The following is a 144179-nucleotide window of genomic DNA, read 5'->3' as shown; positions in this document are numbered from 1 at the left end:
AACGCCAGCATAGACCAGTTGGGCCGAATGGCCTGTTTCTGTATTGTTCATTCTATATAAAAAATCCGGGTTGATTCTCTTTCCTCCACTCCCAGCCTAGAGGAACTGAGCTCAACTGGAGCATCTCAGATGCCTCCTCAGTTGAGGACAGATAACAGGCTGTTTCCTGCTCTGTGATCCAGCTTTAAATAGGGTGTGCCCATTAAACAGGGATCAACATTGCAAAGCTGCTGACGGATTGTTCTACAACAAAAGACATAAGGTCACTCCTGTAATGTAGGCAGCACATTACTGCTGCTACCGGGCTGCAATGATTGCTCTGTCACTCCTCTTCAACCTCCAGTTACATGCCTGTTCCCCACAGGCCCAATCAAGACCTGAAAAGATCCTGTAACTGTTTACATACAGCAATAACTTGCATTTCTATAGCCTCAAGTTGCTTCACAAGAATCGTTAACAAAATTTATCAACAAGTCGCGTCAGGAAATTTTAAAACAGGCGACCAAAAGCTTGGTCAATGAAGTAGGTTTAAGCGTAAGTATGGAAAACTGTCACAACTCGTGCCACAATTCATCGCCATCCAAAGACACTGAACTGGCTGTGCAGGGAGTGTACTACATTATTACCTGATGTCTTCCTCGTTTTCTGGGAAACTCCAGAAGGCGATGCGAAGCTGCAGTTGCTCAGGTACTGGTGGATAAACCTTTTCAACTACTTCAAAGGGAATGTGAAGGGCTACTTGCTTGGCTGACAGTTCTACCAAAGGGGTAACTTGGCCATCTGCAAAGAGAGAGAGAGAGAGATTATAATTAGGGCAACAACAACAACAACTTGCATTCACATAGCCATAACGAAAACAGCCCAGGGCACTTCACAGGAGCACCAAACAAAACTTGAAACTCAGCCACGTTAGGGAGTTGTTGGACCGGGTGACCAACTTGGTCAAAGGCGGCAATTTTCAGGACTGTCTTCAAGGAGGAGAGGATGGAGGAGAGGATGGAGGAGAGGAGGAGGGGTTTAGGGAGGGAATCCCAGAGCTGAGAGCCTTAATGGCTGAGGGTACGACAATGGTGGAGTAATTAAAATCGGGGATGCACAAGAGGCCAGAATAAAATCTGGTTTCTTTCAGGATTTCTTCAGTCTCCCATTTCGAATGTTGCATTACTTTTGATTTAGGTCAAACTCACAAAACATTAAGTGCCTATCATTACTATGATTCCAGAGTTCTGGAATACACACTTGTAACACGTACTGATAAGTAACCCATTAACTTCAATTCTCACCTTTGGAGATGCTGATCTATTACTTGTTAATCTCAACATGTTGGTGTAACACAGTCCAGGGAGTGGAACTGTCAGTAATAAACCCCCCTAAACAGCCCTATTACAGTAAATGCATTGAGGTGGATGACCATGTATGTTTACATGCCATTAAGCTTACAGAGCACAGTGAAATCATATTTACATGCACAAATTAAACGTCAACAAGGCAAACCATAGACAGGAAAGACTGATTTGCAAATAACCAGCCTATGACTCTTCCTCAGGACTGAGAGTCTGTACATTACAGAGCCCTAACCACGTAGAAAAGACATAAAGACAAGGAACATAAGCCTTTAGCTCTTTGAGACCGTTCCATTAGATCATGCCTGATCTCTACCTCAACTCCATGTGTCCACCAGCATCGGCACCGACTTAATTAACAGTTACCATTCATTACATTGAGTTGACAGAATGTTTTGAAGGTCTCAAACATTATTGACAAGTCCCTCTGCTACAGTGGATGAGGTTCTATTGTTAACTCGTAATCGGGGGGAGAGCGTGAACCCAGTCCCCCACAATTTTGCAGTCGAGTATCCCTCATTTGGGGACATCGCAGGCGTCAGCACACCCGAAGTGCAATGGGCTAGCCTCATCCTGGGAGAACCACCTTCATGATCATGGTCTATCCCCTCCCAGGTAAGTGTCCAGGCTGAGGTTCTAGTTGCACAAACAACCCAACCAGCCCCTAAACTGTGGATGGGTGGGCTATGGGTGAGGTGCAGTGTGCGCGTAGTGACCAATGTTAGTGATTGTTGGTAAAAGCTTCTATTTGGAAGCTCAGTGTACTGCTCTAGGTCATTGCCTTCCAGTGAACAGTCCAACTGGAGCTCACCCAGCTACAAACAGCTGCCCCACGACTGCATCAGAATCAATTTCAAAACATTTGGTACAGTGGGTTTTACTCCAAAGAAACATTGCCAGGGAACTGCTCAGTCCTCAAAGACCTTCACTTCTCCAAATACATCCATCAATGGATCCTAGTCGGTACTGAAGTCTGCACTGGAGACAGTGATTGGTGCATTAGAAGCAATTCAGAGAAGGTTCACTCGACTCATTCCTGGGATGAGGAGCTTATCTCATGAGGAAAGGTTGAACAGGCTGGGCCTATACCCATTGGAGTTTAGAAGAATGAGAGGTGATCTTATTGAAAAATATAAGATCTTGAGGGGACTCGATAGCATAGATACAGGAGGATGTTTCCACTTGTGGGATAGACTAGAACCAGGGGCCACAGTTTAAGAATAGGAGGGTCGACTGTTTAAAATGGGGATGAGGAGAAATTGTTTCTCTTAGAGGGTCGTTAGTCTCTGGAATTCTCTTCCCCAGAGAGCAGTGGAGGCTAGGGTCATTGAATATATTGAAGGCTGAGCTAGACAGATTTTTGAGGGTTGTGGGGGACAGACGGCAAAGTTGGGACCACAACCAGATCAGCCATGATCTTATGAAATGATGGGGCACCCAACTGCTTTGCAACTGATTCCAGGGAATTTTTTTTTCAAATCTGTGTATGATCACTTTTGGTGTGAAGAACAAAGCCCTGATATCACTCCTAATTTGATGTTTTATTAATTCCGATTGTGTTCCTTTGTCCTACGCTCAACAATTTAATATTTCAGGTTTACCTTTACCAGACTGTTTAGTACTTTACATATCTCCCTAAGATCTCGATGCCTTCTTTCAATGCCAGGTTTTTCTTCATAATCTAATCCACACCACAAGGATCTGCCTCATGGCTTTCATCTGCATTGCCTCCAGCTCCTCAATGTCTCCCTTGTGTCCGGGTTATATCAGAACAGTAGAAGGCCATTCAGCCCGTCAAGCCTGTTCTGCCATTCAATTAGGTCAAAGCTGATTGGTTGCAGCTAATCCGAAACCCCGTCTGCCCTCTCAATAGATCCCATTGCACTTTTCGAACTCGAAGAGGGGAGTTCTCCCTGGTGTCCTGGCCAGAATTTATCCCTCAACTACCAGAAACACATTAACTAACTGTATCATCACAGGTTGTGAGACCTAACTGTGTGAAAACCAGCTGTAGCAATTAGTCTATATAACAATAAACTAAAACTATAAAACAATATTTAATTGGTTGCGATGTACTTTAGGACACCCTATGTAGCATTGCAAGTTCATCCTTCCAAGTGTCAGAAAACAAATTTAATAACTAATAGATTTGAAACTAGACAAGATCCGGAATATCAAGTCACTAATATTTTGTTTGATTTTATTTTTAGTAACTTAACTGAATATTGTAATTTAATTGAATATAACTTCAGCAGAGGTTTTTGTTACGTAAAAATTAGAATAGATTCCCTGTTGGAGATAATCAAGTATTAGGAGTTGGATTTCCACAGAAAAATCTGACTTTCTCTCCAACTTTACACTGACCACATACTCCTCCTGCAACAGTTCCTATGCTGAAATGCTCAAAGACTAAAAACTCAACAATAAAGCCATAAGCTTTTGTGTTTCGATGCTTGCACTGCTCTGGCTTTCACACAGAATGGCAGCCTCAACATCTATGCCAGTGTCATGAAGCTATTAATGTATATAGAATCACACAGAATCATAGAATCACAGAATCACAGTGCAGAAGAGGCCCTTCGGCCCATCGAGTCTGCACTGACACGTGAGAAACACCTGACCTACCTACCTAATCCCATTTACCAGCACTTGGCCCATAGCCTTGAATGTTATGACATGCCAAGTGCTCATCCAGGTACTTTTTAAAGGATGTGAGGCAACCCACCTCCATCACCCTCCCAGGCAGTGCATTCCAGACCGTCACCACCCTCTGGGTAAAAAAGTTTTTCCTCACATCCCCCTAAACCTCCTGCCCCTCACCTTGTGACTGACCCTTCAACTAAGGGGAACAGTTGCTCCCTATCCACCCTGTCCATGTCCCTCATAATCTTGTACACCTCGCTCAGGTCGCCCCTCAGTCTTCTCTGCTCCAACGAAAACAACCCAAGTCTATCCAACCTCTCTTCATAACTTAAATGTTTCAGCCCAGGCAACATCCTAGTGAATCTCCTCTGCACCCCCTCCAGTGCAATCACATCCTTCCTATAATGTGGCGACCAGAACAGCACACAGTACTCCAGCTGTGGCCTCACCAAGGTGCTATACACATCCAACATGACCTCCCTACTTTTGTAATCTATGCCTCGATTGATAAAGGCAAGTGTCCCATATGCCTTTTTCACCACCCCACTAACATGCCCCTCTGCCTTCAAAGATCTATGGACACACACGCCAAGGTCCCTTTGTTCCTCAGAACTTCCTAGTACCATGCCGTTCATTGAATACTTCCTTGTCAAATTACCCCTTCCAAAGTGTATCACCTCACACTTTTCAGGATTAAATTCCATCTGCCACTTATCTGCCCATTTGACCATCCCGTCTATATCTTCCTATAGCCCAAGACACTCAACCTCACTGTTAACCACCCGGCCAATCTTTGTGTCATCCGTAAACTTACTAATCCTACCCCCCACATAGTCATCTATGTCGTTTATATAAATGACAAATAATAGGGGACCCAGCACAGATCCCTGTGATACACCACTGGACACTGGCTTCCAGTCACTAAAGCATCCTTCTGTCATCACCCTCTGCCTCCTACAACTAAGCCAATTTTGAATCCACCTTATCAAATTACCCTATATCCCATGTGCCTTTAGCCTTCTTTATAAGTCTCCCATGTGGGACCTTGTCAAAGGCTTTGCTGAAATCCATATAAACTAATATAATCATATTATAATATAATATTATTGGAAAATATTTTGCTTTCAAAATAGAGCTTCAGTCTGTGGGTGTGTCTTAATTGGATTAAAGCCAGCTGGTCTGGGTGCTTTGAGGTGTAAGAGAGGTAGAGCGCATTTCCATTTTCTGAATGGAGCTTTCAAGAAGTGGGGTGAAATCTGGCACCTAGCTAGCAGAGACCAAGCAATATGTTCATATTACTAATAAAATTGGTACTATGCAAGGGGTTTTATTGTTAGAAGAGGTGGAGTTCAAAGAGGCTGGTGACACAATGAGAATTTACATTCAATGAGCTGTGCAGGGTATAATTTTCGTGTGTGTAGAGCAGAGTCAATGTAAGATCAAAGCCTGTCAGCCGACCACTGGGTCTGCAAAGGAACCAAAGTGAAAGGAACCTCATTATGAACTCGTAAGGTGAAAATGCTTTGCCTGGTCTCTGGTTAAGTCTATGGGTCGCTGTTGCCTTAATGGAGATTAGTTTGGGAATTTGTTAAAAGTTATGATAGCAGTAATTTGTAGCCATGTGTTTATATTTAATTTGTGTAAATTAATAAAATGTTTCATTTATTTAAATATAAAACCTCTCAAGAACTGGAAGTCTGATTCCTGAATTTAGAGTTGCAACTCAAACATACCACTTAAAAAAAAATAGGTTATGACAGTGGTTTAAATTTTCCCTCTGGGATTTTTTTGAACAACTCAGTTTTACCGACTATTGGGTCATAACAGCCAGCTCCAGGCAAAGCTTGGAAATTCATTTCAAGTGGATGGAATTCTGCTCCTTTTGGAAAAGGCCAGAACAAATAGATTGCATTTTCTCTTTTGAAAATGAAGTAAACAATTGCCAGCACCAATGAATAACACTTGGAAGGATTATTGGACAGTCATCTGAACCGAACTCCGCAGACAGCATTCTCCTAGTTTCTTATCAGGCTGGGAGGATTAGTCTGTGACTGAGGACTTGTATCTTGACTGGATACTGGAGCAAGGGCTGGAGTAGGGAGATACATGACAAAGGCACTGGGTGGACCAATACCACCAAAGAGAACTTCAGTTTGGACTTCTCTGTAGGTAATTCTGTAACATAGGTCACCTCAGTCCCTCCACAATTGGAAGGAGCAGCGAGAGCCGTTCCGATGAGATTTCAGGCTGGCACTTTCTCAACAAGCAGGGGCCATTTTGGGCTCAGCTCTCCCCTCACCCTCTCCAATCCAAATTAATCAGCAACCGATCCCAAAATGACATGAATATTAGCTTTGTGCAGGTTAGCGTGGCTGCGACAGGTCACATACAACCACAGCAGAAAAAGAAAGTAAACATTCGCGCCACAGGAGTGTCAGGCAATGATCATCTCCAACAAGAGAGAATCCAACCATCTACCCATGACATTCAATGGCATTACCATCGTTGAATCCCCCACTATCAACATCCTGGGGGTTACCATTGACCAGAAACTGAACTGGACTAACCATATAAATACGGTGGTTACAGGAGCAGGTCGGAGGCTAGGAATCCTGTGGCGAGTAACTCACTTCCTGACTCCCCAAAGCCTGTCCGCCATCTACCAGGTGCAAGTCAGGACTGTGATGGAATACTCCCCACTTGCCTGGATGAGTGCAGCTCCAATAAAATTCAAGAAGCTTGACACCATCCGGGGCAAAGCAGCCCCACTTGATTGGCACCACATCAACAAACATTCACCCCCTCCACCACTGACGCACAGCGGCAGTAGTGTGCACCATCTACAAGATGCATCTTCCAAACCCGCGACCTCTGCCATCTAGAAGGACAAGGGCAGCAGATAGACGGGAACACCACCGCCTAGAAGTTCCCCTCCAAGCCACTCACCATCCTGACTTGGGACTCGTTCCTTCACTGTCGCTGGGTCAAAATCCTGGGACTCCATCCCTAACAGCACTGTGGGTGTACCTACACCACATGGACTGCAACGGTTCAAGAAGGCAGCTCACCACCACCTTCTCAAGGGCAATTAGGGATAGGCAATAAATGCTGGCCCAGCCAGCGACGTTCACATCCCGTGAATGAATGATAAAATACACCTCTTCCACCGTCACAAACCTGTCTTTAGATGGCTTGGAATTTCCTTGCTGTCGTTAAAATCAAGCAAAATCATTCGGGCTCGTGTAAAAGCCAGCGAGAGTGATGCCTGCAGCAAGCAGCCCTGAGTGAAGCTTGCATTTTCTACCTTATTTACTGGACACAGCAGGGAGGCTATGGCCTGGAATGTAAAATCGACCAGCCAGCAGGGAGGTTCTGTGCATGAGCGCAAGCATGGAGCTCACTCCTGGTCAGGAGAGACAGATGGCAGCCAAGTCACAAAAACAAGGTGTTGGCAAACAGGCGAGACACCGTCAACATCTGCAAATCCAACATGGAAAGACATGGTGACATGGTCCAGTGGAAAATTAACTTTTTAATTTCCATTGGGTCTGGATCAGCTGAGTAACTTGCTGACCATCTCCCTCCTCAATGCACCATCAAGCAGGTGAAACCCTGGACTAGTGGCGATGTGCCACAGGTTTTAAAAGTACTATTCAAGAGGTCAATACTTCCTCGCTGTATTTTATAGGCTGGATCCATTTCTTACAATGAAACACAGGAAGAGGGGGAGGCCATTCAGCTCCTCCAGCCTGTTCTGACATACCATTAGATCATGGTTGATTTATTCATCAGCAGGTAAATCTAGCATGAAGACGGCAGACACTGACAACTGGGAGACAGTCGCAGACGGCCATGACCTCTGAAGCCCGACTGTTTGGAAGGGTCATTGGAAGAGGGGAGCAGAAGCGAAAGTTCAGCTGGCCCAGAAGGGGGCTCACGGAAAACAGAGGCAGCAGAGCCTGCGCTTTCTCAGCCCACTGTGTTCCTCGGCAGTCAATGCATCAGAGACCACCATGCCAGAGCAGGGTTCCTGAACCACACCAGGCGATGTTTAACACACAGCTGATCACCACAGCACAAGCCATCATCTTACAAGGCAGAAGACTGCTATGCTGAAAAATCTGGAGGAAAGGAACATCTGTGTAATACACCTTGGTCTGTCTGAACAGTTACTCTTAGTGCGAATAAAACTGCTCATTATTAGACTACAACCTGCTCGATAATTCAAACATTTAACTTTGCTGTCCCCACTCACCCCAACCTCGTACAGCCAAGCACCAACTCAGAAGCATTTTTCCCGACTGCTAAACACTGATTTACCACATCAGCAAAAAAAAAATGCATTTATATAGTGCCTTTCATGACCTTAGAACGTCCCAAAGTCCTATGCAGCCAATGAATTGCTTTGGAAGCATAGATACTGATGTAACGTGGGAAACACAGCAGCCAGCTTGTGCACAGCAAGCTCCCACAAGAAGCAATGTGATAATGTCCACATCAATTTTCTTTTTCGTAATGTTGGTTGAGGGACAAACACTTCCCAGGGCACTGGGGATAACTCCCCTGCTCATCTTCAAAATAGTGCCACGGGATCTTTTACATCCATCTGAGAGGGCAGGCGGAGCCTGGGTTTAACGTCTCATCCGAAAGTCAGCACCTCCAGCAGTGCTGCACCCCCTCAGGAATGGCTTGGATTGGGAGCCGAGAGTGCAAACAAGAATGGGCCTCGAACCCACAACCTTCTGCCTTAAGAGACAAGAGTGTTAAACCACTGTTCCACAGCTGGCACAGCGGTCTGTGTGATGGAGTGACTGCAGAGCAATCAAAGGCAGCCAACTTCAGGGGAGAGCAGCAGACAGTACGAGGCACCGATCTTAAAACAGAAGTTAAAACACATTACCTGCTAATGAGCAAAACCCACATCCTATCTGAGTCAATGTTTTTTTGAAGATTAGACACACAGTCACGCACACACATTACTGAATAAAACACAATGCTTGATAAAACAAAGGAGGCATTAATGAGGAGTTCAGAATAGATATTCAAACACATGCAAGCAAAGTATCCAGTTTATCCTTAGCTGTTCTAAAAATAGCCTCATCCATAGTAGGCTAATCACTGCTCAAACTAGTCTCTCCCATTCAGCAAGTGCTCACAGGTACAGGGAATACACTGGGCATGAATTTTATTTTCCTTAAATGAATTCTCCCACTTTTTAGATCAGTCGGTGTCAAGTTCTTTTTGGTTAAGGAATTCGACAATATATTGCGAAACTCTGTGGAGCCCCAAACCTCTCCCCCTTCTCCCCTCCCATTGTATATATTATAATACAAAAATATATGTGTTAAAAAACAAAAATGAAACCAAAGTAAAACATTATTGAAAGAACGAATGAAAATGCAAACATTTTTTAATGATTATTTTTTGTAAAATGTCAGAACAACGTAGGTTGAAAAATTTGGTACAATTTTCAAAGACCTGAAAATTGCGCCAATCCCTTTGGGGATAAGACCATAAGACATAGGAGCAGAAATTAGGCCCTTCGGCCCATCGAGTCTGCTCCGCCATTCAATCATGGCTGATAAGTTTCTCAACCCCATTCTCCCGCCTTCTCCCCGGAACCTTTGATCCCCTTACCAATCAAGAACCTATCTATCTCGGTCTTAAATACACTCAATGACCTGGCCTCCACAGCCTTCTGTGGCAATGAATTCCATAGATTCTCCACTCTCTGGCTAAAGAAGTTTCTCCTCATCGCTGTTCTAAAAGGTCTTCCTTTACTCTGAGGCTGTGCCCTCGGGTCCTAGTCTCTCCTACTAATGGAAACATCTTCCCCACGTCCACTCTATCCAGGCCTTTAGGATTCTGTAAGTTTCAATCAGATCCCCCCTCATCCTTCTAAACCCCATCAAGTATAGACCCAGAGTCCTCAAACGTTCCTCATATGTTAAGCCTTTCATTCCTGGGATCGTTCTCGTGAACCTCCTTTGGACCCTCTACAGGGCCAGAACATCCTTCCTGAGATAAGGGGCCCAAAATTGCTCACAATATTCTAAATGTGGTCTGACCAGAGCCTTATAAAGCCTCAGCAGCACATCCCTGCTTTTATATTCTAGTCCTCTCGAAATAAATGCCAACATTGCATTTGCCTTCCTAACTACCGACTCAACCTGCAAGTTAACCTTAAGAGAATCCTGGACTAGGACTCCCAAGTCCCTTTGCACTCCAGATTTCTGAATTCTCTCCCCATTTAGAAAATAGTCTATGCCTCTATTCTTCCTACCAAAGTGCATGACCTCACACTTCCCCACGTTGTATTCCATCTGCCACTTCTTTACCCATTCTCCTAACCTGTCCAAATCCTTCTGCAGCCTCCCCGCCTCCTCAATACTACCTGTCCCTCCACCTATCTTTGTATCATCTGCTCGAGGATGTTAGGGAACTCTGGTTGAAAACTGCCGATGCAGACCCACGGCAGTACAAAGAACAAAGAAAAGTACAGCACAGGAACAGGCCCTTCAGCCCTCCAAGCCTGCGCCGATCATGTTGCCCGCCAACTAAAACATTTTGCACTTCCGGGGTCCGTATCCCTCTATTCCCATCCTATTCATGTATTTGTCAAGCTGCCTCTTAAACACCACTATCGTACCTGCTTCCACCACATCCTCTGGCCGCGAATTCCAGGCACTCACTACCCTCTGCGTAAAAAACTTGCCCCGCACATCTCCTCTATAGTTTTCTCCTCTCACCTTAAATCTATGTCCCCTAGTAATTGACTCTTCCACCCTGGGAAAAAACTTCTGACTATCTACTCTGTCCATGCCACTCATAATTTTGTAAACTTCTATCAAGTCGCCCCTCAATCTCTGTCGCTCTAGTGAGAACAATCCGAGTTTCTCCAACCTCTCCTCATAGCTAATAACTTCCAGACCAGGCATCATCCTGGTAAACCTCCTCTGCACCCTCTCCAACACCTCCTTATCCTTCTGGTAATGTGGTGACCAGAATTGCACGCAATATTCCAAGTGTGGCCTAACCAAGGTTCTATACAGCTGCAGCATGACTTCCCAGCTTTTATACTCAATACCCCTGCCAATGAAGGCAAGCATGCCATATGCCTTCCTGACTACCTTATCCACCTGCGTTGCCACTTTCAGTGACATGTGGGCCTGTACACCCAGATCCCTCTGCCCGTCAATGCACTTAAGGGTTCTGCCATTTACTGTATAATTCCTGCCTGTATTAGACCTTCCAAAATGCATTACCTCGCATTTGTCCGGATTAAACTCCATCTGCCATTTCTCCACCCAAGTCTCCAACCAATCTATATCCCGTTGTATCCTTTGACAATCCTCTTCACTATCTGCAACTCCTCCAACCTTAGTATCTTCTGCAAATTTACTAATTAGCCCAGTTACATTTTCCTCCAAATCATTTATGTATACTACAAACAGCAAAGGTCCCAGCACTGATCCCTGCGGAACTCCACTAGTCACAGCTCTCCATTCAGAAAAGCACCCTTCCACTGCTACCCTCTGTCTTCTATGACCAAGCCAATTCTGTATCCATCTTGCCAGCTCACCTCTGATCCCGTGCGACTTTACCTTCTGTACCAGTCTGCCATAAGGGACCTTGTCAAAGGCCTTACTGAAATCCATGTAGATAACATCCACTGCCCTTCCATCGTCGATCATCTTTGTCACTTCCTCGAAAAACTCGATCAAGTTAGTGAGACACGACCTCCCCTTCACAAAACCATGCTGCCTCTCACTAATATGCCCATTTGCTTCCAAATGGTAGTAAATCCTGTTAAGAAGAATCTTCTCCAATAATTTCCCTACCACTGACGTAAGGCTCACCGGCCTGTAATTTCCTGGATTATCCCTGCTACCCTTCTTAAACAATGGAACAACATTGACTAGTCTCCAGTCCTCTGGGACCTCACCTGTAGCCAGTGAGGATACAAAGATTTCTGTCAAGGCCCCAGCAATCTCCTCCCTTGCCTCCCTCAGTACTCTGGGGTAGATCCCATCTGGCCCTGGGGACTTATCCACCTTAATACTCTTCAAGACGCCTAACACCTCCTCTTTTTGATCTCAACATGATCCAGGCTATCTCCACACTCTTCCCTAGACAAATCGACCGCTATGGGTAACATGCACAATGCCCCATTTATATCACAGTTGGTTTACAACCATTGCACTGCATAACTGCACATTCTTGGCCGGTTGACTATGGGCTGAATCTTCGGCTTGGCGAGCGGAGGCGGGGCCCGCTCACCGAGGTGTAAAATGACGCGGGGTGACGTTGGACATGACTCAGGGAACCCCACACCCCTCGCCCACCCACGTAAAATGGCAGCGCCTGCCCGCGCACAACCAACTCCCCCCCCACCCACCGACAGGGGGGAGACTTCTACCCTATGGTTACAAATGGTCCAATAGCAAACTACTTGCTGCACTAAAACCCTGTAGCCACCTCATCCATACTCCCAGCCTCTCTCTTGCCTGAGTCAGGAGGTCATGGGTTCAAGTCCCACTTGAGCACATAATCCAGGCTGACATCCCCAGTGCAGGGCTGAGGGAGTGTTGCGCTGTCGGAGGTGCTGTCTTTCAGGTGGGACAATAAACCAAGGCTCAGTCTGCCCTCTCAGGTGGACGCAAAAGATTCCCTGGTACTATGTGTACAGGAGGGAGTTCTTCCCCCCACCCCTTCCCCCCATCAGTGTCCTGCCCAACATTTATCCTACAACTAACACCTGACAGATGATCTGGACACTCATTTCATCGCTGTTTACATCACCTTGTTCAATGCAAATCAGCTGCCCTGTTTCTTGATTTGACATCTCATCTGAAAGACAGCAGTGAGTGGAGGATAGTTACTTAAAACAAATTATGGACATAAAATCAATCATCGCAGTCACTTGCACCAGTGAGACATATCCAGGTGTGATGGCACTCTCTGCAGCTGGAATGTAGAGCAGGTCTGTGATCAGCCATGTGCGTAGCAGCAAGTCCCCAACAGTGAACCAGTCAAACAATAAAAAGTTTTCTTTTGGCATCAGTGTCGAGACCAGCATTTATTGCCCGTCTCTAATTGCCTTTGAGGAGGCAAAGGGCAGCCTTCCTGCTAGGGCCACGTCAAGAGGACAATTATGAGTTAGAGGGCTGGAGTCACATGTAAGCCAGACTGGGTAAGGATGGCAGATTTTGCCCCCCCCGCCCCCAACTAAAGGACATTAGTGAACCAGGTGAGCTTTTACAACAATTTGGTAGTTTCACAGTCACCATTACGGACACTAGCTTTTTAATTCCAAATTTAATCCACTGAATTTAACTTGCCGTGATGGGATCTGAACTAGTGTCACCCAGGTCGTTAGTCCAGGCTTCTGGATTATTAGCCCAGTAACATGAGCACTGTACTGCTGGAACTATCTTAGGAGTGTCTGGCTATCAGACATTAGAAACTCCCGGCTATTAAGCACCACATACCTGGAAACGAAGATACAAATGCTGAGCAGTTCGGAGAGAAACAGAGGGCAGAATTTAGACAGGGGCGCGGGTGGCCATAAAATGCAGTGAGCCATTCAAAACTCCACTGACTTTGGCAGGACCATAAAATCCAGCTGGCGTAAAATTCCAGTAAGATACTCCAGGGTGCTTACTCCACACTTAAGGCTCAACATTTGGAAAGAGCAAAGAGAGATTTACTCTTTTGAATTATAGTTGGATCTGACCTGATAGTGGTGTCGGAATTATGAAAATGACAGGAGGAACCGTTTCCAGGAGCCAGTCAATTGGTAACGGGAGAGAATAAATATAAGGTCTACTAGTGGAGAAGGAGGAGGAGGATGAGTGGTTAGAAGCCTGCTTTTGTTTTAATAACACACAGAGGATTGTTGGTTCAGATACAGAATGCTCTGCCAGAGAAAGTTATAGAGAATCCATAATAATTTTCAAAAAGGAGGCGTATAAATAATTTTTAAAAAGGCGTATATATATTTGTAAAGGAAATTATTTTTATAAGCACATGCAGGAAAGTACATAAAGTTACATGCTCTTTCAGAGAGATAGAACAAGAGCGATGGGTCAGTCATCCTACCACTCCGTTGTAAAATTCTGTAACCAATAGATGTTTGGCGGCCAATTTTCTAAGTGGAATGGAAATCTCTCAACTAAATCATGTCCAAAATTTCATCTACAATAGTTAAAGAGAGTATGAAAAAAAGACAATTCCAATTTATGAGTCTGTAAGATTAGTTTTTTTTAAAAAATTCTTGAACCTCAATACCTACACAAAGCTGCAGTCAAAGATTTAAACACTATCCCAGCTGGAGAATTCAACTTATCGACACAGTCTATTCTTAACTGAAAGATTGACATAGTCTGATAATTCAAATGTTTGCACTAATTTCGTGCTTTGTTATTTGCATTGTTTAATTCAAATTATTCAGTATTTAATTATTTTAGTATTAAAAACACATTTTAAACGATCAGGAGCAGACTGTACTATTACAAAGAATATGATAATCAGCTGACTGCTACCCGATAAACTTGAAGCGATTATAGCAACTGTTATAGATATTGTCACATATCCACAACATTGAGTGACATCCATTGATGGGAGATGTGACAGCTGTCAAGAGCTAACCCCTTACGGGGACGCTGCAACTCTCCGTGAACTTTACTGCACCCAGTCCCAGAAAGCGAAGCCTGCCAAGCTGGCTGGAACTCCTTCCAGTGACTTAAATTATTTATGGCAAGCACTGTTGGCCTAATGCGAAACAGCCTCCACACCTCAGAAAATCACGCACACAGTTTTTGTGGATGTCTGCCACTCGAATAGATCCACAGAAGAAATGCAGCTTGCTTAGAAACTGGCACCAGTTTCACCCCTCCCTTGCTTTGGGTGACAGCCGATCCATTTGCTACATAGGAGGTTGAATAAATAGTTTTGAGTCAATTAATGCAAAGTGCTTTTCCAAAACACATATTTATAGAAAATTTTCAACAACTCATTGCTGTTTAGTCCAAAAATACAGACCTAGGAATAGGTGCGAAATCTTCTTAGTGCAAAACAAATGCTGCCACACCTCCTAATTAGCTTCAAACATCTTTCCTTAAACTCAACACTCCAATGGGATTCAGGAAGCTCGACACCATCCAAGGCAAAGCAGCCCGTTAGATCGGCACCCCATCCACCACCTTAGACACTCGCTCCCTCCACCACCAACACACAATGCCAGCAGTGTGTACCATCTACCAGATGCAATGCAGCAACTCACCACGGAACTTTTAACAGCACCGTCCAAACTCCCAACCTCTACCACCGAGCAGGACAAGGTCAGCAGTTACATGGGAACACCATCAAGATCCCCCCTCCAAGCCAATCACCATCCTGACTTGGAACTATATCGCCGTTCCTTCACTGTCACTGGGTCAAAATCCTGGAACACGCTCCCTAACAGCACTGTGGGTGTATCTACACCACATGGACTGCAGTGGTTCAAGAAGGCAGCTCACCGCCACCTTCTCAAAGGCAATTAGGGATGGTCAATAAATGTGGGCTTTAACAGTGACTCTCACAGATGGTTGGGCCGAAGACACTGCCCTGAGGAAGTCCTGCAGTGATGTCCTGGAGCTGAGATGACTGACCTCCAACAACCATCTTCCTTTGTGCTGGGTATGACTCCAACCAGTGGAGAGTTTTCCCCCTGATTCCCATTGACTCCAGTTTTGCTGGGGCTCCTTGGTGTCACACTCGGTCAAATGCTGCCTTGATGTCAAGGGCAGTCACTCTCACCTCACCTCGGGAGTTCAGCTCTTTTGTCCATGTTTGAACCAAGGCTGTAATGAGGTCAGGAGCTGAGTGGCCTTGGCGGAACCCAAACTGAGCATCAGTGAGCAGGTTATTGCTAAGCAAGTGCCACTCGATAGCACTGTTGATGACCCCTTCCATTACTTTACTGATGATTGAGAGTAGACCGATGGGGCGGTAATTGGTCGGGTTGGATTTGTCCTGCTTTTTGTGTATAGGATAATTAGGGATCTGCAATTAATGCTGGCCCAGTCAGCGAAACTCACATCTCGTGGATGAATAAAAAAATCACAAGAATGACTAAAAATAAAACCAATTTTGGCATTGATTTGAACTGCCTGTTATGTCCACAATTGATGCACAAATAAGCAACAAGCTAATTAAATCCTCTTCAAAAAGAAAATCAACAAGCAAAGAAAGTACTAATGCAAGAGGACTCAGGGCCTTTTCATTACTTCCCTGAAAAAATAATCAATCTCCAGTTGCAATAGGCACTAGGGTTTGGAGGAGAAATATTAAACAACCCTCCAAGCCAAAGTCAAACTCTATTTCCTCTGTGAAGAAACAGTTCACCTCAAACCGTTAAACCCCAACCAATGCTCCCCTAAAGCCCTATGGTTATAAAACACCAACTTTTTTTTTTAATTACTTATTCACTGGATGTGGGCATCGGTGGCAAGGCCAGCTTTCATTGGCCATCCCTAACTGCCCTTGAGAAGGTGGTGGTGAGCTGCCTTCTTGAACCGCTGCAGTCCATGTGGTATAGATACACCCACAGTAATGTTGGGGAGTGCTAGGATTTTGACCCAGCGACAGTAAAGGAAAAAAAAAATCTTCGAATTTGTCCAATATAGACAAATAACTTGCATTCATATAGCGACTTTAATATAGCAAAACATCCCAAGGTGCTTCCCAGGAGCATTATCAGACAAGAACCAAGGCACATAAGATTAGAACAGGGGTCCAAAGCTTGGTCACACTGCTAAGTTAGAAGGAACAAGAGAAGATTGAGGGAGCAGGGCAGGGAGTTTAAGGAGGGAATTCCAGAGCTTAGAGCCCAGGCAACTGGAGGCACTGCAACCAGTGGTGGAGCAATTAAAATCACGGATGCACAAGAGGCCAGAATTGAAGCAGCAAAGTGATCTCAGAGATTCGTGAGACCAGATGAGGCTACAGAGACAGGGAGTGGTGAGGCTATGGAGGGATTTGAAAAAATATTTGAAAAAGTGTCAATTTCCTTTGCAGGTTATTATTGGATCTGCTTTCACTATCCACCCGGGTAGCACGTTCCAGATCACAACACATCGCATATATTTTTTAAAATCCTCACGTCATCCCTGCTTCCTTTTGATAATCACCTTAAATCTGTATCCTCAGTCACTGGGGACAGCTTCTCCATCATTGTCACACGGTTCCTGGTTTTTGTACACCTCTTAGCTCAAGTTTCCTCTTAAACTTGTCTGCTCCAAGGAGAAGAATCCCAGCTTCTCCAGTCAGTCTCTCCAAATAACTGAAGTCCCTCATCCCTGGTACCCTTCTCACAAATCTCTTCAGCCTCTCTAAGACCCAGACATCCTTCCTAAAGTGCCCAGGGTTGGACACGATACTGCTGCCGAGGCCTCAGCAGTCGATTTACAAAATGCTGAGCATAACTCCGTTACTTTTATACTCCATTCCTCTATTAATAAAGCCAAGAATCTGAAAGCTTTCTAACCAGTATTCTCAGCATTTCCTGCCATCTCCAAAGATTGGTATACTTAAATACAGGACTCCGGCACTCATCAACAGTGACAGTGAAACCACAGAGCTTGCTTTGAGGTACTGAGATTAGATGCCAGCAAGTATTTCTTAATTCAAGATGTCTGAAGTTATTCAGGAAAAGGTGGCAATATGTGTGGGTCGGTTCCTGACCGAGGGGGAAACTGGGGCAGACAGAGGTGGGATTGGGGAATTAGTTAAGTTTTTCTACTGATACATAATTGCTAACCATGGTCTCCCAAAGCTTTCTCAACTGCATTATATCTGTGCGTGTACAGCCATAGAACTTGGTAACAGGAGTCAGCCATTTAGCCCCTCAGGCCTGTTCTGCCATTCAATAAGATCATGGCAGATCAATGGCCAAACTCCAGTTGGGAAAGAGCAGCGTAGAGGGATCATTGGACAGCCCTTACAAGGAGCCAACCCCAGCACAGTCTATGCTGACCATCCAGCCCAGGCAGCTGAATCCCATTTACATTCCTCACTCGCTCACTTACTCTGTTTGAATATTGTTGACCTGAAGGTTTGGAAAAAGCTGCTCTCTTTTTGCTATTGCCTCAGAAGTGGGTCAATTCTGAGTCAGAGCCACCAAATTCAGCTGGTACCAGCAGTGTGAGAGAGAAATACTTGTTAAATAACAGGAAGAGGAACTTAAAACAGTACAACTGATAGCCCCTGACACTGCATGTTACACAATGGAGCAGCCAGTGAAGGCTATTGCTGCTTTGGCAAGGAGAGGAACTCCACAAAGACTCCCCAAAATCGGACTGTCTTTTCTCCACTTTGTGCCACATAAATGCCAGGCGTCTCAAACAAGACAGGATCTAATCATCTCCCTTTGACATTCAATGACATTACCATCACCGAGTCCCCCAACCAGCTTCTGCTTCACTCTGTGCAGTCTAGAACAGGAGCCCAGTGGAGACTACAGGCAGAACCCAGTAGCTCAACCCTCCATGGTCCTTACATGATGTCCTACAGGGCACTCCGCCTTTAGCAGAGCCTTAACAACACCGAACTCCTCCCATTTACCAGTCTTGCTGAACACTATTATAGCTATAGAAGCATAGAATGATACAGTACAGGACGCCACTCAGCCCATCATGAATATGCCAGTTCTTTGGCAGAGCTATCTAATTAATCCCACTTCCTTGCTCTTTCCCCATAATCCTATAGCTTTTTCTGCCTTCAAATATTTCCCCAATCCCCTTTTAGGAAGTTGCTATTGAATCTGCTTCCACCACCTTTCTAGGCAATTCATTCTAGATCACAAAAACTCTTTGTGAAAATAAAATGCTTCCTCGCGATACCTCTCGAGCTATTGCCAATCACCTTTACATAACAAGCTTTGAGTTATTGCACATACTCTACAGATTGCAAAACCTGCTCACTGGAGGTGGTGGCACGCTGCTGCAAGTTTCAAATATCTCTCACTTTTGAAATTTTATTCAAATGCAACTTGAGAAGGTCTCACGCAGAGTTTCCTAATTGGATGTGTCCAGGTAAAAAATAATCTCGGCAGCTCAGAAGTTTCTCGGTTGCCTGACCTGCTGAGTATTTCCCGCGGTTTCTGTCTTCGTTTCAGAGTTCCAGCATCCACCAGTATTGCTCTTTTACAGTCCTAATATTCTATGGCTTGTTTGAACAGGAATAAACAGTTGGGGTATGTTGAGCACTCCTTCACTGATGGAGAAAATCTAAAAGTATTTTGATGTTTTTTTAAAAGAAATCACAATTATCCTCACAGGGCTCCATCACTTAAGATTGCCTTTTGCAAAACAAAGATTAACAACTGTCAACGCTGCAGTTGGACCTTTGCTCCTGTTTAATCTTCAGCTGCACAAGGCAAAACATTTAAAGCACTAATATATTTTAACCATCTTGAGGGCGCAAAATAATGATTCCACCCTTTAAAAACGATAGACTTGCCATATAATGAATGACTCGTGTGTTCGTATAGCCAGACTTCCCAATCCGTGGGGTTGAGACACAAAATATTGGGGTCACGAGCTCCGAGACAGCCATGGCTCTGGTGGAGCTCCGACCGAGTGTTAACAGGTGCAAGGCCCCTTTAGACCCTCGCCTTTTTTTTTAATGGTCTGCATGGCTTAACTTTTTACTGTTCCAAAAACACCAGTCAAAAGGCACGTGGTTTTTATGTAAAAAGCCAGCACCCCACAGTCACAGCACCACAACCACACCCTCCTCTCCCCCTACATTCTCACAGCTCTGTCATCCCCCACACCAGCCCCCCGCCACCCTCACAGCTCTCTACCCCACCTGCTGCACACTGTGGGGGGGGGGAATTTTCAAGCCTCAAAATGGGTCATAATGGGAAAAAGTTTGAGAAGCCCCATCGTGTAGCTTCGGCAATTCTTTATAAAGAGCTGCTTGTTGCAACGTAGCACAGAGTTAAATGAAATAAGTCTTTTGCAACCTGACCACAGGGTTCAAAACAACTTCTGTGTTTGATCCATTACAATAGAAAAACGTGGCTGATCTTCTGCCTCAACTCCACCTTCCTGCCTGTTCCTCATATTCTCCAGACACCAAAACTGTGTCCAGCTCAGCCTTAAACATGCTCAACAACGGAGGATCCACAACCCTTTGGGGTAGCGAATTCCAAAGGTTCGCAACTCGAGTAAAGAAACTTCTCCTCATCTCAGTCCTAAATGATCACCCCCTTATCCTGAGGCCCTGTCCAGATTCCCCAGCTAAGGGAAACAATGTCTCAGTGTCTACCCTTTCAAGCCCCTTCGGAATCTCGTATGCTTCAATGAGGTCACCTCTCAATATTCTAAACAGGCTAATAATGGCGACACTTCCAAGATGGACTAAGTAGACTATTCCAGGAGTTGGCACGGTCTTATTCTGCAACAAGTGGTCTCCAACTTGGCACCTAGGCATCTAGCGCAGACATTTAATCTGCTCCCCAGCCAACTCCCCTTACACTTTGTCATCAGAAAACCCACAAAGGTTGCAAGAAGATGGCAGACGGCCCCAACAAAACGCAGACAACCAGAGGAGAGGGTATTACATGAAATATTGGAGGCTCCCAGTGGTTCAGCCAGTAAAAACCTGTAACTGAACCACACAGATCAGACAATCCTGGATTTAAAGCCACACACTGTGCCATGTTCCTACTGCTGAGAAAGAGTCCATTCGGCCCCTCCAGCCTGTTCTGCCAATCTATTAGGTTGCAGCTGACCTGCACCTTAACTCCATCTTGGTTTTGCCCAACACCAATTGGAGAGAGACTCAAGAAATTGCAATGACTTTAAATAGAGCAAAAAAGGGAGAACTGAAATTTTAAAAATGTCAGCTGTTGGCAACAGGGCAAATAAATTTAGAACCCTGTCTAGGAAGGTAAAAAGAAATTTGCTACTGGTAGTTACTCAATCGTTAATGCTGGAAAACAAGGGTGAGAGCATATTACGCAGGATGGAATCAAGTCTAACTGCGATTTCTGGTAACACTCACACTCAAAGCAACCAACCTCTATTAATTAGTCTATGATAGACCCAGAACTCTTTTTATTTTATTCTTTCATGGGATAGGGACATTACTGCATTTGTTGTACATCCCTAATTGCCCATAGCAGAGAGCAGTTGACATCTGGAGTCATATGTAGGCCAGGCCAGGTAAGGATGGCATATTTCCTTCCTTAAAAGGACATTAGTGTCCAGATAGATTTGTTTTTACAACAACTGATGATAACTGTCTTGGTCACCATTACTGATGACTAGTTTATATTCCAGATTTATAAATGGAATTTACATTCCACCAGCTGCCGTGGTAGGGTTTGAAATCATGTCATCAGAGCATTAGCCGAGGTGGCTAGTCCAGTGACATTATCCCCACGCCACCATCTCCCCACAAAATGATGCAAGAAAAACCCTGTATTGGAGAGCTTTGGGGACCATAGGTCCAAGGTCACCTGTATTTTCTAAGCCAAGCTGCACTCACCAAGGCCTGTCTCAAATTACTCATGTACTGTCTGCCTAAATGTTATTTTTCAGGACTCCTTGCTCCCCCTTGTTGCTTGTGTGCATGCACAGGTCAGCTTGGGTCAGTTAGAACTATGGTCCAGAACGGTGATGATTCAAACGAGGTTTTCAAGTGAAACATCTGGGCTGGTTATCCAATGCGATACAGAGGAAGTGTCCAACTGTCAAGAGGTGGCACCTGTCGGGTAAGATATTAAACTGATTTCCGCGTCCACCAGCTCCAGCGGATCTGATTCAGGACATTGTGTAAAAGGCATAAATTTATTGATGAAAAAGATTGACCAAAATGAATTGACAGCCAAACTCCAGCTTAATATTTCACCACAGTTCCTTGAAAAGTTAGGCTGATGCCCCAGTGCAGTATTTAATGACACTTTTTTTCTTTCAACAACACAGAAACAGGCCATTCAACCCAACAAGCCAATGTTAATACTCCACACGAGCCCCCTCCCACCCCATCATCGTATCCTTCTATTGCTTTCTCCCTCACTTACTTGTATAGCCTGCCCTTAAATTCATCTACACGATTCACCTCAAACACTCACCAATCTCACAGTGAATAAGTTTCTCCCGAATTCCCTGTTGAATTTGTTAGTGACAATGGCATATTTTAAACCCCTAATTTTGCAACCACCCCCACCCCACAACAAGTGGAAACAGCTTTGCTATATGTTCACTGCCAAACCCCTTCATAATCTTAAAGACTTTAACTATGTCGCCCCCCCCCCTCAAGCTTCCCTTTTCTAAAGAAAAGAGCCCCAACCTGTTCAGTCTTTCCTACAGGTATAATCCCTCCAAAATCCCTCCGTTCTGGTCGGTCATCTTGTATTATTAATTTCAATTAGATTTACAAGCTGAACAAAGTTTGGGAATAAAGCTTCTCCTGCAACAATCACACTTGCGTTTTATTCTCTTGTGCTAGTTCGGACTAACCTGTCTCTCTGGCTGCACTGTCGGAGGGTGCCGTCTTTCAGATGAGATATTCAACCTCCCGGGTGGATGTAAACAAGCCCCTGGGGTTATTTCAAAGAAGAGTAGGAGAGCCATCCCCAAGATCCTGGCCAATGTTTATCCCTCAATCTTAACCCAGTCATTATCATATTGCTGTTTGTGGGATCTTGCTGTGCACGTATTGGCTGCCATGTTTCCAATGTTACCACATTGACTACCCTTCACAAAGTACTTTGTTGGCTGTAAAACGCCTCGAGATGTGCCGAGGCAGCGAAAGGTGCTATAAAAGTGAAAGTCTACCTCTCCTGCTCTCTCAGGTCTCTCTGTAAACAGCAGCTACTCTGTAAGAGATGTCTCTTCATATGGGTCCAATTCCAAAATGGTAGGAAAACAGAGAGAATTAAACCACCCATAATGGGACAAAAGAACACCCAAACCCAGTTGATCAATAATTTTGTTTAAAAAGTGATTTTCTTTGTCAGCCAATCTTTGTGTAAAGACAGGGTCTGAATAATAAGGAACAATACATCATTGTGGAGCTACAGCATCCCCACACGAGAAATATTACAGATTGAAACCTTCTGCAACACAGCTTTACTTACACTTCAACAAGATTGCATGTTTTAACTAAACTACCAACACTTACCATTTTTTAAAACAAATCTATTTGAGAGGGAAGTGCAGTGTTTCTAAAACAGACTGAATAATGCAATGAACAATTCATTCTGATTTTTTAGACTGGAGTTCAGTAAGTGATTTAAATGCTGTAGAGAAACATTGCAGTATATACTTTCAGGGAAGGAGAGCGTTTGATCGGACTTTCAGCAGTTTTTGCAAGTGTATATATAAACAGTTGACTTTTTCGATTCTCTGCCAGAAATGTGTACATGGTTTGGCCAGGGCATAATCAGACTGGCACACGCACATACATACATACACAATTACCAAGCAGCTGATCATATTGTCCAGAACTGTCCCACATAACATTCTTGGAAATGAGCTGACTTATGATGGTAAACAACTGCCATTTTCTGCACAGCAAGATCCCAAAAACAGTTACAATAAAGTGGCAGCTGAACAATTTAACATAGGAAACCCTGGAAAGTTCAGCAATCGTTTTTTTTGATAGTATGAACACAAAGGAGGCAGGCAGCCCAACAGAGGCTTCAGAGGTACAGAACACTCAAGTGATTTTGTTAACGTGAGGTACATCTGCCAGTAGAGTGATCTTTGATGAGCTTTGTACTGGCAGTACACCGTGCCTCTGCAATAACCCACTGCAGGGCAAAGGTGTCAGTTTCCACCCCCAGATCACCACACGGGGAAATCCCCCAAACATGCTGTTATTGCGGAAAGAGGGCTGTACCATATACAGAACAAAAAAAAACATTTCTAATGTAAAAAACAAACCGCTCTGCACATCACCCAACAGCTGGTCACAAGGCAGCATCAGAGTGGGTCAGAGAGTAGATAAAGGAACAAAAACCATAGAATTTCACACACCACCCCCATCTGGGTATTACTTCATCATCACTACCATCATATCCTGGAATTCCCTATTGAACGCCATCTCCAGAAGAACTGCAATGGACCAAAGAGGAAGCCTAACCACCACCTCCCCACAGCAATTGTAGATGGGCAATAAATGCTGACCTTGCCCCCGTCACCCACATCCTGCGAGTTGTGTTTTTCTAAATAAAATGGCATCTTGTTGTAACAACTGCAGAGAGAGAGAGGGAGAGAGAGAGAGAGAGAGAGAGAGAGAAAGAGAGGGAGAGAGAGGGAGAAAGAGGGAGAAAGAGGGAGAGAAAGGGAGAAAGGGAGAGAGAGAGGGAGAGAGAGGGAGAGAGAGGGTGAGAGAGGGTGAGAGAGGGTGAGAGAGGGTGAGAGAGGGTGAGAGAGGGTGAGAGAGGGTGAGAGAGGGTGAGAGAGGGTGAGAGAGGGAGAGAGAGGGAGAGAGAGGGAGAGAGAGGGAGAGAGAGGGAGAGAGAGGGTGAGAGAGGGTGAGAGAGGGTGAGAGAGGGTGAGAGAGGGTGAGAGAGGGTGAGAGAGGGTGAGAGGGGGTGAGAGAGGGTGAGAGAGGGTGAGAGAGAGAGAGAGAGAGAGAGAAAGAGAGAGAGGCTGCCTAAAAAGCTGAAGCAAGTGAACATCAAATAAATGTTTCAAATTGAGATGTTAAACCCTTCCCAATTAACCATATTTCAATTTTTGTTTTTGTGCTCTCAATCACCAGAAGGAATCACCCGCCCTCTATTTTATGGACTTTAGGGTGAACCTTGGAGACTTCCAACTCACCAGGAGATGAACCGCCAACTGAAATGTGTTAACAGTTTGGTTGAAAACCCATTTTCCACTGCACCTTAGCGAATCACGAATCAGGCTATCGCATTTTTATTGCTTTCTTTAATATTTAAAAACCTCACACTTTTGGCCCAATTTGGATTTGGTGCTAAGGCTACCCAACGCCCACTTGTCCCTCAGGTGGGAGTGAAAAGGAACTGCTTTGTGGAACTGCTTTGTGGAACTGTTGCTTTGTGGAACTGCTTTGTGGCCCAATGGCAGTAATTAAGATGCTAAGTTGGCAACTTTTGACTCACCTCAACAAATGCAAGCGGAAGCCAATCCCTCTTACAATGAAGCAACCAGTGAATCACAGCCAGAAGATCAAAGAACCAGTGTTGTGATGGCTGTGATCGCACTAAAAGATATTGAGTGATGACAACAGTTGTATCTATCAACCAAAACACACCTTGATGCAACCTTCCTGTTCCCAATGCCGCTTTTCCCTAATGTTTTGTTATTCTTTCATGGGGTGTTGGTGTCGTTGGCTAGGCAACCACTTATTGCCCATCCCTAATTGGCCTTGAGAAGGTATCAAGCTTACTTGTCAAGCTTTCCTCCACTCTCCCTCCTTAGCATTCTTTCAATCGTTCACACGTTATTGGGTTTACAGATATCCAATGAGTTGCCATTGGTCACGTGCGAGTTTGACAGCGGTTCTGATAAAATGGCACCAGGATCAGAAAGCAAGGCCCAAGTGTCCAGAAGCCTTTTTACCAGAAGAAGCTTCAGAAACAAGTCTGACACTGCCCTCAATCAACCTCCTGACCTCTGCATTTCCACCACAGATCACTGGGCATTGACCAGAGGCCCAGGAGCCAGGGCCAATGCCAATTACCCCACCTTCTAACTCAGGAACAATAAAAGAACTTGCATTTATATAGCGCCTTTCACCACCTCAGGCACTTTTCAGCAAATGAAGTACTCTTGAAGTGTAGTCACTGTTGCAATGTAAGACAGTTTTTCCAAACCGGGATCTGTGAAGACTTTTCGGGGGCGGGAGGGAGTGAACGAGTCAAACACCAAATAAACGAGCAGCAGGCAGACGCCGACTTGGCACAAGTCCGGAAACGGAAGAGTGAGCTGCCCGTCTCACCATGAGGGGAGCGAGTGGGCATGGGAGAAGCACTGAGAACAGCTCCAAGATCACCAGATAGACCTGCAGTGACCAAGGTTGGTGGGCAGTGCCTGGTAGTTTGGCCTTGTTAAAGAGAGGAAGCTTTTTAAATTATTTAAGTACCTAAAGTCAAAAAAAAAGATTGTTAAAGCACAAATTTGCTCAGATTATACAGGATTATATAATTTAGATGATTGGGGGGGGGATGTTCACCAATCCATTCGAGAAAGGATCCTTCAACCAAAAAAATTAAAGAAATATTGATTGAGGAAAACAGCTGTTAATTTGTACACAGCAAGTTCCCACAAACAGCACTGCAAATAATGACCAGATCATCTGTTTTAGTCAGATTGGTTGAGGGATAAATTTTCGCCCAGGCCAAAAGGGAGAATTACCCCTCCTCATCTTCGCAATAACGCCACAGAATCTTTGAAGTCCAGCCGAGGGGGCAGACGGGGGCAGGGGGTGTGCGATTATAACCAGCAAGGCCAGTTACAGACCCCTGGCAGAACCATCAAAGAGATCAGGTAACATAACACGTACCAGGGATCCCACCTGTAACATTCCAGCATGACTCAGCTTCTCAGTGTCTCAGTCACTAAATCCGGAGGAACACTCCCATTTCAATACAGTTTGAGTTCAGCAACACATAGAAAATCTACTCTGAGAGAAGCCCTCCCACAACAGCCCACAGTTCTGAATTCACCAAGTTAACCAATCTTCAGAGAGTGCAGACAATCCATCTATTTATGTAATTCCCCAGAATAAATGTCCACTATAATTTTGGTGTTAAATCTGTCAGTTCTGGTAGAACCAGAAAGGCTTAAGATCATAAGAGTTTGGCAGTTAACTGTTCCCTGGTGCATTCTCTATGGCAACGCCTCTACCAATCAGAGTCCTCTTTCCAACCAATCAGCACACTCTTCTCATGCAGTCTAAATTGCTGCTTCCTCTACTATTGGTAATCTTGCAAAGTGTCCTGAGGAGTGCACGATGAGAAGCTTCTTCTTTTTTCAGCAATGCTCAAGATCATAAAAGAAATAGGAACAACTGTAGGCCATTCAGCCCCTCAGAGCCTGCTTTGCCATTCAACAAGATCATGGTTGATCCGATTGTGGCCTTAACTCCACTTCCCTGCATGTCCCACCATCTCTCCCCATCCCATAATGCTCGACTCCCTGCCTATCAAACATCTGTATAACTCAGCATTGAATATACTCAATGACCCAGCCTCCACTGCTCTCTGGCAACAAGAATTCCAAAATCTAATGACCCTCAGAGAAATAATTCTTCCTCATCTACATCACTCCCCTTAGGGGAGGTGCAGGTGTCATGGTATTGTCACTGGACTAGTAATCCAGAGACCCCGGGTAATGCTCTAGGGACCAGGGTTCGAATCCCACCACAGCAGATGGTGGAATTTGAATCCAATAAAAATCTGGAATTAAAAAGCCCAGTAATGACCAAGAAACCATTGCCGATCATTTTAAAAACACACCCGGTTCACTAATGTCCTTTAGGGAAGGAAATCTGCCATCCTTACCTGGTCTGGCCTACATGCGACTCCAGATCCACAGCAATGTGGCTGACTCTTAAATGCCCCCTGAAATCAACTTCTCAAGAGCAATTAGGGATGGGCAATAAATGCTGGCCTAGCCAGCGACGCCCACACCCCATGAATGAACATTAAAAAAATCTCCATCTTAAATGGGAGATCCCCTTATTCTTAAACCTTGTCTCCTAGTTCTAGACTTCCCCACAAGGGGAAACACACTCTCTGCATCCACTCTGTCAAGACCCCACAGATGTTAATTACTTCAATAAGCTCACCTCTCATTCTTCTAAACTCCAGTAAGTACTGGCCCAACCTACCTTTCCTCATATGTCAGCCCTTTATCCCAGGAATCAGCTGAGTGAACCTTCTCTGAACTGATCCAATGCAATTATATCCCCCCTTAAGTGAGGAGACCAAAACTGTACACAGTACTCCAGACATTTTTATACTCCATCCCCCTTGCAATAAAGGACGCAGATCCCTCTGATTCACAGATTTCCACATCTCTCTCCATTTAAATAATATCCTGGTTTTCTATTCTTTCTTCCAAAGTGGACAAGCTCACTTTTTCCTGCATTATTCGCCGTCCGCCAATGTTTTGTCCATTTACTTAACCTATGTCTCTTTGCAGACTCTGTGTCCTCTTTGCAGTTTGTTTACAGCACAGAAGGTAGCCATTCGGCCCACTGCGTCTTTGCCAGCTCTTTATAATTTGAAGCTAATCCCATTGCTCTGCTCTCTTCCTGGACTTGTGCTTTCCTGTTTTTCAAACCTTTCTCTGGTTTTCCCTGGGAGTGGTACATTATACTCTGCCTCTTCGCTGTGGCAAAGCATTCCATGCTCCAACGCTCCCCCACATTAAGGAAATATTTGACGTGTATTTGATGAATGGGGCACATCACATAATACAATTCGAATACATCTGTGCAGATCAAGTGTACATCTTAAAAGGGCAAGTGAGCCTACATTACTCATTATAGGAAAGGTCACTGGCTTCTAAATTAGTTCATGCTGCAAGTTCAGCTGTTAAACCAAGCGGAACTATGGCATGACCCACTTGGCTTTTGGAGGATTTATATGCAAACAATGTTTTTTTTAAAAAAATTTGGGTGGGGGCAGAAGAGCAGGAACGACTGATGCAAAATGCTTCTTGCAGAAAAAGGCAACTCCAAAACAAAGGCCTGCGTTCACTTAGATTGAAACAGAGCAAAGCAGCAAGAATAAACAACAACAAAAAGGGCAACGCACAACCAGCAAGTAGACTAACAACTCACCTGGACCCGCATGCCACTGATGCACATTAACTAAGAACATGAGCACATGAGAAACAGGAGGCCTTTCAGCCCTTCGAGCCTGCTCCACCATTCAATAAGATCAATCTGGGCCTCAACTCCCCTATGCCTGCTCCCCATATCCCTCCACTACAAGTTCAAGAATCTGTCTCTCTCACACCATGGTGCCATACAGCTCTCTCTAAAGCCTACGTCCCAGGCGGAATAAGCAGACAACAGTGACTCTAGGGTTTCACTGAAGGGTCCAAGGTTTTTGAACAATTTCCACATGCAGACATTAGAAAGGGATGCCAACTCCTGGTAGAGGATGCAGAGGAGATCTACCAGAATAACACCCAGGATGAAGAAATTCAGTTAAAATGGAGATTGGAGAAGCTGGGGTTGTTCTCCTTAGAGCACAGAAGGTTAAGGAGAAGTTTAATAAATGTGCTCAAAAATCATGAAGGATTTTAATAGTGGAAGCAGTTTCTCACCACCTATTGTAATGGAGGTCGGTAACCGGAGGACACATTTTTAATACAGTGAGTTATGATGATCTGGGATGCACTGTCTGAAAGCAAGGTGGAAACAGATTCAATAGTAACTTTCAAAAGGGAATGGATTATATAACCCAAAAAGGTGTCTAGGTTATGGGGAAAGAACAAGAGAATGAAACTCATTGGTAACTGTTTGAGAGATCCAGCAGTCACACTGGTTCAATTGTCCTCTTTCTATGCTCTATGAACAATAAAATATAATCCCTGTCTGGTCCTGCTTGTAGCTACTCTGACCAGGAGATCTGCTGTCATGGTTTGTCACATTTATCTGTCTTGCTCCATCCTCACACATCCACTGTAGCTCGTCTGCAACCGCTCCGTGGAGTCCGTCATCCAACTACGCCTAGGTCAACCTTTCTTTCTGCTGCCCTCCGCTTTGTCCTCTAGGAGATCTCTGTAGCTTTTCAGCTCTGATCAAATGGTTCTGTTGAAGGGTCATTCGGACTCGAAACGTTAACTGTGCTCCTCTCCGCAGATGCTGCCAGACCTGCTGAGTTTTTCCAGGCATTTTTGTTCTTGATTTGGTCAAAATACTGACCTTTTCTTGTCTGGATGTCAGTTTTTAAGAGTCCCTTTTGTCCTTACAATTTCAAGCACCTTTTCATTAGTCTCGCGATCTGCATATGGAATATTTAGCATACGTCTTAGCATCTACATTTCACATTCCTTCCACAGATCTTTATTTATTGTCCAGGTGTCTGACGCAGACAGGAAAGTGGATAGAATGTAGTTTCTTATGAATTTTTCCCTTATTACAAGCTTGAGTTTTCTTGTTGATAACACATCCTTCATCTTCACAAAATTACTTCTGGCTATCTCTATCCTCCTCCTGACTTCAGCATCATATCTACCCATCTTGTGTTACCATTTGTCCTGCATAGGCAAACTTATCTACCTGTTCCAATATGACACCTTTCACTTCAATCTTCACTCTAGTTTCTTCTAATGTCTTTTTGGTGTTCATACTCAATCCATATTCTAAACTTCTAGATTTGACTTGACCTACGACATTTTGTAGGGCCTCTTCTGATTCCACAGTAGCGCTGTGTCATCAGCTTACCGCAAGTTTGTAATGTTCTTTCCTCCAAATTTTTAACCCCTACAGTTTTTTTCTTTAATTTATTCTTTCATGGGATGTGGGCGTCACTGGCAGGGCCAGCACTTGTTGCCCATCCCTAATTGCCCTTGAATTAAGTGGCTGGCTAGGCCATTTCAGAGGGCAGTTAAGAATCAACCATGTTACTGTGGATCGAGAGTCACATGTAGGCCAGACCGGGTGAGGGTGGCAGATTTCCTTCCCGAAAAGACATTGGTGAACCAGATGGGTTTCTATAACAATCGATGATAGTGTCATGGTCACCAGTGCTGAGATGAGCTTTTATTAATTGAATTTTAAATTTCACACCAGCTGTCATGGTGGGATTTGAACTCATGGCCCCCACAGCATTAGCTTGGGCTGCTGAATTACCAGTCCAGTGATGCAACCACCACGCGACCATCACCCCAGCAGTAAACAAGTAAACATTTATTTGTCCAGTTTTGCCCAGAAAATACACTTTGAGCTGAGGGGGTTACCTTGGCACTGACTTCATATTCTCAATACTCCCCAACTGACATAAGTCGCCTGGGCTCCTCAGACTTGATGGCATTGAGGACAACTCATTTATTAAGCAGAGCTCTGCAGTTAATACTAAACATAGCGAGCCAGATTCACTCCCATTTTAACTATGGGAATCCCAGAGGCCATCGCTCCTGTTCTGGAGCAACCTACACTAAATAAAAGTAAACCTAGCACAAACATGGCCTCAAGTTAGAGTCTCTCACTCCACTTGTACAACATGAAAACTGATTAAGACCAGGGGTGAAACATATAATCATAGTCGAGTCACTACAGAGAATTTAAGGTGGATGAATTAAAATATCATGGTCCAGTTTCAATTATTTTCCTTTCTGTAGCAGACTGATGCTAATGCACAAAATTGGCCCAATAGTAATATTTGGCTCCTTTAATATACTCCTTAGTTACAGGAAATAGTCTTTGTCTCTGTGAGGGCCTTTCATTCCCTTCTCAATCACCTTCCACTACAGGAATTGAGGTTAAATCTTTACAGACACAAATCTACAACCTCAAGTAAACCGCTCTGATGCAATGTAGCTTTCAATAAAAAAAAACACTGCTTTGAAATAGTTTCAATGGGAAATGCTGAACTTTTGTGTCAAGTTACAGGGGACGCGCATACTTCAATTTCACTCATCAAAACCCCCTCAGCCTCAATGTTTTTGAAAGACATTTATTTATCTAGGTTTAAACGTCACTGGATCGGTACAGCTCGCAAACAAATTCAGCTGAACAACAACAACTGGCATTTATATAGTGCTCAAATCTCCTATAACAGGGTACAGCAAAGATTTGAACTATTGATAAAATCAAAACAGGTTTCTTTTAAAAAAAATAATCACTTGTACTGTATCAGCTATTTCTTAACAATAGGTTTGTTGCATTTTGACTTGTAGGGTTTATCCACAATTGCTAAGGTTTACTTTCTCAGTCTGATACAATGGGAAAGAAGGGCCACAGAGGCAGAGGGAGGCAGAGACTCACATATATGATCCTTGGGAAATCATGTTGTAAAATTAAGTTGCTGTAATTCTGGATCCACAAAACATATTCAACAGCCTGGGTACAAAAAAAACCTCAATAATTCTCAACGCTCATGTTGCATACATCAAGAACAAAAGAACTTGCTTCCCAAAGACACTATGTAAACATTTGCTTACAGATCATAAAACTCAAAAACGTGCAGGAACCATATAATTAATAATCCCACCACCCCCCCAAACCCTTCCAACAACAGACCAGCCTGAATATTTCTAAAAAAGAAATCTGCTTGAAATAGCTTATGCTCAGGTACCATCAACCTACACACTACTTTATTTTAGACCTTTCCAGTCTTGCTGCTTTTTAGTCTACAGTCGCTGCACAAATGATTGTGTAAAACAGTCACGACTCTACCCATCCTCTGAAAGAATCCAGCCCAGTCTTTTGTTTCCATATCTCTCCACAGCCCCATCCTACATCAAAATCATCAGCCAAAGGTGGCTGTCCAAATCACTGCAAAGACAAGGCACAGTCTGGCCTCCGACACAAAAAAATACCGCGTATTGGCCCTCGCATTTATACAGTGCCTTTAACATAGCTAAAAACGTCCCAAGGCGCTTCACTGGTACGTGAACAAAATTTGACATCGAGCCACAGGTGATGGTCAAAGGGGTAGGTTTTAAGGTGCGCTTTAAAAGGAGGAGAGAGGGTTAGGGAGGGGTTTCCAAAGCGTAGGCAGCTGAAAGTATGGTCGCCAAGCGATACAAATCGGGGATGCACAGGGCACCAGAATTGGAGGCGGTTACAGAGATGGAGAGGGGGCACGTTTCTGGAGGGATTGGAACACGAGGATGAGAATTTTAAAAACAGAGGCACTGCCGGACCAGTTAGCCAACATGGATCAGCAAGCGCAGGGGAAGAGAGAATGGATGGGTCTTGGTATGGGTTAGAATACAGGCATAGTTTTAGAGGAGCTCAGATTCGTGGAGGGTGAAAGGTGGAGGGTGAGAGGTGGAGGAAGAACCAGCCAGGAGCACATTCGATTAGTCAATAAATGAATGTTAATGAACACAATGGAAGTTGATATACTGATACAATGAACAGGCCATAGACTGTCCCCCAGGGCAAAACTTACCACTAAAAATAGCCACGCAGCAACTCATTCAATTCATAGACACACATTGCTTTCAATAGAGAATATGAAGAAACATTAACAGTTTAAAAATGATTTTGCTCCTGGGTGTAATCCTGTATAGCACCAAATGTCAACTATCCAGTAAATGTTGCAATATGCTCTGTGGTGAAAAGTACTAACGCACAGTAAATTTATAAAATGTAAGAACAGATAGAATCACAGAATTGTTACAGCACGGACCTTATAAATAATGCACAAATTAAAAGTCTCTCAGATTTCCAAAGGTCTCAAATAATTCTGGTCTCCAAAACAAAACACAACACTGGCCATTCACACATTTGTGAGTACAATCCAATATTGCACAGCAGTCTTTCATGGGGGATGCATCCTGGTACAAAGGAGAGCTTTAAACAAGTTTAGACCCAGCCTGTTTGGCTTTGCATCCTCCTTGGTAGGTAGCTTCAGGTTAGGAAAACCATTGAAATGTACTTTTATGCAAAAGTTTGTGGAGACAATGTGACTGCATTGTCTGAGAGACATGGGGCTGTGTTTACACCAGGAATACTAGGCGTGCTCTCAATTTTGTTTAAAAAAAAACAATTATTTACATGAAGTTAATCAGCAAAAAAAATATATATCTGCCAAGGACATTTGCTTATTACATCTAACAGAAGTGGCTCACCTTTGATCTTAACAGTGGGTGAATTGGGACCAGCAGACTGCTTCCTCCACCCTCGCCAGTTCTGACACAAGCTCTCTGCCTCAGAGATGAAAGAACAGAGGGAATCTTCCTCAAACCGGTCACTATCTTCAAAGGAAAACCTTTCACCATCCTCCCACTCGGCGAACATCAGTTCCATCACATTTACATCGGCAGGGATGAGCCAGACAAAGAAAGCAGTCAAGGTGTGTGGAGGAATCCAAGGTCCAGCAGGCACTTTGGAACAATGGATCTGGACACAGCTCCTGGGGTTAAGGGGCCTCTCTCTCTGTTGTTGACTCACAAGCTCTTCACATTTGAGTGGATTTTGCAAACAGCTGAGAGTGGTTGGAAGTGGAGACTCCGGCCCCTCTCTCCTTTGTCATTCATTCGGGTTCTCAGCCCCCCTCAGGAAATGGGTCGGTCAAATGCTGCATTCCCAATTTTCCATCGGAATAAACCAAAAACCTCCAAAAATTCCTCCAGGAGGCGGAATGTGGGATTCTCCTTCTGGCTGAGGCTGTCGGCAGCGATCACTGTGTCCCTTTTGTTCCCCACACACACTCACACAGAGAGAGAGAGAGAGAGAGTAACACTGGGGGGGGCGGCAGGAAAATCACCTCCAATTAATCCTCGGAAATCTGAAACAACAAAAAAACACAGAGTAAATAACCCCCTCTGCCCGGGGTGGGGGGGGATGCTTATTGTTGGAGACACTGGAGCTGCTGCCTGTGTTTCTGGGTGAATTGCCCCCTGGGCAGTGAGCCTGGGGCTGGGGGGAGCCCTGGGGATTCCCCCCCGTCCCAATGGCAACAGCGGCGCTGGCAACAAATGTGTCAATTTCAGCTGGGAAGAGATCGGGGGGAAACCCCCCCCCCCCCCCCCCGTCTCTCTCTCCCCCCCACCAACCCACCCCCTCCCCCCCCCCCACCAACCCACCCCCTCCCCCCCCCCACCAACCCACCCCCTCCCCCCCCCCACCAACCCACCCCCTCCCCCCCCCCACCAACCCACCCCCTCCCCCCCCCCACCAACCCACCCCCTCCCCCCCCCCCACCAACCCCCCCCCCACCAACCCCCCCCCCCCCGTCTCTCTCTCCCTCCCTCAAACCCACCACCTCCTCCCTCTCTCCCTCCACCTCTCCTCCCCCGCCCCCCCACCAACCCACCCCCTCTCCCCCCCCCCTCTCTCTCTCTCTCTCTCTCTGCAAAGGGGGGGAAGGGGGGGGAGGGGGGGGAGACACAAAAGAAAAGTTGACAGGCGCAGGGGAATAATTCAGGAGCAGGAAAAAAAACGAAAGGCGCACAAAAGATTTGGGGAGTTTGTTCACAAACTCGTCCAGAGGGAGCTCCCAGACACAGAGACAGACACAGAGACAGAGACAGACACAGAGACAGACACAGAGACAGACACAGAGACAGACACAGACACAGAGACAGACACAGACACAGAGACAGACACAGACACAGAGACAGACACAGAGACAGACACAGAGAGAGAGACACAGACACAGAGACACAGGGAGAGAGACAGAGACACAGACAGAGAGACAGACACACAGAGAGAGAGAGACACAGACAGAGAGACAGACACACAGACAGAGACACAGAGAGAGACAGACACAGAGACACAGACAGAGACAGAGAGACAGACACAGACACAGAGACACAGACAGAGAGACAGAGAGAGACACAGACAGAGAGAGAGACAGACACACAGACAGAGAGAGACACAGACACAGACAGACACAGAGAGAGAGAGACAGAGACACAGACAGAGAGAGAGACACAGACACAGAGACACACAGACAGAAAGAGAGAGAGAGAAAGAGAGAGTGTCCTCTCTAAACATGGATACTTCACCTGGGCCAGTCATCAGCTGTTGGCCACTTCCGTTTCTATCACATGATTCTCTCTCTCTCCTGCACAGGGTTTGAATTGCACAGAAATTGATTCAGCCCTGCCTCCCTATCCCTGCCTCCCTATCCCTGCCTCCCTATCCCTGCCTCCCTATCCCTCTCCCTCCCTATCCCTGCCTCCCTATCCCCCTCCCTATCCCTGCCTCCCTATCCCTCTCCCTATCCCTCCCCCTGCCTCCCTCTCCCTATCCCTCCCCCTGCCTCCCTCTCCCTATCCCTCCCTCTCCCCCTGCCTCCCTACTTGTCACTGTCTCTAGTTGCAAGGGGAGAGAGAGATTGAGCAGCGACTCCGGGTCCCGGGGGTTGAGGAGGGGGAGAAGCAGCAGCTCAGCCTCAGCCTCCAGCAGCAGCAACAAGAGAGAGAGAGACTCCCCAACCCACCCCCCACCCCCCAGCCCCCAGCTCCTGCTCTTGCCTTGCTCTTTGCTAAGATGTGTATGTCTGTATGTGTATAAACCGACCTCTAACCCGGGCACTTCCTATACGTAAAAGGAAATGAGAGGCTGACGTGCAGCTACTTTTGACAGGACGCTGTTGGCAGACAGCAGGAGTGGGAGGGAGCAGCAGGAAAATATAAAGGGGACTCTCTCCTCTCTCTCTCTCTCTCTGTGTGTTTCTCTCTCTCCCCCCTCCCTCCCTTTTCTTGCAGCCTGGTTTTATTTTTAGGACTAACCATACGTTTTGCTGAGAGTCAGAAGTCATTCCCCCCTCTCCCCAACCCCACTCCTCCAGCAATTTAAATATGTCATTTATATGTAAGATCCATGTTTTACTCTGTGACCTGACCCTCTTGCAGTTGGGCACAAATGATCTTCTAGCCAGTTTTTTCACCTGTGTTTGAACTACAACCCCCCACCCCACACCACCCCCACCCCTCCCCACACCACCCCCACCCCTCCCCACACCACCCCCACCCCTCCCCACACCACCCCCACCCCTCCCCACACCACCCCCACCCCTCCCCACACCACCCCCACCCCTCCCCACACCACCCCCACCCCTCCCCACACCACCCCCACCCCTCCCCACACCACCCCCACCCCACACCACCCCCACCCCTCCCCACACCACCCCCACCCCACCCCACACCACCCCCACCCCTCCCCACACCACCCCCACCCCTCCCCACACCACCCCCACCCCTCCCCACCCCCACACTACCCCCACACCACCCCCACCCCTCCCCACACCACCCCCTCCCCACACCACCCCTCCCCACACCACCCCCTCCCCACACCACCCCCTCCCCACACCACCCCCTCCCCACACCACCCCCACCCCTCCCCACACCACCCCCACCCCTCCCCACACCACCTCCACCCCACCCCACACCACCCCCACCCCTCCCCACACCACCTCCACCCCACCCCACACCACCCCCACCCCTCCCCACACCACCCCCACCCCTCCCCACACCACCCCCACCCCTCCCCACACCACCCCCACCCCTCCCCACACCACCCCTCCCCACACCACCTCCACCCCTCCCCACACCACCCCCACCCCTCCCCACACCACCTCCACCCCTCCCCACACCACCTCCACCCCTCCCCACACCACCCCCACCCCTCCCCACACCACCCCTCCCCACACCACCTCCACCCCTCCCCACACCACCCCCTCCCCACACCACCCCCACCCCTCCAACCCCCAGCCAGCTACTGACTGTCTTGCGGTGCACATCGTTTAGCAAATGAATCAAATTAAATACTGCGGATGCTGGAAATCTGAAATAAAAACAGAAAATGCTGGAAAGACTCGGCAGGTCTGTCAGCGTCTGTGGAGAGAGGAACAGAGTGGACGTTTCGAGTCCCTGTGACTGATCTTGGGGTGCAGGGAGCCAGCATTGAGGAACGCGTGTACATTTTTTTTTTCTCGCCTGCCAGAGACACTGGTAAATACCCTGGCCAGAATTTCAGGGCGGAGGTTTTTCTCATGTTGGCTGTAGTCTCACTAGGTTCTAGGGTTGCCAACCCTCCAGGATTGGCCTGGAGTCTCCAAGAATTGAAGATCAATCTCCAGGACACTGTTGTGAGCGACCCTGGGGAAACATCACGGGGACATGAAAAAGGGTTGGGATTTTCTGTCATTTTCCTTGAACATTTCTCTTTACTAGATATAAAAATATTGAAAATGGGAAATAACAGCTGTTGTTTGGCTGACAGTCAAGCATCATCCGATTGGGTAATGAGTCTTTTTGTTTTCCAGTTGATGTAGGAAGGCCGTACGTCACAAGAATGGACATGTTGACCGACAAATGGCTGGAACGTGGGGGCAAATCATGTGATGAAACCTCCAGGAATACATTTAATCGCAGTTGGCAACCCTATATGAAGGATGAGAGGTGAGCAGGCGAGAGTCGGTGAGTGGGAGGGAAGGCCGCTTTCAAGCGGGGTTTTTCCTGGGGTGAGGGGAGGGGGAGCCGGGTGCCCTGGTGCGGTGTGAAGTCTGAGCACGGGGCTGGATGGAATCCGAGGGGGAGAGGGGGAGTTGGATTGGCCCTGGGAGCTGTTCTTTAGAGTCGAGGAGTGGAGCAGCAATGGGGGAGGGGGGACGGGGAGATAGCTTTCCCTCCAGCACGTCTGCAATCCGGGGTAGTTGCTCTCCTGGTGCTGCAGGGCCAGCTGGGGCTCCCCTGAGGCATCATGAGGCTTCATGTGCCGCGTGTTCTCTAGCCTGGTTTTTACCGCTGAGTGAGAAGCTGACTGGGGGCATCTAGTGTCACAATGAGCGGTCATTAATTCATTTTGGGGGGGGATTTTGCCGTGTTCAGGAGTGATTTTTGGCCGATTTATTGCTGTGGTGAGGATTTTTTTTAAGGGGGGGGGCTAGGGGATTGGTTGCTGTGGTGAGGGGTTTATTTGGTGGGTTTTAGTGCTGTGCTGTGGGTCTTTTTTGGCAGGATTTGGAGCTGTGGTGAGAAGTTTTTTGAGAGATTCTTGGGAGATTTAGTACTGTGGTGAGGGAATTTATTGGGAGGACTTAGTGCTATTGTAATGACTCAACAGAGTGGACAGGTTTCAACAAGAAAGAGAAACTTTATTACAGAGAGCTTTCCAGGTGCTACATGCTCCATCAGGGCTCTCATCAGGAAGCCCCGCCCCTGGATTACCCGAGCTTAGAGATCATTGGACGGAGCCTCGCAGAACATCACGTGACCCCTGATAGACAGCAGGAGAGGCTGGACCCTCAGTTACTAGAGCGATGGTGAGGGCTTGTTGTGGGGGGAGTTAATGTTGCGATGGGGAGCTTTTGGGGGGTGATGTAGAGCTCAAATGGGGCTCACTGAGGTGGTTTCATATTGAGGTTATACAGAAAAGGTTAAATTGCTGAGGCGATGGTCTGGTGAGGGGGTTGAATTTAACTTAATTTAGTTTGCTGAGGTGGGGGCTCCACCGAGGGAATAGTGGCCAGGCTGGGTTTCACCAGCGGGCACTGGAAGTGGGGGACTGGCTGCTGTGAGAGGGGCCAGATAATGGCACATCTGGAGCACAAGGATCACATCTACATCTGTGGCGATCTGGACCCTGATTGACCAAGCTTGGTGTCGACATTGCCACTGTAAAGAAAACAGACTAGCGGACATAGGCTCCACCCGCTAGGCTAATTACAACTTCTACTGGTGCTGAAGACCATCATGAATATGGTGTAAGCTTTGCAGTGAGCAACTGGCTGACACAGTCTATTGAGTCGCCAGTGGGAAACTCAGAGTGCCTCATCTCCCTTCAGCTATTGTCTGATGGAGGCACAGTCAACATCATGTGTGCCCTTGCTCCAACTCTGTATGCCTGCCTCCTGGACAAAGAGTATTTCTACAACTCCACAGGTGACTTTCTGAGGAACATTCCAAATGCTGTGAGACGAATCATCCTGGGTGACTTCAATGCACGTGTTCGGGGAGGAAGTGATTCATGGCTGACGTGCCTCGGTTGTCATCGGGGTGGGCAAGGTCAACGATAACAGACAATGTCTACTTGAGCTTTTGTGTCCTGAATGAAGTCTGAGTCACAACCCCTTTCGTCCAGGGCAGACATCACCACAAGGTCTCATGGTGACACCCAAGGTCTGGACATTGACATCAAGTCGAACTGGTTATCATGAGAAGGCAGGATCTGCACCTACAAGATGCTGTGGCTCAGTTCATAGCACCCTCGCCTTTGAATCAGAAGGTTGTGGGTTCATGTCCCACTCCCGGAAACCAAGAACTGTGAATGTACTCGAAAGAGTTACATGCGATCTGTTGATAACTCAGAAGAGTTACAAGATGCACGACAGCAACTTGCCAAGGCTCCTTCGTCAGCACCTTCTGAACCCGTGACCTCTACCACCTGGAAAAACAAGGGCAGCACACCCATGGGAACACCACCACCTGCAAATTCGCCTCCAAGTCACACACCATCCTGACTTGTAATGATATTGCTGTTCCTTCACTGTGTCTGGGTGAAAAGCTTGGAACTCCTTCTTACCAGCACCTTCTCAAGGGCAATTAGGGATGGGGAATAAATGCTGCCATTGCCAGTGGTACTCCCTTCCCATGAATGAATGAAAAATAACTTGGCCTAGCACTTCTCCCTCTGGCACTGCAGCTGGATCATTCCGAAAGCAGAGAGGCACTTGGATTCATTCGGATGAAACATTGAGATATTTTTAAACTGGCATTACTCACAGTGAGTAATAAGAATGACAAAGAGCAAGTGTGAAACTGAGACGATGTGTGAGTTACAAACATGATTTTTAACATAGAAATATGCTTACGAACTTTTATTTTTATTTCTGTATTAAGATATATTATATAATATTCACTTTCTGTATGCATTCCACTTTAATCACATTGCTTTGAATTGCAGTTAACAGTATCGACTTGGAATTGAAGAGGTGCAGAAGGCATGAGAATAAGTGCTCTGAAAAATCAGTAGCAGTGATAGTATGTTGTGCACTACACGACATAACACCACTTTGCTCTCTGCTGCTTCAATCCTAACCTCACACCAAGTCCTCTTCACCCACCAACCCTGTGCTCACTGACCTACATTCTCTCCTGATCCGGCAACCATCTCGATTTTAAAATTCTCATCCCTGTTTTCAAGTCCCTCCATGGGCTGGCTACCCTCTATATCTGGAACTTCCCCCAGCCCCGAAACCCTCTGAGGTCTCTGCCTCCAATTCTGGCCTCTTGCGTAGAGCTAATCTTCATTGCTCCGCTTATAGAAGGCTATGATGATGGGATGAGATGAAGAGGGGTGGGAGGAGGCTCATGTGGAGCATAACTAATGGCACGGACTGGTGTGCCAAATGGCTTGTTTTTGTGCTGTAGAGATATCTTTGTAATTCCAGGCTTTTAGGTCTAAATTAGAAAAGTAAAATTCTTTAAAATCCGGATTCTTGGAGTTAGTGAATATGCAAGACATCGGCTTTATATCATTACAATTTTTAGAATGAAATATTCTCATGAAACAGAAGGCCAATCAGTTTTCTAATTTGTAGCTCACTTGTTTTTGGAGAAAATCTCTCCACTTTCTTTCGCACTGTCTTGCTCCAAGGACTAAACATTACCTGGGGCTAAAATACTCAGGCTATCTGCTCCTTGATTTCTGCCAATGTTGTTCTGAGGCCAGAGAAATGGAATAGGTGGCTGTTTTTGACCATTTCTAGCTAACTTAGCCTCTGTAGTGCCTTGGGACATTTTACTACAGAGGTGGCCTGGTTGCTTGGTGGATATGTTATTGTACTAGGGATCCAGAAGCTTGGACTAAGTATCCAGGGAGATGCATTCAAATCCCACCATGGCAGTTGGTGAATTTAAATTCAATCAAGTCACTTTTGGAATTGTAAAGCTGAGTTATCAGCAATGGTGACCATGGGCTGGATGTTACATTTCTTGGCAGGGTAAGGGAGGCGGAGCAGAACATGAGTGGTCTGCTTGTTGCCGCCCCTGCCATCTCAACTCATCCAATCAAGCGTCTGACAGTCAATTAGTGGCCATTCACCAGCCAGGAAGGAGACTAATTAGAGATGCAAAAGTGGGGCTCCATGTTCAATCGGGATTGTAGGCCGTAACATCATGTGGCAGAGGGATAATGCCAGTGGTCGTTCACAGTTACAAGTTTAAGGGTCCCCGACCCTCTGAATCTCTCTTAACTTTATTGAACTTCAATGAAAAAATAAAGAAGTGAGTTTTAAAAAATCCATACAGATGCTGCCACCTCCACCACCAGAATCTGCTGGTATATTCAGCCATGGTCCCGGTGACTGGCCTTTTCCTTCCGCCCTGTGCAGCCTTACCATAGCTGCCGTAAAACTCTCAAACTTTTCAAATGCCTGATGCCCAAAACATGCAGCAGGCAATGAGAAACTGCAGACGACTGGGTGGTTAACAAGCGCAACAGCTTACTACTTGGCCATTTCAAAATGGCGGGCGGGCTGCCAATTTCTGTTCCCACTTGCCTTCTGTAATTTTGGAGACTGCTCTGATGACGTTGTATTGCTGACCTTACGTCATCACACCCTATTTTAAATTTGCACTGGGTGGGGGGAGTGAGGGAGTTTTATGTCTTGGGTAAAAGAGTTCGTTGGCCAACCACACTCTAACTGCACGTCTTCCTATGTTCTCTTCAGTTGCCTCTTGTAATTAATAGTGGGGAGAGACTGATGTAAGAATAAACAATGATGGTTTATTGAGACATAGGGCAGGGCACCAGATCATACGTGCTCACTCAGAAACCTCCAGAACTAGACTTACAGTTCCCAGTTGCTCACGATGTACAGTGATTCATCAGTGCTATCACATGATCAGTACACTTGCATTCTCTTAAAGGGACAGGGTACTTCACTTTACCACATCCCTCACCCTTTACTTAAAAGTACAGCTAACAAGCTTAAAACACATTAACTATTTACACAATAACTATTTACAGGTCAAGTCTCTCAGGAGGCCCTTCTTTGACCGGTTGAGCGTCGGAGCCCAACAACTTTGGCTGGTGTTTCCGAGACCTCCTTTTCAGAGGCAGTTGCCCACTATGTCCCTCAGTGGATGATTTCATCATCTTCCGGCTATAGTCAGGTTCACTCCTGCTGCTCCTCCCCATCAAGCTGAAACAGATAAAGGGAAACAAACACAACGCAATACAGCGATGAGCTACATGATGTGTGAGGAAAAAGAGGAAAAGGAAAAAAATAATTATTTTTGTTTTACTTTCCGAGGACTGTCAATAATCTCTCTTTCTTCCTGAGTGTCCTTTTCTTGGGAGCACTGACCCGTATCTCTGTCTTCTCTTTAATTTCGCTGTTGGCTGGACTAGACTCAGGCGCGAGCTGAATGTGAACGCGCTCAGTAGTTGGGTTTTCCTACAGCTTGTATGAGAATTCAGGGCCTTCTAACTTTACAACTTCAGGGCTTTTACGCAGCTGCTGCTTCAGCTCTTCCAATTCTTTCCAATTCTCATTAATAGTTTCCAAGAGAATCACATATCCTTGCCCCTTCTCCACTAATTTGTTCATTAATTCGGCCAGAGACAGGCTTAATTCTTCTTTTTCTTCTTCATATCTTTTTCATGGCACAAATTGGGAGCTGATTGAATTTTGTCCTTTAATAGATTTTCTATTTCCTTTCGAAGGATGCTGACTTTAGCTTGAACTCTGTCCCGGTGTAACAGTTCTACAGGCTTCTCCCATTGGAGCTTTGTGTACTCATTTTCTCTTGCGGAAAAACGTCTGGTTTTGAATTGGGAGCTTAGTGGGCCCTCAAGATTTATCTCTTCCAGCCAGTTCCTTCCGAGGAGACTCGGTCCCCTGCCTGACATTACAAATAGGGGTAATTTTGCAGACTGTTCCTTATTTCTTCGCCCATGTATGTCCTGAGCTTTGTGTCCGAAACTTCTAACTTCAGAGGATGGGTTCCTTTACTCAGATATCTAAATGTCTGCTCTCCAATTGTGGACATCGATGCTCCCGTATCAACTTCCATCTTAATGGGTTGTCCATTGATTATATGGCTACTTGGATTGGCTCGGTTCTACTCACTTTGAGGTTATATAACGAATGGGTGTCTGATTCTATTTCTTCTGGCTCTTCCATGAGGCATATTTCACGATTTTCCCTCTGCCTTTATAGTGCTGTTTTAGCCTTTCTCTGCAGTGCCGCATTATGTGGCCACAGCAGTGGTAGAGAAAGCACTCGGCCTGTTTGAGTTGTCGTTCGCTCACTGGAGGCCAGGATGTATTTCTCTCATTCATTTAGTGCATTTTCACTGCAGTGCCGTTGTTTTTAATGGTCTGGAGCTAGACAGCGTTTCCCATCTTTCCGTGGAGTCAGAAGTTTTCGCACCTTTTGTTGCCGGATTGTCCCATTCGACCAGATGGACGGCTGGCGCCATTTTGTGTATGTTTTATAACTTTGGAATTTCTAACAGCACTCTCCATGGCTGTGGCTAATTCTAATGCCTTATTGAAGTCTAGATTAGTTTTGGCTAGCAAACGCCTTTGAATAGTGTCATCTCCAATCCCGCATATCAGCCGGTCTCTCAACATATCACTAATTGAAGTTCCGAATTCGCAATGTTCAGTTAATGCCTTTAAAACGGCCACATAGTCAGCTATTGTCTCCTCTGGAAGCCTGTTCCTTGAATTGAACTTGAAGCGCTGCACAGTGACTGAGGGCTTTGGTCTCAGGTGGCTCTGTACAATTTTTATTAACTCATCGAAAGTCTGGGGCGCTGGGTGACGTGAGGCTGCGGATTAGCCCACATGTTTTGCTCCCACAGGAGGACAAAAGAATTGCCCTCTTCTTCTCCTCCCCTGTGATTGTCGTCAGTGGTAAAAAAGTACGCTAGGTGTTCGACATACTGAGACCAATCATCTGCAATGAGTCAAATGGATTGACACGCCCAAACTGCGGCATCGTGAATGGCTGCACTTCCAATAGGCTTTCCAGGTAATGACGAATTTAGGTGTTTGGCTTACCACAGAGTTGCGCTCTCTCTGGGGTCTCATTATTTTCTGTCCATAGCCATTTTTCATGTATTTACCCTTTTAAATGTATTGCCGCTTTAAGCGCAGTCACCTTTTTAAAAATTCTGTCTTTGCAGCTGTAGGTTTTTCTTCGCTGGGTTTTGCGTTCTTTTTGAGTTTTGGCGGGATCCCCTCTATCACGATTCAGCAGGTTTTAAAAAAATTTAAACTGCGGCACTGCTTTCTGCCCCAATTGCCGGCTGTCACCTATTTTGCAAAGTAAGTAGAGACACTCCCTCCATTGCTTTGCTCACCCGTCTTGCGGACTCACACTCAGGGGTCTTGCAATGTTGTTATCCTCGTCACCGCTTTTATGTCTTGGGTAAATGAGTTTGTTTGCCAACCGAACTCTAATTGTGTGCCTTCCTATGTTCTCTTCAGCTGCTGCTTGCAATCAATAGCAGGGAGAGACTGATGTAAGAATAAACAGTTCTGGCAGCATCGGTGGAGAAGAAAAGAGTCGACGTTTCGAGTCTTCACGACCCTTCAACGTCGTGAGGACTCGAAACGTCGACTCTTTTCTTCTCCGCCAATGCTGCCAGACCTGCTGAGTTTTTCCAGGTAATTCTGTTTTTGTTTTGGATTTCCAGCATCCGCAGTAGTTTTTTGTTTTTAAGAATAAACAGTGATGGTTTATTGAGACATAGGACAGAGCACCAGATCATATGTGCTCACTCAGAAACCTCCAGAACTAGACTGACAGTTCCCAGTTCCCTACGCTGTACAGTGATTCGTCAGTGCTGTCACATGATCAGCACACTTGCATTCTCTTAAAGGGACAGGGTACCTCACTTTACCACAGGGAGGCAGGCTTCTCAACTCGTAACCATAAAATCCAGCCCAATATAACTACTGGATTGTTGTAGGAGCTCACCAATGCTCCTTTAGGGAAGGAAATCTGCTATCCTTACCCAGTTGGTTTATATGGCACCATAGTGGCAATGTCACTGGGTTAGTAATCCAGAGGCCCAGGCAAATGCTTTGGAGATAGAGGTTCAAATCCCACCACAGCTGCTGGGATTTTAATTTTTAAAAATTTTGCAATTGAAAGACAGTCTCGGTAATGGTGACCATGAAACTATCATCCATTGTTATAAAAAAGAACCATCTGGTTCAGTAACGTACGAACAACATACGAATACAAGTTAAGAGCCAGGGTAGGCCATTGAGCCTCTCACGCCTCCTCCACCAGTCAATAAGATTTTGGCTGATATTTTTTAGATGCCCTGTAGAGAAGGAAATCTGCCATCCTTACCTGGTATGGCCTACACATGATTATAACAAAGTCGTTGACTTTTAATTGCCCTCTGAAAGGTCCTACCAAGCTGTTGGGTAGTCAAGATGGTGGCTAATCACCAGCTTCTCAAGGGCAATAAATGCTAACCTTACCTTCTCCACATCCTGTAAACAAATTGAAAAATTATGTTAGAGGGACTATAAAAATTCTGAAGAAAAGTCATATTCAACTCAAAACATTCTCTCTCCACAGATGCTGAGTGTTTTCAGCACTTTTTGCTTTTATTTCAGATTTCCAGCATCCGCAGCATTTTTGCTTTTATTTTAGTGTTTGATTCACGGCCACTTCTCTCCCCGGAATGCCGACCTCGAAGGAGATCTTCTCCTCTCCCTCCGACAGGGCTTCCATTTGTCTCTTTCACCATGAACTTTCCTTATCTGGTCTTGTGGTATGATTTCCAATTTAGGTGGCAAAGCAAGAGGCAACATTGAACTTTTAATACTGTTTGGTGAATTAAATATCAGTTCATTGCCAAAATTACTTTATGGTGCACTTGATAGGAAATAAGCCCCCTTAATCTTGACGAAAATTGGAGAACACCTGTGTCATCACAAGTTCCCCTCAAAATCAGTTGACAATTAAACTGTAATCTCCTGGGTTTTATTAAGCACACATCCATGACAGGTGAATGAGTCGATTAATCCATGTTCATATTATTTCTACTTCCTGTGAACCATGGACGATCTTACTTAATCCTTGTCTTCAAAGCTTACCTGAGCAAATTCCCAACAGACTTTGGAATATACAGATGTTGGTCTGGCGCAGGTGTTGCTGGCTGAAACAACACTTTATTGTGCAAGATGTCTCGGGATCCTTTCAAGGAAGCCATTTGGCGAGTTGTCTAATTGGACAGTTGACGATTTTCCAAAGCAATCAATTTCTTATGAAGTGCGGCTGTGTCCAATGTGGCATGTGGTAATTGAACAATTAAAGTCCAATCTTAAGCACTCTGCTTTAAAAAATATGGCCCCCAACAAATAGGCAGGGGTGAAAATCCAACAGCTCCTTCCCATATAGTGACATGGACAGTTTCTGCAGATTGTCTAGATTGAAGGAATACACATTTGGATTAACTCTAAAAGGGTTGGGTTTGCAAAAAGGAGAGTAGGAACAAACCGGTCATTCTCGCACTGGCAGGATGTGACTAGTGGGGTACCGCAAGGATCAGTACTTGGGCCCCAGCTGTTCACAATATATATCAATGATTTGGATGTGGGAACCAAATGTAATATTTCCAAGTTCGTGGATGATACAAAGCTAGGTGGGAATGTGTGTCGTGAGGAAGATTTACATCTTCCTAGCAGCTACAGGAGGATTTGGACAGACTTAGTGAGTGGGCAAGAACATGGCAGATGGGATATAATGTGGAAAAATGTGAGGCTATCCACTTTGGTAGATGGAACAGATGTGCAGAGTATTTCCTAAATGGTAAGAGATTAGAAAGTGTAGATGTACAAAGGGACCTGGGTGTCCTTGTCCATAAGTCACTGAAAGCTAACAAGCAGGTGCAGCAGGGAATTAGGAAGCTAATGGAATGTTAGCCTTTATCACAAGAGGATTTGAGTACAAGAGTAGTGAAATCTTGCTTCAACTGTATAGAAGCTAGTTAGACCACACCTGGAGTACTGTGTGTAGTTTTGGTCCCCTTACCTTAGGAAGGATATTATTGCCATAGAGGGAGTGCAATGAATGTTCACCAGACTTGTTCCGGGGATGGCGGGACTGTCTTATGAAGAGAGATTGGGGAAACAGTGTCTGTATTCTCTAGAGTTTCAAAGAATGAGAGGTGATCTCATTGAAACCGACAAAATACTATAAGGAATAGACAGGGTAGATGCAGGTAAGATGTTTCCCCTGGTTGAGGAGCCTAGAACCAGGGGACACAATTTCAAAATAAGGGGGAAGACACTTAACACCGAGATGAAGAGAAATTTCTTTATTCAGGGGGTTGTGAATCTTTGGAATTCTCTACCCCGGAGGTCCGTGGAAGCTCAGTCATTGAGTATGTTTAAGGTAGAGATTGATAGATTTCTGATTAACAATAACATAAAGAGTAATGGGGATAGTGTGGGTAAAAGGCATTGACGTTTCGATCAGCCATGATTGTATTGAATGGCGGAGCAGGCTTGATGGGCTGAATGGCCTTTTCTTATTCCTATGTTCCTATTCCTCTGTTCCTAAATGTAAAATGTATTAAATAAACATTGTTGTAAAGTTACTGAGTGGTTCATCATTTAATGAAGGAACTCAGTCTATAAGGAATTCTTTATAAGGTCAGAAATGAGGGATCCAGTGATGCATTCTATCCTCTCCAAATCCCAGAATTGCCTCCCATATATCCACCAAACACCAATTTTGATGTAGTAAGAAACGCCTCAATTTTAAAATACTCATCCTCATTTTATCCCTTCATGTCCTTGCCCCTCGTTACCTCTGTAACCTCCAAAACTCTCTGATTCTGACCTCTTGCACATCCACCATTGGGCGGCCTTGCTTTCAGTGACAGTTGGTTGTTTTCCTGTCTGTAGGAGTGTATCACCCTGAAATTCCCTACAAATGTGGGAATTCTTTTTTTTTATTCATTCATGGGATGTGGGCATCGCTGGCTAGGCCAGCATTTATTGCCCATCCCTAATTGCCCTCAAGAAGGTGGTGGTGAGCTGTCTTCTTGAACCGCTGCAGTCCATGTGGTGTGGGTACACCCACAGTGCTGTTAGGGAGGGAGATCCAGGATTTTGCCATAAATTTTCACATAAATGGACATATGATGTTCAAAGGTAGGGGAAGGGTGGGGGAGTGGAGGGGTAGATTTTAGTTTCAGTGCATTGCCTGAGTGGAGGGCAGCCTGCCCAAATTTTACCCCATTGATCTAAATGGAAGGAATGTTAGTGAGCTCTGTGACATAGAACACTCTTGGTCTTGGTATCATCCCATTTGTAAGATAATCGTGGACCTCTCTTCCCTCCCTCATCAACATGGTGATGGATGTCGGAAAAGTTATTTATGAGTACTTCTGAAGAGGTTTGATTGTCAAGATCATAAGAAATAGGAGCAGGAGTAGGCCATTCGGCCCCTCAAGCCTGCTCCGCCAGTCAATAAGATCATGGCTGATCTGATATTGTCTTAACTCCACTTTCCTGCCTGGCCCCCATAACCCTTGACTCCCTTGTCAATCAGAAATCCCAGCCTTGAATGTTCAATGACCCAGCCTCCCCTGCTCTCTGGGGTGGAGAATTCAAAGCCGGGCGATCCTCTGAGAGAAGAAATTCTCCTTCATCTCCATCTCAAATCAGAGACTCCTTATTTTGAAACTGTGCCCCTTAGTCCTAGATTCCCTCATGAGGGGAAATATCCTTTTAGCAGATAATCCTGTCGAGCCCTCTCAGTATCTTATACGTTTCAACTAGCAGCACTACAGTGGGGAAGTGTGAACAGATTGTGGTATAATTGTCTTGGATTATGAACTCTTAGGGGTGAATTTTCCCACAGGACAGGAGCTGACTTTGGAGGCATCTGGGCTGGTTGGCAAATTCTCCCCAGATGTTGTCGGGCCAGTGTTGCTGCCTCCTCACGATTTTTCCTGATGTGGTTTTACGGAGATGACAGTTTCCTGCCCAGCATTGTCAGGAACGCCATCAACCCAGTTAAAGACCCACTTGACATCACTAACTGCAGCACAGCAATTTTTCTGGTGTGGTGAGGGCCACTCCTGCTGGGTCCACAACCACCCCTGCCCCCCACCACCCCACCCTCCCTTGTGGCAAAACCCAGCCCTTGGACCCTTCCCCAAGGCTAGTTTGACTCTCTGTCTCTTGATTCCTCATATTACCTCCCCCTGCCCCTCTCCTGATTTCTAACCCTGTAGACAGCATGCAGCCTCTATAAAAAGCAGCGTGCCTGGGTGTAATTTGTAGGATGTTATGTATGAAGCCAAACAATTTATTTAATCCAAGTTGCATTGCTTAGCTATTTACAAAGAAGGGCCAACTGAAACAGGCGTGATTATGTATCAAGTTGGATGATGTCCAACATGGTGGATTTGATTGGTTGGTATATTAGCACGTGACCTACTTTTCCTGTTTGGCATACTCCAACTCGCCCGTCATAAGAGACTTTGTGAGGCTTGCCTTAGACCTTTGATACAATTACTCACCCTACAGTTCTCTTTTCTGTCACTATATGAGTCAGGTTAACCACACGAACTGCAGTGTTTCAAGAAGGTAGCTCACTACCACTTTCTCAAGGGCAATTAGGGATGGGCAATAAATGCTGGCCTAGCCAGCGACACCCACATCCTATCAATGAATTAAAAAATACATTAGGGGTGATGTGAGGAAGCCCTTCTCCACACTAAAGGTAGTGGAAATCTGGAACTCTCACCCCCAGCAATGTTGAGGCTGAAGGTCAATTGAAAATTTCAAAACTGGGATTGATAGATTTTTGTTAGGCCAAAGGTATTAAGGGTTTATGGAATCAAGACAGGTAGAAGGAATTAAGATCGGTATCAGCCATAATCTCAATCTATTCCTGCTCCTTTTTCTTAGGCTCTTAACGCAGACGTTGTCGTTTGTGTTTTTCACAGTACGACTGTTATTCTGATCACTAAAGAAAGACCTTCCATTTATATAGCGTCTTTCACAATCACCAAATGTCTCAAAGGCCAATGAAGTAGTTTTGAAGTGTAGCCACTGTTGTAGAAACTGGGCAGTCAACTTGTGCAAAGCAAGCTTCCAAAAACAGCAGTGTGATAATGACGAGATAATCTGTTTTAGTGATGTTGATTGAGGGATAAATATTGGCCAGGACACTGAGGATAACTCCCATGCTCTTCTTCCAAATTGTGCCATGGGACCTTTTTTTTTTGCATCCAGCAGAGAGGGCAGTGAAAGTCTCAGTCTAAAATCTCATGGCACCTCTAAACAGGAGCACACAACTGGAGAGTCAGCGCTGATTTTTGTGCTCAAGTCCTGGAGTAGCACGTGAACTCATGAAGTTTCTGTCTCAACAGGAAGAGTGCTGCCAATTCAGCCACAGCTGACGCTCAGTGTATCCGTAATGTCTGGGTACTGGACAAACCAGCCTCCAATCACCATATCAATTCCGAATGAGGCACAATAAAGGAGGGTTAGTTTAAAAAAAACTGTACACCAGCCTTACTTTATTCTAACATTAAATGGCCTCTCAGCTTTCACATCTATAATCTGAGGTTTATCCTTTCAGAACAAAGCAGATTGATGAGTTTACATATGTGTAATTATAATTGTATTGCAGAACTTGAATCTACATAACTGGTAATGCGTTTGTGTACAACATCAAGTGCGGCTCAATATTGACAAGCACGGGCTTGTAACAAAAACAAAAAATGCTGGAAAAACTCAGCAGGTCTGACAGCATCTGTGGAGAGTCCATAGATTCTGTCAGACCTGCTGCGTTTTTCCAGCATTTTTTGTTTTTGTTTCAGATTTCCAGCATCTGCAGTATTTTGCCTTAACCTACAGGTTTGTAGCAAATGATTTTGATCTAATCTGACACTGGGCTGAATTTTGCCCAGGGACCCGCTCGCCGAGGCGTAAAATGATGCGGGGATGACGCTGGGCGGAACCCCCGATGTCACCGCGCCCCATTTAAATTTTCAGGAAGGCGGGGGCACAGCCAAATCAACTGTGCGCCCACCGACCTGTCAATGGCCGATTGAGGCCATTGACAGGACCATTAAAACAATTAAAGGACCTGCCCGTCCAACCTTAAGGTTGCCGGGTCGGCCAGGAGCCCCAGCGGCAAATAGAAAAAACACAAATCCTCATCCACCAGCAGGATGAGGTTTCATGTAGGGTTTAAAAAAGTTTAATAAAGTTTGTGTGAAATTTATTAACATGTCCCATCTCGTGTGACATTGTCACATGAGGGGACATGTTAAGGTTTTTTTTTTCTATATGTTTATAAAGCTGTCAGTGATCTCCCTGAGGCTGCACTTAGCCTCAGGGGGATGTGGGCTCTTTCATGCGCATGTGCGAAAGAGCAAACTCTCGCTTTTGGGGAATCCCCCCCTGCCCGCACAGGGAGCGCATAGCGCTTCCCGCCGGGCATCACGCTGGGCGGGCCAACTGGGCAGTGAGGCCCGCTTCTCTGGCGGGGATCGTCTCCCCGCCCGCCAGAGATTGGGTCGGGTCCGCCCGCCCGACAGGCAGGAAATTCTGCCCAGTGTATTTGAAGACTGCTTCACTTTGATGAAAATTGCTTAATACCAGATTCATGCTCAAGTTTAATCATTACTGTCGTCCGCACAATTTAGATATTTCTTTAAACTGCACATTGTGATTTTATGATCTGTGATGGTTGAGATCCCCGGCAGTCTGTTTTGTGACTTTGTCGCTAATGAAGTATATATGCCAGTGCCAGTCCAGTATTAATATCCATCTGCCACTAGCAATTAACGGTTTACAGACATCAACTGATCATTAAAAACCTGTGTCATATGCTTCAGTCTTTTGTGGCCCTGGTTTATCAGTAGTCACTTAATGTGTGCTCTGCTTCTTGGCATCATTCTTAGTTACGATGAAGATACTGGCAGATCAAGTTAGCTGTGATTTTAAACAGTAATCATTATTTCTGTTTATTATAAAAATAAATCTGACTTTATCTGTTACTATTCTTCCACTACAACAATAACTTGTGTTTACAAAATGCCTTTTAACATATTAAAACACCCCAAGGTGCTTCACACAAGGGTTATCAGACAAAATCTGACACAGGGCCACATAAGTAAATATTAGATCAGATGACCAAAATCTTGGACAAAAGAGCTAAACTCCCGAGGTGAGGTGGGAGTGACTGCCCCTGACATTAAGGCCACATTTGACCGAGTGTGGCATCAAGGAGCCCTGACAAAACTGGAGTCAATGGGAATCAGGGGGAAACTCTCCACTGGTTGGAGTCATACCTAGCAGAAAGGATGATGGTTGTGGTTGTTGGAGGTCAGTCATTTCAGCTCCAGGACATCACTGCAGGAGTTCCTCAGGGTAGTGTCCTCGGCCCAACCATCTTCAGCTGCTTCATCAATGCCCTTCCTTCCATCATAAGGTCAGAAGTGGGGATGTTCGCTGATGATTGTACAATGTTCAGCACTATTCACGACTCCTCAGATACTGAAGCAGTCTATGTCCAAATGCAGTAAGACCTGGACAATATCCAGGCTTGGACTGACAAGTGGCAAGTAACATTCGCACCACACAAGTGTCAGGCAATGACCATCTCCAACAAAAGAGAATCTAACTATTGCACTTTGATGTTCAACGGCATTACCATCACTGAATCCCCCACTATCAACATCCTGGGGGTTACCATTGACCAGAAACTGAACTGGGCTAGCCATATAAATACTGTGGCTACAAGAACAGGTCGGAGGCTAGGAATCCTGGGGCAAGTAACTCACCTCCTGACTCCCCAAATCCTGTCCACCATCTACAAGGCACAAGTCAGGAATGTGATGGAATACTCTCCACATGTCTGGATGAGTGCAGCTCCCACAACACTCAAGAAGCTTGACACCATCCAGGACAAAGCAGCCTGCTTGATTGGCACTACATCCATAAACATTCACTCCATCACCGACACACAGTAGCAGCAGTGAGTACCATCTACAAGATGCACTATAGGAATTCATCAAGGCTCCTTTGACAGCACCTTCCAAACCTACGATCACTACCATCTAGAAGGACAAGGGCAGCAGATAGATGGGAACACCTTCACCTAGAAGTTCCCCTCCAAGTCACTCACCATCCTGACTTGGAAATATATCAGTCGTTCTTTCGCTGCCGCTGGGTCAAAATCCTGTAACTGCCTTCCTAACAGCAATGTGGGTGTACCTACACCACATGGACTGCAGCAGTTCAAGAAGGCAGCTCACAACCACCTTCTCAAGGGCAACTAGGGATGGGCAATAAATGCTGGCCCAGCCAGCGAAGCCCACATCCCATGAATGAATAAAAGAAAAGAAGTAGATTTTAAGGACTGTCTTAAGAGAGGTGAGGTGGAGAAGCGGAGAGGTTTAGAAAGGGAATTCCAGAGTTTAAGGCCTTAGCAGCTAAAGGCATGGCTATCAATGGGGGAGCGATGAAAATTGGGGATGCGCAAGAGACCAGAATTGGAGGGACACAAAGATCTCAGATGGTTGTAGGACTGGAAGAAATTACAGGGATAAGGGAGAGCAAGGCCGCAGAGGGAGCGGAAAACAAGAGTGAGAATTTTAAAATTAAGGAGTTGCCAGACAAGGTCAGCAAGAACAGGATTGATGGGTGAATGGAACTTGGTGTGAGTTAGGACATGGGCAGCAGAGTTTTGGATGCGCTCAAATTATCTAGAGTGGAAGATGGGAGATTCCTGGAGGACCATATGCAGTGTCATAGAAAATAGGAGCAGGAGTAGGCCATTCGGCCCTTCGAACCTGCTCCGCCATTCATTATGATCATGGCTGATTATCCAACTCAATAGCCTGCTCCCACTTTCTCCCCATATCCTTTGATCCCTTTCACCCCAGGAGCTATATCTAACTCCTTCTTGAAAACATACAATGTTTTGGCCTCAACTACTTTCTGTGATATCGAATTCCACAGGTTCACCACTCTCTGGGTGAAGAAATCTCTCCTCATCTCAGTCCTAAATGGTCTACCCTGTATCCTCAGACTGTGAACCCTGACTCTGGACTCCCCCACCATCGGGAACATCCTTCCTGCATCTACCCTGTCTGGTCCTGTTAGAATTTTATAGGTTTCTATGAGATCCCCCCTCATTCTTCTGAATTCCAGCGAATATAACCCTAATTGACTCAATCTCTCCTCATATGTCAGTCCCGCCATCCCAGGAATCAGTCTGGTAAACCTTCCCTGCACTCCCTCTATAGCAAGAACATTCTTCCTCAGATAAGGAGACCAAAACTGCACACAATATTCCAGGTGTGGTCTCACCAAGGACCTGTATAATTGCAGCAAGATATCCCTGCTCCTGTACTCGAATCCTCTGGCTATGAAGGCCAACATACCATTTGACTTCTTTACCACCTGCTGCACCTGCATGCTTACCTTCAGCGACTGGTTTACGAGGACACCCAGGTCTCATTGCACATTCCCCTCTCTCAATTTATAGCCATTCAGATAATAATCTGCCTTCCTGTTTTTGCTACCAAAATGGATAACCTCACATTTATCCACATTATACTGCATCTGCCATACATCTGCCCACTCTTGTCATTCTCTGTTGTCTAATTCCTTGCAAATAAGGAGTTTAACACATCTGGCAAAATAGGGGACAGAAGATTGTCACAAGTACATTGTGTGCTTTCCAGCTATTATTAAGTCTATCAAGTTTTACAAGCCATTCCTAGCCTCACATGATTTAAGATTTTCCAAATAGTCAGGGTGAAATATCGGTATTGTGGCAGGTGCTGTTTTTGCTGAAAGTCTCCTTGAAGCACCACAGCATTGATGTTAGTGACTGGGAGGAGTTCACTACCAATGGCTCAGAACTTGTCCATCAAGCGGCATCACCCTTTGAGTCATAATGATGAGGTGGAGCGACAACAGAGAAGGAAAGAAAAGGGAGCAAATCCTGCATTCCGGATCCATCTACCTCCTGCCCCATGTGCCCAAAGACTGTGGGTCAAGAACTGGCCTGTTCAGTCACATGGCAGGAACTCACGATCCTGAGTAGGGGTCATCCTGGAATCAAGGAACAGCCGCCAACAATGAAGATAATGAACTACATTCCATTCTCTGACGGAGCGGGCATGTGGCTTCACTAGGATTGCAGGCTTCCCAATGTTGCAGGGCGCCAACGATTGCACGTACACCACTTTGCGAACTCCACATGTCAACTCTGGCCTACGCCGGATCTTAAAGCGATTCTACTTCCTCAACCGGTGTGTGACCATAGGCAGCATAATCACGCAGGTTGATGCCCAGTTATCTGGGCAACAGATACGTTGCCTTCATTCTGTGGCAGTCCCACTGTGCCAGCTGCATTTGAACCAACATGAGAAACCAAAGGGCAGCTCATAGACGACAAGGGCTATTCGCTAACCACGTGGCTGATGAATCCAGTGCGCAGAGTGCAACATGCATTCAATGAAAGCCATGCTGACACACAAAATGTGATAAAAGCAAACCATTGGCAGCCTGAAACAACACTTCTACTGCCTGGTCTACTCTGTGCAGTCCTACAATCCTTAGCAGGACAGGTGTCAAGGTTCATTGTGTCTGCTGCATGCTTCACAATCTCCCTATCATGAGGGGGCAGCGCTTGCCTCAGTTATACAGCAATCCCTGCAATAGCGCCTATCAAATTTAGCCCCACGAAAGTGGAAAATGCTTAATAATTTCGAGCTTTGGGATTTTCGGGAGTGGTTAGCGTCGTTTCTGGGCATTTTGCCTAAGTGCGGGTTTGATTTAAAAGCATTTAAGCCAGTAACTAAATGGTTAAACCTTCTGTGATCCCAATGTGGAGCCCTGCTTGCTTGGAGGGATATTGGAAAACACAGCGGAGTTCACACCTGGATAGGGAATCAGGAGCTGCACTGGTGCCACTTTCCAATGAGAGCTCTGCCAGCCCCCTACCCCTCCCTCCCTCCACCCCACACCCCCACCCCCCACCCCTCCCCCCATCCCTCCCCCCACCCCTCCCCCATCCCTCCCCCACCCCACACCCCCCCAGCCCCCCCCACCGCCCCCCAACCCCCACCCACTCCCCCCCCACCCACCCATCCCTCCCCCACCAACTCACCCCCATCCACTCCCCCCCACCCACCCATCCCTCCCCCCACCCACCCATCCCTCCCCCACCAATCCATCCACCCCCCCCGACCCACACCCACTTCCCCTCCCACCCCCTACCCCACACCCCCCCACCACCCCCCCAACCCCCACCCCTCCCCCCCTCCACCCCACACCCCCCCACCTCCACCCACTCACCCCCGCCCCCCCAACCCCCACCCACTACCCCCCCACCCACCCATCCCTCCCCCACCAACCCATCCACACCCCCCGACCCATAGCCACTCCCCCCCACCCCCACCCACTCCTCCCCCACCCCCTCCCCCCCACCACCCCCACCCACTCCCCCCCACCACCCCCACCCACTCCCCCCCACCACCCCCAAGGGTCTGAATGAGTTAGCAGGCACAGATCTGCTCCAGAAGCACAAAAGGAGGAAATAAATTACCCCTAAATATGACAAGAGTTATCCTGCTGCTCTTTAAGTAAATGTGTTGTCCTATTTCTCACTGAATTATTTTACTGACAGCCGTAAATTGAGCCATTTGTTGGTAGGTTACACTAATTAAATACAAATACTGCATTATCTTCTTACTGGTCCCAGTTTCTACCCTTTGCAATGCAGCCAATGAATAAAAAATGACTTGCGAAAGGGAATTGGATAACTCCTTAAAAGGGAAACATTTGCAGGGCTATGGGATTAATTGGACATAATGGGCTGAATGGCCACCTTCTGAGCTGTATCATTCTGAGATTCTAGACGACACCAGAGGCATTGGCTGCCATTTTCCTGGTTCCTGGATAGATGGACTGCTTAACACTCCCAGCCGGGCACTTTCCTGATACCTGTGTCTCCTTCCCCTTCACCGAGGAAATCCAGCAGAGGGGAATACAAGGTGTCACCACAGAATCTTCAAATAACTTCAGGAGCGTCTGCAGCTGTGTCCTTGTCTGTGTCTTAGTCACCTCAATCAGAGCCCCACTGTCAGTGTCATGCATATGTGAGCTTCTCCATTAATCTTGGCTGCGTTTGCAATTTAACCTCCTTATCCCTCTCCCTGTATTAATCTCACTCTTGCCTTAAATTGAGGTGTGACATTTAAGAGTTCCCATTACTGCCCACGCAATCCATTTCTGTTGCTTTGGTTCTGCTCATTTCTTTGCTGCGCTGATGTTATTTCGCAAACTCTGCCAAGGACAGATTAGCTTCCTCAACATAAAATTTGGACTTTTAACAAGTCTCGGGCCAATTTATCCAGGCCGCCTCAATATTTCTTAAATTTATACAGGCGTGCAGGCAGTACCGGACATCTACCATGGGTCAACTTATGAGTATTTCACTCAAAACATTCTGCCGTGGTTTGTTTGTCAGTTATAACTAGTGTGTGCAACTTTGTGCATGTTAGCACAGATTCAACAATCCATGCAGAATAAGGTGAAATCAGATATTTGGTGATATCTCCTTTATTTTTCTCCCTTTTCCCTTGGTCTTCCCATCAACTATGGCCAAGAGGGAAGGGTTTAAGGCCTCCACTAACATGCAGATTATCTGACCATTATCACTTGCAGTATGTGCGAGTTTGCTGTGTGCAAATTGACTGCCACAGTTCCTACCTCACAACAGTGACTATGTCTCAAAAGTACTTCAGTGGCTATTGGGATATCCTGAGTTCGTGAAAGGGGCTATATAAATGTAAGACTTTTTGTTTGTTTTCCTTTTCTTACTTTTTCTCATGTTTTTCTGTAGTTCTGTTAAATTTCCTCCCTCTCCTGTTGTTACCTTGTTTTTAAATGCCCCTTCTCTCTATTCTTGCTCTGTTGATTTGAGAAGAGGGCTGAGGAGGGGAGCACAATAGAGAACAATTCAAGATTAGCCATGGATGAGAGGAGAGGAGAGAGACAACACGGTGTAGGTGAGAGAAGTGTGAGGACTAGGAAGTGATAAATAACTGGAAAAGAGTAAGGGAAAATGAGCATGTCACAGAGACATCAATAGTGACACGAATAGTTCAGATTGAGAGTATATTCAACAACATTCTGCAAGCAACATAGAGTCAAAATGGCACAGAAGGAAGCCATTTGTTTTAAATATATTCCTAGAACATCAAGTATAATTTAACGGTTAAAATATTTTTACATTTGATTCGAACACGCCCACAGTCATCCTTATTTTTCTGACATCTATGTTACATAATAGTGGTCACCAGTAAAGTTTCTAAATAGACAGATCTTAGCATATAGTGGAACTCAAACTGGAATCTGCAAGACACAAGTGCAGAGAAGCCATCCCGTCAGCAATCTAAGTTGTAGAAACATTGTCGGCATAAAACAGATCAACTTACAAACAGTCACTTGGTAGTACAGAGCTTGAAAATTGCAGAAGCTTTTTATCTTGCAATAATCAAAAACAAAGAACCTCCTCTTCCTGATTTACAATGACCTGGACTGTGGTGTGCAGGGGATGGTTTCAAAATTTTCAGATGATGTGAAGATGGGAAATGTTGTCAACTGTGATTGGGGATAGTCTTGAACTTTGAAAGGACATAGGCATGTTGGTGGGTTGGGCAGACGAGTGGCAGATGAAGTCCAATGCAGAGAAGTGTGAGGTGATTCATTTAGGCAGGAAGAATATGGTGAGACAGTATAAAATAAAGGGAGAAACTCTAAAGGAGGTGCAGGAACAGAGGAACCTCAGTGTATATGTACATAAGTCATTGAAGATGGTAGGGCATGTTGAGACAGCAGTTGATAAAGCATATAGTATCTTAGGCTTTATTAATAGGGGCATTGAGTACAAGAGTAAGGGGGTCATGTTGAACTTATATAAGACACCAGTTAGGCCTCATCTGGAGTATTGCATCCAGTTCTGGGTGCCATAATAGAGGAAGGATGTGAAGGCATTGGAGAGAGTACAGAGGAGATTCACAAAGATGATTCCAGGGATAAAGAACTGTAGCTACGAGGATAGATTGGAGAGGTTGGGACTCTTTTCCTTGGAGAAAAGAACGCTGAGAGGAGACTTGATAGAGGTATTCAAGATCCTAAGGGGTATGGACAGGGTAAATAGTGAGAAACTGTTCCCACTCAAAGGAGCATCAAGAACTAGAGAGCAATATTTAAAATAATTGGCGAAAGGAGTAAATGTGACGTGAGGCCATTTTGTTTCACTCAGAGGGTGGTTGGAGTCTGGAATGAACTTCCTGAGAGGGTGGTGGAGGCAGGTTCTATCGAGGTATTAGAAAGGGAATTGGATTGCTACCTGAAAAGAGAATGTGCAAGGTTACAGGGATAAGGCAGGGGATTGGGACTAGGTAGAACGCTCGTTCAGAGAGCCAGTGCAGACTCGATGGGCCGAATGGCCTCCTTCTGTACTGTAAAGATTCTGTGTTTGAAACACAAGAATGCCAAATTTCAAATGATCCCAACAATTTATACCACTTTTCTGCTGTAGTATAAATTGTCCTGATGAGTGCAAGATGAAAAGCTTCAGCAACATGTCTCTCTTCAGTACGCAAACCTGTTTATTATTATCATAAATGTAGGTATTCTTTTCTGGAGGGTGATTCAGATCTTAAATGTTTTTCAACAGTGGGCCTTGGAATAAAATGAAAGGGTTCACCGAGACATCCAGGCCTTAGCTGAGATACACCAGAGTTATTCCATGCCTTTCCACAGAGCAAACACTCTGAAAGGAACAAGAGTTAAGAGTTTTGCCAATCACATCTGGCTTCACTTAAATTATCCCAGTATTTCAAAACCGCTCCTCTTAATCCAAAGTGCACTCCTGGAGTACTGTGTACAGTTCTGGTCACCATCTTAAAGAAAGGTTGTAGAGGCACTGGAGAGGATGATAGTAGAAATTCAGGGATATAACCTATAATGAGAGGATGAACAGGCTGGTTCTCTTTTCTCTTGAAAAGGCTGAGGAGTGACCTAATGAGGTCTTCCAAATTAAGAAAGGTTTTGCCAGAGCAGACACAGGGAGAATGGCTGGGAGGAAATTCCTGCCGAGCGTCGATGGACTTTTTGCTGGTCGGCCAAATTTTCCCACCACTGGCAGGACCGGAAAATCCCAGCCCATGTTTCCGCTGGCGGGGAAGAGCAGAACGAGAGGCCATCAGTATAAGATCATCATTCAGAAACCCCACAGGGAACTCAGGCGGAACTGCTAGAACGGCGAGAATGTGAAACTCGCTGCCACAGGGAGCGGCTGAACCGAATGGTTTGGATGCATTTTAAGGGAGTTAGACAAGCAAATGAGGGAGAAGGGAATAGAAAGTTAAACTGATAGGGTTAAATGAGGAAGGATGGGAGGAGGCTCAAATGGAGCATAAACACTGACGTGGACTACCTGGGGCTGAATAGCCTGTTTCTGTGCTGTATATCCTCAGTAATGAGCTCAAATTAAATGAGAACTCACGATTTTTTTTATTAAAGCGCCAAATTCCCATTTCGCTGTTTTATTTACGTAACTTAAGTTGTTGGATAATTCACAGTTTTTAATACAAAAATGACTTTGAATTATGAGTAGGCAGTATTCCAAAAAGAGCCTGTGTGAGAAATTAAAGATTACAAGGCAATAGGCACACAATTTAAAAGCAGCTTATATCAGCAAGGTAACATATAGCAGCTGCTTTTGTCTCTGTGGGCAGGATTTCTTGGGGGTTGTATGAGTTCGTGTTTGAAAAGCAAGAGAGATTCCCATCTTTAAGTTTAATTCATGTCCTGCCAATGAAATTGCGAGGAGGCATGTTTCCCAGAAATGTTTCAGTCAATACTGGTAATCAAAAGATAGTTTCCAATCACCTTGTGCCTGGCTCTAGTGGCCCTTGTGTTTCTCAAGCAGGTGTACTGCTCCAATTAGGGTTTCGCCACGTGGTAATCTTGACAAAGGAGGTCTTATGTAAAGATATCTCTAAATTGTCCGTTGTTACCTTTGTTCAAATGTGGGCAGGTCAGTCACACAACAGAAAGAAACAGACTTGCAACTATATAGCACCTTTCACAGCCGACAGATATCTCAAAGTGCTTTGCAGCCACTGAAGTACTTTTGACGTGCAGTCACTGTTGCAATTTTAGAAGCACGGCAGCCAATTTGCACACAGCAAGCTCCCACAAACAGCAATGACATTATGAACAGATCATCTGTTGATTGAGGGATAAATATTGGCCAGGACACCAGGGATAAGTCCCCCACTCTTCTTTGAGATTGTGCCATCAGGTCTTCTACAACCACCCAGAGGGCTGATAGCACCTCAGTTTACCCTCTTGTCTGAAGGATGGTGCAGCGCTCCCTCAATACTGCACTGGAGTGTCAGCCTGGCTTGTGCTCAATTTCTGGTGTAAGTCTCAAACTCTGAATCAAGAGGCCAGGCTACCAAATGAAGCTTGGCTGGACCTCCACTTTGCATGATAAAGATGGAAACCTTTAATTTATGTTAAACAGGTTAACATCTCATTATTTTTAAACAATGATGAATTTTATACAAACACGTTCGAGTGTTTTAACATGTGTAATCCTACAGCGTGATTGCAAACCCAAACTATTTTTAGAGAAATCTCCTCCTACACAGGAAAAAAGCATTTGGATGATTATTTTTGAAAACGTGGGTTATATTTAACCAGGCCGGAGTTATTTAAGTTCCAGGTTGCTGTGGCTCAGTAAGTAACATTCTCACCTTTGAGTCAGGAAGGTTTGTGGGTTTAAGCTCCACCTCAGAGATTTAATCACAAAATCTAGGCTGACGCTCCAGTGTGGTACTGAAGGAGTGCTGCAGTGAAGAAAGCACTGTTTTCAGATAAGATGTTAAACTGAGGCCCTATCTGCCCTCTCAAATGAACATGAATGTACACAGGGACACTTTTTGAAAAAAGAGCAGCAAATTCACCTGATAACTCCAACATTTATCACTCAAGCCAGAATCAGATTAGCTGGTCTTTTATGTAATCGTTTGAATGTGGGATCGTGCTGTGTACAAGCGAGCTGCTGCGTGTCCATTATGACAGTGACAACACTTCAGAATTACCAAATTGATTTGGGGGCACCCTAGGGTGTGAAAGGTGCTGTATTCACGCAAGTCCTTCTTCTCAACGTTAACAATGATAATCTGAATGCGGTGACAGTAATTTTATAAATTGCGTTCATATGGTGACAATGCACATGAAATTTATGAGGCAGATTTTTTTTTGTTAAGCAACAGGCCTAATGTGAAGTATTAATTAGAGATCAGTAGCAATCCGGTTATTAACCTCAGTGTAATATCTTGTCATTCTTCCATGAACAAAGTCATTGGGCCTGGTGAAGAGGAGGAATTCTGTAAAATGTAACAGATCACCACCTGCTGGTGTCTCTGCTGAATTGCACCACGACCAGAGATTCTGATCAGTAAACAGCACTGCAGGTGGACACACGGAATCTATCAATATTAAATGAACACTTCATATTCATTCAGTTGTTGCTTGGAAGATGCAGTGTTTCAAAAGCTCATTACAACGCTTTCCTTGGTTAATCTACGAAACTGGTCACCAGCATCATTGGTGTAGCTTATAGGTGGAAACTAGGACGTTTCTTGCTGACTACTGCAAACAGCGGCAGTGTTGCTACTGGAAAATTCACAGGGGTTAGAGAAATAATCCTTAAATTAGAAAAATAGACCTGCTACATGGAATGGGACAGTGCTCACGAAACGCGTATGGTTTACACATTTTACTTTGATTTAAATATTAATACTTGGATTTAAAATGGCTACATGAAGCAGCATAAATCTACGAGCATGTGCAATGAGGAACAAGCTGCGGATATATCATGAGTTTTGGAGGATCAGTCTGCACAGGTACAAGGCTCAAAGTGACTGAGGTCTGTCAGTCCTCTTGTTCCTTCAGCTGCCTTCAGTCGTGGCTGATGTGTTGCTGGCTCGATCCTTCTCCCCTCGCTGCCTTTCCCATTTTGTAAAAGGTAATACTCGTGATTTCTCACCCTTCACAGCAGTGGTCCCATCGGTGGTGCCCTAACAATCAGCCAGAAGCCAAGTTCATATCCGCGATATTATGTTGAAAAGAACTTGAGCCACATTTGGTGCTTTCCTGCTTTACCCTGTCCAGGGCATTGGGTTCAGCCCAGTACTGTATAAGTGGACAGGAATATATGAACGAAGGAACAGGGACTGCCCATTTTGCGCCTTAAGCCAGTTCTACCATTCACTGAGGTCATGGCTGATTTGTGATCTAACTCCATATACCCACCTTATCCCCATTATTTTTTATTTGTTCATGGAATGTGGGCATCGCTGTCTAGGCCAACATTTATTGCCCATCCCTAATTACCCTTGAGAAGGTGGGGGTGAGCTGCCTTCTCAAAATGCTGCAGTCCATGTGGTGTAGGTACACCCACAGTGCTGTTAGGAAGGGAGTTCCAGGAGTTTGACCCAGCGACAGTGAAGGAACGGTGATATATTTCCAAGTCAGGATGGTGAGTGACTTGGAGGGGAACTTGCAGGTGGTGGTGTTCCCATCTATCTGCTGCCCTTGTCCTTCTAGGTGGCAGCGGTCACAGGTTTGGAATGTGCTGTTGGAGGAACCTCGGTGAGTTTTATCCATAAATACCTTTGCTTAACAAGTATCTATCAATTTCATATTTAAAATTAACAATTGATTGAGCATCAATTCCATTTGCAATAGAGAGTCCCAAACTTCTACCAGCCTTTGTGTGTAGAACTGTCCTGTAGAACACTCCTGAAGGGTCTCATCCTATTCTTTAGACCCTGCCCTCAGGTCCTAGACCCCAGCCATTGGAAATAGCTTCTCTCTATCTACTCTGTGTGTTCTCCTTAACATTTTGAAAACTTCAATTAATTTGCCCCTTATCTTTATGAATTCCAGGGAATACAACACTCATTAGTGTAACCTCTCCTTGTAATTTAACCCTTGGACTCCAGGTATCATTCTAGTAAATCTACACTGCATTCCATCCAAGGCCAATATATCCTTCCTAAGGTATGGTGGCCAGATGTGCTCACAGTAACTCCAGATGTGGTATGTCCAGGGCTATGTATAGCTGAGGTATGACTTCTACCTCATTGTATTCTAGTCCTCTAGATATGAAGGCCAGCATTTAAGAGGATATGATGGTGTCTTGGTAATGTCACTGAGCTAGTAATCCAGAGGCTCAGGCTAATGCTCTGGGGATATGGGTTCAAATTCCAGGAATTTAAATTCAATTAATAGATCTGGAATTGAAAGCTAGTCTCAGTAATGGTGACCATGAAACTATCATCAATTGTCATAAAAACCCATCTGGTTCACTAATGTCCTTTAGGGAGGGAAATCTGCTGTCCTTACCTGGCCTGGCCTACGTGTGACTCCAGACCCACAATGTGGTTGACCCTTAAGTGCCCTCTGAAATGGCCTAGCAAGACACTCAGTTGAAAGGCAATTAGGGATGGGCAACAAATGCTGGGCTTGCCAGCGACGCCCACATCCCACATGAAAGAATAAAAATTTCCAATCGCCTTTTTTGCTTATTTTCTCTGACCTGTTGGTGACATTGCAATGATGTGTACCCAGGCTGTACAGACGTCATGTGTTACAGTGCAGGTTGGCCTATATCACTGCACGCTCCCACTCCCTACACCTCAATTCCACCTTAGCATGCCACAATATGGTACACTGTCTAGCTGAAGAATAGCAATGTTCACTCATTCAGGGGGGCTCAATTTGGATGGGTTCACAGCCAAGAAGTAAACTGACCCTGTTCCGGTTCACAAAAGCAAGTGAAAAGAGGAGAATTCTGTTCTTAGCTACTGATACTGAAGTTGGGAATACAAAGAGCATACAAGCTTTTGCGGAAGTAGCAAATGGAAGAAATCTCTCTCTGCGCTTTTAAATAGTCAAAAAAAAGTTGAGAAAAATAATGCAATGCGTAATTTAAATAACCATCAGCAGAATTGTCAAACATCAGCCTAATCCTCACCCAGGTAATCCCTAACATCAACTGTTGTTTATTGTTGTGGTTTATTCTGACACCATGTTTGCTGATTATTTTAAAAGTCTAACAGGGAGAGATTATACTGTATCCCAATTATTACTCCGAGATCTTTATTACTTTATTACTGTATCCCAGTTATTACTCCGAGATCTTTGGTGCATTTGAGTAAGAAATAATTCAGCAGCTTATTGTTTGAACCAGTCTTCTTCCCCTCTCACCCACCACCGGAAGTCTTTTGAGTTTGCTTGCTCACCAAGTTTTCCTGCATTTTCACTTTGGTTTCAGTCACTTTCTTGATCCAAGAGACAAACTTGGACACCTTTGTGTAAACGCCAGGAGAGTCCTTTCTTCCACATCCGTAGCCCCATGAGGTGATCCCCAAAATGACCCAGCGTCCTCCTGTGCGCTGGCATGTTAGAGGCCCACCGCTGTCACCCTGGCAACTATCAACCCGCTTGTGCTCAGACAGATTGCCTGCGCAAATCATGCGGGCAGTAAACTTGTTCCTGTAGCGGCTTTCACAGATCTTCTTTGGCAGTAAAGGTACAGCACCTTGCAGTAGAGTTCTTGAGTAGGATCTTCCTAAAAAGCGGGTTGGAACAACAATAAGTCATTGCATTACTTGCCTCTAGGTGGCCAGTGTCGGCCATTTTGTTTCAATGTGTCAAGTTAGCGTTTGCAACTGGTAAAGTTGACTACGTTAATGTCTTCTCAATGCGCCTCCCCTTGTCTTAACGCAGTGAGTTGCTATAATCTGGAATGCACTCCTTGGAAGGGCGGTGGAAGTACATTCAGAAGGGAACTGGGTAAATACTCGAAAAAGAAAAATTCGCAAGGCTGTGAAGAAAGAGCAGGAGAGTGGGACTAACAGATCTTGATAGCTCTTTCAAAGAGCCAGCTCAGACATGATGGCCTCTTTCTGTGCTACCCAATTCAATGTAGGCCATTGGTCCACAGGAGTATTTAGTTTAAACAGTGTGATGCATGTGTGCAGACAGTGTATACAATAATGCAATTGAAGCAGGGTATATGTACACAAATTTTGTCGCTTGAAGGTTCTATTTCAATATGTTTTAAGGAGTATCTTTCTTCAAACTATTGCTACATTATCTTACACACTAGTTCACCCCCAGCTAGATTATTGTGTCTAATTCTGGAAAGGATATGAAGGCTTTGGAGGGCATGCAGAAGAGATTTACTAGAATGGTTCCAGGGTTGAGGAATTATAGCTATGTGAATAAACTGGAGATTGTTCTCCTTAGAGCAGAGAAGGCTAAGAGGAGATTTGGTAAAGGCGTTTCAAATCATGAAGGGTTTAGAGAGTAAATAAAGAGAAACCAGTGACAATAGATGAAAGGCCAATAACCAGAGTCAAAGATTCAAGGTGATTGGCAAAAGAAGCAGAGGCAAAGCAAGGAAAAGTTTTTTTATGTAATGAGTGGTTACTGGCAGTGTGGTAGATATAGATTCAATACTAACCTTCAGAAAGGAACTGGATAAATATCTAAAGGAGAAAAAAATGCAGATACGTGGGGAAAGAGCAGGGGCGTGGGATTAACAGATTTGGTATTTGAAAGATTCGAGGCAGACTTATGGGCTGAATGGCCTCCTTCTGTGCTGTACTATTTGATGACTCTGGGAAGTAATTCTCAGTGGCAAAGTCATGGTTAAGTGAAGAAATGCAAATTACCAGGACCAAAGGAGGTGGAAGGGATGTGGAGAGGTGGCATCCTCTGTGCATAAATATTAATGAGCTGGGTGTACAGGGCACAATTTCAAAGTTTGCAGATGATACGAAACCTGGAAGGATTGTAAACTGTGAGGAGGACAGTGTAGAACTTCAAAAGGACATAGACAAGTTGGTGGAGTGGGCAGATAGGTGGGAGATGAAGTTCAATGTGGAGAAGTGTGAGGTGATTTATTTTGGTAGAAAGAAAATGGGGAGTCAGTATAAGATAAAGGGCACAACTCTAAAGGGGGTGCAGGAGCAGAGGGTGCTGGGTGGGTGTATATGTGCATAAGTAATTGAAGGTGGCAGGACAGGTTGAGAGAGCAGTTAATAAAGCATACAGTATCCTGGGCTTTATTAATAGGGGAATAGGGTACAAGAGCAAGGAGGTTATGTTAAACTTGTATAAGACAGTGTTCAGTCTCAGCTAGAGTACTGCGTCCAGTTCTGGGCGCTGTACTTTTGGAAGGATGTGAAGGCATTGGAGAGAGTGCAGAAAAGATTCACGAGAATGGTTCCAGGGAAGGGGAATTTCAGTTATGGAGATAGATTGGAGAAATTAGGACTGTTTTCCTTGAAGAGAAGGCTGAGAGGAGATTTGTTAGAGGTGTTCAAAATAATGAGCGTCCTGGACAAAGTAGATAGGGACAAACTGTTCCCACTCATGAAAGGATCGAGAATGAGTGGGCACACATTTAAAATAATTGGCAAAAGAAACAGAAGTGATATGAGAAAAAACTTTTTCATGCAGTGAGTGGTTAAGGTCTGGAATGCTCTGCCTGAGTGTGTGGTGGAGGCAGGTTCAATCGAAGCATTCGAAAGGGAATTAGACTGTTATCTGAAGAGGAAGAATGGGCAGGGATACAGGAGAAGGCAGGAGAATGGCACTGTGGAAATTGCTCATTCAGAGAGACAGTGCGGACTCAATTGGCCGAATGGCCTCCTTCTGCAATAATAATTCTGCGCTTCTGTAACTAACGTGTTTGTAAAGGACTTTACAATTACACCACACAATGGACAGGAGGCCATTCAGCCCCTCTTATTCATGCCTGCCTTTGCTCCTTGCAGCTTGCTACCCATGCCTTACAAAATTCTATAATTCTCAGTCTTGGAAGGTATAATTAACTCAACATCCACAGCCATTCGGTGGAGAGAATTCTGGATTTCCACTACCCTTTGTGAGAAGCATTGCTTCCTGATTTCACTCCTAAAGAGCCTGGCTTTGATTTTAAGATTCTGGATTTCCCACCAGAGGGGATCATTTTGTCAGTAAATATGCTGTTGAACCCCCTTATCATTTTAAACACCTCGATTAGGTCTCCTCTCAACCTTCGAAACTCAAGGGAATACAAACCATCCTCATAACTTAACCCTTTATGTCCTGCTTATCACTCTGAACCCACTGTACCCGCCCAAGGCCAATAAATCTTTGTTATGAACTCCAGATGGGATCTGGCCAAGGCTCGGAGTACAAGTACAACTGAGGCATCATTTCAAATTAAGCTGTTTGTTTTTAAGACACTTACAGGCACATTTTAAAAGCTTTATAATATTGAAACAGAACTACTGTACACCACTGAAACTAATAAATAGTTCTGATGATAAAACCAGGTTATTCACAGTTGGCGGATGAGAAACCCACATTAAAAATGCTTCTTTACTGTGACAAACCCATTTCCAGCTGTGCTGATTAAAGCTATGTCAAGTTACCACTCTTAAATACCTCAAGGAATGTTTATTGATACAAGGGAAAAGAAATAAGCTATTGCCTTCGAATTCCCTGCTCAATTGCTCTTGGATCTCACAGGAGATTTTCAATTTGTGATTTTACAATTGAGTTTGAGGGAACCTTGAACTTGAACTTTGGAAAATCAGCACAAATTTAGTTTCCTGATTGCGCCCAAAGTGGAAACTCTAGACCAAGGTCCTCACTAATAAATGCAATAAAGAATTCAGGAGAAGGTTCTTTACGCAGTGAGTGGTTCAAATGTGGAACTCGTTACCAGAGGGAGTGGTCGAGGCGAATAGCATAGAAACACTTGCAGAGAAGCTGGACAAAGACTTGAGGGACAAAGGAATAGAAGGATATGCTGATGGAGTTCAGTGAAAGCTCGGAGGTTTGCGTGGGGCATAAACATTGGCATGGACCAGTTTGTGCTGAAAGTCCAATGTAATTTTGTGAGTAATTGCTGGAGTTGGAAACATAAGAAATAAGAGCCGAGTGGGCCCTTCGGCCCTTCGAGCCTGCTCCACCTTTCAATATGATCATGGCTGATCTGATTGTGGCCTTAACACGACTTTCCTACCGCCGTACCCTTGACTCCCTTGTACATCAAAAATCTGTCAAACTGCTTACCTGTATCTCCCCAGCCAGTGATATAGCAGGCTTGCCTGTTAATTCTGATCTTTTCCTTTCTGCCTGGTAAACAGACTGGAGTTGCGTACTGATTAAAGGTCACACAATGTCCTTCTTTGCCCTTCAGTCTGACCAGCGCTATATCATTGTCACTGCTGTCCGGCTGGTAGTTCTTGTGAGTGACAATCTTTTCAACGGGGATTTCTCGCTCATATTCATCCTCGACGGCCGTGTGATAATCTCCGACCCGAATAAAGTAATACCGAGTGTCATTACCAAACCTGAAAAGGTCAACAGCTCAGTAAACACAAAGCCTCCTTTTGAAATGAAGGTTTTTACATGTAAGGTCTCTCCCCGTTTCCATTTTAAAGAAAACTCTTTTGAGTCAAAACAATTAAACTAAATTAACAAAATCAGGGGCAAAGTAAAAAGGAGCCCCTTAAAGGGAAACTGCAAAACCAAAAGGCAAAATGCAAAGGAAACTTACCAACATTAAATTAAACCGCGATTAAAGGGGTCTATAAAGCACCCCAGTCCCCACGGTGCCCACCAAACACCGGAAGGCCTCGATGGTGCCGGCAGACACCGCGTGCTCCTTCTCCAGGGACACCCGGCCCTGTACGTAGCCGCAGAATAGGGGCAGACAGTCAGGTCAGACGACCCTCTCGATCGCCCACTGCCTGCACCTGTTAATGGCCAATTTGGCCAGGCCCAGGAGCAGGTTCACCAGGAGGTCCTCCTCCCTCCCCCCGGCAACATTTCCATTTTACGTGCTCCATTCAGGAAAGGCATCCTTGAGAAGCAGCGTCTCAGCTGCTGCACTGAGTGGCTCAGTTGGCAGCAAGTCTTATCTCTGAGTCAGGAAGTTACCGGTTCAAGTCCTGTCCCAGCGAAGTGAGCATAAAAATCTGAGCTAATGCTCCAGTGCAGTGCTGCACTATTGTAAACGCCTCCTTTTAGATGAAATGTTAAACTGAGGCCCCACCTGCCCTCTCAGGTGGATGTGAAAGATCCCATGGCACTATTTCTAAGCAGAGCAGGAGAGTTCTCCTGCTGTCTTCACCAATAGTTATCATTCAGCCAACAGCAAGTCATTATCACATTGCTGTCTGTGGTAGGGTTGCCAACTCTGGTTGAAGGTTTTCCTGGAGATTTGAACACAAGGCCTCTCTCCTCCAAGCTCCCCCATCCCCATGCTCTTGGCATTGGTCAACAGACGCATCTATCCTTGTGTCATCCCACTTTCCCACCCCAAATACAAACTGATCAGACTCTTCAAATATTCCACTGGATTATTTTTGATTAGCGAACCGCGTTTTCCCGTGCCCTGCACTTATATAACTATGAAAAAAAATTTTTTAAATGGAAAAATACCCATTTCTTTTAATGATCCTATCACTTTTCCACCTGAGTGTCACTTGCAACAGTGTCCTGGAGATTAATCTTTATTTCCTGGAGACTCCAGGGAAATCCTGGACAGTTGGCAACCTTCTGTTGAAGAGTCATACGGACTCGAAACGTTAACTGTGTTCCTCTCCGCAGATGCTGTCAGACCTGCTGAGTTTTTCCAGGTATTTTTATTTTTGTTATAGTCTGTGGGAGCTTGCTGTGCACAAATAGGCAGCCGTGTTTCCTTATTGGAACAGTGACTACACTTCAAAATTACTTCATTGGCTGCAAATTACTTTGGGCCATCCTGGGGTCATGAAAGGTGCTATATAAATGCAAGTCTTTCTTTCCACGAGTAGCTGTTCTTTCATTTTCTTTGCCCTTTGGTTCCCTATGTAAATGAGAGCTCTTGGCAGCACTCCAATTACCCCATCCACCCCATTCTGGTGCATGATGCTGAGAGTTTGATAAATGTTGATGTCCATCAGCACAGGAACATGGGCTAAGGAAGAGATCAGCCTGCAATCAGGCACAGGAAACAACATTAGGAAGTAAGACTGATTGTACTGTAAACTCCCAGCTACCATGGAAGACCGTCTAACACTTACAGTAATTTACACCATGTTGTACCCAAGTCAAGGGTAACAAGGACAATTGTAGCAACTTCTATTGCCATATCAAGGATTTTCTCCCATTCTTGAAATGCCTCAATTTTAAAATTCTCCTTCTTGTTTTCAAATCTCTCCCTGGCCTCAACCCCTCCATCTCTCTATTAACCCCCACCAGCCCTACAACCGTTCATGATTTCTGCTCTCCTCCAATATTGGCCTCTTGCGATCCACCAATTTCCATCGCTCCACCATGGGCGACCTCGGTGTTAAGCTCTGCAATTCCCTTCCTGGAGTTCGCTGCCTCTCCTTCTTTAAGATGCCGCTCAAAACCTACCTCTTTTGATGTTTGACAATGTTCCTGTGAAGCTACTTGGGACGTTTTATCACGTTAAAGGTGCTATATAAATGCAAGTTGTTGTTTTTGTACAGTTCAGTGCTGTTCTCCTGAAATGGAAATTCTTTAAGAAGAGGGTGGTTTTGGAGAAAAAGGCAGAAAGAAAATAAGAATAAGAACTGACACTAACTGTGCAAGAAGATGACCATAAAGATAGACTCCAAAATCAGCACAACACAATACACCAGGTGATCTTGGCCTTATCACAACAGTGAAGTACTTCATTAGCTGTGAGACATCCTGAGGTTGTGGAAGATGCTATTTAAATGTAAGTCCCTCTTTCATTCTTTTTATAACAATTGCTTTCATATTATTATCAGCGATGCCACTTTGAACTTTGCCAAGGACGTAATGCAATCTTTGAACCTGAATTTTGCTATTATATAACATTAAGTTCAATCCTGCTAATGCTGAGATTTCGTAGTACCGAATAATCCAATTTATTATAGGTAAAATAGAAAACGCCGGACATGCTCAGCAGGTCTGGCAGCACCTGAGGACAGGAACAGAGTTAACGTTTCAGGTTGATGTCCTTTCATCAGAACATTGACCTGAATTTCTGTCAGATTCCCAGCATTCACAGTATTTTGCTCTTGAGCCAAATTTATTACTTGGGTTCTGATGGTTTAGATTCTATTTGCTTGTACTTGATCCAGCCTTACTTTTTATTTACTTGTTCATGGGATGTGGATGTTGTTTGGTTGACCAGCATTTATTGCCAACCCCAAGTGCCCTTGAGAAGGTGGTGATGAACCGACTTCCTGAACCTCTGCAGTCCTTACAGTGTAGGTACATTACAGTGCTGTTAGAAAGGGAGTTCCAGGTTAAACTCAATGAAGGAATAGCGATATAGTTCCAAGTCAGGATTGTGTGTGACTTGGAAGGGAACTTGCAGGTGATGATGTTCCCATGTGCCTTCTGCCCTTATTTCTTTTCAGCGTAGAGGTCATGGGTTTGGAAGATTCTGCTGAGGGAATGTTTTTTCAGTTATTCTTTCATGGGGCGTGGCCATCGCTGACAAGGCCAGCATTTATTGCCCATCCCCAACTGTGCTCGAGCTGAGTGACTTGCTCGGCCATTGCAGAGGGCAGTTAAAGAATCAATCACATTGCTGTGGGTCTGGAATCACATGTAGGCCAGGTAAGGATGGCAGATTTCCTTCCCCAAAGGATATTAATGAACCAGACAAATGTGTTTTTATGACAACTGAGGAGAGATAAGCTCTCAATTCCAGATTTTATTAATTGAATTCAAATTCCACCAGTTGCTGTTTGAACCCATGTCCCCAGAGGATTAGTCTAGGCCTCTGGAATACTAGTCTAGTGACATTACCACTACGCCATCGTCTACCCCAATCCATACAGTGGTGATAATTGTAGTCTTATAGATGCAATTGTAGCATATTGAGTGCTATATCAATTCCAATGCTCATCCAAATGCACTAAGAGTTAATAAATCTTGAACTTTTGCATTATGCTCACATTAGCCACAAGCTGTGATAGTTCCTTTGAGTTGTTTTGTGTAGGATGATCAGAGCCTCACACAGCATTAGAATGATATATTCATGGTATGAACCAGAGAAGTAACTAGCATTGGCACTGGCAGGTTACCACTCATGGATGCCAGGTGTCTCCAGATACCTTCACACAAGAGCACATACATTGACTTATGGAACTGGGGCACAGCTACTCTGTGAGAATATTAGAATATCAACACTTCCGTGCTCAATTCCTTTGTCTACTGTGTTATCAGAAGAGTTAACCCAGTTCAAATAAACAGGATAATGCCGTCGTCAAAATAACAGAGAAAGGAACTGCATAGAGCAGTGTTAGATTTTTGTGCACGAAATGCACAACAATAATTCCAAGGTCACTGTGCAGGGGACCAGTAAGGACCAAACATCAGCACAGTCAGTAAATGCCGGCAAGTTTCATATCTATATAATTAGAAAGAAAGTCTTGATTTATAGTCTTTCATGACCTCCAGGTGTTTAAATTGCTTTACAGCCAATGATGTATTTTCTTCTTGTAATGTAGTCAGTGTTGTAATGTGGAGAATGCAGCAACCAATTTGCTCACAGCAAGTTCCCACAAACAGCAACGTGATAATGACCAGATAATTTGTTTTTGTGATGCTGATTGAGGGAAAAACATAAGTCAGAACACCAGAGAAAAGACCACTCCTCATCTCCAACATGGTGATGTAGGATCATTTACATCCACCCAAGAGGACAGACATTAATATCTCACCTGAAAGGCAGCACCTCCAGTACTGGAGTGTCATATTCAAGTCACCTCGGTGTGACTTGAACCCACAACCTTCTGACTCAGAGACAAGAGTGTGAGCTACTGAGCCACAACTGACACAAACAAACTCTTCACTCTCAGCACAAACAAACATGCCTTAAGTTCTACATGGTTACTCCTGCACTTTGAAGTCTGGAGCAGACACAATGCTGAGGTTGGGAGGAAATACCATTCACATGCAAAGCAAAAATTAAATGTCAGCCACACTAATAAATTTAAATGGAATGAGAAAACAGGGCCAAAACTACTTTTTCAATGAAAGCAAAGGATTATTGTCTCCCTCACAAACCTTTTGAAGCAGTGGGCTGCAGTCAGCACCCAGCAGTTGTTGATTAATGTGGCTCCACACAATAAACGGCTCTCTCGGTAAAACGTCTTCAGCCTCAGTGACGCTTGCCATGGCCATCCACCTCTGGAATCACAGGTCAGAAATGTCTTGACAGGAAAACACTTACAAACCCCTCTACGTAGTCCAGAGTCAACCAAAACAGATAAAGAGTAACCTACACATTTTGTTTTGTCCATGAGGAAAGTTACATATGTTGGGCCCATGTGTGCACGTTTTTTCCATTATAACGAGATTCTTGGTTTTATAAATAGAGGCGTAGAGTACAAGATCATGGAAGCTATGCTAAACTTTCATAAAACACTGGTTAGGCCTCAGTTGTCCAATTCTGGGCACCTCGCTTTAAGAAGTATGTCAAGGCCTTGGAGACGGTGCAGAGATACACCAGAATAGTGCCAGGGATGAGTGGTTTCCGTGTGTGGAGACACTGGAGAAGCTGGGGTTGTTCTCCTTAGAGCAGAGAAGGTTAAGGAGAAATTTAATAGAGTCACAGAGTTATACAGTACAGAAACAGACCCTTCAGCCCATCATGTCCGTGCCAGCCATCAAGCACCTATCTACTCTAATCCCATTTTTTCAGCACTTGGCCCGTAGCCTTGCGCACTATGGCGATAGCATACAGGTGTTGAAAATTGTGAAGATGGCGGCTGGGGGGGTGCCTGTGTGATGGGTTCAATCAAGGTCCCGGAACCAGGGTAAAGACAAGGTTCGGGTGAGGGAGCTTTACCGGGCCTGGTACCAGGAGGTGCCCAACACCATACGGAAATTCTACCTGGATATCACAGTGAAACAGGGACTGGATAAAGAACGTTAATGAAAATTGCCCACATCACTGACCCCTGGATTATCGACTTGCTGGTGATTAAGGACAAAATGGATCATGAAGAAACTATTAAAGGGTGGAAGCAGCGGACAGACATCATGCATTACTTTCATGAGCTAGAAATGCCCCGACACACAGATTTCCTCTCCAGGTTCAATGTGGGACATGATGTGTAAATAATGAGGGAAAATGGCTATTGTAAAATAAATACATTTTTAAAAATTTTAAATCCTGTAATATTAAATTTTTAAAAAGCAGATTAAAACCGAGTAGTTCTACCCTAGAAAGTTAGCTGTTTGAATCATTACACAGTGTGATGATGAAACTAGAGCATACCTGTTTAGACCAGCTCCTGGTGCTGGTGGCCCAAGCAGGTACTGAATGTAACATCAGCTGGTGATAGTCAACATCTGGTAATCGCACTGAAACTGTTGCACTTTGTCAATACAGAAGTGCAATTAAACAAACAGGTTCCAGTTGCATCCGGGGGCAATGTACATTTTTTAAAGATTAAGTGGCACAAAAGGCAGAATTTAACTTCCTTACTGAATAAAATGTAAAGCAGAATCTATGTGGCTGAAAAGATTAAAGATCACCAGTAGTAGGCAATGAGATGTAAAGAAAATGTCACAATTAGAAGTTCTGTCCATTTAAGCCAATATCCATTTAATAGAGTAAATTTAAGTACGCCCTGGTACTTTCTGTATTTGATATATGCCATTGCCCAGTGCAAACATGTTCGTTACATATGTAGCTGGTTGTGTCAGAAAACTCATGTTTTTTCACACTTATCTTCCACAGATACAATTGTGTACATGACCCACACTGTGGATATCCTCCTGTACCCATGAGATACAAAAAAGAGACCTCCAAATAACACTGGATGTGTTCACTTATGAATTACATTAATCTTGAGCGACTGGCATTCTGGAGGCCCAACTTGTGCATCAAACTTTTAGTAAGTTCATATGAAAACTGCAAACGCATACAGATGTGGAAGACACGCTAAGCCTCTCTCCCTATGTCACTACTGAACAAGGTACTAAGACGAGTAGGTAGTAAGGCATGGTGGTTGAATTTTATTAAAAAGAGACTGGCAAACATACTGGTCTCCTGCTGTACATTCAATCTCCAGGTAACCTATGAAGATCCTTCTCTACAGGGAAAGGTCTATGCTCTATTTCCTATCTCCTCTGACTACCTGATTGAAATTAGGAACTTAGCCTATTGGGAATTGGAGTTAGATGTGGCATCTGTGGTCAACAGCAAAGCAGTTTGCAGTTGGGTGAATATTTGGCCAGGCAGGAACGTGTGGAGATGATCCCAAGGGAAAATGAGGATGAACAGACGAAAAAAAGGAGCAATAATTTTATTACAAAAACAGAATTACCTGGAAAAACTCAGCAGGTCTGGCAGCATTGGTGGAGAAGAAATCAGTCAACGTTTCGAGTCTTCATGACCCTTCAGCAGAACTGAAGCATAGTTAGGAAAAAGGTGAAATATAAGCTGGTTTAAGGTGGGGGGGCAGGGGGAGAGAGAAGTTGAGGGTGTGGTGATTGTGGAGATAAGCAAGCAGTGATAGGAGCAGATAATCAAAAGATGTTACAGACAAAAGGATCAAAGAGGTGTTGAAGGTGGTGATATTATCTAAGAAAGGTGCTAATTAAGAATGGTAGACAGGACACTCAAGGTACAGCTCTAGTGGGGGTGGGGTGGAAAGACTGACAGGGCATTACAGGTATAGATTTATTATCTTGACAGAAAGAACAGAGGAAAGCTTGGAATGACAAAAGGTCATTTGATCCATCAAGGCAGCACCTTACAGTCCATTAACAGCTGTTTGAATCACATGTTCCCTCTGCCCCTCACCCACAAAGATCTCTGTAATCTCTTCCTAACTCCCATGTGAATCAACCTCATCTATTAATAGCTCTATAACTCCTTAACACCTTTATCCACAAAAGCTGATCCCCGTTCATTTCTAAATACCATCAACTGACCCAGCATCAACTATTTTTATTTTTTGGTGTTCTAGCAGGAAGGTGAACTGATCTTTGTAATTATTAATTATCCCTTATCAAAAGTAAAGTCAAACTTAGGAACATGTATACCTTTAAACTCAGCTGATTATCAGATTAACTTCACCAATGTCCTGATGGACAGCAAAGTGTTGATTAAAATACTGTTTTCAGTTCCTACCTGATTGATTTATTCCCACCAATAATTCGCTTTTTACGACGATTCATTAAACGCAGGCCACACACTGAAGGCAAGGAACCTAAACATCCCAAACAAAATCAATTAAAATCTAAGCTAATATTCTTCAGTGTCAAACCTCCACCAAAGTCCATCATGGACCTACTGAAATATCATGATCAAAAATACTAAAGGATACATCTTAAATAAAGGTTCATAGTGGAATCTGAAACTTGGCAGCTTTAAACAATACTCCTGAAGGGGTAGCTCAGTGTAATGTAGCTTATCATGATTTACTTATAACTATGGGATAAATGTACTGCTTATCAATAACGTGTAGTTTTAAACAAAATATCATTGAAAACAAGGGACAAAAATGGTCATTCAGGCCACCAAACCCTCTCCTTAAACACTACGGCCAGAATATTGCCATCGGCGTGTGGGGGCAGGCTTAACACGCTGATGCACAAAACTATGCGAGATGGCGTTGGGTGTGCGTCCCGATGTCATTGCACATCATTCCGATATTGTGTTTGGTGGGCACGTGCTGGAGGCTGCTGCGCGCCTGCCGAACTGTCAAAGGCCTATTAAGGCCATTAGGAAAGTAATTTAGCTCATCAACAGGTTGGTGGGCAGAAGAGCCCAAGCGGCCTTCGCGTTTTTCAGGAAACCTCATCCACGGGCAGGATAAGGTTTCCTGAAGGTTTAATAAAATAATTAAATAAAATTTGCTAAATGTAGAAACATGACGCAGTTGTGACACTGTCACATGAGGGGACATGTTTCAATAATTTTTCCGTTCATTTGTTCAGAAGTTTTATTATCAACTGAATCTCCCTGAGGCAGCTCCATCGGCTCTGCGCCCGCTCCTGCCCAGCCTGCCGAACATCGGTAAGACACTGCCCTATGTGTAAATTCATCTCCCTATAACCTCCAGCTTCATTACTAGATACTCACCTGGTTCCTTTTTAAAAGAGTTAATTAAAATGGCATTAACTTCTTCTTCAGATTACTTCCTTGATTCTCTCCTGTACCTAGTGGCACACGGAGCCTATGTCTGTTTCCACGGCTATTTATTCCTGGAGCAGATTGCTTCCTTGTCACCAGAGGCTATAGCTTGAGGGCACCATTTTGCGGCTCACCAGGAGGCTCTCCCACTTGTACTGCCTGCCACAGGCATCTTGGAAGGGTTCATAGATTGATAATCTACCTGTTTGGCCACATCATGAATGTGGTTGGAAGTCAATCATCTCAGTTCCAGTACATCACTGCAGGAGTTCCTCAGGATAGTGTTCACAGCCCACAACCATCTTCAGCTGCTTCATTAATGACCTTCCTTCCATCATTAGGTCAGAAGTGGGGATGTTCACTGATGATTGCACAATGTTCAACACCATTCGCGACTCCTCAGATACTGAAGCAGTCCATATCCAAATGCAGCAAGACTTGGACAATATCCAGGCTTGGGCTGACAAGTTGCAAGTAACATTGGCACCACACAAGTGCCAGGCAATGACCATCTCCAGCAAGAGAGAATCTAACGATCTCCCCTTGGCATTCAATGGCATTGCCATCACTGAATCCCCCACTATCAACATCCTGGGGGTTACCATTGACCAGAAACTGAACTGGACTAGCCATATAAATACTGTGGCTACAAGAGGAGGTCAGATGCTGGGAGGCCTGTGGTGAGTTACTCACCTCCTGACCCCCAAAGCCTGTCCACCATCTACAAGGCACAAGTCAGGAGTGTGATGGAATACTCTCCACTTGCCTGGATGAGTGCAGCTCCCACAACACTAGAAACTTGCCACCATCCAGGACAAAGCAGCCGCTTGATTGGCACCCCTTCCACAAACATTCACTCCCTCCACCACCCACGCACAGTAGCAGCAGTGTGTACCATCTACAAGATGCACTACAGGAATTCACCAAGGCTCCTTAGACAGCACCTTCCAAACCCATGACCACTACCATCTAGAAGGACAGGGGCAGCAGACACGTGGGAACACCACCACCTGGAAGTTCCCCTCCAAGCCACTCACCATCCTGACTTGGAAATATATCGCCGTTCCTTCACTGTCGCTGGGTCAAAATCCTGGAACTCCCTCCCTAACAGCACTGTGGGTGTACCTATACCACATGGACTGCAACGGTTCAAGAAGTCAGCTCACCACCATCTTCCCAGGGGCAATTAGGGACGGGCAATAAATGCTGGCCTAGCCAGCGATACCCAAATCCCATCAAGTCCTGGAGTGGGGCTCAAACCCGGAGTCTCCAGCTCAGAGGTAGGGACACTACCCAATGCTATGTATAATACAGGTAATAATATAACATAAGTAAACCCTATTTGATAATTTATTTTGATGGCAATAACTAGTGCACCAGGGCCTTGATATTGTGATAAAAGTAACAGTGAGACTATCAGCGTCTCGCTATAATGGAGTAAATTCGACAGTAACTTCCAGCGAAAATTTTGGACAAGAATGTCTATTTGGGAGCTTATCCCACTCGCCCGTCAGGGCCCGTCAGTACTCACCACTGCTGCTAATCTCCTCTGGTGGATCTTCCTTGTAATCACAGATGACACCCGCATCCTCGCTGGGCCAGCAGTTATGGATTCCAAAGCCGGATGTATCACACTCATCCAGTGAATTCTCATGGCCAGTACATCTCACATTGTCCAGGTGGATAGGTCCATGACCCTCCCCAAAATAGGCCATTGTTCTGGCTTTGGATTGGCCACTGCAAGGGAAAGAGTCTTTCAGATTCCCACTTTGGTGTTTCCTCTGTGGGGTTTGAGATGGGGAATTTCTTTTGGCCATTATCTACACCAATACCACAAACATACAAGGAAGGTACCGATGCAGGAAATCTTCTCCTCAGTGTTTCCGACTTTGCTAGCACATAGTGATTGGAGGAATTTGGGGAGTCCAGTACAAAAGGGGCATAACCTTAAAATAAAGAGCTAGGTCATTCTGGGGCGATGTCAGGAAGCTCTTCTTCACACAAAGGATGATGGAAATCTGGAATTCTCTCAACCTAACAGACTGTTCAAGCTGGATGGGGGGGTGGGAGGGGGGGGGGTGCTGGTTAGGGCTGGGGCTGAGGGTCAATTGAAAATTTCAAAACTGAGACTGACAGATTTTCATCAGATGAGGGCATTATGGGTTATGGAAACATGGCAGGTAGATGGAGTTAAGACACAGGTCAGCCATGATCTAATTTGAATGGTGCTTTGAGGAGCTGAATGGACGACGCACAACATTTTATATACACACCTCACTCACAGTGATTATCAGTTTAAACAAAGAAAGAAAGAATGGGGCTTTTATATTAGAATCGAGGAGAATAAAGGATGATATGATAGAGATGTTTAACATGATGAACGGATGGGACGAAGTAGAAAGAAGATGTCACCTAGCGAGTGGTACGGTCTTGCATTTGGCTGTTCCAACTTCAGCAGAAACCCTGGATGAACAGTGCAAATAGGGTTTCCATTGGCTGATGTTATGGTGGCAAAATCAGGGGAAGCCCTGAGGAAATTCCCCAAAAAACATCTGTCCAGTGAGCAGTGGAGAAAACAAGGGAACATAGATATCAAAAGGGATGCAAAATATTTCCCTTCCTAAGAGCACTCTGGGAGTGCACCTACACCAGGCAGACTGCAGCGGTTCAAGGCGGCAGCTCACCACCACTTTCTCAGGGGCAATTCAGGATGGGCAATAAACATTGGCATAGCCAGCGACGCCCACATCCCATGAATGAATTTTAAAAACTCAGGAATAAAGAGAGAATCGGACGCAGAATTTTGCAAAGATTGCCCAATGATGTATCGGATGCAACTGAAATACATTTCTTCGGGTCTATCTGTTATAAAATTCCCCAAAATCGCTGGGGAAATAATGACAACTTAACGCACGTGGCATTATCAGTGTATAAAAGATCCAGCAACTTGCGACAAGGACGTGTCATGGCATGAGCCAAGAATCACCACAAATTTCTGGGCAATTAGTGCCAGTCTGTCATTTACCTCCTGAAAACTTCAGCTTGCTAGTTTCAAGGAATTATTGGATTTGTGGTACAAACACGTATGGATCTCAACAGAGACATTTCAGACGCTTATTTCATGTCATAAGTACCCTGTTAATTATCTGATTTATGGTCCAAATAGGAGATTCAGTCTTGAAGGACAAGAAGAGAATGACTGAAATTGTGGAGTCTCAATCCTACAGATAGTAAATTGTTACTCGAGGTTATTAAAAATATAATTGAAAAGTTTTTTTCTTACTTTTCCTTTCTCTCTGTTTTGTTCTCTCTCTCTCAATTCAATCTTTCTTTTCCTTCCTGCATCTAATTTAATTCTAATTCGCCTCATCTCCTTCAACATCCCTCCATCCTTAAAGTGAATTGGTGAAGGAGACAGAGGATTCATGGAATTCCCAGTCGTACTGTTATCAAATTGCATTTCCAATTTGGAAGCAGTGAAAAAAAACTCAACTCAGGTATTGCGATGCCCATCCGAGTAATTCCTGAATCACTGGTAGTGAAGCATGATGCAAACGCATTGTCAATGTGTTTCTTAGGTTTCTGGATTTTGCCATCGGGTGTGTTAGTTATGCGGTTTGGATTGAAGCATTCGGAGAGCTGATCGACTGCTTTAAGGTGGTCATGCTCCTTGACTCACCTGTAACCCAACTGCCTGCAGACGACTCTCGCGTCCTTGTCTGTCCATCCGTCATCGCAGACACTCCCCCATTCTCCGTGGAGGTATACCTCCACACGCCCCTCTTTACTATTCTCCCCATCCGCAAGCCGGATGACTGGCCCTGTAAATGCAACATAACCAGTCACAGAACAATCACTGCTGTGCAATTCACCCGCCAGTTCAGGGAAGCTCCAGATTTAAAGTTCTTAATACCGCACATGCCAAATTTCCCTCCCCAAATATGACCTAGTCTAGTTCCTCGCACCTTCTGTCCAAGATCATGAGGGATTTCAACAGAGTAAATAAGGAGAAACTGTTTCCAGTGGCAAAAGGGTCAGTCACCAGAGGGACACAGGTTGAAGGCAGAAGAACCAAATGTGCCAGGAGGAGAATTTTTTGTTTTATACGGCGGGTTGTTGTGGTTTGAAATGCGCTGCCTGAAAGGGCGGTGGAAGTAGATTCAACAGTAACTTTCAAAAGGAATTAGATAAATACTGGAAGGGAAAATAATTTGGCGACTGTGGAGAAAGTGAGAGAGGTGGGACCAAATGAATCACTCTCCCTCAGGCAAGATGGGCCAAATGGCTTCCTTCTGTGCTGTATTGTTCTGTGAAATACTTTGGAGACACTTCTGAGAATCGTGATAAGACTTAAACATTGTATCTGGCTGTATGATTAACATGTTTGTCAAGGGCAGCAACCTTACAGTAGCGCCTTGTAACACAGCAAGGTATACATAACAGCATTCCTGGCAATACTTATTTGCCCGTCCTCGATTAAAACTTTTCCAGCAGTAGAATTACTTAGAATTTACAGCAAAGAAACAGGCCATTCAGCCCATGTGGCCAATCAATGCTGGGTGTCCACATGTGCTTCCTCCTGCCTTATTTCATTTGCCCCTATGCACATACCCTTTGACACACTTCCACACACAGGGACCCGTTCTCTGCAAACAACAGGAATATCAAGCCTTGCACCTTTCTTTGGACTACCCGGGAGGTTGGGGAGCCTATAGTTTCCCATTGTTGTCACCACAATACCTCGGCCAATCAGAGTCAACTTGCTAACCAATCAGCACCCTTTTCCCTGCAGTATAAATTGTTGTGATCATTTGAAATTTGGCATTCTTGCATTTGTCCTGATGAGTGCAAGATGTCTCCCTCCTCCTATTCTTTCCTCATGCACTAATCCAGCTTCCCTGTAAAAGCGTTCTCAGGGAAACTGCATGCTTACCTAAATTAGACTTGCTTATTTTATTGGTCTCTGCCTGTGCACATATCACGCCCACATCCTCGTGATGCGAGCAGTCGTGTTGGCCCCAGTTGCTCCGAGCACATCCCAGAAGCTCCAGTTCAGTCCCCGTGCAGACCACCTCATCCAGGAGTATGAAGCCAAGTCCCTGTCCGAATTTGGCCTCAGGTGCTACAATCCCAGGGCCGCTGGTCAATGATAAAAACAAACACTGATGCAACAAGTACAGTCTCAAAAAAGGCAGTGGGGTTTTACTATATTCAAAACCAACTATTTAAAATCCATTCTGTGCTGGGAAGAAAAAAATCCAAATTATCCCAGTACAACAAATGAAGCAATTTAATTTCTTTCACATGACTTCAATTTACATTAATTTGAATTGAGCAACTTTGAATTAAATTTATTAATTTTGTTTCCAATTTCCACCCCTCCATCATTTTCACATGGTCCATCTCTGACACTTCCCTTCCCTTCCTTGACCTCTCTGTCTCAATTTCTGATGATAGACTGTCCACCAATATCCATTACAAGCCTACCGACTCCCACAGCTACCTCGACTACAGCTCCTCACACCCCGCTTCCTGGAAGGACTCCATCCCATTCTCTCAGTTCCTTCGCCTCCGTCGCATCTGTTCTGATGATGCTACCTTCAAAAACAGTTCCTCTGACATGTCCTCCTTCTTCCTTAACCGAGGTTTTCCACCCACGGTGGTTGACAGGGCCCTCAACCGTGTCCGGCCCATCTCCCGCGCATCTGCCCTCACACCTTCCTCTCCCTCCCAGATCCATGATAGGGTCCCCCTTGTCCTCACTTATCACCCCACCAGCCTCCGCATTCAAAGGATCATCCTCCGCCATTTCCGCCAACTCTAGCATGATGCCACCACCAAACACATCTTCCCTTCACCCTCCCGGTGGTATTCAGCAGGGATTGTTCCCTCCAGAACACCCTGGTCCACACCTCCATCACCCCCTACACCTCAACCCCCTCCCACGGCACCTTCCCATGCAACCACAGAAGGTGCAACACCTGCCCCTTTACTTCCCCTCTCCTCACCGTCCAAGGGCCCAAACACTCCTTTCAAGTGAAGCAACATTTCACTTGCACTTCCCTCAATTTAGTCTACTGCATTCGCTGCTCCCGATGTGGTTTCCTCTACATTGGAGAGACCAAACGCAGAATGGGTGACCGCTTTGTGGAACACCTTCGGTCTGTCCGCAAGCATTACCCAGACCTCCCTGTCGCTTCCCATTTTAACACTCCATCCTGCTCTCATGCCCACATGTCCGTCCTTGGCTTGTTGCATTGTTCCAGTGAAGCTCAACGCAAACTGGAGGAACAGCACCTCATCTTCCGACTAGGCACTTTACAGCCTTCCGGACTGAATATTGAGTTCAACAATTTTAGATCATGAACTCTCTCCTCCATCTCCACCCTCTTCCCGATTCTTCCCCCTCCTTTTTGTTTTTTCCAATAATTTATATAGATTTTTCTTTTCCCACCTATTTCCATTATTTTTAAATGTATTTCCATTCATTGTTTTATCTCTGCCGTTTAGCCTTTTTTGATCCCTTCCCCCCACCCCACCCCAACTAGGGCTATCTGTACCTTTATTATCACATTCCTTAGATAATATCACCAGCTTCAACACCTCTTTATCCTTTTGTCTGTGACAGCTTTTGGTTATCTCCACCTATCACTGGCCCTCTATCCAGCTCTACTTGTCCCACACCCCCTTAAACCAGCTTATATTTCACCTCTCTTCTATTTTTCCTTAGTTCTGTTGAAGAGTCATACGGACTCGAAACATTAACTGTGCTCCTCTCCGCAGATGCTGACAGACCTGCTGAGTTTTTCCAGGTATTTTTGTTTTTGTTTTGGATTTCCAGCATTCGCAGTTTTTTGCTTTTATATTTGAATTAAGAGAACTGGACTGTAATTCCCTTAAAGACACTGGCACCACACATGTTATAAAACAAGTAATTTCTTGAAAGATCTGTTCGGTTCCATGTTATCCATGTGCTTTAGAATCATTGTCTGCAGTTGAAGCTGTTGTTAAGATTGTGACTTCTGAAAATATCTACGTGTCAAATCCCTAAATAGACTTGTATTTTTCAAGATTTTTTTCCCCTCCGCACACTTTGCTTGTCCCATTTCCTCCCCTCCAAGGACACTTGCTTTCATACATGGTATTTGAGTGAGGCAGGGAGTTTATATATTGTGATTCACAGGGTATCACAATTGTGTAGCGACAGAAACCAAAAGGTCTTTTCCTGTCCATCATTGTATGCACGTATTATCCTTTATAAAAGAAAAGACTTTCATTTATATAGAACCTTTCACAACCTCAGGACATCCCAAAGCACTATGCAGCCAATAAAGTACTTTTGGAGTGTAGTTATTGTTGTAATGTAGGAAATACGACAGCCCATTTACACACAAGCTCCCCCAAACACCAATGTGATAATGATCAACTAATCTGTTTTGAATGATGCTAATTTGCCAGATAATTATTGGCCAGGACGCTAGGGATAACCCTCCTGCTTGTCTTCAAAATAGCACCACTAGATCTTTTACATCCACCAGATAGAGCAGCCAGGAACTTGGTTTAACAGCTCACCCGAAAGGTGGCCTTTCTGACAGTGCAGCTCTCCCTCAGTACAGCACTGGAGTGTCAACCTATGTCCTTGTGCTCAGGTCCTGGAGTGGGACTTGAACCCACAATCTTCTGACTCAGAGGCAAGAGTGCGACCAACTAAACCACTGCTCGGGGGACGAGCAGGGGTATGGGGCTAATTGGATGGCTCTTTTGAAGAGCTGGCAAGTGCACAATGGGCTGAATGGCCTCCTCCTATGCTGCCTCAATCTATGAAACAAGGGATGTCGAAAGCATTTGAAGTTACCTGAATCCAAGCTGCCTGCAAACAACCTGAGCATTCAGGTCAGTCCACCTGTCATCACACACCGTACCCCACACTCCGTTGCGATAGATTTCCAATCTTCCCTCACTGGAATCTCTGCCTCCAACCAGCCGTATGACACCATCTGTAGTAATCATCCATTGGACACACATTTATATCATTTATTTTATACGGAAAGGACAAGAGTCAAGAGTGCCAGCGGAGAAGCGGAAGAGTACTTGCATTTAGATAACAACTCGTCATGTGGAAATACCTTAAAACACTTCACATACTAATTACTTTTGAAGTGAAGGTCCATTGCTACAGAGGCAAAAGCAGCAGCTGGGTCAGGAATGTCTACATAGATTCATGAGATGAACATGGTTTGTTTGTGACAGCATTGACTGAGGGAGGAATGTTAGTGTGGCTAGACGAAACCCGAGGTCCTTGGGCAGGGGAAGGATTAAAGGAGTCACACAGTATGTGGAGGTTCTGATGAAAAACCATGAGCCTAGAACATTAACTCTGTTTCCTTCTCCACAGATGCTGCCTGACCTGCTGAATATTTCCAGCATTTTATATTTTTATTTCAGGTCCCCAGCATCTACATTATTTTGCTTTAGATTTTAAAATTCCCATTCTTGTTTTCAAATCCCTCACCCCCTCCCTATCTCTGTAATCTCCTCCAGCCCCAAAACTCTCTGAGATATCTGCACTCCTTTAATTCTGGTCTCTTGAGCGTTTATGGTCTTAATTGCTCCATTTGCCTTTCTAATTGCTTGGCTGCACCTACAGCCAGATGTCCAAATAGCCTACCTCATTTCAGTTGACAAGCCCCTTTCGATATGGAAAGCGGGCTATGATGCAATTAGGATCCTGATTGCCACTCTTGGTTGGAACTGATTGGATCCTGAGAGTACTCATCGGATCAGTTCCACGGGTGGAGGGACCAAGGAGACCCACTCAAGGTAAGCATCACTCCAAGGCCCACAAAAATAATCTGGGCCACTGATTCCCCAGGATCCCCCCCCACCCCCAGCCATGATCAAACCACCCCCTCCCCCTTCCCACCCACCCTCCCTCCAACCACAGTTGATCCTAAAGGTGGCAGTGCCAGAGCTGAGGCCTCCCCCCCCAGCGAGCTGTGCCAGAAACGCTGGTTTGGTGACCCGCAGCTCACTTGCCAAATTCAACTGAGGTCATGGCCTCAAAATAGCCAGGGCACCAAAATGGGCAGATCACCTAAAGTCAAAATTGACCCCACAGAGTGACTTGATGGAGTCTGAGGGGTCCGTTGTGTAGTGTGGGACTAGAGTCACATGTAGGCTAGAGATGTAAGATCTCCTTAGGACACTAGTGAATGAGATTTATTTTTTACACCGACGCAGCAATCATTCTTTCCTGCTGATTGGCCACTATTGACCAATGTATTGATTCTGAATCCATGACTTCAAGTGTTGCTATTCCACTACCATAACCATCACTATTCAGCATCTGTAGAAGATGGGTTGGCACTCAGGCTGCACTCCAGAAACACAGGCTGCAATATAAAAGCAATTATGGATTCTACTTTTGATAGCACGAGGCTGGTTGAAGTATATCCAAGATCTATTTAACAGCCACAGCATGTACTTGCATTTATATAGCAACATTTATGTAGTAGAACTTCCCAAGGCCCCTCACATGAGTGTCATCACATAAAATTTAAAACAGAATCACAGGAGACATTAGGAAAAAATACATACGATGCCCAAAATCTTGGTGACAGTGGTAGTTTGTAAGGAGCATATTAAAGCAGTCACCATGAGGATTATAATAAGGCCCAATTTTAACTCCGTGGAAGTGGAAGATTTTGAATGAGTTAAAATCCCAGCTTGTACGTGACCCTGGGGTCATTTGATTTTTGACGCCGGAATCCTCCTCAAATGCACTGAGTTCTATGAAAAAGCAGCTGTTAATGTTAATTATCAAAACATGCTTGTGTATAGCTCACAAAATGTAACTTCCACATTAGCTGAAGTCCCATTAAAGGGAAATGTAGCTTGTTTACTGGAGCTGGAGACCACTTTCTGGATTGTGGAGTTGCCTAAGATACGGGGCTGTAGGGGGTAACAAACGCTTCATATTCCGATCACACCTCACGTCCGACATAAGGAGCACTGTGGTAGGAAATTAATCTGTGATCACGCAGATTTGTAATGTTAAAGGGTCTGCCCTATGAACAGGTATTTCTTTCTGGCATCACTGGTTTTGAATGAGAATAAAACAGTACATTCTCAAATCTGTGAACTAAACAACACGACCCTGGATTTGCCAGTTGTCGTCAGATCTTGTCCTGTGCAGGGTAAGTGGCACCAGAAGCAATTTGGCAGCAATTGTCTTGAGAAATCTAAGGAGGGAAGACTGTTTGGCCCATCAAAGCTCATCCATTCCTCATCTCTTCACTTTAATTGCAGTAACCAGCGTAATCCTGACTGTCCCTCATGTATTTGCCTCCATCTGAGGTGTTCTTTGTTTCAAACCTATTGACGGGCTGTGGGTGATACTTGCATTCACACAGATTGTCTTCGAAGCGATAGTTTGTACAGTTCTGTGTCTTGTTAGCCTCTTTCAAAGGGCAATAAGTGCTTGCCACATAATGTGGATGAGTGGCATGTAGGCTGGCCCCTTTATAACATATTATATTGTTCCAAACTATGATATAAACATTTTTGCGATGTTCGGTCATACAAATCTTATCTTGCTTTACCCTTGAAGCTATCTGCTGGGTTTAGCTAGTCCTATGTTTGCCAACCCTGGCTGAACATATTCCTGGAGGTGCCATCACATGACCTCCAACTACCCTGCCCCCACACTCTCACCACTGGTCACCCAACATGACCAGCTTCACATGGCCCCGCCCCACCACATGCTACTGGTTACCCAATATGACCAGCTTCACATGGCCCCACCCCCACATGCTACATGACCAGCTTCACATGGCCCCACCCCTACACGCTACTGGTTACCCAACATGCTCATCAATGCAGTGCTCCGCCTTCCCATGGCCAATCAGAAAGTGGATAGACTCTGCATTACCCAATTGGATGCTTCCTGACTGTGTAACTTTATAACTGTGTAACATTTTCTTTCTAGCTCGTATACAAAGTGTTCGAGGAAAATTTTTTTTAAAAGGAACACCATTTTTTTATTGTCTCTGTGATTTTTCTCCAATTTGCTTACAGCAGTGATCTGGAAATTAGTCTTTAGACCCTGGAGGGTTGGCAAATCTAGTTGGTGCACTCAATTCTGCACAAAGATTAAAACTATCCAGGATGTACTTGGACTGAAGTGGTTCAAGAAGGTGGCTCACCACCACCTTCTCAAGGACATGTAGGGATGGGCAATAAATGGTCTGTGAGGCCCACGTCCTGGGAATGAATAAAATCAAATACAGGGTTGTGACAATGATAGGGTTAATGCTAAATTCTATGGTCAATCTTGCTGACCGGTTTCAATGTGTAACTTCTCTCCCCAGCACTCCTCCATCCCAAATAAATCAACTTCAAAATGGTGCAGGAAACACTTGAACCTTTTACCTGCAAATGGGTCACAGGAGACACCAGCATCTTCTGCATGCTCACAGTTGTGCTGTCGCCAGTTGCTTTTCTGACACTCGTCCAAGTACAGCTCATTGCCCGTGCACTCAACTTCATCCAATAGTATTGGACCTGACCCATATCCAAAGTGGGACCACATCCAAGACTTGGCAGTCCCACTATAGAGGGAAGAGGCAAATACAAAGAAAGAAAGAGTCACCTGGGCATAATGGCAGAAACTTTGTAACATTCCATTTGTACCTCTCTTAATAGCTATTCCATAGTTTATATGATCATGCGTATTTTATACTCAGCAACAATCTCATTCCAAATACACGAAGGATTTGCGAAGCATTATAGCGTCAGTTATTAAACAATACTTAGCTGGTTCAGGTCTGGACGATTTAAGAAACCATCAAAGCTTGCTCAGGTGTTTTAGTCCTGATTTGAGCCCTGCTCACCTGGCATGGACAATGCCGTGGTGGAGAGGAGCCAAAATGGCGGCCAGGTGGAATCCACTTCATCTGCGTAGTCTTCCTGCTCCCCCACCATTTTAATTCCCAAGGTTTTTGGGAAGGTGGAGGTGTTATTGAGATGTTGGGGTCCAATGACGTTGTTTGGATATTGACAATTTCACTTTGAGATGTACCACATGTGTACAGTCCCCAAGTTTCCACCAAAAGCTTGGGTCAGGAAAAGCCCATGAGAGTCATGATTGAACATTTTTTGGAATATTCCTTGTTAGTGAAAACACATCTAGAGCACTGCATCCAGTTTTGGTCTCCTTACGTAAGGAGGGATATACTTGCATTGCAAGCAGTTCACTAGGTTAATTTCTGGGATGAAGGGGTTGTCTTATGAGGAAAATTTGAGCAGGCTGGGTCCATACTCATTGGAGTTTAGAAGAATGAGAGGTGATCTCATTGAAAAAATATAAGATTCTGAGGGGTTTTGACAGGGTGGATAATGTGTCCCCTAGTGGGGGAATCTAGAACTACCAGCATAGTTTCAGAATAAAGGGTCTCTCCCATTTAGGGCGGAGATGAGGAGGAATTTCTTCTCTCAGGGGTTCATGAATCTTTGGAATTCTGAATCCCAAAGAATTTTGGAGACTGGGCTTTTGAACATATTCAAAGTTGAGATGGACAAAAGGGAGTCAAGAGTTATGGGGAACAAGTGGGAAACTGGAGTTGAGGCAAAGATCGGACCAGGCATGATCTTACTGAACCACATAGCAAGATCAAGGGGCCATATGGCCTACTCCTCCTATTTCTTAAATTCTTATGTTCTTGTGGCTCATGAGGGGAAGGGAGGTGCCTCCCGGCCCAACAAAAAAACTTTGGGTAAAATCAAAAAACTGCAGATGCTGGAAATCTAGAACAAAAACAAAAATACCTGGAAAAACTCAGCAGGTCTGACAGCATCTGCTGTCCCCAGTGCTGCTCCCAGTGGGGTCTCCTCTACACTGGAGAGACCAAACGCAGACTGGGTGACCGCTTTGCAGAATACCTTCTGTCTGTCCGCAAGCATTACCCAGACCTCCCTGTCGCTTGCCATTTCAACACTCCACCCTGCTCTCATGCCTACATGTCCGTCCTTGGCTTGCTGCATTGTTCCAGTGAAGCTCAACGCAAACTGGAGGAACAGCGCCTCATCTTCCGATTAGGCACTTTACAGCCTTCTGGACTCAACATTGAGTTCAACAATTTCAGATCATGAACTCTCTCCTCCATCCCCACCCTCTTTCCGATCCCCCTTTTTCCAATAATTTATAATTTTTTTACAAATATATTTTTCTTTTCCCACCTATTTTTAAATTTATTTTGACCTATTGTTTCATCTCCACCTTTTAGCCCATTTCGATCCCTTCCCCCCACCCCACCCCCACTAGGACCATCTGCCACTAGCTTGTCCTGCTTACTACCCTTAATGTCCCCATTAGCACATCCTTTAGACAATATCACCACCCTCAACACCCCTTTGTTCTTTTGTCTTTGACATCTTTGGCAGTCTCTTCTTGCCCTCCACCTATCACTGGCCCCCTATGGAGCTCTACCCCCCTCTACCAGCTTATATTTCATCTCATTTCTATATATTTTTTAGTTCTGATGAAGGGTCATACGGACTGGAAACGTCAACTGTATCCCTCTCTGTAGATGCTGTTTAAAAAGCTTTGGGGCTCCTCTGCTCCAAGGGTTCTTCCCAACCTCCTCCATGTGGGAATAGCCCATATCCCCTCTCACTGCATGATTCAAGGGACTGGAGGGTAGTTGCTTTTTGGCCCCACCAGCATTCAGGTCCTGACTGTCAGTCATGACACCACGCCTGCCAATTTTGTGCAGGGGACAGTGTTATAATCTAGACCTATTTCTTTTTAGAAATTCCCTCAGGATCGAGGATGACTTGTTTCCACTCCGATTCGATGGGTTCCGAGGTGGCTGATAAGTCCAATTGTGATCTGCAGACTCTGCCACATGCGGGGCAGGTGGTGCTTGAAAGGTTGGGTAGATGGGCTGTGTGGAGGTTTGTGTACTCCCTCTGACTTTGCTTCTGTATGTTCCCAACAAAGTCACTCAATAAACTCGGTGCCTTCCCGAATGAATCTTCTCCTTTTTGATTGGCCACAAGCCAGGGTCTCCCATGAATTGACAGGAATGTTTGACCTCTTCATGATGCTTTGAGGACACCCCTAAAGCATTTCCACTGTTCTCCTGGAGTCTCCTGCCACAGCTGATAATCCAGATAGCCAGTGATGAAGGATGATACTAGAGCCAATATTACTCAGTCTTATATTTATTTACAGAATGAAACTTTACAGGCATACACTTCCAAACTCGACCGCACTACAGTTTCAATAGGTCTCTCGTATATGTGCTCAACTAAAAGCCCAAGTAATGCCCTCCACCTCCATATAGTTAAACACAATTGATATACAATTAACAAGACAGAAATATACACCTTATAGGTGTTTATATAGGCAGGGCGTTGTTTCAAGGACTTGTCTGTGGGCAGAGAAGGGGTTCCCTCCTGCTGAGTCCACCCACAAGTTAAATCAAGGCTTTTACCTTGTGTTTTAATTGTGAAATGGGAGCTGTCGGTCCTGCTGACAGTCTGGCTTTTCAATTATTTCATCACTTGAGATGTTAATTTTTAGTAACTCCGCATTGGACATTATAGAAATATTATCTACCAACTATGAGTCATTAATTTCACTGCAAATCTTTAGAAGCTTTTAAGGCCTTTTTATTAAATGGATGAATGAATTGAGGAAATAAATAGTTGTTGGTTTCATGCACCAGTACCATAAACATTCCATTAAGATCACAACAACCACTTTCTGTAGTCGCCTCTACATTATATCACACACTTCACATATTAAATATTTGATGTTTAAAAAGTAAATATGTGACTAATATACGACAAATTCTGTTGAAGATATGTCAACTGAACATGTCAAAAGTGAAATTGATAAGGTATTTGTAAATTAAAGCTATAAAGGGTACAGAACCAAGATGGGTAAGTGGAGTTTAAGATACAGATCAGCCACGATCTAATTGAATGGGAGGCTCCAAGAGCTGAATGGTTGACACTTGTTCCTATTGGCAGTTTTCGAAACACTTCCACACTGTGACTCAGAACAAAACTGAGGGAAATGGTTATGCTGAACTGTTGTCAGATATTTCATTCCATTTCTTATGATTTTTTTTTACTTGTTCATGGAATGTGGGCTGTCGCTGGCTGGGCCAACATTTAGTGCCCATTTAATTGCCCTTGAGAAGATGGTGGTGAGCTGCCTTCTTGAACTGCGGCAGTCCATGTGGTGTAGGTACACCCACAGTGCTGTTAGGGAGGGAGTTCCAGGATTTTGACCCACCGACAGTGAAGGAACGGCCATATATTTCCAAGTCAGGATGGTGAGTGGCTTGGAGGGGAACTTCCAGGTGGTGGTGTTCCCATCTATCTGCTGCCCTTGTCCTTCTTGGTGGTAGAAGTTGCGGATTTGGAAGGTGCTGCCGAAGGAGCCTTGTTGAGTTGCTGCAGTGCGTCTTGTAGATGGTACACACTGCTGCCACTGAGTGTCAGTGGTGGAGGAGTGAATGTTGAAGTTGGTGAATGTGGTGCCAATCAAGCAGGCTGCTTTGTCCTGGATGGTGTCAGGCTTCTTGAGTGTTGTGGGAGCTGCACTCATCCAGGCAGGTGGGGAGTATTCCATCGCACTCCTGACTTGTGCCTTGTAGATGGTGGACAGGCTTTGGGGAGTCAGGTGAGTCACTTGCCACAGAATTCCCACCCTCTGACCTGCTCTTGATTTGTATATCCAGCCTGCCTAGGTTGGCTCTTATAACAAGCTTTGTGTTGTGAGCTATAAGGGGATACACTGTTACATTGAGAGGATGAATTGAAAAGATTCCTAATAAAATAATCTAATTATTGAGATTCCCTACTCTCTTTATCACAGCTCACCTCTTTAAAGGGCTGGTCAATTCTTACTCCTAACATACTCCAGAGTCTCTGAGATAGAGAGTCTGGCCAGTCCGAATATTAACCTGTCTGCAGAAAGCTGAGATAATTACAAAAAATATATATAAAATTAAAATGTTGGAAATACCCATCAGCACCTGTAGACAAGAGAGTGAGTTCACATTTCAGATGTAGTGCCTTAGCCAGAGAGGACATCTCGGACATCAATCATTCCAACAAAGGCTTTACCCTCAGCACAGTTTCTCTTTTCAGATGCTGGCTGACCAGCTGTGTTTAAACATTCTTTAAGCAATCCTGTCAGTTAGTTAATTCAGGCTCACTGGATATGAAATATCACATGGCTGCATTTTTCTAAGAATGGTATTTAGTTCTAGATTTAGAACAGAACAAGGAGAAAGTCAAATGATGGGAGTAAAGGAAGAAATTGTTAAAAAAAAAAACTACAATTTCAATGCAAACTCCAATATAACACACATGAAGGAATTTCTACTTACAGTCGTTTGGTGGTACAGAACTTCACTGCAGACAGAAATAACATGTACACACATTGCACCTGTTTTATCTGAACAAAATAAGTGACAGCCATTCACTGGTTCATTCCTCAGGGCAATGCCTTGGCCAGTCAGAGTCAAGCTGCCTAGTTTAAATTTCAACCAATACTTCACAGTTAACTGTCAGTCACCATCAACTGGTGCATTCTCCATGGCAATGCCTCTGCCAATCGGAGTCCACTTGCCAACCAATCAGCACTCTCTTCTCATCTAGTATAAACAGTTGTTCCCTTTACTTTTGGTATTCTTGTGAATTGTCCTGATGAGTGCATGACAAGAAGCTTTGACAAAAAATGTCTCTTTTTCAGCAATACTGAATTTCTACTTGTTAAACCACAGTAGATAAAGACAATCTGAACCTTTGAAGAGGTAGAAAATACTTCCCCTTGTGTGGTTATTGTACCTTAAGCCCAATTGTCTGCAGACAACCACTGCGTCCAGATCATCCCACTGGTCATCACACACAGTCCCCCACTCTCCACCATGAAAGACCTCAACTCGACCTTCATAGTCCTCCTTCCCTCCAACCAGACGAATGGGCATTACTGAACCTGCACTTGAGAAAAACAAGACAAGGGCATGTAAAGTGATATTTTAATAACAATCTATTCCTTAGTCAATGACAATTCTCCTTTTCACACTAAAACACAATGATGATAACTTTAGGGCACTGAGTGCCTTACCATGTAGGAGAGCCTATGGCACAGAGAGGTGAGTTTTGAATATCCAATTCTCCACCTGATGAGTCTCTTATCTTAGAGATGCCAGCACTAGGAGGTGGCAGAGTCTAATCATTTTCCACACTAAGGAATAGGCTGCCCCATCTTTGCCAGCTCTCACTTTTTTCCAGGTCGTAGGATACCATTGCTAGACTCTGGGACAGTGTGTCTGTCACAGAGACAGAATATAAAATAACTTATCTGCTGCTTGTGTTCTAAGAGACATTTCTACTCACTCTCCTAATGAAAAATTGCACTTATTTGGGGGAAGGGGATTTGGTAGGTGTTAGGATATTAAGGGAACCCAGTTACATTAAGATGATTTCCAGTTCTTTGTCTAACATGTGCTGGCCCTGGAGAGGGTCCAGAGGAGGTTCATGAGAACGATCTCAGGAATGAAAGGCTTAACATATGAGGAATGTTTGAGGACTCTGGGTCTATACTTGATGGAGTTTAGAAGGATGAGGGGGGATCTGATTGAAACTTACAGAATACTGAAAGGCCTGGATAGAGTGGACGTGGGGAAGGTGTTTCCATTAATAGGAGAGACTAGGACCCGAGGGCACAGCCTCAGAGTAAAGGGAAGACCTTTTAGAACAGAGATGAGGAGAAACTTCTTTAGCCAGAGAGTGGAGAATCTATGGAATTCATTGCCACAGAAGGCTGTGGAGGCCAGGTCATTGAGTGTATTTAAGACCGAGATAGATAGGTTCTTGATTGGTAAGGGGATCAAAGGTTACGGGGAGAAGGCGGGAGAATGGGGTTGAGAAACTTATCAGCCATGATTGAATGGCGGAGCAGACTCGATGGGCCGAATGGCCTAATTTCTGCTCCTATGTCTTATGGTCTTATGTTACATTATATAATAATAATAAATATCAACTGTTTTTCTTCACAAATCCATTGATTCCAGTTAAATTTTCTGAGGAGTTTACTTCTGATCTTTACCTTCTGGAAGTCCACACACAACTCCTGCATCATTGCCATGTCTGCAAACTCCATTTGCTAATGTGCTGTTTCTACACTCCAGCAAGGCTGTCTCGTCACCACGGCAGTGAACCACATCCATATGTACGGGGCCTGATCCCGCGCCAAAGAATGAATTCTTCTTGCCAACGCCTATTTCACTGTGAATGCAAGCGACAGAAGAGAAAGTTAGGATGGGGAGGAAAGGAAGGGTTAAGAGGTCACAGCGAGAAAAGGGGTTAATGGAGAGAATGGAAAGAGTGGGATGGTGGAAGAGGATAAGAGGGAAATGGAAAGGAAGTGACGACTAGTTATTTCATGAGTAGAATTGTTCACACTGCATGTTTTGGAGATTAATTTCCGCTGAATTATTTTTAACGTGCTAACTAATAAATGTGTGCTATTTTGATGTAGCCGTTAACTTTCTAAAAATAAATAGGCTAATGACTGCAGTAAAACAATGTAGAAATTTAACAGGGATGTTAATCAATGAACTAAAAATAGCAACAGAAATGAAGCTCCTTTTGTAGATTTGATAAATAATTACTGTTTCTCTTTTCATTGGATTACATTTCCTCAGGTTATTTCAATCCTGAAAGCAATCATAGGGTTAAAATGACCTGAGACAGGCCATATCACCCCTATGGGTCACTCCAGTATCTTGTATTCCCTTTCCCCACAGTATGTTAATCCTATTATACCGACACAGAGAGCAACAGATAGCTCCTGGAACAGTACTCAACTTCTTCTATCTCCAGTACCACAGGGATAGGAAATGGCCATTTGGCCCCCTTAAGCCTGTTCTTCCAGTTCATGAGATCATGGATGATCTGCAATCGACCTCCATTTTTACCCACCTTCACTTTATTTTTAATTCTTTCATGGGATGTGGGCGTCGCTGACAAGTTACCCACCCCTAAATACCCTTGAACTGAGAGGTTTCCTAGGCCATCTCAGAGGGCAGTTAAGAGTCAACTACATTTTTAAAAATTCATCTACAGGGTGTTGCTGGCGAGGCCAGCATATATTGCCCATCCCTAATTGTCCCTTGAGAAGGTGGTGGTGAGCTGCCTTCTTGAACCGCTGCAGTCCATGTGGTGTAGGTACACCCACAGCGCTGTTAGGGAGGGAGTTCCAGGATTCTGACCCAGCGACAGTGAAGGAACGGCGATATATTTCCAAGTCAGGATGGTGTGTGGCTTGGAGGGGAACTTGCAGGTGGTGGTTCCCATGTGTCTGATGCCCTTGCCTTGTAGGTGGTAGTGGTTGTGGGTTTGGAAGGTGCTGCCTAAGGAGCCTTGATGAGTTTCTGTGTTGTGGATCTGGAGTCACAAGTACACCAGGCCAGGCAAGGATGGCAGATTTCCTTCCCTAAAGGGCACTAGTGACCCAGATGGGTTTTTACAACAACTGATGATAGTTGTCATGGTCACCATTACTGAGACTACCTTTAGATTCCAGATTTTATTTATTTTAAAGTCAACCAGCTGCCCTGATGGGATTTGAACCCATGTTCCCAGAGCATTAGCCTGGGTCTCTGAACTACTAGAGCAGTAACATTACCACTATGCCACCATCATCCTCATCATATCCTTATTACATTTAATAGATTTTTGTTAAGCAACCTCAAATTTAAAATTAACAATAGCAGCAATTGCCCTTTGTGATCTCCTGTAACAGAAGTGTAACACTTCAATGGTGTGTCACATTGGACGGTCAACCTAAAGTTCTGGGCTTCAGGCCTGGTGTAGGTTTGGAATTTACAACCGTATGAACCATAGGCAAGAGTGCAACCAACTGAGCCACAGCTGATACATAAGGTACATTCACAACATCATTGCTTGGCTGTGTTATTTAGTTATGTTCTAACCATTTCTATGAGGAAAGGTCTTGATTCCAGTATGGAACATATAAAGTATAAATATATATAGTGTATGTAAAGTATAATATAAGTAATATATAAAAAATAATCCCACATCCTTGAGATTGCTGTGCCCAACATTTGATTTACTATTCATTTCATGTTACAGACAAATGTTGTAAATATAGATTGGAACAAAATTGCTTTTGAGGGTGTCATAGTGTTCACAATGTAACAGCTCTGCTGTGGAGACCTCCAGCCATGGGCATGTATCATAAAATCTTCTGCCTGAATTAAAGGAGAAGCCAGAGGGGAACCAGTCTGTATTACAGAGATATACAGGAGCTAGGGTCAGTACTGAGAGTAACTGCAGACTTCAACACCCCAAAGTGTTCAGCTTCGTATCTCAAAGTGGGCCTAGAAAGGGAACACTAGGAATACTGACCCCATTGTGATACTGATTCGATTTTAACTCAAATGGCGGGCGTGATGTTCATCTTGGGCAATAGTGAGTCAGCAGCTGGTTTTATACTGGGGTGTGCCAGTCGATTGTCTAACGTTGTTCTGTCCTCAAGATGACCATCACCCCCAAAAGTCAAGCTTGATTTCAGCCTTTGTCTTTTTCCCTGAAGTCTACTATAGGAACAATAGTCAAATCCATTAGAAAAGTGTGTATGTGGTAGGGCTTGTGTTTGGGATTCGAGGTGCCAATTTTCATTGAAATTTCAATAAGCCTGCAAAAGGGAGATAGAATGAAACATACACGTTAAGTTTGGTTGTCTACCTTCAGACCAGGAAATACCGATGGTACAGAGAGAACAACATACAATAAACTACATTTGAATTCGTGAATCATAGAATTTTACAACATGAAAAGTGGCCACTCAGCCCATCGTGCCTTTGCTGGCTCTTTGGAGCTATCCAATTAGACTTGCAGCCCTGCTCTTTCCCCATAGCCCCGCCAAGTTTTCTGTTTCATGTGTACAACCAAATCCCTTTTGGAAGTTGCTATTTAATATGCTTCCGCCAAACTTTCAGGCAGTACAATCCAGAATGTAACAACTCACTACGTTAAATAAATTCTCCTTATCTTTCCTCTGATGTAAGTAAGTTTGGTCTGGATATTAAAAGTTTGAACAGTTCTCCCTTTCTGGACTCTGCTCATGTTGGGTTACATCTCTGGCCCAAAAGATTGCCTGCTTGGGGACCTCTGTAATTTTTTATTCTTTCATGGGATGTGGGCGTCACTGGCAAGGCCAACAATTGTTGCCCATTCCTAACTGCCCTTGAACTGGGTGGCTTGCTAGACCATTTCAGGGGGCAGCTAAGAGTCAACCACACTGCTGTGTGGGTCTGGAGTTACATCTGGGTCAGACCTGGTAAGGAGGGCAGATTTCCTTCCCTGAAGGACATTAGTGAACCAGATGGGTTTTTACAACAATTGATGATAGTTTCATGGTCACCATTACTGAGACTAGCTTTGAATTCCAGGTTTTTTATTAATTAATTGAATTTAAATTCCATCAGCTGTCATGGTATTATTTGAATCCACAGGGCCTCTGGATCACTAGCCCAGTGACATTTCCACTACTTCATCACCTCCCCAGCTGCTCTGCTTTAGTAATGTACAAACAGGTTCCTTCCTCAGCTTTCAGTTGGCACACTATCTAAGCATGGCACGAGTGTACTTGTTCTCTGGCTAACGCAGCACAGGTCCAATTGGCTCAGCCACTTTATACACCCAGCTTCAGTAAACTTTGTCATTTAAAAACAGTGAAAGGATCAATGAGACAAATCTAGCAGCCCCTCACCCAACCAGCAATGACATGGTTCAAAACTGATGCAAACAATTCCTGCTGTGGTAGAGTAAAAACACTGTCTATAAAGTGACTAAACATTGAACAGTACGATACCAAGAGCTGTATGTTGCTCCAGAGGTTTAATATAACCTTGGCAACACCTGTAATTACTATGTTCAGGATAATTGCTGGATGTATTGTTCCAACATTCATACCTCAAGCCTAGCTGGCGACAGACCACACTGGCATCTCTATCATCCCAATTGTTGTCACAGACAGTGCCCCATTGTCCATTGTAAAGTAGCTCCACCCTTCCCTCATGTTGGCTGGCTCCTCCACTCAATCGGATAGCACCTTAAAAATCCAGGAAAACTATGAACAGCCTTTTGTCCTTTGAGAAGTAACAACTCCTTAATCAAAATAAATTGGTGCACATTATACAGACCAAAAATATTTCAAACCAGTTATTGAAAATGTTGGAAATACATAAGCAACCACTAAAATTCTCCTAAAGCATCTTAACCCACCACTAATTGCATGCTGATTTTGCCCTCGCATTACTGGTGTCTCGATAATCCTGCACTCCTGGGCCACATCACAGTATTCCACCTACCAGCACAAACAGTGCGGTGTAACTCCACCAGCACCAATGCAGCTCCGTTTAATGACCTTTTCAGAGGTGACCTCATTGCCGATGCATCGCTGCTGCCACAGCATAGCCACAGCCAATGCACCACTTGCTGTTTCCGAGACTTAGGCTGATAGGCATTTGTAGAATCAATTGAATAATAAACCTGATATCAAATTTAAGAATGCACATGAGTTGGCAAGACAGACTCGAGTGGACGGCAGCATTATTCAGCCAGGCTGACTGGGAAGGTCAAATTCAACTTGAAAATTCTATTGTTCCATAAATCTCACTTTTGGCTCCCAGATCCTTTCTTGAAAGACTTGTTGGTATTCAGTAAGTTCGCTCAGGTCGAGAGAGGATTCTTTGAGGCGAGTGGCCTCGGAATCTCCATTCGCTTGGCTTATTAAGGAAGCGAGAAGGTGAGCCATACAGTTTAGGACGTGCAGGTTGATTCCTGTTCGATGTTGGGGCAGCTGCTTTCAGCTTGAGTGGCAGCACGAGGTGCTACGATTGCCATCCCTTGATTAGGAAGGGGTGAATGGGGGAAGGGTCAACATTCGATTGGTTTCCAGAAATATCCAGCAAGAAATACACTATCTGGACATACTTCTGAAGGAAGGATGTGAAAGCAAGAGAGCAGAGAATGTTCAGCATAAAGACCCTCAAGGTGAGAAAGAGTGAAAATTGGCAGGGAGGTGGGGGAATGTTCAAAACATGTACGTGTTTTTTTTATTAATTCAAGGGATGTGGGCTTCACTGGCTGGGCCAGCATTTATTGCCCATCCCTAATTGCCCTTGAGAAGGTGGTGGTGAGTTGCCTTTTTGAACCGCTGCAGTCCATGTGGTGTAGGTACACCCACAGTGCTGTTGGGAGGGAATTCCAGGATTTTGACCCAGCGACAGTGAAGGAACGGCCGATATATTTCCAAATCAGGATGGTGAGTGGCTTGGAGGGGAACTTTCAGGTGGTGGTGTTCCCATCTTTCTGTCGCCCTTGTCCTTCTAGATGGCAATGGTCGTGGGTTTGGAAGATGGTCTCGAAGGAGCCTTGGTGCATTTCTGCAGTGCATCTTGTAGATGGTACACACTGCTGCCACTGTGCGTCAGTGGTGGATGGAGTGAATGTTTGTGGATGGGGTGCCAATCAAGTGGGCTGCTTTGTCCTGGACGATGTCAAGCTTCTTGAGTGTTGTGGGAGCTGCACTCATCCAAGCAATTGGGGAGTATTCTATCACACTTCTTTAGTATATGTCACATATTTTCGCCAAATGTTCCTACTCTTTCTATCTACAGGTTCCCCCACCTTTCTAATTAAATTGGTTTCCACAGTATATCCTCACATTGAACCTTTTCACTCCTTAATTACAAGATATCTGAAAGAGTTACTTTTTTAATAATCTAAGTATCTTTCCTTGTTTGGCATAGCAACTGATCAAACTTCATCCTGTACCTCTCTGTCCTCCATCCCCAATTATTGACAGTTGCCCCTTCCCCAGTGGAGAGAGGAGGACTTGGCGCTTGTAGTACTTAAAGTTTCCACCCAAGAAGTGTCTGCTGATCAACTCTATCATAAATAGTGCAACTCAGCCACCCCACAACAGAGTTTGAGCTTGACTAGCTTAGATGACGACAGGCCACACTGGCACCTCCATCGCCCCAATTCTTGGGATGCGTGAAATAGGGCTTAGTCTTGCCAATTTTTCCTCTATCTTGAGGTGAAAAATTGCTGCTGTGCAAGTATTCTGTGGAGCACACCCTTCCATTGCTAAGCTAAAAGCAACCCTCACACCAGTTGCTAAGCATCCTGGCAGATCCTTTTCCAGGGTGCTCAATGTTTGATTGGTTATCCCTTGAATTTTACATTCCTTCCAACCCTTCCCAAGCCACACATCATCCGCTTGGCAGTGAAGGCGAGTGGGCCTTACTCCAAGAACTGGCCCATGGGATTTTAATTCCTTCATCAAGGAAGAAAGCATGGCTTAGCCCTCCTTTCAATTTTATTTTCCTTCTTGCCTAGATCCACATTGTGGAGTCCAATACATATCGTGGAATCTGTCCACCCATTTTAATGGTTGCGATGAGTGTAAAGATAACCAAACTGTTTACCGTGATTGCAGTCACATTCTGACCAGCTTATTGACCCCGTTTTCTTCCTGTAGAAACACCACGGAATGGTTTCACCATCGGGATTGCGGCAGAAATTGTGGTCACCAAGGCCCTTGTTGGGATACTGCTGGACATAGTCTGGGAATTCTGTCCACTTCAGACACTCTTCTCCAGTCACAGTGAATGTCACTGACCTGGTATAATGACCCAGCTTGGTGAAACTGCCTGAGCACCAGCTAACAGCTGTGGAAACAAAGGATGTATCAAGGAATTAGGTTTGTTCTTCACCCATTTTACACCGTTAAAGAGGGCTGGCAAGTAATTTGCTCCCAGGAACCTACCAACTCTGCTTGTAATCCAACCACTAAGAGGTGTTTGAGAATGTATTACTTTCTGCTAAACCCTTCCAATTCCTTGTGCAAAGTTTCTAAACTTTAATCATCCCTGTTCTCTCGTTGTACATAATGTCTATTGGCATCACTGTGTCAACTAATTAATGAAAGACTTGCATTTATAAAGTGCCTTTCACAAAGCCCTTTCCAGCCAATTAAGTACTTTTGAAGTATAGTTACTGTTATAATGTAAGAAACACAGCAGCCAATTTGCACACAGCAAGCTCCCACAAGCCGTAATGTGATAATGAGCAGATAATCTTTTAGCGATGTCGATTAAGGACAAATATTGACCAGGACGCCAGGGAGAACTCCCCCGGTCTTCTTCAAAATAATGCCATGGGATCTTATACATGGGGCCTCCATTTGACATCTCATCGGAGAGACCACTTCAGACAGTGCAGCACTCCCTCAGTGCTGTATTAATCTAGATTTTTACGCTTTAGTCTCTGGAGTGGGATTTGAACCCACAGCGATCTGACACAGGGACAGGAATGCTACCAAATGAGCAACCATTAACACAATGGGTTGGGGGCAGGGACAGGAGTAAAACAAACAGTCTACCTTACAGCAAATAAAGTCTTTTGCAGCCCCCATTGTATAAGAAGAACAGAGAACTCAAAATGTGGGGAACCATGAATATTAGCCAGCCTCTTACAACTCCTTGGTTCAGCATATTAGACCATCTGTATCCTTAGCAAACAAGCTACTCAGAAAAATACCAGCAGAATTCTCGTATATATAAAAAAAAGAGTCTCACAACACAGGCAGATTTTAAAAGTTACAAGAAATATGAATCGTCTTTCAAAGCTGAAATATGTTGGATCCAAAAGGATAACACTTTCTACAGCATATCATAGAATTATAGAATGTTATAGCACACGGAAGGGGACCATTCAGCCTGTCGTCTCCATGCTGAAGGAGCAATTCACCTTGTGCCATTCCCTTGCCTTCTCCCTCCAGACATGCAAATTTTTCCTTTTCAGATAATGATTCAATTCTCCTTTGAAGCCTCGTTTGAACCTGCCTCCATCCCACTCTCCCACTAGCATTCCAGATCCTAACCACTCGCTGTGTGAATAAGTCTTCCCTCATGTCACCATTGCTTCTTTTGCCAATTACCTTAAATCTGTGCCCTCTCGTTCTTGATCCTTCCACCAATGGGAACAGCTTTTCCCTATCTACTCTGTCCAGACCCCTCATGCTTTTGAATACCTCCAGCAAATCTAATCTCAACCTTCTCTTCCCCAAGAAGAACAGTCCCAACTTCTCCAATCTATCTACGTGACTGAAGTTCCTCATCCCTAGAACTACCCTCATGAATCTTTTCTGCACCCTATCTAATGCCTTCACAACCTTGTTAAAGTGCAGTACTCAGAGCTGTGACAATACTCCAGGTGAGACTGAACCAGTGTTTTGGAACAGATGTTCGGTGCACACATGTATCTTAGAGTAGATTAAATTACTCCATTAGGGACATTGAGGAACCACATCAAACAAAGTATAAAATATTTTAAAAGAAAAATTTCCACTTACGTTGTTTACTCACATCTTCAAAATGTTCCAAAGTGCTTTACAACGGAAAGATTGCTTTTTGAAATGCAATCATGGTTTTTATGTAGATAAGTACGGCAGCCAATTTTGGAACAGCAAAGCTATACACTTAGCAAATACATGGATGGCCAGGCAATCAATTTTTAGTCAAAACATTGGTCCAAAACACTGGGGGGGGTTTTCCTGAATGGTGCTACAGATCTTTTATGTCCACTTGAGAGGGCAGACAGAGGCTTGGTTTAACATCTCTGGAAGATGGCAATCCAGACATGCAGCACTCTCTCAGTACTGCCCCACAGTATCAGGCTAGATTATGCGGTCACGTCTATAGAGGGGTTTTAGCCAAACTGCAATACCGGAAAAATGGTGTATTTAGACTCTGTTAAACAAAGTTCCTTAATATATGGCAAGTGCCTTAATCCCAGAAAATGGGAGAATTCTTACTGATGCTGATGTCCTGGTAGCTGTACAGGTCAGACCGGGATCTTGATTGAGCTCACTTTAGGCATTCAACTTGCTAGGGTGAGCATCATAGACAACATAAACATAATTTCACAATGGGTACTGTTCAAAAACGAGATCCTCTGCTTTGATATTAAGATGCATTTGAATCTGGGGGATCAGCTTGCCCCCATGTTTTTACTCAAACTGAATCCCTACTGAATAGGACAGGGTGTAAACTTTGCTAATGGGAAGCACACGAGGTGAACAGCTTTGCTTCCTCCTCTAGGCACAAAGCTCCATTCCTGCAGTTACAAATAGCACCATTCACCTCCGCTAGACCTCTTTGTTGCAATGCACAATACCCAGCATGTGTTGTTCATTGTGACTTAGTGGGTAGCATTCTCAGTGCTAACTCAGGAGGCTGCTGCTTCAAGCTCCACTCCAAAGACTAAAGTGCAAAAACCAAGGCTGACACCCAGTGAGGAAGTGCTGCACTGTTAGAGGTGCTGCCTTTTGGATGAGATTGTAAACCTCTCTAGCGGATGTGAAGGATCTCATGGTGCTATTTAAAGAAGAGCAGAGGAGTTATTCCCATGCCCTAGCCAATATTAATTCTTCAATCAACTAAAAAAAAACAGATTATCTGTCATTAACAGAATGCTGACTGTGGGAGCTTGCTGTGCACAAACTGGCCCATGTGTTTCCTACATTACAGTAGTAACTATGCTTCAAAAACTAATTCATTGGCTGTAAAGGATTTGGGACATCAGAAGATGATGCAGGTAACATATAAATGCAAGTCTATATTTTCTTTTTAAAACCTTTGACAGACTCAAAAAATCCAGCTTGAATGACAATTTCTTGAATTGAAAAGAATCCCCACCCACCCCCAACTCCACTACAGAACATGTTGGGAATGGGTTGATATGTGTGTCTGTGTCTGTGTGTGTATGTCTGTGTTTGCGTATTTGTGTGTTTGTGTATGCATGTATTTGTGTTTGTGTATAGGTGTGGGTGTGTGTTTGTGTATAAAGGGAATACAGAAACACAAATGGACCATTCAATCCCTGGAGCTTGTTCCGCCTATCTGTGAAATCTCACCCAGAATTATATTATTTGAACCTATTAGAACCATTTCGTCATTGAACTTGTTTGATCTTCCAATTGGAGAAATAAAAACATTGCTCCCAGCAAGTAACCGCCCTTGCACCAGCCCAGCTTCACTCCTTCCTGATGGGAAGATCCAAGTAATGTAGGAACATGTTGAATTGCACAAAAAACCCATTTATTCTTCCAACCAGTTTTACGATAATGACAGGAACGGCTAATCAGACTGGCAACTTGCATTTCCAAACTAAACACTTAACTAGGCACTCATCCTTCTTTACTTTTAACAGTGTTATTTTCAATAATAAATTATTTTATAACAAATTAATGAAAACAAACCTGGATGTGGGTAAAATTTACAATGTGACTTGTGTCTATTTCATGCTGAGGGGAAGGCTCTGAGATCTGATGAGGTACGATAAATAAATATTTGTAATATGTTTATATTTTCAATTATGTTTTGTATTAAGCTATTCCTGCATTACAACACTGACTACACTTCAACAGCACTCCACTGGCTGTAAAGCGCTTTTGGGACATCCTGAGGTTGTGAAGGGTGCTATATAAATGCAACTCTTTTTTAATAAACGTACAAACGGTGTCTGAGCATCTGACAATGTTTAACGCTTCAAACGTGTTACCTGAGAGATGGTTGTCTTTCGCTTGATGGGTGTCTGCACTCTGGAAATGAAGACAACGTTATTAAAACATGAATTAATCCAGTGCAAGATCTGTCCATCTGTCTGCAGACCGGTGCGTTTAGAATCTGCAGCATCTCCGCCCCAGACCCCAGCATGCAGGGTCAGGTCTAAGATTCAAGCTACACCAAATAAACTGGGGGCATTGGGGCGAGCAAAGAGCAAGGGTTATCAGACACAGGGACATGCAGATAGAATGCAATTTGTTCCTCTTTTCTAATCGTTATAACTTCAGCAGAGTGTGCAAATGAAAGGGTGCGCTCCCATTTGCGATCTGATTTCCAAAGTAATGGATTAAGCTGCAATCTTACCTCGGCGCCCACCAGACAGTAACACAGGAGCGTGGAGAGGACAGAAACCAATACCATTCTGAAGTCACATCCTAATCCGGACTCCCGAGCTGCGACCACCCCGCTGAGATGTCTGTAGTCAGAATGAAGCAATTTCCTGGGCAGCTTTCTCGTGATTGCTACAGGGAATTGCCACACTTTGAGAGGAGAGACCTGACCCCAGGCAACAGACGTGTGCTCAGAGCCAAGTCTCCAGTAAGTGACTGTGCACAGCCAGACCTGCAGAGAGAGAGAGAGAGAGAGAGTGTGTGGGAGCTCAGTGAATGGGTGGGACCCGACCGAGTACAAAACAAAAACCCATCAGACTGCAGATAATCTCAGCACATCGGCACAATCCGCCTCTCGCTTTCGCCACAGCCCAATTATTGGCGAAAGGGTTAGGATTCCCCCACCCCCGCGCCATTGCCTCACCTGAATCTGAGCCCTTTGCACACAGGCTCGGGTTTGAGTGGATATCAGGGAGCTGCGCCCTTACACCTTTCCACCCCAAATTTTAAATGGAGAGCACAGCACAGGAGCAGGCCATTCAGCCCAACCACTTCATGCTGTTCATTCCTCCTGGAAAATCAGCATGACCAACTAACTATTCCCTTCTCCCTCCTGCTGTTTATCTAACCTCCCCTTAAATGCATCCATACTATTGGCCTCAACATGTAACAGCAATTCCATCACTTTCCCCACTCTCAGGGTAAAAGAGCTTCTTCTGAAATCCCTATTTGATTTCTCTTGTTTTTCACATTTTTGCTTTGGGACAGAGCTGTCCATTATTCTCACCTTTACACTCACTCTGGACAAATGCTTTGTTTCTTCACTGTAGCCATTACCACACCCTTTGCCTTTTGTACCATGACGCTGTAATTTAACCCTTCCCGCCTTCTACCCTATCTCAGACCTTCCCTTTCGTTCTCCTACCCCTCCCAACAGCATATCCCCACCCTCCTGGTCTGAAGAAGAGTCATGTTCAACTCAAAACATTAACTGTTTCTCTCTCCACAGACACTGCCAGACCTGCTGAGTTTTTCCAGAAGTCTCTGTTTTTATTTCAGATTTCCAGCACCTGCAGTATTTTGTTTTTATCGAAATCTTGGTGACTGTTTGATATTGCTGCCCTCTGGTTCTGCTCTTTCTCATAAATGGGAGTAATCTCTTTCTGTGTATCTACTCGATGAAAATCTTATAAAACTTTAAAGATTTGTATTCAGTCACCCCTGACCTTCTCTTCCCAGCCGTTAACAAACATAAGTCAAAAAATAAGAGACTGCACAGTAGAGCAAAGATTGATGCAGGGCAGAAAGTGGTTTCCCCAGTCTACACTTCAGAATTTGTCATAAGAATGGTTCAGTTCATCACCAGGCCCAAGGGAGATAAACACTTAGGGTTGATCCTTCAGTCCAAACTATGGGACCAATTTTTAAACTAATAATTAAATAAAATTAAGAGCACACCAAGGGTTCAGATGGTCACAGGAAATCCATCCTGTTGAACAGGGGTAAGCTAGACCCAATGTTTCCCCTCTCCTCCCTATATATAGCATAGATTCTCACTAAGCATCCTTTTTTATATTTGTTCATGGGATGTGGGCATCACTGGCTAGGCCAGCATTTATTTCCCATCCCTAATTGACCTTGTTCACAAGGCATTTAAGTGTCATTGCTGTGGGGTCTGGAGTCACATGTAGGCCAGACCAGGTAAGGGCGCTGGTGAGAAGTGACTGAAGCATTCTGGGAGAAGTCACCGCAGCCACCACGACTCAGGAGGAAATCGAGGAGGACCCACTGTCAAAGAATGGAATAGCCCCAAACATTACATTGCTGTAGTGTTTCCATCCCCCCCTCCTCCTCAAACCTAAAAAAAAAGAGAGAGAGGAGAGGCAGTGCCTTCAGGAGTGCACCAGACCTGCGAGGGACACTCTTCTAAAAGTGGATTTTAAAGAAAAAGCAGCTGATTGGTGAGTAAATCCTGGGAGCGAGACTCGGAGGGAGGAGCACCGGAGCGGTGAGTATAAATCTAGCTTACCTCGGGGATTTGCGGCCTTGTCTCCAGGGAGCAGACTCGGAGGGAGGAGCACCGGAACGGTGACCTCGGGGCACAGAGTAACTGAAGCCAAAACTGAAAAAGTGATGTCACAGGAAAGCTGTGACCTGATTGGTTGGTAGGAAATCTGCACCAAATTTGAAAAAAAAACACTGCAAAGCTAATTAATAAATTAATTATCTAAGTAGAGATGGCTGGGCAGGTGATGTGCTGTAGCTGTATGATGTGGGAGCTGGCAGATCCCATTGCGAGCCGCAGTGACCACATCTGCAGCAAGTGTTGGTTGCTGGAGGAACTCTGGCTCAGAATTGATGAGCTGGAGTCCGAGCTCCGGACACTGTGGCACACCCTGGAGGGGGAGAGTTACCTGGACGCTTTGTTACAGGAGGCAGTCACACCCGGTAGATTAAGTACCTCAAGTTCGGTCAGTGGTCAGGGTCAGCAGGGTATGACTGCAAGTGAGGCAGGTAGAAGGATCCTGTGTTCAGGAACAGAGGAGCCTCAGCTCTTGACCTTGTCCAACAGGTACGAGGTACTTGCTCCCTGTGTGGATAAGGAACAGGGCTGTAGGGAGGATGAGCCAGCTGACCACGGCACCATGGCACAGGAGGCCGTTCAAGAGGGGGGAGCAAAAAGACAAGTGGTAGTTGTAGGGGATTCTATAATTAGGGGAATTGATAGCTTCCTTTGTAAGCAGGATCGAGAGTCCCACATGGTATGTTGCCTGCCCGGTGCCAGGGTGAGGGACATCTCTGACCGGCTTGAAAGGATGTTGGAGAGGGAGGGGGAGGATCCAGTTGTTGTGGTCCACGTCGGGACAAATAACATAGGTAAGACTAGAAAAGAGGACCTGTCTGGGGATTATCAGGAACTAGGAACTAAATTAAAGAACAGGTCCTCAAGGATTATAATCTCCGGATTACTAGCCGAGCCACGTGCAAATTGGCATAGGGACGCGAGAATAAGGGAAGTAAACTCGTGGCTAAAGGAGTGGTGCGGGAAAGAGGGGTTCCATTTCGTGGGGCACTGGCATCAGTATTGGAACAGGAGGGATCTGTACCGTTGGGACGGTCTCCACCTGAACCGATCTGGGACCAATGTTCTAGCGAAAAGGGTAAATAGGGTGGTCAACAGGACTTTAAACTAGAAAGTGGGGGGGAGGGAAGGGTAAATCTCCAAGAAGCATGACTAATGGGAAACAAAGCAGCAGGTTAGCATGTGGGGGGGTGGATTCAACTTCATGGAAAATTATGAAAAAACTGAAAAGAAAGGAGAGCCCAGGAGAGGCTATTAAAGTCTCCAGAACACAAAATAGGACAGGGTGTTTGGAAAGGGCTAGGAATCTAACTTCAAATACATCAGATAAAGGGATGACAATGAGAAAGGGGACGGGAAATACAGGACTGAAGGTGTTGTATCTGAATGTGCGCAGTATACAAAATAAGGTAAATGAGTTTGTGGTGCAGATTGAAATTGGCAAATATGACGTGGTGGGCATCACGGAGACATGGCTGCAAGGGGATCAGGGCTGGGAGCTAAATATCCAAGGATATACATCCTATCGAAAAGATAGGCAGGTTGGCAGAGGGGGTGGGGTTGCTTTGTTAGTAAGAAATGAAATTAAATCGATAGCAAGATCAACATAGGGTCAGATGATGTAGAATCTGTGTGGGTAGAGTTGAGGAACCACAAAGGTAAAAAAACCATAATGGGAGTTATGTACAGGCCTCCGAACAGTAGTCAGGATGTGGGGCACAAGATACACCAGGAGATAGAAAAGGCGTGTAAGAAAGGCAAGGTTACAGTGATCATGGGGGATTTCAATATGCAGGTAGACTGGGAAAATCAGGTTGGTAGTGGATCCCAAGAAAAGGAATTTGTGGAATGTCTACAAGATGGCTTTTTGGAGCAGCTTGTGGAGCCCACTAGGGAACAGGCAATTCTAGATTTAGTGATGTGTAATGAGGCAGATTTGATAAGGGAGCTTAAGGTGAAGGAACCCTTAGGAGGAAGTGACCATAATATGATAGAATTTACCCTGCAATTTGAGAGGAAAAATCTGGAATCAGATGTAACAGTATTACAGTTGAATAAAGGTAACTACAGAGGCATGAGGGAGGAGCTGGCCAGAATTGACTGGGAGATGAGCCTAGCAAGAAAGACAGTGGAACAGCAATGGCAGGAGTTTCTGGGAGTAATTTGGGAGACACAGCAAAAATTCATCCCTAGGAAGAAGAAGCATACTAAAGGGAGGACGAGGCAACCATGGCTGACAAGGGAAGTCAGGGACAGCATAAAAGCTAAAGAGAAAGCATACAATGCGGCAAAGAGCAGTGGGAAACCAGGAGATTGGGAAGCCTACAAAGACCAACAGAGGACAACTAAAAAAGAAATAAGGAGGGACAAGATTAAATATGAAGGTAAACTAGCCAGTAATATAAAAGAAGATTGCAAGAGTTTTTTTAGATATATAAAGGGTAAGAGAGAGGCAAAAGTGGACATTGGGCCACTGGAAAATAACGCTGGAGAAGTAGTAGTGGGGAACAAAGAAATGGCGGAGAAACTGAATAGGTACTTTGCGTCAGTCTTCACGGTGGAAGACACGAGTAACATTCCCAAAGTTCAAGAGAGTCGGGGAGCAGAGGTGAATATGGTGGCCATTACCAAGGAGAAGGTGCTAGGAAAACTGAAAGGTCTGAAGGTGGATAAATCACCTGGACCAGATGGATTACACCCCAGAGTTCTGAAGGAGATAGCTGAAGAGATAGTGGAGGCATTAGTGGTGATCTTTCAGGAATCACTGGAGTCAGGGAGGGTCCCAGAGGACTGGAAAATCGCTAATGTAACCCCCCTGTTTAAGAAGGGAGTGAGGCAAAAGACAGGAAATTACAGGCCGATTAGCCTGACCTCGGTCGTTGGTAAGATTTTAGAGTCCATTATTAAGGATGAGTTTTCAGAATACTTGGAAGTGCATGGTAAAATAGGGCAAAGTCAGCATGGTTTCATCAAGGGGAGGTCATGCCTGACAATTCTGTTAGAATTCTTTGAGGAGGTAACGAGTAGGTTAGGCAAAGGAGAGCCAATGGATGTTATCTACTTGGACTTCCAGAAGGCCTTTGACAAGGTGCCGAACAGGAGGCTGCTCGGTAAGATAAGAGCCCATGGTGTTAGAGGCAAGGTACTAGCATGGATAGAAGATTGGCTGTCTGGCAGGAGGCAGAGAGTGGAGATAAGGGGGTCCTTCTCAGGACGGCGGCCGGTGACTAGTGGAGTTGTACGGGGGTCAGTGTTGGGACCACAACTTTTCACTTTATACACTAATGATCTAGATGAAGGAACTGAGGGCATCCAGGCTAAGTTTGTAGATGATACAAAGATAGGTGGAGGGACAGGTAGTATTGACGAGGCGGGGAGTCTGCAGAAGGATTTGGACAGGTTAGGAGAATGGGCAAAGAAGTGGCAGATGGAATACAACATGGGGAAGTGTGAGGTCATGCACTTTGGTAGGAAGAATAGAGGCATAGACTATTTTCTAAATGGGGAGAGAATTCAGAAATCTGGAGTGCAAAGGGACTTGGGAGTCCTAGTCCAGGATTCTCTTAAGGTTAACTTGCAGGTTGAGTCGGTAGTTAGGAAGGCAAATGCAATGTTGGCATTTATTTCGAGAGGACTAGAATATAAATGCAGGGATGTGCTGCTGAGGCTTTATAAGGCTCTGGTCCGACCACATTTAGAATATTGTGAGCAATTTTGGGCCCCGTATCTCAGGAAGGATGTGCTGGCCCTGGAGAGGGTCCAGAGGAGGTTCACGAGAACGATCCCAGGAATGAAAGGCTTAACATATGAGGAACGTTTGAGGACTCTGGGTCTATACTCGATGGGGTTTAGAAGGATGAGGGGGGGATCTGTTTGAAACTTACAGAATACTGAAAGGCCTGGATAGAGTGGACGTGGGGAAGATGTTTCTATTAGTAGGAGAGACTAGGACCCGAGGGCACAGCCTCAGAGTAAAGAAAGACCTTTTAGAACAGCGATGAGGAGAAACTTCTTTAGCCAGAGAGTGGTGAATCTATGGAATTCATTGCCACAGAAGGCTATGGTGGCCAGGTCATTGAGTGTATTTAAGACCGAGATAGATAGGTTCTTGATTGGTAAGGGGATCAAAGGTTACAGGGAGTAGGCGGGAGAATGGGGTTGAGAAACTTATCAGCCATGATTGAATGGCGGAGCAGACTCGATGGGCCGAAGGGCCTAATTTCTGCTCCTATGTCTTATGGTCTAAGTACAGCAGATTTCCTTCCCTAAAGGGCATTAGCGACCCAGATGGGTTTTCAGAACAATCAGCAATGATTTCGTGGTCATCATCAGGCTTTTAATTCCAGATTTTTATTGAATTCAAATTTCACCATCTGCCATAATGGGATTCGAACCCAGGTCCCCAGAGCATTACTCTGGATCTCTGGAATACCAATGACAATACCACTTTGCCGCCTCCACAGTGTATTCTTACTAATTACGTACCCTAATTTCATTGCAAAAGTCACCCTGCACAGGAAACTGGATGGGCTAAAATCCTGAATAATTCACCACCAAATATAGCTTTGTTCATATAAAATATTCTGAATCACTTACCCCTGCTAATCCAAATATAAACTCTCAGCCATTCGACACAGAGGCGAGAGTGCTACCCACTGAGTCATGTCTGACACAGATAAACATTAACAGGGCAGTGAAAAATTGAGTAAACAATTGAGATATTTCTAAAATGTTTTAAACAATGTATGAGTGTAATATTTCAACACTCTCTAAGTCTAAGAGTTGGACATCTATTTCTCTTCAGTTGGTGCCACACTTACCTCTTGAATTACAAGGTTCTAGGTTCAAGTCCCACTCTAGGGATTGAGCACAAAAATTAAGGCTGACTCTCCAGTGCAGTACTGAGGGAGTGCTGCACTGTTGGATGTGTCCTCTTTTGGATGAGGCATTAAACTGAGGCCCCAGTTGCCTGCTGAAGTGAATGTAGAAGATCCTGTGGCACTACTTTGAAGAAGATCAGGGGAGTTTTTCCTGTTGTCCTGGCCAATATTAATCCCTCAATCAACACCACGATAAAACAGGTTATCCGATCGTTATCGCATTGCCATTTGTGGGACCTTGCCGAGTGGAAAATAATTGCCACATTTCCCACATTATAACAGTGACTACACTTCAAAAAATAATTAATTAATGTAAAGTGCTTTGAGACATCCAGTGGTCTTGAAAAGAGCGATATAAACGCAAAACCCTGGAACTCGCTATGCAACCAGAATGTAGGAGCTCCTTTGTCAGATTGCAGAGGTTCAAGAAGACCCGCCATCTTCTGAAAGGTAACTAATGACGGGCAATAGTTACTGGCCTTGCCAGTGATTCTCACATCCCGAGAATTAATTTTAAAAAGGAAGACCTACATAGTGCAATAATAAGTTGGTAACACCTCTTTCTTTGAATCAGTTTGACTTATAATGCTGTCTCTCCCTACAGGGATTATACTCCACACATGCAAGTCCATAAAACATCTGCATTGCTTGCAAGAGCCAAGGATAGAGACGCTCAAATGTATATTCACAGAATCACAGAATCACAGTGCAGAAGAGGCCCTTCAGTCCATCGAGTCTGCACTGACACGGGAGAAACACCTGACCTACCTACCTAATCCCATTTACCAGCACTTGGCCCATAGTCTTGAATGTTATGACGTGCCAAGTGCTCATCCAGGTACATTTTAAAGGGTGTGAGGCAACCCGCCTCCACCACTCTCCCAGGCAGCGCATTCCAGATCATCACCACCCTCTGGGGAAGAAAGTTTTTCCTCACATCCCCCCTAAACCTCCTGCCCCTCACCTTGAACTTATGTCCCCTCATGACTGACCCTTCAACTAAGGAGAACAACTGCTCCCTATCCACCCTGTCCATGCCCCTCATAAACTTGTACACCTCGATCATGTCGCCCCTCAGTCTTCTCTGCTCCAGTGAAGACAACCCAAGTGTATCCAACCTCTCTTCATAACATAAATGTTTCAGCCCAGGCAATCTCCTAGTGAATCTCCTCTGCACCCCCTCCAGTGTAATCAGATCCTTCCTATAATGTGGCGACCAGAACTGCACACAGTACTCCAGCTGTGGCCTCACCAAGGTGCTATACAAATCCAACATAACCTCCCTACTTTTGTAATCTATGCCTCGATTGATAAAGGCAAGTGTCCCAAATGCCTTTTTCACCACCCCACTAACATGCCCCTCCGCCTTCAGAGATCTATGGACACACACGCCAAGGTCCCTTTGTTCCTCAGAACTTCCTAGTGTCATGCCGTTCATTGAATACTTCCTTGTCAAATTACTCCTTCCAAAGTGTATCACCTCACACTTTTCAGGGTTAAATTCCATCTGCCACTTATCTGCCCATTTGACCATCTCGTCTATATCTTCCTGTAGCCCAAGGCACTCAACCTCGCTGTTAACTACCCGGCCAATCTTTGTGTCATCCGCAAATTTACTAATCCTACCCTCCACATAGTCATCTATGTCGTTTATATAAATGACAAATAATAGGGGACTGAGCACAGATCCCTGTGGTACGCCACTGGACACTGGCTTCCAATCACTAAAGCATCCTTCTGTCATCACCCTCTGTCTCCTACAACTAAGCCAATTTTGAATCCACCTTATCAAATTACCCTGTATCCCATGTGCATTTGCCTTCTTTATAAGTCTCCCATGTGGGACCTTGTCAAAGGCTTTGCTGAAATCCATATAAACTACATCAACTGCACTACCCTCATCTACACACCTGGTCACCTCCTCAAAAAATTCAATCAAATTTGTTAGGCATGACCTCCCTATGACAAAGCCATGCTGACTATCCCTGATCAAACCTTGCCTCTCCAAGTGGAGATAGGTTGAGTAATTATTTCTAATTCTTTCATGGGATATGGCCAGTATTTGTTACTCTTGAACTGAGTGGATTGCCAGTGTATTTCAAAGGGCAATTAAGAGTCAACCACATTACTGTGAATCTGGAGTCACATGTAGGCCAGATTAGGTAAGGATGGCAGATTTCTTTCCCTAAAGGGCTTTAGTGAACCAGATAGGCTTTCATAACAATCAATAATAGTTTCATGGTGACCATTAGAGGGTAGCTTTCAATTCCATGTTTTATTTTATTGATTTTAAATTCCACCAGCTGCTGCCATGGTGGAACTTGAACCCATGTCCCATGGTGGACAGGCTTTGAGGAGTCAAGTGGTGAGTTGCTCTCTGCAAAATTCCCAGCTTCTGACCTGCATTTGTAGGCATAGTATTCACATGGCTAGTCCAGTTCAGTTTTGGCCGATGGTAACCCCCAGGATGTTGGTAGTGGGGGAATTCAGTGATGGTAATGCCCTTGAATGTCAAGAGAAGATGATTGGATTCCCTCTTGTTGGAAATGGTCAATGCCTGGCACTTGTGTGGCGTGAATGTTACTTGCCACTCGTCAGCCCAAGCCTGGATATTGTCCAGGTCTTGCTGCATTTGGACATGGTCTGCTTCAGTATCTGAGGAGTCACAAATGGTGCTGAACATTGTGCAATCATCATCGAACATCCCTACTTCTGACCTTATGGAGGGAAGGTCATTAATGAAATAGTTGAAGATGATTGGGCCTAAGACACTACCTTGAGGAACTCCTGCAATGATGCCTTGGCACTGAGATGATTGACCTCCAACAGCCACAACCATCTTCCTTTGTGATAGGTATGAGGCCAACCAGTGGAGAGTTTTCCCTGATTCCCATTGACTCCAATTTTGCTAGCGCTCTTTGCTGTTACATTTGGTCAAATGCTGCCTTTGTGTCAAGGGTAGTCAATCTCACCCTATCTCTTGAGTTCAGCTTTTTTGTCCATGTTAGGACTAAGGCTATAACGAGGTCAGGAGCTGAGTGGCCCTGGTGGAACCCAAATTGAGCGTCAGTCAGCAGGTTATTGCATATTAAGTGCTGCTTGATAGCACTATCGACGTCACTTTCCCTCACTTTATTGATGAACGAGTGTAGACTGATGGGGCAGTAATTGGCAGGGTTAGATTTGTCCTGCTTTTTGTGGACAGGACATACCTGGGCAGTTTTCCATATTGCTGGGTAGATGCCAGTGTTGTAGCTCAATAGGTATTCTCCCAGAGTAGATTGAAAATTAGTCATCAATGGATTCGGATCTGCTTGGAGACTGATTATCAGTGGTGTCACACGGGAGGGCAGTGTTAGCACTTTTGCTATTTACAATTTACATTAATAATTTGGATGCAGGTGTTGGGAGAATCATCTGCGAGGTTGCAGACAATACCAAGATATGCACAGGAACTGGAACCGTAGATGATGTTCAACAAGCACAAGATTTAGGTGAATTAGAAGGTTGGGCTTGTGTTTGGTGAATGATGTTTAACTTTTAAAAGTTCACCAAATGGGCAGGTCCCTACAACTTTCATATAGTCCATAAAATTCTGATGAAAGGTCAGCGATCTGAAGCCTTAACTGTTTCTCCCTCCACAGTATTTCCAGTTTATATTGTTGAATATCAGAACAAAGTCTTTTAATGTAAATATAGTTTTCCAACCATTTAAAGGCTTTTGTATCCATTCATAGGATGTGAGCGTTGCTGTCAAGGCCAACATTTATTGTCCATCTCTAACTGCCCTTGAGAAGGTGATGGTGAAATGTCTGTTCTTTCTCATCTCTTCCAGGGGAGTACAAGTGGTGATGTAAATCATGGTCCTGAGCAGAAGGAAGCCTTACTATTATGCTCTGAACAACTTAACAGCTACAACAGAGAACTATTCTGACATTTTATCAATGCACTGGAGCTTGATTGCTGAAGAAAGACCAGAGAGACTTTCATTCTTACTGAGTGTGGTCTCAATGAATCACACCTATGTTAACGTTGACACCAAGTCCAACAACTCGCCATCTCCCACTTATGAGATCATCTACTTGAAATTAGAATTATACAATTAACACAGATCATTTATGTATAATGGGGAGGGCAGGGAAAAGCTGTGGATACAACAATCTCCCTCGTTGATATTTTACAGACAGTCGAACAATTTACCATTGTTCAAGAAGACAAAAATTAATTAAGATTCTACTACATCAGTGAGCAGAAACTGGCCCCACAATGTAATGTTATTGAAAACATCCACAAAATACTTCTGCACTATGTAACAAAATCACTGCTGGCTTATTAGTAAAGGTTGTAAGTACAGAGAGTATTGGAATTCATTTATTGGACCGAGTCAAATGGAGCACAGTAATACAAGATGCTTTCTCCTGTGATTACAGAGGGTTTGGTATGATTTTATACAATTCTGTGACAATATTGAATAACACTTCAGGAAGGCTTATTTCACTGCTGTCTTAGCAATAGTTGACTATTTGCAAACAATTGAAAAAGTGCAACTCCCAAAACTTGTTCTTTCATATACAAACTGATAGACCTTCCCAAAAGTGAGTGATTTTGACATTGCTAGATGAAATTGGTTGGAAACGCTGCTGGGTGATCCATTGAAAACAGTGTCGGCTGGAGAGCTGCAAGATGGGTTCGAGTTTGAAAATCCCACAATAGAATTCCGGACCTCAGACACTGCCACTACTGGGAAAGCTGTGGACAATGGGATGGTGCACCATAGGGAAGGAAGCAGAATCAGCCCAGACTGCACTAGTACACCTCCTCACATCTAGTTAAAGAAAGGCACAGATAAGAGACATGGGATGGGATCTTCACAAATGGGAATTATATGTGGCGTAGTAGACCCAAGGAGAGAGAATAAAATGCAACACAACCCACAAAAGGCACAATAACAGCAAAGATAAATTAAAAACTAATCTTCTTGTGCATTCAACACAACTTCCAGATATGAAACATTTTGACATGTATTTCACAAAATATAATAAATCACCATCATTTTTATTCAGTGAGACCCATCTTCTTGAATATTTGTGTATCATACAAGGGCATTGTCTCAGTTCTATCAGATTTCTACTATTATTGAGGGACAGTATATTTATACAATTTTCACAGCGGTTATATCCACCAGAAACAAGTCCTTCAGATAGGCTGAAGAGGTAGACAGCAGCCTTTTGAATCTAAGTAGTTCTTATGCATGCTTCAGAACAGGATTTTATGTCACTTGCTTCTTGTTAGGATATCTCTGGAGCAACTTTGTGGCTTGCTTGGGAGTCAAAGTACCGGTTTGTCCCATATTGTCCAAATTTGCTCTTGCTTTCCTCTCCGCCTGCAAGATAGAAATTCCTATTCAGACATCAGGATAACTACACTTCTTTTCCCAAAAATAGACTTTATTTGTTAAATTTATAGAAGTACATTATATGACAGTTCAAAGTTGACCTTAAATAAAATGGAAACGAGATCAGTCCCTTTTAACAATATGTGTCATTACGCTTACAATTACAGCTTATATTTACCATTAAGCCCAAAGGGCTTTACACAGTTTCCAGCCCCTCAGTATACTATGGTGGAAAGGCCTTAGACAGTGGCCTTTCCCCACTGAGCCTTTGCAACTGCCCCAAGCTTCACTGCATCCCTCAGCACATAGTCCTGGATCTTGGAATGTGCCACTCTGCAGACTCCGTCATCAACATAGTTCTTTGTACTGGAGGAACAAGAAGTTTCAGGCAGAGCAAATAACATCTTTCACTGAGTTGATGATCCTCCAGGAGTAATTGATGTTTGCCTTGGTGTGCATCCCTGGGAACAGCCCAGAGAGCACAGAGTCCTGTGTTACAGAACTACTCAGGATGAACCTGGACAAAAACTCCTGCATCTCTTTCCAAACCTGCTTCATAAAGGCACGTCCCAGAAGGAATTGGAGGATGGTTTCTTCCCACCTCAGCTGTGTCAAGAGAAACATGCAGAGATGAGACCCCGGGCGTACAGGAAGGATCTGTCGGGGATGGCCCTTCTCACCGCTAGCCATTTGAGATAACTACACTGGTAGCTTTGATCTGCACAACCGGAATGCCTGAGATGAAGCCTCAACTTTTGCTTGTGAAAGCAATGGATCTGGTGAGTGAGGCCTCAGCAGTAATGTATTGGAATTGATGGCAATCAAAAGTCACAAGTAACCCTGAACAACCCATTACTACCAGCATTCTTCAAACACTGAAACTCTAGCAGAGAGAAGAAATCCCAACAAATGTTTAAATGAAATCCATGAGAAGACCACCCAAAATCTCCAAAAAAATAAACTGAAGCGTCTTCAACTGAAGCTGCATTCTAATCCATTACACGCAATCGAATGTCACAGGCTGGACAAAGTGCAAAATTACTGTGCAGTAACTGTCATGTCATTCCACAATCTCATCCAAGATTCTCCATTTCTTTAAAAAGATCTTTTAAAGCTAAAAATATAGTGAAATTGCCAGACAGATTTCAGAGAGATAGCATATTTACGTAACTCGTGGACTCGACTAAATAGAGTGCACATTGTGCTTTGTTGTATGTTAAATGCATTCATTGTTTGTGATGCCTCTGTTAAACCTGCCTTTTTCACAAGAGTTACCATCAGTTACTCTAACTCATTCTAAAGCTCATGTCTAACTAAGAGTTGGAGCATGTTCCCAAATCTGAGGCAGGTAGGCTTCTCAAAATCCCACGCAGGGTGCAAGAAAACGTTTGGCATGCGATAGGTGTTCCTCCCTCTCCCCACTGGTTCTTTCACATTTAATGCTCCTATTACATTTCTCTCCTGTTTCATGTGGCAGCTCACCCTTTCCCTCCACAAAGATAAGACATGTGGAGACTGAAGGAAATCTAGATTGATTAAGTTTTCTCCACCTCCCCCACAACCACCTTTCCCATCAGCATTCTTGTGAAATTGGCAATTATATCCATTGTTTTCCCAATACATTTTGTCTTTCCCATAAATATACCAACATTATCTTACAGTTCCAGCATGTTAAGGGTGTAGTGGTAATGTCACTGGGCATCATGTAGTTAGAATTTTCAATGTTAAATTTTCTGATGTTTATACTGCACTGTTGCACCATCATTCTCTACACTTCTATACCCATAATTACACATTTCACTCTGCAATATTGTTATTATATATTTATAATCTAAAGCCACAGGCGAATGCTCTGGGGTCACGGGCTCAAATCCAACCACAGCAGCTAGTGGAACTTAAATTCAATTAATTAAAACAAAATCTGGATTGGAAAGCTAGTCTCAGTAATGGTGACCTTGAAACAGTCTTCAATTGTCATAAAAACCCATTTGGTTCATTAATGCTCCTTATGGAAGGAAACCTGCCATCCTTTACCTGGTCTGGCCTATACTTGTACCCAGACCCACAGCAATGTGGTTGATCCATAACTACTCTCAAAAAAGGGCAATTTGGGATGGTAACAAATGCTGACCTTGTCAACAACGCCCACGTCCCATGAATGAATGAAAAAATTGTTTACCTCTGCTTTGGCTGTGCACGTATAGAATGCCTGGATCTCTTTGGTGCAGGCTCTCTCACTGAACTCATTTTGTTTCCAGCAAGCCATCATCACTGACATCTCCGTGATACACGTTGCCTCTGTGAATCATTAAAACATTGGCAAGGTTAGTAGCTAGGAAAAATTATAACATATAAACAGATGAGATTCTGACCATTTTACAGGGTGAAATGTGGATGATGGGCTAACAGCCATAAGCCAGTCTCAGCTTGAGAACAGACAGTAAAAACATGGTACATCAGAAGGTAGCATCAAGTTCGAAACTTTGATTATAGTAGCAATGGAAGACCGCCAGAGATAAGAAAAAGAGATCGAATTTACAGAGACCTCGGGACATCCCAAAGTGCTTTACAACCAAGCAAACGCTGCTGTAATGTCCCATAAATGGTAATAAAATGACCAGATAATCTGTTCTCTTTTTTTTAAACTGATGTCAGTTGGGGTATAAATATTAGCCCCAGGGCGCTGGGGAGAAGTCTCATCCTCTTCTCGAAATAGTATTACATAGGAAAAGGGCCACAGAAACAGGTCATTCGGCCCATAACAGTCCATGCCTGCATTCATCATCCACACAAGCCTCATCTCATCCTTCCTCACCTAAATCTACGATTATAACGCTCTATTCCCTTCTCCCTCGGATTCTTACCCAAATGGATCTGCACTATTCACCTCAACTACTCCCTGTGGCTGTGGGATCTTTTACGTCAACCTGTGACGGCAGACGGGGCATAACTTAACATCGCAAGAGAAAGACGGCACCTCCGACAGTGCGGCACTCCCTCGGTACTGCACCCGGAGTGTCGACCTGGGGTTTTTTTTTTGAAAAAATGAGGATTCAGAAAGACTCTGACTCAAGAGGAGAGTGGGTGCCACCCACTGAGCCCCGGCTGGGTCCTCAGGGAGAAAGGATGAGGCTGGGGATGCTCTATAAGAGATTTGGGTGCAGATAAAGCGGGGCTAGCATGGAGCTGCTGGGCCGAATGGCCGGTTGCTGCTGCCCTGGGGCCTTCCCCACCTCCCAGCCGGCTCTTCTTGTTCGCCACCCTGTCGGCCAGCACCATCGGCTTGTTGGGCTTCAGCACCGGCCGCCCGTGCTGCCTGCTGACCAGCCAGGCCACCCGGGCCTGGACATTCCCTCCGGCCGCCGCCGCCATCGCCGCCAAGCCCCAGCTCCAGCTGCGCCTGCGCCGCCCCGCTGCCGGAAAGGGGCTGCGCCAGCGGGGCGGACGCTGACCTGCTGCCGCAAAGCAAGAACACCTGTCGCAAATATCACCGTTGCAAAGACCCAGCTGTAACAAGCTCAGATCCAGGACAGGGACATGTTTGCTGGGGTTTTGTATGGGATGTAAACAATGCTGTTTAGTGAGACCAATTACAATTATACATCCTATTGAAATCTCTTCTTAATTAATGCAAAGTTTGCTTTATATTTTGATCCCTTGATTCTTCAGTGCCTTATTATTTAATTTAATCCCAGCATTACAAGTGACTACACGTCAAAAGTGCTCTATAAAGTGGATTTTGCGAAGTCCACAGGTTGTGAAAGGTATTATGTAAATGCAAGCCTTTTGAGCTCAGGTGTGACAATCTAGCAATTGCAGTTTATTTCTGCAAAAACATAGTAAACATAGTGTCTAATTAATGCGTTGTGATGTAAGGAAATGTAAGATCTCTGCCCCCCCCCCCCCAATATCTTACTGTTGTGACTTGTGAGGTGCTTTAGATAGAGTAGTTCTGCAGACACTTCTTAGGTGGAACACATTCTGTTTATTTACAAGGTGCTTCTACACCAGACCCTATCTACACACAACAAAAACAGAATTACCTGGAAAAACTCAGCAGGTCTGGCAGCATCGGTGGAGAAGAAATCAGTTAACGTTTCAGGTCTTCATGACCCTTCGGCAGAACTGAGTATAGTTAGGAGAAAAGTGAAATATAAGCTGGTCTAAGGTGGGGGGGCGGGGGGAGAGAGAAGTTGAGGGTGGGGTGATTGTGGAGATAAGCAAGCAGTGATAGGAGCAGATAATCAAAAGATGTCACAGACAAAAGGATCAAAGAGGTGTTGAAGGTGGTGATATTGTCTGAGAAAAGTGCTAATTAAGAATGGAAGACAGGATACTCAAGGTACAGCTCTAGTGGGGGTGGGGTGGAAAGACTAAAAAAGTTTTAGTTTTAGATTTAAAAATAATGGAAATAGGTGGGAAAAGAAGAATCTATATAAATTATTGAAAAAAAAGGGAGGGTGGAGAAACGGGGTGGGGATGGGGGGGAGGGGGAGTTTAAGATCTAAAGTTGTTGAATTCAATATTCAGCCCGGAAGGCTGTAAAGTGCCTAGTCGGAAGATGAGGTGCTGTTCCTCCAGTTTGCGTTGGGCTTCACTGGAACAATGCAGCAAGCCAAGGACAGACATGTGGGCAAGAGAACAGGGTGGAGTGTTAAAATGGCAAGCGACAGGGAGGTTTGGGTCTTTCTTGCGGACAGACCGCAGGTGTTCTGCAAAGCGGTCGCCCAGTTTGCGTTTGGTCTCTCCAATGTAGAGGAGACCGCATTGGGAGCAACGAATGCAGTAGACTAAGTTAGGGGAAATGCAAGTGAAATGCTGCTTCACTTGAAAGGAGTGTTTGGGCCCTTGGATGGTGAGGAGAGAGGAAGTGAAGGGGCAGGTGTTGCATCTTCTGCGTGGGCATGGGGAGGTGCCATAGGTGGGGGTTGAGGAGTAGGGGGTGATGGAGGAGTGGACCAGGGTGTCCCGGAGGGAACAATCCCTACGGAATGCCGTCGGGGGGGTGAAGGGAAGATTGCTGCTCACTTGCAGACTCCTGACTTCCAATTAACTACAGAGTTAGCCCACGCTACTCCACTATTGGTTACACAAGATCATGTGATCTTCCTTTATAACATCCTTCTTAAAGATATACTACACATTAGATCAAACCATAGTTACTACATTTATATAATTGATAAAATGGAAAGGGAAAATGCTCTAATAACCACTTGCTCCACTGAATACAGTGTCGTGTGTGTGACTGGATTGTGAGATGCAATTTTGCACAGATTGGCTTAGGAAAGTCATAAAACCTCCCCCAAAGAAGCCAGCGCTGACAAAAAAATCAGATTGTGTAGCCAAAACAAGGTCCTAAAGTAATTACCCAACAAATTAATTTCTAACTGACAGATCAGGTTGAAGGAAGGAATAGTCCCTGTGCCAGGTCCATTGGTTGTGGATGGGGATACAAACTGTGGTTGAAGCAATTCCTAGGTGTTTGGCCACATAACATTTGGTGCAGTCCTGAGATGTTATGCACAGAAGGAGGCCATTCTTCCCATCATTGAGTCCATGCAAACCCTCTGTGGGGAAATCCAGTCAGTCCCATTTCCCAGCTCTATTCCCTGAAAGTTTATTTCCCTCAAGTGCCTATCCAACTTCCTTTTGAAATCGTTGATTGTCTCCGATTCCACAAGTCTTATGGGCAGTGAGCTCTAGATCTTTATCACATTAAAAAAGTTCTTTCTCACATTCCCCTAATAAATAAACTGGAACTTTACTCTGCAATAAGTTGCAAAAGCACCAAACACCTCCTGCACATTGAGAAACAGTGAGAGTGAGGATGTTTGTTTTTTTAAAAATCCTGTACATTTCCAAAACTGTTCCCCACTAACAAGATATTTTTAATGGGGAAGAATTGTTTTGGAACTTGCCAGCCACAGGCTGACTAGAAGAGGGAAGGAATTAAAACTTTTCCATGCAGAAGTGATGGAAGTTTGGAACTCTCTTTCACAAATGACAATTGATGCGGAATCAATTGTAATTTTAAACCTGAGGTTGATGAATTTCGGTTAACCAAAGTTATTAAGGGATAGGGGCAAAGACGGGTATATAGAGTTAGGTCGCAGGTTAACCATGATCTCTTTGCATGGCAGAACAAGCCTGAATGGCTAAATGGCTTAATCCTGCACCAATGAAATCAAGCAAGCAATGCAAGTTGCTGCAGGTACAACAAGTGCTCTGTTTTGCCACCATAACTCCACAGGAAGTGCAGCAAACCATCTCCTTGATGGACTCAAGTGCAGCAAGGACAACAAAGAATAGGAATTGCTTAATCGGAGAAAGCTTGGATGGTGAGGCATGGGAGCTGTTAGCTCGTCAGACCAATGCAGGGTGGAACTTATCTTCTGGGTCATCAGCATCCAGGAGACTGACCATCCAATCTGGGAGACTCCTGCCCAATCTATGAGGGTTGGGAGTTTCAGATTACCTCTGGCAAACAAGGTGGCTGGGAATGCATCAAAGCTTGCAACACAGGCAAGCAGTTAGAGACAGTCATCCTGGAAATTCTATGTATCCTGGCCGATTTAGCCAAACCCAAGACTAAACCATGAAGAGGCCATCTGATTTGTTCACCCTACGTGACAGCTGATGAAAGTGAGCCTGGTTCATGCTGGAATGTCACATCTGGGAGAACAGAAGTCACCATTTGTGTATCCTACTCTCTCAGTGCTCCTTCTGAAACCCCTCCAAATCACTGTGACCCTCTCCACTCTGACAACATCACCAAACTCTCTGTTCCTCTGACTGTGACCTCTTGTGTGTCACCCCCCTCCCTTTCCCCCAGTTGTGCTCTGGTTTCCACTGTCTGAAATTCACTCCCCAAAACATCTGCCATGCGCTCCCCTCCTTTAAGGCCCCCCCACTAAACCCATCTCTTTGACCCAGCGTCAACAATGGTCATGGTAGGGAAATAGCTAGCAAAACCGAGAGGGGAAAAAAATGAAAGAAAAGGGAGTGAGGATTGAAAGTGAAGATTGGGGCATAGGAAAAGGAGAGAGATGAATAAGAAACTGGAAGGAGTGGGATGGGATAAGGACGCTGAGTAGGAGACAAGGGAGAGAAAAAACATGCATTTATGGGGAATCTAGACAAGAGTCATTATGGCAAAGAAGGAGGCTATTCACCCCTTTGAGTCCTTTCTGACTTCTCTGTGAAGCAATCCAGTCAGATAAACACATGAGGAAGAAAGCAATAGAAGGATATGCTGATGGGCTGAGATGAAGAAGGGTGGAAGGAGGGTTGTGTGGAGTATAAACACCAGTTTGGACCAGTTGGGCTGAATGGCCTGTTTCTCTGCAGTTCACTCTATGTAATTCTTTGGTTCGCCCATTTAACTCACACCCTATGAAACATCGGAGTACACAATGTTGTTGTTATTGCCTTAAATAAAATATAGATGTGCCTTGCCTGATGTTGATACAGGCTGCACAGGATGGGAGAGAGTTCCATTCTCCAACAGTGATATCCCTCATCTAGACAAGCAAAAAAAAAGAGAAAAATTCAGCTGTAAGAATCAACGCATAACTTGTCACTTTCGGCTAGAGAATCATTGAGTTTTTTTAAATCTGCTCCTCACAAAAGTCATCCCTAAAGCTGTGACAGCTTGTTATTGAGCGTGAAGTTCAGATTTTATCTGACTAGCATTAGCTAATTATACCAAGTGGGATGAATGTGGAAGATACCAGACAGATACGTCAGCATGAAGCTTTAATTCAATTTGTATTCTGACATGTTCAAACTCCTGTTAATTATTAATGCTTTCACTTAGAGTAAGATCTGGAGATCCACTAATCCATGACAGTTTGAATAAAAAATGAACTGCTACTTGGCTTCTGGTGAGCACGTTCGTACTCAATTATAACTTCGGCAGGTAAGTGACAAGCTCACTTTCTCTGTCATAATTCAGCGGCATGTCTGGGCTGATGTGTGCCTTGCATGAGAAGTGCCTTGCTACACTAATTCGTACTTGCGGATGAAAATGTTGGGACACTCCCATTTTGAAAGCACTATGGCAATGCATGTTGTTGCTTCAAAACACAGCTGGAAGAATTTTGAGCTCCACAAGTACACAAGAATTGGAGCAGGAATAGGCCATTCAGCTCTTCAAGCCTGTTCAGCCATTTGATAAGATCATGGCTGATCTGATTGTGGTCTCAACTTCACTTTCCTGTTTTCTCACCGTAACCCTTGACTCCCTTGTTGATCAAAAATCTAACTCAGCTTTGAATATCTTCAATGACCCAACTCCACTGCTCTCTTGCGGGAGGAGAATTTCACAGACTAACAACCATCTGAGAGAAAGAGAAATCTCCTCAACTCTGTCTTAGCTGGGAGACCCCTCATTTTTAAACTGTGTCCCTGTTAACAGAGGACTTCAAAACACTATTAGATACAAAAGATGTACAGAAAGTACCTTTTACATTCAAGGACACATTTTACTTAGTACAAGGTATCCGCCCCTGTAATCAGATGCAGGGAATGTATTGAGTGGACAAGATACCTGATGAGGAAACTGTAAATGGGACCCATCTACGTAGGGTAGGGTTGCCAACATGGGTTCATGACCAGGATGCCTGTCTCCAACTGCCCCCATCTCCGCACTCTTGCCATGTCATCCGATATGCCCAGCCTCTTGAGGCACTGCCTTCCCATCCCAATCAGAAAACAGATAGACTCTTGGATGGTTCCTGACTGTCAGTAAAACTGTTGGGTATGGCTGTGATTGCCCATTTTGTCAAGAGTCCCATTCACCCATCATCCCTGTCTTCGCTGATCTACACAGTCTCCCAGTGAAGCAATTAAGGCCTCGATTTTAAAATTCTCATTCCTGTTTTCAAATCTCTCCATGGCCTCAACCCTCCCTATCTCTGTAATCTCCCACATCCCCGCAACCCCACTGGGATATCCGTGCTCCTTGAATTCTGACCTCTTTGTGTGTCCACTATTTTAATGACTCCACAGGCGTGCCTACAGTTGCCTGGACCCTAACCCCTGGAATTCTTTGGCATACCTCTCCGACTCTCTATCTCTCTTTAAGCTGTCCTTTAAAACCTTACCTCTTAGAACAAGTAAAAGCAAAGTACTGCGGATGCTGGAAATCCAAAATATGATCAGGAAATGCAGGAAAAACCCAGCAGGTCCAGCAGCAGCTGTGGAGAGAGAAGCTGAGTTAACGTTTCCAGTCCGTATGACTCTTCTTCTTTAGACCACGTACTTGGTCACCTGCCCCTCTACCTCCTCGGTGTCAAAGTTTGTTTGGTACCACGCCTGTGAAGCGACCGAAGATGTTTTACTGCATTAAAGGCGCTATATAAATACAAGTTGTTTTCTTGTAATGCAAACTAGACAGCAAGCTCCGGTTTCGCCCTTACGTTATGCCTCAATGAGTTTTTTTCAGCCTGTGGTTTCATAGGCAGGGTACCCCAGTAATCGACGGCGTTGGATTAGCAACACTGAGATCATGAGAGTTCATCATCCCACTATGGCAAGTTGCGAAACTGAGTTCAATAAATCTGATCATTTAGGGCTGCCTGAAGAAAAATAATCCTGACATTGCTTTCAGAACCCTTGCATTTAATTTGGTTTTCAGCTCCCCGCACGTTACTGCTTTCTCCTTCCTCCCTCCTAATTAGCGTGCGCTCATGCTTGCAGACGTGTTTCCAAAACTCAAATTATCAGGACAAGTTTCATAGACTAGGCTTGTAGAAGATTAAGGGGTAATCTAATTGAGGTACATAAGATGATTAAAGAATTTGATAAGGTGAATAGGAAGAGAAGCTATTTTCTCCGCCGGCAGGCTCCACAACATTAGGGTATAACCTTAAAATTGGAGCTGGGCCATTCAGGGGCGTTGTCAGGAAATACTTTTTCAGATAAAGTGTTGTAGAAATCTGGAACTCTCTCTCCCAAAAAGCTATTGAGGATGGGGGATGAGGGGAAGTGGGCAGGAGTGCGGAGTTAAGGCCACAATCAGATCAGCCATGATCTTATTGAAAGGTGGTGCAGGCTTGAGGGGCTGAATGGCCTAATCCTGTTCTTACTTCTTATATTCTTATGATCTTATGTAGCATAAAATGTCAAAACTGAGATTGATAGGTTTTTGTTGGTCAAGGGTATTAAAGGTAACAGCACCAAGGCAGGTAGATGGAGTTGATCAGTCAAGATCTAATTGAAAGCAATTAGGTGGAGCAAACTCGAGGGGCTGAATGGCCTCCTCTTGTTTCCATGCTCCTATGTTTCATTATAGACCCATTGCTGTTAAAGGTTTTCCTAACCTTTATGCAGGCAGGGTGAAGTCACTGTACTATCCCTCTACCATACCATTATCCAACTTAAAAATGACTTTACTAATAGTAGACTGATCTCTAGAAAAACTCAGCTGAATACATTCAGTGTGTGACTCAGACAGCAATCTGGATAACTGATGAGCATGTCAGGCAGGATCTAATATTACCTCAATGTTTGGCAATTGGCCTGGTATAAGGTATTAAAGAATCAATGCCTTGAAAACTATTTATTGTGGGAAGGGTTAGTCATAAGTATTGAGAGCCAAGTTTTACTTTGCTGCTGCAATACACCAATGAAGAGTATTAACCTTCACTTTGCGTAAGAACATAAGAACTAGGAACAGAAGTAGGCCATTCAGCCCGTCAAGCCTGCTCCTTTATTCAATAAGATCATGGCTGATCTGATTGTGGCTTTAACTCCACTTTCCTGCCTACTCCTCATAACCCTTGACCCCACCTTGTAGATCAAAAATCTGTCTAACTCAGCCTTGAATATATCTAATGACCCAGCCTCCACTGCTGACTGGAAGAGAAATCCAAAGACAAAATACTCTCTAAGAGAAGAAATTCCTCCTCATCTCCTCTTAAGTGGGAGCCCACTTATTTTGAAAATATGCCCCCTAGTTCTAGATTCCCTCACAAGGTGAAACATTCTCTCAGCATCTACCATGTCAAGCCTCCTCAGAATCTTAAATAAGATCACCTCCCAGTATCCTAAAGTCCAATGAGTCTGGACCTAACCTGTGTGGATGAAAGAAAGAACCTGTATTTATATAGCATCTATTTCGAACTCATGGAGATCGCAGTGTACTTTACAGCCAATGAACTGCATTTGAAGTGTAGTCACTGTTGACATGTAGAGAAATGGAGCACCCAATTTGTGCTCAGCAAGCTCCCAAAAATAGTCACGTGACAATGACTGCAGTATCTGTTTAGTGTTAAACATTGGACAGGACGCCTGGGATAACTTTCTCTAACGTTGCCACTGGATGTTTACATCCATCTGAGAGAAGCAAGTGGAGCCTTCAACAATCTAGCACTGGGGTGCCAGCCTGGAGTATGTGTTCAAACGTCTGGAGTGTGACTTGAAGCTACAACCTTCAAACTGTGTGGTGGGAGTGCTGCCCATTGAATCACTGATGATGCTAAGGATCATAGTCAGGCAGTCAGCACCACCACAAGATCAATCATCTAGTGACATTTGTCTGCACAGTGGTGGAGTGTTCCAGTTTACTCAGGGAGTCTGAGTTGCTCTGGCAACATGCACTTTTCCCATGTATGTTGTAGTATGAAGCAATAGATAGTGTTGGTAGAGGCTCCAGCATCACAAAGCCAATCAGAAACCTCTCCTGCTCTTACCACCTGCCTGTTTGGCCACATTACGAACACATCTTCCTTAGTCATCAAGTCCTGGGGTGGGACTTGAACCTGGAGTTTCTGGCTCAGAGGCAGGGATGCTACCCACTGTGCCACAAGCCCTTGCTACTACTACCATATACTGAGGCAACATCAAGTAAAATATTGACCTGGTTTGATCAAAAGGTGACCATGTCAGGTTTTGGACTCCAGGCTTGTGGTTAGCTATAAAAAAATGATCTTTAGATTTTGTTTTCAGTTTTGGTCTCAGTTCTAAAGCAGGTGGCCAAACAACATGTGTGAAATCTCTTCCCTTTACAGTTTTTACCAGGAAGTGACTTGTGTTGAGGCAGGGTTCCACTGGATCTCGGTACCTCTTTCTTTATGTGTGAACCCGATAGTGCTAGTAGGCTATGTAACTGTGGATGAATCATGGCTTATTTGACATCTGTTCCCCAGCCACCCCCTAATCACATACAATCAACTTCCAACAGGAGTCGATGAATGACCATTAGGAATGGAAACCTTGTCTGTTTCTTTTCCTTTTCTTATTTACAGGGCACTGAGAGCAATTGCAATGCACCATCATCCTGGCAGCATCATCTCCACTCGCTGGTGCACTCGTCAATTGTTACAGGTACGGTAGTGTCATGGTTATGTTACTGGAGTAGTTTTCCAGAGGCTTTGACTAGTAATGTGTCTATGTGATGCATGTAATAATAATTTTTTTCATATTCGTTCATGGGATGTGGGCGTCGCTGGCAAAGCCAACATTTGTTGCCCATCCTTAATTACCCCTTGAACTGAGTGGCTTGCTAGGCCATTTCAGAGGGCAGTTAAGAGTCAACCATATTGTTGTGGGTCTGGAGTCCAGACTGAGTAAGGATGGCAGGTTTTCCTCCCTAAAGGACATTAGTGAACTAGATGGGTTTTTACCACATCAATGATAGTTGTCATGGTCACCATGTGAGAATGTGTGTATTAATCCCATCAGGGCTGCTTCAAAATTTGAATCCAGTTTTCTAAAAAGGTAGTGAAGTTCAATAAAAGTGTCCCTGAAACAGTTGGATTGGCATAAGAACCCCAACTGGTTCTCTAATGTACTTTAGAGAAGGAAATGCACTGTCTTCACCTGGTCTGGGATATATCAAACTGAGAGGTTATCCCCATCCGGCTCCTCTCTCTAGAAAAAAGACAGGAGAGTGACATGACAGAGGTTTTTAAGATTGTGAGAGGGTAGATCTAGAGAAAATTTTATTTGTTTACAGGGAAGACCAAAACTAGGGGCCAAATATAAGAGTCATTAATAAATCCAACAAGGAATTCAGGTGAAACTTTTTTACCCACAGAATGGTGAGAATGTGGAATTCACTACTACATGGAGCAGTTGATGGGACTGGCATAGGGGAATATGGAGTGAGAAAGAAATAGAGGGGATATGCTGATGGGGCTGGATGAAGTAGGGTAGGAAAAAGCTCATGTGGAGCATAAACACTGATATGACCCTGTTGGGCCAAATGTCCTGTTTCGGCACTCAAGGCTGTGTTACAGATCACTTAAGGAATCCAAGTTTCTATAGCAACTTGCACACATAGTCAGGAGCTACAAGAGAGACCCCAGCCTCCTTTCTGTTACACAGCTGACCAAGAATCTCTCCCACTCTTACCACCTGCCATTCATGTGCGTTGGAATTATAAACACACCTTCCTTAGCCACCAAGTCCTGGGGTGGGATTTGAACCTAAAGCTTCATAACTCAGAGGTAGGGACACTACTCACTGCACCACAAGACCTCACAAGCACCATGTAACACTATTCAATACATGTGACTCCAGTCTCACATTAATGTAATTGATTCTTAACTGCTTTCTGAAGTTGCACAAGCAAGTTAGTGAAGAGTACCCAGGACAACAAGGGATGAGCAATAAATACTGACAACATCCAAATCCTGGCAAAGAATTAAAGACTTGGGGCTTTATATTTACTGTTTATAATGTGATCTCTTGTTTCAATATGTTGTAGATTTAAAATACACTCCAGACTCTTCGCTGTATCTGAATCACATTCTGGGAGTCATGGATGAAATATCTGATTAGATTCTGTCATTGTTATTTGGGATCTGTGCTTATATTGAATTATGTAAACCAAATAATCGTTAACAACCAAGTAAGGCCGTATTTCTTAAAATAATAAATTAGTTTTTGCCCAGTTGTCAGCGATTGCAGATTGAAATCATAGCTGAAGACTCCATTGCTTTATTCCCAGATTGTTCAAGGTGAGCCATGTCCACTAGGATCAGTAATCAGAGGGCATGGATTTAATAAAATTGGAGGGCATGGGTTTAAGATAATTGGCAGAAGAACCAGGGGGAAGGTGAGGAGAATTTGTTATTTAAAGTCAATGAGTTGTTATCATCTGGAATGCACTGCCTCAAGTATTCAATAGAAGCAGATTCAATAGAAATAGGAATAACACCTTTCATGAGCTCAGGATACCCCATAGTGCTTCACAGTTAGTGAAGTACTTTTTGAAGTGTAGTTACTGTTACACTGTAGGAAATGTAGCAGCCAATTTACACGTAGCAAGCTCCCACAAACTTCATAGTGAAAATGGCTAGATAATCTGCGTTTGTGTAATAAAAGCAAAATACTGCAGATGCTGGATATCTGAAATAAAAACAGAAAGTGTCGGAAAAACTCAGCAGGTCCGGCTGCATCTGTGGAGAGAGAAACAGAGTTAATGTTTTGAGCCCAATATGACTCTTCTTTGGAGCTTTTGTGGTGTTGATTGAGGGATAAATATTGGCCAGGACACTGGGGGGAAGAGCACCCCCTCCTCTTCGAAATAGCATCAAGGGATCTTTTGTAAGGTTAACATTTCATCCAAAAGATGGCACCTCCAACAATGCAGCACTCCCTCAGAGCATTAGCCTGGATTTTTGTGCCCAAGTCTGTAAAGTGGGACTTGAACCCACAGCCCACTGACTCAGAGGCAAAAGTGTTACCCATCAAACCACAGCTGGCACTGATAGCTTAACTTTCAAAAGAGAATTGGATATATATCTGAAAAGGAAATATTTTCAGGCCTACAGGGACAGAGCAAGGAGTGGGATTAATTGATTACTTCTTTCAAAGAGCTGATCGATGGGCTGAATGACCTCCTCCTATGCTGTATCATTCTATGATTCGATGAGAAGTGCAGGTGCAAGAATTCCAGTTGCCATTCTAAAGGTGCACTTCTCAAGTATTTTGTTTGCAGGGTTATGGACAAAAAGTGGGGATGCAGAACTAAAGACAAGTCCTCTTTCTAAAAGCCAGCACAGGCACTATGGGTTGAATGGCCTCCTTCTGTTTTATGGGTTTCTATGATTCTATGCATATTTAAGGGTCTTTGCTCAACTTTCTTTGGCTGACTTGATAGGACAGAGTTTTTTAACCTTCCTTTCCTCTCCTGAAACTGTTGGGTGACTTTCAGTGCAGCTGGATGTGACCCCTATGGAGACAGCTTCATTTAATGGTAAGCTTTGGATTTACATCCAGGGACAAGTTTGACAGGTGTTAGCTTTATCCTCTGACAAATTAGGCATCAGGACAGATTTACATCCCGCAGTTCATCAACTGAACTGATGTGTTGTTGCCAATGCCAATCAATCCCACCGATGAATCTGGCTTGGGATCAATAGTCTCATTCTGAAAACCACTGAACAATGCAGCTGAGCATGCAATTCCAGAAAACTCTGGGGCTCATGCCTCTTCCATTTCCCCCGAATGTTGATGTCTCACCTCCAGTTGTCCCTGGTACTGCTCCACATTGCACCTCTGTACTAGGTATGCAGCAAACATTTTCATCAGATTTGGAAGCAGCCACCATCACAATCCTTCACATCATTATTCTTTACATATCCAATCATTGAACTGAACCCAAAGTTTCTCCTCCTGATTTTTCTTCACTTGGGGGCACAAGAGATGAAGATGATGGATCTGGGTTATGTTTGTATCTGTCCAAGCTAAGTGGAAGTCATTCAACTAATCGTCATTGTGTCCGTGTCGACTCTTTGAGACAGAGATCCAATTATTTATTCCGCCAATGCTTTCACGGACAAGCACATAGGGCTTCTCTGTGATGACAAATCATGTTTGAGAAGGAGAAATAAATTACTGTTTCTGTCTGTAAGTATTTCGGAGTCTTGTTATGAACTTATTTTCTACTAGTTGAGCAAAACTCTCATAGGAAGGTCGAAACAGTCTGCAATTTCCCAAGTCACATTCATCCAAACTCTTAATCAGCAATAGTACCTTTTTTTAAATTAAAGAACATGTAATGAAGCAATGATCACATTCACTGTGTAGGTATGTAATATCTGCATCAGTTTATTCTGGTGTTACTGGTGTTACTATTACTGTTGAACAAAGTACATCTGGTATAGATTCAGGGTGTTTTATCATGAATGAATGGCTTGGTGTTGAAGAGGAAATATCGATCAGAATCCGAATTTTAAGAAGATAAACCGCGTGAAGGAACTAGTTTACTCAGACCACCACCTGGGCTGATAAGTGGCAAGTTAAATTCGCGCCACTTATAAAAGTGCCAGGCAAAGACCATCTTCAACAAAAAAGAATCCAACCACTTCTTGACATTCGATGCATTACCATTGCTGAATCCCCCACTATCAACATCCTGGGGGGTTGACCAGAAACTGAACTGGACCAGCCACATGAATACTGTGGCTACAAGAGCAGGTCAGAGGCTGGGAATCCTGCAGCAAGTAACTCTCCTCCTGACTCCCCAAAGCCTGTCCACCATCTACAAGGCACAAGTCAGGAGTGTGATAGAATACTCCCCACTTGCCTGGATGAGTGCAGCTCCAAAAACACACAAGAAGCTCAACACCATCCAGGACAAAGCAGCCCACTTGATTGATCCACCACCTTCAACATCCACTCCCTCCATCACCGCGCATTATATTGAACACACCGCGTTCTTTTTCCAAGCTAATGACATTGCTGGGGAGGAGAAGAGCCGTGCAATCCTCTTATCCGTGTATGGATTGATCCAAAGTTTAATGGCACCCAGTGCCCTGGATTTGAAAAGTTTTGATGATTTAGTGAACCTTGTGAAGACTCATTACCAGCCCAAGCCCTCGGTGATGATACAACAGTTCAAACTTAACTCAAGAAATAGAGCCTGGGGAGACAGTCACTTGTTGTGTGGCAAGTCTGAAACAGTTAACAGAATATTGCAAGTTTGGTACATCTATCAATGATATGCTTAGAGATCGTTTGGTGTGCAGTATAAATGAAGATGCGATTCAGAAGAGATTACTGTCTGAAATAAACGTGGATTTTCAGAAGGTGCAGGAAATGGCACTGGCCATAGAAGGTGCAGTGAGGGACTCGAAAGTCACACAGGGAGCGGAAAATGATGCCGTCCTCCACATTGGATGGAGAGTTCTAGCCAAAATGTGCGTGAAAATGCACAGCTCTGATGAGAAGCAGGAAGCAGCCACAGGTTTCAGACAAATAAAAAGAAATGACTTTGCAGCAAAAACATGGAATAATGGTAACAGAGGTGGAAGCAGACAACCTTTTAATTAATTAAAGGTTAAAAAAATCAAATGTTTTTACTATCAGCGAAATGGACACCTCATGAGACATTGCAACGATAGAATCAGGCAGACTTTCAATCAAAAGAAAAAACCCCATGAGGTCCATAACATAGAAGAGCCTGAAGTAACATATTCAGATATTTATTCATTGTATAATTTAAAGGTAGGAAGAACAGGACCAATCTATGTAACAGTGAGGGTGAATAATGGAAATGGATACAAGCGCTTCCACTATGGTGATAGGTGAGCATACTTATAAATACCTGAACCATGGAGAATGTAAATTAAATTTGGAAGAAACAGATGCCAAATTGAAAACTTACAGAGGAGAAAACATCAAAATCAAAGGCATAAGCAGGGTTACCGTACAGTACAGAAGGCAGTCATCGAAATTACCCTTGATGGTGGTAGCAGGTGAAGAGCCAACCCTCCTTGGACGAGACTAGCTGAAAGAAATCAAATTGGATTAGACTGAGATCTTCCAACTGAGAGCCACTGGGTTACCTGCGCTACTACAAAAATACGCCTCAATTTTCAAAGATCAACTCGGGAAGATCCAAGGGTTACAAGCAAAGATTCATGTTGATCCAGACTCTACCCCCAGATTTATGAAGGCAAGACCGGTATGCAATGTGAGAAAAAGTAGATGCCGAATTGGATAGATTAGAGAAACTGGGAGAGATACAACCTGTGCAGTTCTCGGAATGGGCAGCACCAATAGTTCCCGTACCTAAGCCAGACCAAAGTGTTCGAATTTGTGGAGATTACAAATTGACTGTTAATAAAGTGGCTAAGTTGGACAGGCACCCTGTACCAAGAATTGAAGACCTATCTGCGAAGCGGGCGGGTGGAACCACCTACATGATGCTTCATATCAGCCATGCTGATCAACAATTAAAGTTAGAGAAGTTTGTCACAGTCAATACACACAAAAGGCTGCACCAATATGCCCATTTGCCTTTTGGCGCATCCTCTGTATGCACCAAATTCCAGAGGACAATGGAAAATTTACTGCAGCGATTGCCTCATGTTATAATTTATTTAGATGACATCCTCATGACAGGATTCACTGAAAAAGAGCATTTGGCAAACTTGGAAGAAGTTTTGAAGCATTTTTCACAAGCAGGAGTGCGATTAAAAAAAAGAAAACTGCACATTCCAAGGGAAAGAGGTAGTTCACTTAGGTCACAGGGTAGGTGCACAGGGCCTCTACCTGGTTGAAGAAAAAACGAGAGCCACTAGAGAGGCACCAGCACCAAGGAACACCTCCGAGCTAAAATCATTCTTGGGGATGATCAATTACTATGGATGCTTTTTGCCTAATTTGTCGACAATAAATTAGGAGGAGGCAGTGGCGTAGTGGTATTGTCACTGGACCACTGGTAATGCTCTGGGGACTGGGGTTCAAATCCCACACGGCAGATTGCATCCAATAAAAATCTGGAATTAGAAGTTTAATGATGAATGTAAAACAGTTGCTGATCATCATAAAAACCCATCTGGTTTCACTAAAAGGGAAGGAAATCTGCTGGCCTGCATGTGACTCCAGACCCCACAGCAATGTGATTGACTCTTAAATGCCCTATGAACCAGGGTAATAAATGCTGGCCTAGCCAGTGATGCTCTCATCTCATGAACTAATAAAAAAAAGAACTGGAACCCCTGTATTACCCACTTAAAAACACCCACAGGAAGTACCTCCTTATGGAGTGGGAGCAGCACTCTCCCATCAAATGGACAATGGCTCAGAATGACCTATTGGATATGTATCAAGAACACTCAACACAGTGGAAAAAGGATACTCACAGATAGAAATAGAAGGCTTGCCAATCATCTTTGGTGTCAAGAAATTTCCCCATATGTACACAGCTGTCATTTTACCATGTTTCACACCACAAGCCCACATAGGATTGTTCAGCGAGGACAAGGCTAGACCACCCATAGCCTCAGCAAGAATACAGAGATGGACGCTGATCCTGGCAGCGTATGAGTATACTTTCATCCACAGGCCTGGAAATCAGATTGCAAATGCTGAGGCGCTTAGTCATTTGCCTTTGAAAGAAAATGATGAGGATGTTCCAGTTCCTCAAGAACTTGTTTTATTATTGAACTTCTTAGATTCATCGCCGGTATGTGCTAGACAGATTAGAGATTGGACAAGTCCAGACCCAGTCTTATCCAAAGTACGTGAACAAGTTCTTCACGGTTGGTCACGAGAACAGGAATCTGACAAAATGAAACCGTATTTTCACAGAAGGTATGAGATAACCAGCCAGGGTGGCATCTTATTGTGGGGAGCTCGAGTGATTGTTCCTCCAAAAGGACAAAAGCCATTGTTAACTGAACTACATAGTACACGTTCAGGTATTTCCCGAATGAAGACCATAGCTCGCAGCTATCTATGATGGCCTGGAATGGATGGAGAAATTGAGAGCTAGTGAAAAGATGTGTGCAGTGTCAGCAAGTGCAAAAGTTACCTCCAACAGCTCTGTTACACCCCACACGGGAGTGGCCAGGAAGACCGTGGGTGCGATCGCATATTGACTATATGGGACTTTTTATGGGAACAATGTTTCTCCTTATTGTTGATGCTCACTCAAAATGGATGGACATATATGAGGTAAAGTCACTGATATCTTCTGCTACAATTGACAAGCTACATCAAAGCTTCACCATCAACTGACTACCAGGAGTGGTCATATCAGATAATGGCACGGCATTTACAAGTGCTGAGTTTCAACGGTTTATCAGCCCCAACAGTGTTACTCATGTAAAAACTTCACCATACCACCCTTTCTCGAATGGACTGGCCGACTGAGCAGTCCAAACATTCAAAGCTGGTGTGAAGAAATTAACTGGACACTCCATAGTGACCAAATTAGCACACTTTGTTTTCCATCATCAAACCACCCCTCACACGACAACAGCGGTCACATCTGCGGAATTGTTGATGAAACGCCAAGATCGAGCTTAGTAACGCCAAATTTAGGGGGTAAGGTGGAAAGGAGTCAGGGAAGTCAGAAAATTGTACATGACTAGCATAGTCGTGAGAGAAAGTTTACTGTAGGAGAGACGGTAAATGTGAAAAATTTTGGTGAAAGGCCCATGTGGTGAAATAAGTGCAGTTACTGGACCTCCTTCTTACCACGTGAAAGTGGAAAACCAAATCATGCGAAGACATATGGATCATATAAGGAGGAGAGAAGCAAAGTATCAGGAAATGATTCCTCCAGTGTTCACGACGGCGTCAACATCTCCTGTTGAAAGAACTCAACTGAGTACAGATGTGTCTGAAGGATTGGCCGTACCTGCAAGAGTTGAGGGAACAGATTTGCAGGTGCTCACCGAAGAACCTGGTGTTCAGACAACACCAGAAAAGCAGGTTCCTGACAAACATCTGAAGCTGTGGAGCTGAGACATTCTACACGCATAAGAAACCCCCAGAAAGACTGAATTTGCAAATTACTTATCTGGGTAAATAATTTGATATTTTGAGAAGAAATGTAATTGTAACTGTAAAATATATTTCTGAGTAAAGGGGGAGGGATGTGGTAATCTGGGGTGGAATATTGAGCTCAGCGGGCGGACGCACGCCTGGCCCAGCTGAGCATAAAATGACACACGGTGACATCGGGTGAGCGTCCCAACATCATCGGGTAGTCCCACGATATTTCATTCGGTGGGCGCACACTGGAGTTGGCTGTGCGCCCGCAGACAATTAAAAGGCCTATTAAGGCCATTAACAAGGTAATTAATTTCAAATTTATACTGCCCGTCCAACCTTACGATTGTCGGGCAGGTGAAAACGCCAAGTGGCCTTTACACCTTTTAGGAAACCTCATCCACGGGCAGGATAAGGTTTCCTATAGCAAATAAAAATAAAATAAAAATTTCATACTTGAATTAAAAACATGTCCCTGCTCATGTGACAGAGTCACATGAGGGGACATGTTTTATGACATTTTTATTTTCGTCATTATTTTTTTTTTTAAACAGTGCTTTATCTCCCTGAGTCAGCTCCGTGCCTCAGGGAGATTGAAGCGCTCTTTCGCGCGCATGTGCTAAGTTTGCACTAGGCCCGCTCACCCTCCTCCCCCCCCGCCCGCACAGGCAGCACTGAGCGCTGCACAATGGGCAGGCCTTCATTGGCCCACCCGCGTAAAATCATGGCGCGGTGCCGATCGTGGGCAGCAGTCAGCTTCCCGATCGCCCCCACCAAGCACCCCCGCCAAGGGCAAAATCCTGCCCCTGATGTGTAATATACCTTTAAGAAGAATGTTATAATAGAAGATCACATGATCTTATTATCTAATGAAAGAGTAGCGCTGGTTACCTTAGTAGTCTGTAGTATGTAGTTAGCAGTTAGTAGTCTAGAGTAAGAGTCTGTAATGTAGACAGGGGTTTTAGTCGTAAGCACATGAATATAGCTGCTGAGTTCCTTTGTAAATAAATAGAATGTGTTCTACATAAGAACCGTCTACTGATTGGCTCTGTCTATGGTACCAACTCGGTCACCCCGAAACAAGTGTGCTACCCGAATCCATTAGTCCAGCTAAACTAGTGACCAGGATCCAACACATAATAACTTCCTAAATTGGAGCCATGCATAGGAGAAATATAACGAAAGCAGAGCAGTTTCAGAAATTTGAGCTTGGTGCTGTTTGAAATGCAACCCTGGCAGCCAATAGTGTTCACTGGGGTAAGCGGAAAAACCCTGTTGTAATTGTGTCAAACAAAACTTCGACCCACAAGAAGTAACATTTTCAACAAGATCGGTATTGATCTTCTTCCCTTAGATAATGGTTCTGAATGGATATTATTTGGAGTCTGTTTCTCTTTGTGTGTAAGTGTATTCTTTGAGTTATTAATTCATTACTGGTGAACACATATGGAAGCGATGATGATGGTTCGTGCAGATGTCATTGCACAGATACACCCAAATCAGTCTCATGCAGGTTCCATCTTGCAAGATTTTTGTTGCAAGACCTAACATTATTGTTGCACAAGCAAGTTGTAAATAATGATACAGATTTTAGGCATTACATTAATCTTAATGAGTAATTGTGCAAATATTTGGTTCCCATGTAAAGTCTAACATGATGGCCGTTGTTATCATTAGATATTGTGAGTGTTTTCAATAACTTGACTGTGTGCTGCCTGTGTGCTAACTTGCAACAAATCTTGTTCACCCAGCACCAACCCCCCCGTGCTTGCTGATCTACATTGGCTCCTTGTGATAAACTTGGGAAGTGCAGGACAGGTTTCTTGTAAGAAACTGTAAATGTTATTAACAGACTTCAGAGGAGGCTACATGCTTGTTCCAAGACCAAGGCTAAAATAGGTCTGCCCCTAAGATTCCCCACAATTAGGGCTGATTGGTCTGTATAGTCACATGATCCCCATAACAGTAAGGAATGGTTTAACTTACAATCGTTACATTCCTCTCCCTTTACCCTCTTATTGACAAAATATCTTAGCCCATATCATATACAGTTATAAAAGCAAAAAACTGCGGATGCTGGAAATCCAAAACAAAAACAAAAATACCTGGAAAAACTCAGCAGGTCTGGCAGCATCGGCGGAGAGGAACACAGTTAATGTTTCGAGTCCGTATGACTCTTCAACAGAACTAAGGAAAAATAGAAAAGAGGTGAAATATAAGCTGGTTTAAAGGGGGTTGGGACAGGTAGAGCTGGATAGAGGGACAGTGATAGATGGAGATAACCAAAAGATGTCATAGACAAAAGGACAAAGAGGTGTTGAAGGTGGTGATATTATCTAAAGGAATGTGCTAATTAAGGGTAGAAAGCAGGACGAGCAAGGTACAGATAGCCCTAGTGGTCTGTCCGCAAGCATGACCCAGACCTCCCTGTCGCTTGCCATTTCAACACTCCACCCTGCTCTCTTGCCCACATGTCTGTCCTTGGCTTGCTGCATTGTTCCAGTGAAGCCCAACGCAAACTGGAGGAACAGCACCTCATCTTCCGACTAGGCACTTTACAGCCTTCCGGACTGAATATTGAGTTCAACAATTTTAGATCATGAAATCTCTCCTCCATCCCCACCCCCTTTCCGATCCCCCCTTTTTTCCAAATATTTATATAGATTTTTCTTTTCCCAACTATTTCCATTATTTTTAAATGTATTTCCATCCATTGTTTTATCTCTGCTTTTTAGCCTATTTCGATCCCTTCCCCCCACCCCACTAGGGCTATCTGTGCCATTATTATCACATTCCTTAGATAATTCACCAGCTTCAACACCTCTTTGCCCTTTTGCCTATGACATCTTTTGCTTATTTCCACCTATCACTGGCCCTCTATCCAGCTCTACCTGTCCCACCCCCCACCTTAAACCAGTTTATATTTCACCTCTTTTCTATTTTTCCTTAGTTCTGTTGAAGTTATACGGACTCAAAACGTGAACTGTGTTCCTCTCCGCAGATGCTGCCAGACCTGCTGAGTTTTTCCAGGCATTTTTGTTTTTGTTTCATATACAATTATATACAGTTCATGCCATTATAAATTCAGTC

At 44.4% G+C, this 144179-nt stretch overlaps 3 protein-coding genes, 1 long non-coding RNA gene and 1 other non-coding gene across 6 annotated transcripts in view; 1 reads left to right on the top strand and 4 right to left on the bottom strand.

The window, feature by feature from the left end:
- The window catches only part of zswim8 (zinc finger, SWIM-type containing 8), a 188356-nt gene extending 154243 nt beyond the window's left edge, over positions 1–34113 (bottom strand). Inside the window, exons 1-3 of one of the 2 annotated variants that reach the window (XM_078531003.1) lie at positions 33776–34072; positions 12789–12836; positions 627–780 (exon numbers count right to left, since the gene is read on the bottom strand). In XM_078531003.1, the coding sequence (XP_078387129.1) occupies positions 627–780; positions 12789–12836; positions 33776–33953 (380 nt within the window). In that variant the 5' untranslated portion in view covers positions 33954–34072. Of the gene's footprint in view, positions 1–626; positions 781–12788; positions 12837–33775 lie in introns of both variants that reach the window. The other variant, XM_078531005.1, reaches the window with a different exon arrangement.
- LOC144668721 (U1 spliceosomal RNA) lies at positions 1810–1966 on the bottom strand. The gene has a single exon (XR_013573545.1). It is a non-coding gene; the product is annotated as a U1 spliceosomal RNA (small nuclear RNA).
- Positions 34114–37452: 3339 nt separating the features above from the next.
- Positions 37453–39841, top strand: LOC144668474 (uncharacterized). The gene is made up of 3 exons (XR_013573510.1): positions 37453–37571; positions 37639–38056; positions 39738–39841. It is a non-coding gene; the product is annotated as an uncharacterized LOC144668474 (long non-coding RNA).
- A 25926-nt stretch (positions 39842–65767) lies between these two features.
- Positions 65768–108055, bottom strand: LOC144668685 (neurotrypsin). Its single transcript, XM_078530994.1, has 15 exons — positions 107970–108055; positions 107602–107641; positions 103464–103706; positions 100942–101080; positions 97049–97227; positions 95785–95932; positions 90349–90527; positions 86774–86915; positions 83852–84057; positions 82598–82739; positions 80450–80655; positions 77914–77992; positions 74835–74957; positions 69846–70126; positions 65768–66342 (listed from the first exon to the last, which is right to left on the bottom strand). Exons 1-15 carry the CDS (start codon positions 108024–108026, stop codon positions 65975–65977), a joined length of 2532 nt encoding a protein of 843 aa, XP_078387120.1. The 5' UTR covers positions 108027–108055; the 3' UTR covers positions 65768–65974.
- Positions 108056–119264: 11209 nt separating this feature from the next.
- Positions 119265–123776, bottom strand: chchd1 (coiled-coil-helix-coiled-coil-helix domain containing 1). Its single transcript, XM_078530984.1, has 3 exons — positions 123587–123776; positions 122533–122651; positions 119265–120341 (listed from the first exon to the last, which is right to left on the bottom strand). Exons 1-3 carry the CDS (start codon positions 123723–123725, stop codon positions 120228–120230), a joined length of 372 nt encoding a protein of 123 aa, XP_078387110.1. The 5' UTR covers positions 123726–123776; the 3' UTR covers positions 119265–120227.
- Positions 123777–144179: the final 20403 nt, after the last annotated feature.

Source organism: Cetorhinus maximus, chromosome 27, assembly GCF_964194155.1.
Source record: "Cetorhinus maximus chromosome 27, sCetMax3.hap1.1, whole genome shotgun sequence".
NCBI lineage: Eukaryota > Metazoa > Chordata > Chondrichthyes > Lamniformes > Cetorhinidae > Cetorhinus > Cetorhinus maximus.
The sequence above is the reverse complement of the archived record's forward strand: the minus strand, read 5'-3'. Positions and strand labels throughout refer to the sequence as shown.

What these genes read in the sequence shown, in the direction of transcription:
- chchd1 (XM_078530984.1), bottom strand. Translation starts at nt 123,725, where the DNA reads ATGGCGGCGGCGGCCGGAGGGAATGTCCAGGCCCGGGTGGCCTGGCTG. An exon ending in CAAGAAGAGCCGGCTGGGAG is followed by an intron (nt 122,652 to 123,586) that starts GTGGGGAAGGCC and finishes AATGATTCACAG; the next exon opens with AGGCAACGTGTATCACGGAG. An exon ending in CGTGCACAGCCAAAGCAGAG is followed by an intron (nt 120,342 to 122,532) that starts GTAAACAATTTT and finishes TCTATCTTGCAG; the next exon opens with GCGGAGAGGAAAGCAAGAGC.
- LOC144668685 (XM_078530994.1), bottom strand. Translation starts at nt 108,026, where the DNA reads ATGGTATTGGTTTCTGTCCTCTCCACGCTCCTGTGTTACTGTCTGGTG. An exon ending in TGTGTGTGGACTTCCAGAAG is followed by an intron (nt 95,933 to 97,048) that starts GTAAAGATCAGA and finishes TCTCAAGTGCAG; the next exon opens with GTTCAGTAATGCCCATTCGT. An exon ending in TGCAGACAATTGGGCTTAAG is followed by an intron (nt 90,528 to 95,784) that starts GTACAATAACCA and finishes TTCCCTCTATAG; the next exon opens with TGGGACTGCCAAGTCTTGGA.